The 129255-nt window shown below is 35.7% G+C and overlaps 1 protein-coding gene and 1 pseudogene across 2 annotated transcripts; both read right to left on the reverse strand.

The window, feature by feature from the left end:
- Positions 1-21083: 21083 nt before the first annotated feature.
- On the reverse strand, positions 21084-98138 carry Lk6 (MAPK interacting serine/threonine Lk6 kinase). 2 transcript variants are annotated; one of them, XM_089107146.1, is made up of 8 exons: positions 97965-98138; positions 71692-71823; positions 62131-62228; positions 56816-57074; positions 50298-50452; positions 45811-46008; positions 38927-39135; positions 21084-24083 (listed from the first exon to the last, which is right to left on the reverse strand). In XM_089107146.1, the coding sequence occupies exons 1-8, from the start codon at positions 98131-98133 to the stop codon at positions 23831-23833; spliced, it is 1473 nt and encodes a 490-aa protein (XP_088963272.1). In that variant the 5' UTR covers positions 98134-98138; the 3' UTR covers positions 21084-23830. The 2 variants fall into 2 exon arrangements, with proteins under 2 accessions (XP_088963272.1, XP_088963273.1); XM_089107147.1 differs by lacking the exon at positions 97965-98138 and adding an exon at positions 81992-82220.
- On the reverse strand, positions 82181-96772 carry LOC148939240 (uncharacterized; annotated as a pseudogene).
- Positions 98139-129255: the final 31117 nt, after the last annotated feature.

The raw sequence follows: 129255 nt of genomic DNA on the forward strand, positions 1-129255 counted from the left end.
AGGGATTACTGAGTCACTAGTAGTTACCTTGTATACAGTTTCAGGGGTACATGAAAGGGTACAAGAAATGGGGCAAGATAATAGTGTATGCAATATGAAGAGTACATGAATTGCGCAAGGAAAACCCATGCCTGAGACATTAGACTTACGTGTGAATATTTTAAAAGTTGGCACACTATAATGCATGTTATGAAACTAGAGTCAAGGTTTTTAAACTTGGCAAGGTATAATGTGGTCAAACATGTTTTGAGAGTATGGTCGTAATAATAATTTAAGCAGACAGGTTTTTTTCTGGTATTGTTGTCAATTGCACAATGAATGTATATCGTGAGTTAACGCGCACATTTTTCTTAAAAAACTGGTACATTTAAAAAGGGGTAGTGAGATTTGCGAATTGGAGTGTAGGATTCGTGAATTTGATCCTATTAAGGTGGAGAAAAAAAGAAAAGGGTTTAGCATTTGCAAATACTTTAATGTTGTCAATTTAAAATAGTTTAGAAATAAAAAAATTTAACAAGAAATGGCTGAGAAGTGTTTTGGGGGAGATGGGGTGATTGTTTACGTTAAAATATACATGTTATGTTTGGAGAGTGTTTTCATCTTAAAATTGTTTAACGTTCCCTCCTACCCCCATTTCTGAGAGCAGGGGAGGGGGGGTAAATTTTGGAGGGAAAATCAAAAATACCCAGAATCGAGAATAAACCATGACCTGCCTCAAGGGGAAGGCTCAGAGGCCCTTCTATCCCCCATTTCTGCGGGCCGGGGTGGGGGGGGGTCAATTTTGGAGGGAAAACCACAAATACTCAGAATCGAAAACAAATGGGATCTGCCTCAAGGGCAAGACTCAGCGGCCCTTCGTTCCCCCAGTTCTGAGGGCAGGGGAGGGGTCAAAATTTGGGAATGAAAACAAAAAATAATCATAATCAAAAATAACCGTGATATGCCTCACGGGGACGGCTGAGAGGCCCATCCTTCCACCATGTCTGATGGCAAGAGAGTGGGCTTCAATGACGTTGGGAAAACCACAAATACTCAGAATCAAAAATAAACGGGATCTGCCTCAAGGGGAAGGCTCAGCGGCCCCTCCTTCCCCCATTTCTGAGGGCAGGGGAGGGGGGGTCAATTTTGGAGGTAAAACAAAAAATGCTCAGAATTGAAAATAAACGGGATCTGCCTCAAGGGCAAGGCTCAGAGGCCCCTCCTTCCCCCATTTCTGAGGGCAGGGGGGGGTCAATTTTGGAGGTGAAACCCAAAATACTCAGAATTAAAAATAAATGGGATCTGCCTCAAGGGCAAGGCTCAGAGGCCCTTCATTCCCCCATTTTTGAGGGCAGGGGGGGGGGTGCAAATTTTGGAATGGAAACCAAAAATGCTCCGAATTGAAAATAAACGGGATCTGCCTCAAGGGCAAGGCTCAGAGGCCCCTCCTTCCTCCATTTCTGAGGGCAGGGAGGGGGAGGGTCAATTTTTGAGGGGAAACAAAAATGCTCAGAATCGAAGATAATTTCCATTCGTCTTAGTTTTTTAACGATGCTCCTTATTCCTAGTTAAAAATGCTTATTTTTTAATTTAATCGGGAAGAAAAGTCAAACTCTAACATAAATAACAAAGTATTTTGGAGGGGGGCAGCTCACTTCATATACGGGGTAATTTCCATTCGTCTTAGTTTTTTAACGATGCTCCTTATTTCTAGTTGAAAATGCTTATTTTTTAATTTAATTGGGAATGAAAAGTCAAAGTCTAACATAAAGAAGAATGTATTTCGGAGGGGGGCTCGTTACTGATATTGATATTAGTGCGTAAACTACAAACTGACACAAATATCTAGAACTTTTTTTTCTTAAAGTCTTGATTTTGAAGACATTTCTTCATCTTAATTGGCTCTAGAAATATCATGCAAAATAAACTAGCCTAACAGTCATTGCTTTGTCGAATTTTGAGCAAAACAAAAGGATTGTAACACCTGAGTGGCCCGTTTTCCAGCTTTTATCTTGAGAATCGGTATTGTTAGCAGCATTTCAAAATGATCATTTACTAGTGATGGCGTATCTGATGACGATGCTCCTTATTTCTAGCTGAAAATGCTTTTTTTTTAATTTAATTGTGATGAAAAGTCGAAAGTCTAACATAAAGAACAAGTTATTTCGGAGGGGGGCTCGTTACTGACATTGATATTAGTGCGTAAAAACTACAAACTGACAAAAATATCCAGAACTTTTTTTTTCTTATAGTCTTGACTTTGAAGACATTTCTTCATCTTAATTGGCTTTAGAAATATCATGCAAAATAAACTAGCCTAACAGTCATTGCTTTGTCGAATTTTGAGCAAACAAAAGGATCGTAACACCTGAGTTGGCCCGTTTTCCAAGTTTTACCTTAGAGAGTCGATGTTGTTAGCAGAATTTCAAAAGGATCGTATATGAGTGCTGGCGTATCTGATGAAATAATAAATGCATATATTTTTACATTTACATTGAGGTGAAACACATCAAAGATACGACACACACACAGAGACGAGGCACACACGAGAGGCGGGCAGTCACTACATAAACACAGCACATATACATTCGATCACAGACACAGAGACGACAAACCATATTTCTAGTTGAAAATGCTTATATTATAATTCAGATTGTGACGACACACAGTACAAAGTCTAACATAAAGAGACAAGCATATTCACAGAGGGGGCACACGTACAGAGATTGACACACACGTGCATAAAGACTACAAACATGACAGACAACATACACAGAGACTATACACACTGACACAGAGACGACACACGACATAGAGAAGACATTTCTTCATCAGAGATTGACACGCACATAGAAACATCACGCACAAATAAACTAGCACTACACAGTCATCGCACACGCACGCACACACGGACACACACACAGAGAGAGAGAGAACACCTGGTTAGCACACAGAGATGACACACGCACACAGAGACGAAACACACACATAGCGATGACACATGCACAGGGACGATACACACACAGAGTCAACACACACACAGAGAGACAAGACACATAGACAAGAAATGACAAAAACACGCACAGAGACGACACACACAGACAGATACGAAACACACATAGAGACGAAACACGCAAAGATACAACACACACACACACACAGAGACAACACCCACACAGAGACAACACACACAGAGAGACGACACACACAGAGACGACTTACACATAGAGAAGACACACACACAGAGTTGACAAACACACAGAGACGACACACATAGAGAGGCGACACACACACACAGAGAGATGGCACACACACACACAGAGACGACATACTCAAAGTGACGACTTACACATAGAGACGACACACACACACACAGACAGACCACAAACACACAGAGACGAGACACATAGAGAGACGACGCTTACACAGAGAGAGACGACAAACACACAGAGACAACACACACACACACACAAAGAGACGACGCTCAAACACACACAAAAACACAAAAACATACAAACAAACACACACACACACACACACAGATACGAAACACACAAAGCCACGACACATGAACAGAGACGACACACACACAGATATCCAGAGATATCCAAAAAGTTGGGTTGATCTAGGTTCACTTAGAGTGGTGCGCCACTTTAAGTGAAGCTAGATCAACCCAACTTTTTGGATATCTCTCTCACTATGACTCTGTTCGTGTGTCGTGTCTGTGCGTGTGTCGTCTCTATGTGTTTGTCATCTCTGTGGATGTGTCGTCTCTGTTTTTGTTGTGGACTCTGTGTGTGTGCCGTCTCTGTGTGGGTGTCGTCTCTGTGTGTGTTTTGTATCTGTGTGTTGTGTATCATCTCTTTGTGTGTGTTGTCTCTGTGTGTTTGTGGTATGTGTGTGTGTGTGTCATCTCTCTATGTGTGTCGTCTCTGCGTGTTTGTTGTCTCTGTTTGTGTGTCTTCTCTATGTGTAAGTCGTCACTTTGAGTGTGTCGTCTCTGTGTGTGTCGTCTCTGTGTTTGTGTTGTCTCTGTGTGGCTGTTGTCTCTGTGTGTTTGTGTTGTCTCTATGTGTGTGTCGTCTCAATGTATGTTTCGTATCTGTGTGTGTGTCGTCTCTATGTGTGTTTTTGTCATTTCATGTCTATGTGCCTTGTCTCTCTGTGTGTGTGTGTTGACTCTGTGTGTGTATCGTCCCTGTGCATGTGTCGTCTCTATGGCTGTTTCGTCTCCGTATGTAAAGTTGGAAAACGGGCCAACCAGGTGTTACAATCCTTTTGTTTGGTCCAAATTCGACAAAGCAATGACTGTTAGGCTAGTTTATTTTGCATGATATTTCTAGAGCCAATTAAGATGAAGAAATGTCTTCAAAGTCAAGGCTATAAGAAAAAAAGTTCTGGATATTTCTGTCAGTTTGTAGTTTACGCACTAATATCAATATCAGTAACGAGCCCCCCTCCGAAATACCTTGTTCTATATGTTAGACTTTGACTTTTCATCACAATTAAATTAAAAAATATGCATTTTCAACTAGAAATAAGGAGCATCGTTAAAAAACTAAGACGAATGGAAATTACCCCGTATATGACGTGAGCTGCCCCCCCCTCCGAAATACCTTGTTCTTTATGTTAGACTTTGACTGTTCACCCCAATTAAATTAAAAAATAAGCATTTTTATTTCATCAGATACGCCAGCACTCATAAACGATCCTTTTGAAATTCTGCTAACAACATCGACTCTCAAGGTAAAACTTGGAAAACGGGCAAATCAGGTGTTACAATCCTTTTGTTTTGCTCAAAATTCGACAAAGCAATGACTGTTAGGCTAGTTTATTTTGCATGATATTTCTAAAGCCAATTAAGATGAAGAAATGTCTTCAAAGTCATGGCTATAAGAAAAAAAAGTTCTGGATATTTTTGTCAGTTTGTAGTTTTTATGCACTAATATCAATATCAGCAATGAGTCCCCCTCCGAAATACCTTGTTCTTTATGCTAGACTTTTGACTTTTCATCACAATTAAATTAGAAAATAAGCATTTTCAACTAGAAATAAGGAGCATCGTCATCAGATACGCCAGCACTAATAAACGATCCTATTGGAATTCTGCTAATAACATCGATTCTCAAGGTAAAAGTTGGAAAACAGGCCAATCAGGTGTTACAATCCTTTTTTTTTGCTCAAAATTCGACAAAGCAATGACTGTTAGGCTAGCTTATTTTGTATGATATTTCTAGAGCCAATTAAGATGAAAAAATTCTTCAATGTCAAGGCTATAAGAAAAAAAAAGTTCTGGATATTTTTGTCAGTTTGTAGTTTACGCACTAATATCAATATCAGTAACGAGCCCCCCTCCGAAATACTTTGTTCTTTATGTTAGACTTTTCATTCCCAATTAAATTAAAAAATAAGCATTTTCAACTAGAAATAAGGAGCATCGTTAAAAACTAAGAGGAATGGAAATTATACAGTATATGAAGTTAGCTACCCCCCTCCGAGCTACCTTGTTGTTTATGTTAGACTTTGACTTTTCATTCCCAATTAAATTTAAAAAAAAAGTATTTTCAACTAGAAATAAGGAGCATCGTTAAAAACTAAGACGAATGGAAATTATCCTCGATTGTGAGCATTTTTTATTTTCCCTCCAAAACTGACCCCCTCCCTCCCCTGCCCTCAAAAATGGGGAGAAGGAGGGGCCTTGCCCTTGAGACACATCCCGTTTATTTTCGATTCTGATTTTTTTTGGTTGTCCCTCCAAAAATGTGGGGCCCCGCGTCCCTGCTCGCAGAAATGGGGGAACGAAGGGCCTCTGAGCCTTCCCCTTGCGGCAAATCCCATTTACTTTCGATTCTGAGTATTTTTGATTTTCCCTCCAAAATTGACCCCACCCCCCTCCCCGGCCCTCAGAAATGGAGGAAGGAGGGGCCTCTGATCCTTGCCCTTGAAGCAGATCACGCTTTATTTTCGATTCTTAGCATTTTTGATTTTCCCTCCAAAATTGACACCCCCCCCATCCCCTGCCCTCAGAAATGGGGAACGAAGGGCCTCTGAGCCTTGCCCTTGAGGCAGATCCCGTTTATTTTTGATTCTGAGTATTATTGGTTTTCCCTCCTAAATTGACCCCCCCTCCCGTGCCCTCAGAACTGGAGGAAGGAGGTGCCTTTGAGCCTTCCCCGTGAGGCAGATCCCGTTTATTTTAGATTCTGAGTATTTTTGGTTTTCCCTCCAAAATTGACCCCCCGCCCCTGCCCGCAGCAAAGGGGGAACGAAGGGCCGCGGAGCCGTCCCCCTGAGGCAGCTCCCCTTTATTTTCGCTTCTGAGTATTATTGGTTTTACCTCCAAAATTGACCCCCCCTCCCGTGCCCTCAGAAATGGGGGAAGGATGGGCCTCTGAGCCTTGCCCTTGAGGCAGATCCCATTTATTTTGGATTCTGAGTATTTTTTTGGTTGTCCCACCAAATTTGACCCCCCCTCCCTTGTTCAGAGATATGGGGAATACGATGAACTTTAACGTATTTTAAATTGACAGGTCAGTTTGAACCTAAACAATTTCTTACACATTACGCCAAACCCTCATCTCCCCCACAACATAGTTTAGTCCTTTCTAGTTAAATTTTTTTATTTCAAGACTATTTTAAATTGACAACGCATTGAAGTATTTGCAAATGCTAAACTCTTTTCTTTTTTTCTCCACCTTAATAGGATCAAATTCATGAATCCTACACTCCAATTCGCAAATCTCATTACCCCTTTTTAAATGTACCAGTTTTTAAGAAAAATGTGCACGTGAACTCACGATGTACATTCATTGTGCAATTGACAACAATAACAGAAAAAAACCTGTTTGCTTTAAATTATATTATTACGACCATACTCTCAAAACATGTTTGACTACATTATACCTTGCCAAGTTTAAAAAACCTTGACTTTAGTTTCATAACATGCATTATAGTGTGCCAACTTTTAAAATATTCACATGTAAGTCTAATGTCTCAGGCATGGGCTTTCCTTGCGCAATTCATGTACTCTTCATATTGCATACACTATTATCTTGCCCAATTTCTTGTACCCTTTCATGTACCCCTGAAACTGTATACAAGGTAACTACTAGTGACTCAGTAATCCCTGGTTGTTTGGTTAGAATTTGTTACGGTGTAATTTTTATAAATTAATAATAACAAATAATCGAAGTTATGCATGCTAATGGGAAGGATAAAAAGACCTACACAGGCTATGTACCTCAGACAGTTGTATACTTATTTGTGCATCATTAGTAGACCCTTTAAAGTTGGTAATAGCAATGTACCCCTTCTGCGGGTCTAGAAAAGAAAGCTACGGAGAACAGTGTTCACTACTGCAATATAAAACAGCTCCAGTGTCTTCTAGTAAATCCTTCATTTCTAGAACTCCGTCAGGTAAACGAAGTTTCGCCACCTTTTGGCAAAAATAAAGAGGTTGGCAGGGACTACAGTTCACTTTTGACCTATTCAAGATGGTTTGTAAAAAAATTGCATTCTTTTGTTCTGATATTGATTGCCATTTTTCCACTCTTAGGTAGCTGGGTCATGGATTGGACGTTTGCATGAGTTGTACATCAACGTCGGATTATGGCCTTGGCCGTTGGTTTGCGGAGTTATTTCGCTCTACCCTATCCTTGGCTATATAACCGGCTACTACAGATTTCATATCCTCCACACAGCAGGATCAGGAGCGTAACAACACCAGACCTTGTTCCCCCCACCCACCCTCCAGATGAAATTTAGTGTCTTCAAAGACGTTTGCAGAACTAAGAGAGGCCAACATAATTTAAGCATTCACGGAAACAGATTAGTTTTCTTTAGTAGACCTTTGCCTTTATGGTACTATATGGCTCATTGCTCACTTGGTAATTTTCCCTTCACTTGGGGAAATCAGCTCCTACTTTGCCACCCCCCCAGGCCTTTAAGGACACTGTTTCGGAAAATCTTGATCCTCGGCCAGAGCACTGGATTTTCCAGGGATTAAACGGTTGAGAAGTACCTCCTCATTCATCAGTCTCTATTCAGGACAGAATAAAAACTTCGCTGAAAAAAAAAGCAATAATGAAAGAAAATTGTTGAAAGAAAGAAATATTTTTTAGTGATGACCAATTTCATTGGATAGTCTGCCTTCCCTCATCTCCTTAAAACGCCAATAAACAGTGGCCTTTAGCAAAATCAAAGTTATCGCATCTGATATGGTAAGAAGATATCCGGCCTTACGAAAATGGTAAGGCCATTACCTGACCACAATGGTTGCAATGATAGCTACAAAAACAAAGTTCAGCCCGTAGTAACCGGAAATTTAAAAACACTGTCTAGAAGGAAAAACTTGCCATTTTTCGCCAATTAAGGAGCTATTTTGATTAGTTTTTATAGTAAAATGCTATTTTGAAAATGAATTTACAAGAATTTTGGAAAACAGCCTGAAACCCCTCGAAAATGACGTACGGTCCAAATGAAAAGTACAGTAATGGAATCAATATTGTTAAATACCCTATACAAGAAATCGACAGAGCCCTACGTTGAACAACATGGAATTTTTTTTGCATAGGTAGCACTAATGTGTCCTTTTGTTTTATTCGCTCCCATCGGGGCACTAGAACATCAAAGAAAGTTGTTTAAGGGCTTGTTTGAAAGGAAATTGCAATTTCTAGTACCTTTTGTAAGTATTAAAAACATAGTATCATAGGCAGCGCGCTAGCGCTGCCTAAGTAAAGAAAGATGTGGGCACAATGTTTTTTTCTTCTTCAGTCAGGCATTCGGTTGCTCATTCCATTGGAAAGTCGAAGGACTAGTACCCTTTTTAATAGTCGAAAGTGATTGGAGGGCAACTAGCCCCCCCCTCCTAACGCCCATCATTCCCCGAAACACGTCCAATCAAAATTTTGAGATAGCCATTTTTTTTAAGCGTAGTTGATTTCCAGATAGAAAATATGTTTTTGAGGAGGACATTCCCCCGCAAGAATCAGGGCAAGGGTTTTAAGTTATGCCCTGGGGGCATATAAGGTTTTATAAAAGGCGTTGTCGTAGAAACTTCAAAAAAGGCGCATTCGATTGGAAATTCAAAGGGCTAGTACTTTTCTTAATAGTCCCCCCAAACACATCATTTCTCCAAACACATCCAATCAAAATTTTGAGATAGCCATTTTGTTCATCATAGTTGATTTCCAGATAGAAAATATGTTTTTGAGGAGGATACTCCCCCACAGCCCTCAGGGCAAGGGTTTTAAGTTATGCCATGGGGGCATATAAGATTTTTAAAGAAAGTTTTGTCGTAGAAACTTCAAAAAAGCTCATCCGATTGGAAATTCAAAGGGCTAGTGCCCTGTTTAATAGTCGAAAGTGATTGGAGGGCAACTAGCCCCCCCCACGCCCATAATTCCCCCAAACACATCCAATAAAAATTTTGAGATACCAATTTTGTTCACCGTATTTGATTTCCAAATAGAAAATATATTTTTGAGGAGGAAACTCCCCCACAACCCTCAGGGCAAGGTTTATAAGTTATGCCTTGGGGGTATATAAGGTTTTTATTGAAATCTATTGAAATCAAGGGCTCATTCGATTTGAAATTCAAAGCGATAGTACCCTTTTTAATAGTCAAAAGTGATTTGAGGGAAACTAACCCCGCTCTCACTCCCAACTTTTCCCCAAACATATCCAATCAAAATTTTAAGACAGCCATTTTATTCAATGTAGTTAAAAGTTTTGGAAATTAGGTCTTTAAGGATGACAACCCCTCCCCCCAAAGCTCGCAGGGCAAGGGTTGTAAGTTATGCCCTGGTGCATATAAAGTTTTTATTGAAAGCGATGTCGTAGAAACTTCAAAAGGGCTCATTCAATTGGAAATTGAAAGGGCTAGTGCCTTTTTTAATAGTTGAAAGTGATTGGATAGTGACAAACGCCCCTCTCACGCCCACTATTTTCTAAAACACATCCAATCAACATTTTGAGATATCCATTTTGTTCAACGTAGTTGAACGTTATGGAAATTAGGTTTTTTAGGATGATAACCCCCTCAGAGCCCTCAGTGCAAGGGTTGTAAGTTATGTCCTGGGGGCATATAAGGTTTATATAGAAAGTTGTTGTATAAATCATAGGCACCACGATGGCGCTGCCTAAGTAAAAAACGGGGACACTCATGAACGAGACAAGAAACGGGGACTAAGTAAAGAGTAGGACACTCCCCCACAACACTCAGGGCTAGGGTTTTAAGCTATGCCCTTGGGGTATATAAGAATGATGTTGGCACAATGTATTATTTTTTAGTTTTTTCCTTTAGAGCAGGGCACTTCTTATCGAAGAAGTTGTCGTAGAAACTTCGAAAGGCGCTCATTCAATTGAAAATTGGAGTGGCTATGCCCTTTTTAATAGTCCAAAGTGATTGGAAGGCAAATAACACCCCTCTCTCGCCCACCATTTCCCCAAACACATCCAATCAAAATTTTGAGATGGCCATGTTGTTTAACGTAGTTGAAAGTTCTAGAAATTCAATCTTAGAGGATGACATTCACCCTAACAGATCTTAGGGTAAGGATTGTAATTTATGCCCTGGGGACATATAAGGTGTTTATAGAAAGCGTTGTCGTTTCCAAAATGGCTTATTCGATTGGAAATCGAAAGGCCTAGTGCCCTTTTTAATAGTTGAAAGTGATTTGAGGGCATAATGTTTAACGTAGTTGAAAGTTCTGGAAATTCAGTCTTAGAGGATGACATTCACCCTAACAGATCTTAGGGTAAGGGTTGTAATTTATGCCCTGGGGGCATATAAGGTGTTTATAGAAAGCGTTGTCGTTTTCAAAATGGCTAATTCGATTGGAAATCTAAAGGCCTAGTGCCCTTTTTAATAGTCGAAAGTGATTTGAGCGCAACCAGTCGTAGAAACTTCGAAAAGGGCTCATTCAATTTTAAATTTAAAGGTATAGTACCAATTCTAATATTCAAAATATATTTGAGGGAAACTAACCCCCCCCCCTCACGCCCACCTTTCCCCAAACACATCCTATCAAAAATTTTAGATAGCCATTTTATTCAACGTAGTTGGAAGTTTTCGAAATCATGTCTTTAAGGATGACAACCCCTCCCCTCCCCACAGCCCTCAGGGCAAGGGTTGTAAGTTATGCCTTGGGGCATATAAAGTTTTTATGGAAATTGTTGTCGTAGAAACTTCAAAAGGGCTCATTGAATTGGAAATTGAAAGGGCTAGTGCCTTTTTTAATAGTTGAAAGTGATTAGATAGCTACTAACGCCCCTCTCACACCCACCATTTTCCAAAACACATCCAATCAAAATTTTGAGATATCCATTTAATTCTATGTAGTTGAACGTTCTGGAAATTAGGTTTTTTAGGATGATAACCCCCTAAGAGCCCTCAGTGCAAGGGGTATAAATTATGTCCTGGGGGCATATAAGGTTCATATAGAAACTTCTTGTATAAATCATAGGCACGACGATGGCGCTGCCTAAGTAAAGAACAGGGACAATCGAGAACGAGACAAGAAACGGGGCTAAGTAAAGAGGAGGACACTCCCCCACAACCCTCAGGGCAAGGGTTTTAAGCTATGCCCTTGGGGTATATAAGAATGATGTTGGCACAATGTATTATTTATTAGTTTTTTCCTTTAGAGCAGGGCACTTCTTATCGAAGAAGTTGTTGTAGAAACTTCGAAAGGCGCTCATTCAATTGAAAATTGGAGTGGCTATGCCCTTTTTAATAGTCCAAAGTGATTGGAAGGCAAATAACACCCCTGTCTCTCCCACCATTTCCCCAAACACATCCAATCAAAATTTTGAGATGGCCATGTTGTTTAACGTAGTTGAAAGTTCTAGAAATTCAATCTTAGAGGATGACATTCACCCTAACAGATCTTAGGGTAAGGATTGTAATTTATGCCCTGGGGGCATATAAGGTGTTTATAGAAAGCGTTGTCGGTTCCAAAATGGCTTATTCGATTGGAAATCGAAAGGCCTAGTGCCCTTTTTAATAGTCGAAAGTGATTTGAGGGCATGATGTTTAACGTAGTTGAAAGTTCTGGAAATTCAGTCTTAGAGGAGGACATTCACCCTAACAGATCTTAGGGTAAGGGTTGTAATTTATGCCCTGGGGGCATATAAGGTGTTTATAGAAAGCGTTGTCGTTTTCAAAATGGCTCATTCGATTGGAAATCAAAAGGCCTAGTGCCCTTTTTAATAGTCGAAAGTGATTTGAGCGTAACCAGTCGTAGAAACTTCGAAAAGGGCTCATTCGATTTGAAATTCAAAGGGATAGTACCCTTTTTAATATTCGAAAAATATTTGAGGGAAACTAACCCCCCCCCCCTCACGCCCACCTTTTCCCCAAACACATCCAATCAAAAATTTTAGATAACCATTTTATTCAACGTAGTTGGAAGTTTTCGAAATCATGTCTTTAAGGATGACAACCCCTCCCCTCCCCACAGCCCTCAGGGCAAGGGTTGTAAGTTATGCCTTGGGGCATATAAAGTTTTTATTGAAAGCGTTGTCGTAGAAACTTCAAAAGGGCTCATTGAATTGGAAATTGAAAGGGCTAGTGCCTTTTTTAATAGTTGAAAGTGATTAGATAGCTACTAACGCCCCTCTCACACCCACCATTTTCCAAAACACATCCAATCAAAATTTTGAGATATCCATTTTGTTCTACCTAGTTGAACGTTCTGGAAAGTAGGTCTTTTAGGATGATAACCCCCTAAGAGCCTTCAGTGCAAGGGTTGTAAGTTATGCCCTGGGGGCATATAAGGTTTATATAGAAAGTTTTTGTATAAATCATAGGCAGCACGATCGCGCTGCCTAAGTGAAGAACGGGGACACTCGAGAACGAGACAAGAATCGGGGACTAAGTAAAGAGGAGGAAACTCCCCCACAACCCTCAGGGCAAGGGTTTTAAGTTATGCCCTGGGGCATAGAAGAACGATGTTGACACAATGTATTATTTAAAAATTTTTTCCTTTAGAGCAGGGCACTTCGTATCGAAGAAGGTGTCGTAGAAACTTCGAAAAGCGCTCATTCAATTGGAAATCGGAGTGGCTTGTGCCCTTTTTAATAGTCGAAAGTGATTGGAAGGCGACTAACCTCTCACGTCCACCATTTCCTCAAACACATCCTATCAAAATTTTTAGATAGCCATGTTGTTTAATGTAGTTGAAAGTTCTGGAAATTCGGTTTTAGAGGATGACAACCACCCTAACCGACCTTAGGGTAAGGGTTGTAATTTATGCCCTGGGGACATATAAAGTGTTTATAGACAGCTTTCTCGTTTCCAAAAGGGCTCATTCAATTGGAAATGGAAAAGTCTAGTGCCCTTCTTAATAGTCGACTGTGATTGGAAGGCTTGACATTTTTATAGTAAAGATCGAAGTGGGTATAATGTATTATTTTTTGTTGTTGTTGTTGTTTAGACAAGGGCACTTCGTATCGAAGTAGTTGTCTTGGGAACTTCGAAAAGGGCTCATTCGATTGAAAATAGAAAGGGCTGGTGCCCTTTTTAATAGTCGAAAGTGATTTGAGGGCAACTAATCCCCCTTCCACTACCACCCTCCCACGCCAACCCTCCCATTTCTGCTCTTAAAATTTAACCAAATCAAAATAGCGTAAGTGTATACAAGCTATCAAAGAAAGTAAACAGATTTTTTTGCGAATGGTATTAAGTTTTCCATTTCAGGTGGACAAGAGCAGGTTTGAAGCTAAATTAACCACTACTCTTTTTGTCTAGATTTTTATAAGATGGGTGTATATTGGCAAAAATTGCTGAAAATTTTTCTCCAGCATACAAATAGCAGGCCAAACTATAAAGTCTTAAAAAACGAAAAGATTTAAAGTATTGTTTTCTTTTTCGCTATAAAACGAACAGAAATTAATTTAAAAAACTTTTTCCACAAAATAAGTTTTTCAAAGTAATGTAAAGAACTTCATTAAACAAGAAATGAGCAAAAATAAAATCAAATAATCTACCAAGCGTGAAACTACCACAAATCAGCATCGATAAATAAATGAAACTCAAAACGAACAGAAATTACAATAAATAACCGAGTCAAACTCAAGATGAGCAGAAATTAACATAAATTGGGCGCAAAACCCCTATGCCTTCCCAAGGCCAGAACAAAATTTGCACTTTACTGAAAAAAATATAAATGTTTTTACTTTTATAAATTTAATAAATCAAATAATCTTAACATTTTGATTACTAAATATCAGTATATGTATATTAAACTGACAATGCACATTCATTTGTATTTTTTCAGTAAAGTGCAAATTTTATTCTAGCCTTGTGAAGGCATAGGGTTTTTGTGCCCAACTTATGTTAATTTCTGCTCGTTTTGAGTTTGACACGGTTAATTATTGTAATTTTTGTTCGTTTTGGGTTTCATTTATTTATCGATGCTGATTTGTGGTATTTTCACACTTGGTAGATTATTTGATTTTATTTTTGCTCATTTTTTGTTTAATGGATTTCTTTACTTTTCTTTGAAAAACTGATTTTGTGGAAAAAGTTTTTTTAATTAATTTCTGCTCGTCTTATATTGACATCTTTTCAGGGAAAAAGAAAATAATACTTTAAATCTATTCGTTTTTTAAGACTTTATAGTTTGGCCTGCTATTTGTATGCTGGAGAAAATATTTCAGCAATTTTTAACAACATACACCCTTTTAAAAATCTGGACACAAATAGTACTGTTTAATTTAGTTTCTAAAATTAATACCTCCTTTAGTTGACCTGAAATTGAAAACTTGATACCATTCGCAAAAAAATCTGTTTACTTTCTTTGATAGCTTGGATACACTTACACTATTTTGATTTGGTTAAATTTTAATAGCAGAAGTAGTCCCGAAAGTTTGAACATAATACCCTCAGTCGTTCTTGGAATACTGCTGAGATGCCTTATTGGGAATTAGCATTATCGCAGTGCATTTTGATTTAATCTTAAGGCAACATTTAGTCTTTAGACATAATAGACAAATGAAAGGGTGGACGTGGGAGGGTGGGAGTGGAAGGGGGATTAGTTGCTCTCCAATCACTTTTGACTATTAAAAAGTGCATCAGTCCTTTCTATTTTCGCTCGAATGAGCCCTTTTCGAAGTTCCACGACAACTCCTTCGATACGAAGTGCCCTGGTTTAAACAACAACAACAACAAAAAATAATACATTATACCAACATCGATCTTTACTATAAAAATGTCAAGCCTTCCAATCACTCTCGACAATTAAAAAGGGCACTAGGCCTTTCGATTTCCAATCGAATGAGTCCTTTTGGAAACGACAACGCTTTCTATAAACACCTTATATGCCCCCTGGGCCTAAATTGCAACCCTTACCCTAAAGTCTGTTAGGGTGGTTGTCATCCTCTAAGACCGAATTTCCAGAACTTTCAACTAAGGTAAAAAAATGCCTATCTCAAAATTTTGATAGAATGTGTTTGGGAAAATGGTGGGCATGAGAGGGGCGTTAGTGGCTCTCCAATCCCTTTCAACTATTAAAAAAGGTTGTAGCCTTATCAATTTCGAATTGAATGAGACCTTTTGAAGTTTCTACGCTTTCAATAAAAACCTTATATGCTCCCAGGGCATAACTTACAACCCTTGCCCTGAGAGCTGTGGGGGGGGGAGGGGTTGTCATCCTTAAAGACCTAATTTCCAAAACTTTCAACTACGTTGAATAAAATGGCAATCTAAAATATTGATTGGATGTGTTTGGAGAAAAGATGGGCGTGAGAGGGGAGTTAGTTGCCCTCAAATCACTTTCGACTATTAAAAAGGGCACTAGCCCTTTGAATTTCCAATCGAATGAGCATTTTTCAAGTTTCTACGACTAAGACTTCAATAAAAACCTTATATACCCCCAGGGCATAACTTATAACCCTTGCCCTGAAGACTGTGGGGGAGTATCCTCCTCAAAGGTATAATTTCCTGAACTTCGAACTGCGTGGAACAATACAATCAAAATCTTTATTGGATGTGTTTGGGGAAATGGTGGGCGTGAAAGGGGTGTTAGGTGCTTTCCAATCACTTTCGAATATTAAAAAGGGCAATAGCCATTTCAATTCCAATCGAATTAGCCCTTTTTGAAGTTTCTACGACAACGCGTTATATAAAAACCTTATAAGCCCTCTGGGCATAATTTACAACCCTTACCCTGAGGGCTGTGGGGGGGGGAGGGGGAAGGGGTTGTCATCCTCCAAGACCCACTTTCCAGAACTTTCAACTACGTTGAACAATATGGATATCTTAAAATTTTGATTGGATGTGTTTGGGAAAATGGTGGGCGTGAGAGGGGCGTTTGTCGCTATCCTCTTTCAACTATTAAAAAAGTACTAGCCCTTTCAATTTCCAATTGAATGAGCCCTTTTGAAGTTTCCTCGACGACGCTTTCAATAAAAACTTAATATGCCCCCAGGGCATAAATTACAACCCTTGCCCTGGGGGCTGTGGGGAGAGGGGTTGTCATCCTTAAAGACCTAATTTCCAAAACTTTCAACTATGTTGAATAAAATGCCTATCTAAAAATTTTGATTCGATGTGTTTGGGGAAAAGTTGGGCGTGAGAGGGAGGTTAGTTGCCATCAAATCAATTTGGATTATGAAAGAGGCTAATATCCCTGTGAATTTCTAATCGAATGAGCCCTTTTTCAAGTTTCTGCGACAAAGATTTCAATAATATGTGCCCCCAGGGCATAACTTATAATCCTTGCCGTGAGGGTTGTGGGGGAGTGTCCTCCTCAAAAATATTTTTTCTATCTGGAAATCAACTACGCGTAACAAAATTGCTATCTCAAAATTTTTATTGGATGAGTTTGGGGGAATTTTGGGCGTGGGGGGTGTTAGTTGCCCTCCAATCATTTTCGACTATTAAAAAGGGCATGCATTTCCAATTAAATGAGCTTTTTTTGAAGTTTCTTCGACAACGCCTTCTTTAAAAACCTTATACGCCCCCAGGGCATAACTTAAAACCCTTGCCCTGAGGGTTGTGTCCTCCTCAAAACCATATTTTCTATATGGAAATCAACTACGCTGAACAAGATGGCTATCTCAAAATTTTGATTGGATGTTTTTTGGGGAACGATGGGTGTGGGTAGGGGGGGGGGGGTAGTTTCCCTCCAATTACTTTCTACTATTAAAAAGGGCACTAGCACTTTGATTTTCCAATCGAATGAGCCTTTTTTGTAGTTTCTACGACAACAGCTTCTATAAAAACCTTATATGCCCCCAGGGCATAACTAAAAACCCTTGCCCTGAGGGTTGTGTCCTCAAAACCATATTTTCTATCTGGAAATCAACTACGCTGAACAAGAGGGCTATCTCAAAATGTTGATCGGATGTGTTTGGGGGAACGATGGGCGGGGGGGGCTATTTGCCCCCCCAATCACTTTCAACTATTAAAAAAGGCACTAGCCCTTTGAATTTCCAATCGAATGAGCCTGTTTTGAAGTTTCTACGACAACGCCTTCTATAAAAACCTTATATGCCCCCAGGGCATAACTTAAAACCCTTGCCCTGAGGGTTGTGGGGGAGTGTCACTCCTCAAAAACATATTTTCTATCTGGAAATCAACTACGCTGGACAAAATGGCCCTCTCAAAATTTTGATTCGATGTGTTTGGGGGAATGATTGGCGTGGGGGCTAGTTGCCCTCCAATCACTTTCGACTGTTAAAAAGGGTACTAGAACTCTCAATTTCCAATGGAATGAGCCCCTTTTGAAGTTTCTACCACGACCCTTTCCATATGAAGTGCCTTGCTCTAAAGAAGAAAAAAAATAAAAAATAGTACATTGTGCCAACATCGTTCTTATATACCCTCAGGGCATAACTTAAAACCCTTGCCCCGAGGGTTGTGGGGGAGTGTCCTCCTCAAAAACATATTTTCTATCTCTAAATCAACTACGCTGAACAAAATGGCTATCTCAAAAATTTGATTGGATGTGTTTGGGGGAATGATGGGTGTGGGGGGGGGGGCTAGTTGCCCTCCAATCACTTTTAACTATTAAAAAGGGCACTAGCCACCCCGATTTCCAATCGAATGAGCCCTTTTCGAAGTTTCTACGACAACTCCTTCGATACGAAGTGCCCGGGTATGGAGAAAAAAAATACATTGTGGCAACATCGTTCTTTATTTAGGCAGCGCTAGCGCGCCGCCTATGATCCTACTAATAAGTGGTGTAATTTTATTAAAATCCTGGGGGGGAGGACCAATTTGGAGCCAGTTTTCCCAAATTAAGTGAAAATTACATTGGAAACTGAAAAATGAGCCACATAGTCCCATAAAGGTAAAGCTATGCTAAAGAAAACTGACCTGTTTTTGTGGATTCTTGAATTATTCAGGCTTATCTGTTTTGACGAAATTTTTGAAGACTGAATTTCAGCTGGAGTAGGGGAGTAAACTGGGGTCTGGAGGGGGCAAACCTAGGTCTGAGAAAAGCAGTTACCCCTTCTGCCCTATAGCAAATTTTGCCCCTATTGCTAATGCATACCTGTGTGATATATTTACCTATATAGAGCAAAAATTAATTTTTAGCAATTAAGTCTTTGATCCTTAATCAACTAAAAATGGCGATTTTTTCTCAGTTGAGTTTCTAAATGTTTTTTTAATTTTCGATTACTATGGGCTGAACGTTGATCTTGATCCGTACTAGGCTGCAGCCAAGTGTGCATCCAGGATTTTTTTATCCTAAAAAGGGCGATTTTTTCTCAGTAGAGTTTCTAAATGTGTTTTTAAATTTTCGATTACTATGGGCTGAACGTTGATCCGTACTAGGCTGCAGCAAAGGTGCATCCAGGATTTTTTTAGGGGGGGGGCGAGTTATAAAAATTTTCAAAAACTCATCAAAAATTTGTTTATACTTACGGTTTTACGAGTCCAGCAAAAATTTTGGGAGGACAGACTCTGTGACACACCCCCCCCCTGGATAAGGCATAGCTGCAGCTATCACTGAAACCACAATGATTAGTTAATGATCTTACCATACCATAAGGCTGGACATGGCCATACCATATCCGGTGCGAGAACTTTAATTTTGCCTAAAGGCGCTGTTTTATGTGGCGTTTTAGGGACATACAAGAAAGCAGATTATCCTTAAAAATGAAAAACCTATTCAACACTGGCTGAAAAATAGGCAAACTGGCAACAGTGACTGTTAATTAGGACCAACCTTAAAAGCGAAAATTAAAACAGAAGTGGCCCTTTGACAGCTTCAGTTCTTGTTTTTAGGGTATGTTCTTTTTATATTGTCCTGTAGTTTTAATCAATTTTGTTTCTTCCTACGTTCAAAAGGACTGAGCGGAGGTCTCGGCCGAAAATTTACTTTTCTTTTTTTTGTGTTCTTGTTTTTTTTGGCTGTGATTTACCTCATATTTCTTCTTTGTTGTCCTTCACTGTCCATTACTTCATCTTCCTTATCCTACAGTTTTCTTGCTTTTCCATGCTTAGCTAATGTTGTTAATGACTAATGAAATGCTTCGCAGCCCATGTAGTTAAAGCAAAAGAATAAGACAATACATTTAGAAAAAATCTAAAAGTATGATATTTTTTGTCAAGGGCGTATCAAGGATTTTTTTCGGGGGGGGGGGGGGGCCTTTAAAAACGCATCAAAAACTTATTTGTATGTATTTTTTTATGTTTGAAAGTCGACAAAAATGTCGAGGGGGTGGGGTCCGAACCCGATTGGATACAGCCTTGTTCTTAGATATCAGAAAACGGAAGGGATTAATTTAGTATAGACAGGTTGGGTAAGTTTTAATTAAGAAACTGCTGAAACCTGAAATACTGCGACCAATCTATCAGCTAAAAGAAGTATTTCTAAAAATTGACGTTTAAAGAAACAAAAATAATATTTCAGACAGATGTTTATTCTGCAATACATTACAACAGATTCATCGCTTCGATCTCACTTTGAAACTAGCAACATAAACCATATAAATAACACACATGTGATAATAGATGGTAGATACTCGTCCAAAGTAGCTTTATAGGGGGGCTAAAGGGCACACATAGCCAAAACGCTTTTCCCCAATCACGGAAAAATCCCGTTGTTTCTTTATTTTTTTTGTACTTTTACTTAGCGTAACGAAAAATGTATATAATAAACATACAAATATTTCTTTTTTTGGTCGGCGAGAGGATTATCACTTTTAGAAACACTTTTAGAAATCACTGGCATTACTTGCATACAAAAGAATAAATTTCCGACAAAAATAAAATGTGGGTGGAACTAAACAATACCCTATACTTTTCATAAGGGTATACACTAGGTGGATGCTTGATGACGTTTCAAAAAAGGGTTGAAGTACCAAGAACATTGAAAATGAAATTTTAAAAAAATTTAGAAGAAATCGGGTATTCAATTTTAATGAAAGACACCAATGTACAGTTATTGTTAATTAACAGTTATGTTTAATTAACAGTTTTAACAGTAATTAAAAGTTATGTTATTGTTAATAGCAGGCAACAAATTCAGACTGAGAAAAGGGGAAAGAATAGCTGAAACATATGACATCAAACCGTTTACGAAGATATAGCTTTCTGTTTTTGTTATAAATAGACATAAGATGGATCCAGGGGAGGGGGGATATCTTTATTTCGATGTCCTTGGTACTTGGAGGTTCTTTAACGTGTTGTTTACAGGTATTGCAATATCTAATATCTGTAACTGTTACAGCAAAGTTTATACTTAACAAACAAAAATCGAAAAAGAAGATATGAAAACGAAAAGGAAAATTTCCTATATATATATATATATATATATATATATATATATATATATATATATATATATATATATATATATATATATATATATATATATATATATATATATATATATATATATATATATATATATATATTATATATATATATATATATATATATATATATATATATATATATATATATATACCCTTTAAAACTGACTTCCTTTAACAAACATTCCTCATAACGTCCAGTGGCGTCAATTTACAAATATGTGGGTGGAGGGACAATTTTTCTTTTTCCAGTTGCTTAAATGAGAATACCAGAAAAGAAGCATTTTCAATGAAAATACAAAATGCTATTTTTCCAAATTCTAGGGAGAAGGGACAAATACCCCCCCCCCCCCCCATTGACGCCACTGATACCATCCATTCTTTCCTTTATAAACATAAACATGATCTGGCTTTTCAAAATGGCTTACAGCAAACTGATAACTGAAATGCACTTAAACAAGCTTAATAAAAAATCATATTCTATCAAACATTTTTTTTTCAAACTTTATTTTACCCCTTATTATATATTTTATTTTTTCTTTACATTTGTACGTACTTAAGTAAAATAAAATTACAAGATAATCAATTTTCAGTAATCAAACATATGGAATATCACTAAATTTGCAGGAAGTGCACACATTATGAAGCTTATAAGCTTTGAGCGTTTTCAAGATATTTTCAAATATTGTGAAGCTCATAATCTTCATAAAGTTCATACACTTTCCATTATGAAGTTCATAATCATAAAAGCATTATGAAGTTCATAAACTTTGAGCGCTTTTCCTTTAAATTTTCATCCAGTCAAAAACAATAAATAAAAAAAGTACAAAAACAGTGGGTTTGTTGAGAAAAAACCCATTCAGGCATTAGCATTTATATCACATTTAATTTACCACCACAGGCAGCAACACGAGGATAATTTCTACGTGGAACAAAGATTCACTACTGTCAACTTCACTCAATATGTCACCCAACAACTCATTATAGATAGATCACACAAAAGAGCATGAGTAACGTACACGACTGGGAACTGGCGCTAGTTTCGAAAAAAATATCTATGTCGCCAAACACTAGATGGCGTTACTGTTTTGTTCGAAACTATCCCCACTTTCCAAGTTACCCATACTCTTCAGGCAGGGATGTATCCATGATTTTGTTTCAGGGAGGGGGGGGGGGAGTGGACTTATGGTTATTGGCCTTTTTCTCGGCAGAAAAATATAAAAATTTCAATGAGAGATCGAAAGCTATTACTTCTTAAAGACAAAAGGTTATTTTAAAGATTTCAAATATATTTAATTTAAATTAAAGCTTAAATTAATTATATGTAAAATGTAAAAAGTTGTTACGTGACATAATAAATATAAGTTTCCACTATAGCCAAATCTTTAAGATAAAAAATAGGATAATAAATAGTTTTGAAGAAACTTACATAGCATATACTTATGATATTGTACACGTCGGGCCTTTCACAAGTAAAATATAAAACGGTTCAAATTTGTACAGATTTAGTGTTATATTTATCAATTTATAAATAACTGATAATGACATAATAATGTTATAATTGAAGCTTTTGAAGCTTAAAATAGGTCAACAAAAAAAGAACCACATAGTGTCTCCAACATGCTGTAGGCAAATTTATTTAATATATAATTTAAGGTACTTATCTCTTTTAGTTCTTGGTCTATGTAGAACCGGTTTCTTTCTGTATTTCAGGATGTACTCGGTGATAATCAACTTAGCGTGAGAGAGATAAGCTACAATGTAGTTATATCTTATACAAGGTGAACATACACGTAAGTTTCAGGGTTATTGAACTAAACTATAAAAAAATAAAACAATATATATTAGTGGTTTTTGTTTATTAAACCAATTATTCACTGGGGAAAATGTTCATGAAAATAAACCAACTATGAAATTATTTACATTTTACCCTGCACTTGGCATTTTATATTAGTTTCCTATTCCACGCTTTCGATTAATAAAAAAAAGTGAGTTATAAAATCGGCATTGACCCCATTAGACATTAATATCCAATTATGAAGTTCATGACGATATTATAACATTAATTATAGGTCCACAAAGGCAGGGACGTCAATTGAAGGGAGGACCCCCCCCCCCCGCTATAGATTTCCAAAACACCTATTTTGTTTTGTCATTACAAATACCTTTTTTGTTACTTTTATCGGAATACTAACAAGCAATGTCCCTTATTTTCTTTGGATTAACTTCGCTACCCAAAGGCCTAAGGCAGGAGGAGCATAAGGAGTATCATAGGATTATTTCAACGTTGAGATGGTCAAATAACTTCGGAGCGTTAATTAGGGGGGGGGGGGGCTGGGGATTATCCAAAGTATGATTAGTTTCCTTGTTACCATACTAAGAACTAGAATTCTGGAATTCTAGTTTATAATAGAATTCTCAAAATTTTTACAATAAAATATAATTTTCTAAATATAAAGCTATTATAAATATTTATTTGTTTATTTAAGTTTGATTAAAATATTTATTAGGATCACGTTGGCTTTATGACCCTTTAGTGTACAATATCATACAAGTAAACAATGTTGGCAGAATTACTTTTGAAAGATAAAGCTCCGTTTTATCAAAAAAGAAGTGCAATAAATGTATAAAACAACTTATTGCTTGAAACAGACATATAGAGCAATTCAAACATTAAACTGAGAAATACAAGTTACACAGTAGCTAAGTCAGTAAGAAAAAGGGAAATGAAACACAATTTCATGTCTGTTTCAACACTCTCCAGACTTATTACTTTTCCACTGACAATGCTATATCAACTAAATAACAAGCGTTCATTTCAATCACGAATCGTTGGCAAAAAAATAAAATAAAATAAAGAAAAGCAGTTATTTTTTTACTGCGTTTTCAAAGGCAGAAAAAACAGTTTGATAAGCGGAGAAATCAAACTGATTATTGAGAGACAGAAATCATATCTTTCTCACTAAAAAAAAAACAAACAAATGAGCACGCATCTTTTACAAAACCAACATTTTAAAAATGATAATGATGTCGCCGCATTTTTTCATTTCAAATAATCCTGCTCAGTGGATACTATAGCCATCTACTCAATGCGTTCAGAGCGGCGACGACAAATGGCAGAGCCAGATGGCGGGGACAGCTGGAACGTCAGCTCTGAGCCAGGATCCCCATCAATACTTCCTGAACTCTCACGTTCTGGGCCAAGTCCAGAGTCTTCGTCATAGATTACCAAACGGGATTCAATATCTGCATTTAAAGAAAAATGCTGAAGATAGATCCGATTGACTGAAGCTGCACTGTCCACAAAAGCCGATAAATCCATAGCACTGTTGTTTCTGAAAAAAAAGGCATAATAAATTTGACCAACATCAAGTAGATAGCTTCATTTACCTAGTGATATTAAGCCTCGCCTTGATCGATATCATTCACCCTGCCACCAGCAGGACCGGCTTCGACTGGACAGCCAATCAGGTTTTCGACTGCTATCCAATCATAGCTGGCTGTCCAAAAATGACCCACCAACAAAAATGCTGCTGACAGGGTGAATGATGTCAATCAAGACGAGGCTTTACTAGTGAAGAAAAAGGATTCGCTGAAGATGTAAAAGTAAAATAGACAAGGCCTAGGGTGTTCTCTTTTTTAAAAGTGGAATATTTTTTTTTAAGAATGGGAATATAGTCTGCGACCCAAAATTAGAATGTCGAAGGCCACGGTAATAACAATGGTCGAGCATGGTTATAAAGCGTCAGCGCTTCGAAATTCTGCTTTAAATGCTTTCCAGAAGAGTTTCTACGGATAGTTCTAGGTTCCCATTTGACTGATCACATATCAGACAAATATCAAACAAATGTTTTAAAAATAGGTTTAGGTAGCCGGATGCCTCTAGGCTATGTATGATGATGTTGATGCGTGCTAGAAGCCTAGAAATCTAAGAACAGACGAGCAAGTTGATTGGTACTATTTAAATATTTAAGTTGGACGTCTGTATTACATACATTTTGTCTGTGTAGAAGGACAAGCTGAAGGAGCTCACGACAATATGCTGTCTGGCGTATATTATCAGTCAAATGATCAGACATAATCTGAAAGAGAAATGGGGTTTGATCAGAGGGGGTTTTAGGGGGAGGGCAGAGCCCTTGCACCAGGCTAAAATTTCAAATAAAAAACCTAAAATTATAATCATTTTAAATTTTTTTATTTTTATTAAGATAAAGTAATCAATAATAAATTGAAAAAATAAATGACGCAGAATTGATAAATTATCGACTAATAAATAAATTGAAAATAATTTTGTCAATAAATACAATTTTGTTCTTAAAATTTTCGGGAGACAAGGGGGGGGGGTTCCAATTAAGATTTTGCCTACAGAACAAGAGACCAGAACCGGCACTGGGTTCTATCCCACTTTCTATTGCTATAATGAAAGAAGAGTTAAGATGGTAAGGCAACGTTTTACGGATAAAGAATGAAAGATAGCCAAGATCGTGCTTTCGGCCATAAGGAACTATTTAAAGGACATTTCCATTTCATGGGAGGGGTGTGTAAAGAATGAAGCTTTGAATTGATCAGCGTAGAGAAGCGTATGTAGTTATTTTGGTCTGAGGCGGTTTGGCGCAGCCGTCTGTAAAGTGCACCTATTGCGGCTTTACTAAATCAGAACTTTAAGTACAGTACAATCTCTATAGCTATTATTTTATGAATAAATATTTTAATTTTTCTTGTAATAAATGCTTTAAAATGTATTCACTGTAAATTATTTCTAAGGCTAATTAAGTGCATAAGCTCCGCATAAGGAAACTTTTTAGAAAACAGTTCTTGCTTCGTAACATGAACAATAATTATGGTTAACGCATTTTGCATAGTGAGAACCTTTATCTTCACTTTTTTCATTGTTTTACACTTTTTCTGTAAAATTAAAAAAAAAACATGTTTTCAATAAGCCTTTTCTCAGTTTTCAATTTGGTGGTGAAAAAATGTCATCTGAAATAAATTTTGTAGATGGAATAAAAACGTCCAGAATTTTCGTCAAAAAAAAAAAAAAAAAACAAAAAAAAAAAACACCAACAAAAAAACGCCCAGAAACAGATGCCATCTGAAACTAATTTTGTAGATGGCATAAAAACGAAATATATCTTCACTTCTTTCATTGTTTTACTCTTTTTCAACAAAAATTAAAAAACATGTTTTCAATAAGCCTTTTCTCAGTTTTCAATTTGGTAGTGAAAAAATGTCATCTGAAACAAATTTTGTAGATGGAATAAAAACGTCCAGAATTTTCGTCAAAAAAAAAAAAAAAAAAAAAAAAAAAAAAAAAAAAAAAAAAAAAAAAAAAAAACGCCCAGAAACAGATGCCATCTGAAACTAATTTTGTAGATGGCATAAAAACGAAATATATCTTCACTTCTTTCATTGTTTTACTCTTTTTCAACAAAAATTAAAAAACATGTTTTCAATAAGCCTTTTCTCAGTTTTCAATTTGGTAGTGAAAAAATATCATCCGAAACAAATTTTGTAGATAGCACAAAAACGTCCAGAATCTTCGTCCAACAAACGTCCAAAACAAAAATGCCATCTGAAAGTAATTTTATGGCATCAAAACGAAATGCACCTTCACTTGACAACACGATATTTTAGCAGATTTTAAATAATTGAAGGGAAAGATTCGTTGATTTCTTAGAAAAACTGGAAATACAAGGAAAGAACTTAAGATAAAGGTTCTCCCCGTGGAAAATGTGGTAACTATGATTGTTCTACATATTATGAAGTAAAAATTGTTTTCTTAACATGTTTCCTTATGTGGAGCTTATGTCCTAGGAGTACACCGCAGCTTAAAGTTAGCTCATTTCTACATCGAGTCAGGACTTAGCTCGCTTTTGCACCAAGCCAGGACTAAGCTCGCTATTTCAACGAAAAAAAACTCACGTCCGTGAAACCAACCCCATGTTTTTGGGTTTATCGTTTGATTATTAACGGATGTATGAGCTTATTTGATATGAAAGATTCAGTATCCACTCTGCGTAAGCCGTTTTTAAGTTGAAAAAAAAAAAACAAAAAAAAACACGAAGCTATGAACCTAGAAGTTGTCGTTTCCTTAATGAGTGTCAAGTTCAACAGCAACGCCATATTGGCCAGATAATAATTTTTGGTTTTATTTTTAGAGACAAGACCACTAGGTCCAAAGAGCGTTGGATATATCAAAATAACCAAAGAAACGCTGTCCATCAGAAATACTGCGACGTTCTAAAATACAAACTGAGAAATGATATTATTTCTGAATATAAACAATTAGCCTACGTCAATTGTCAAACGGAATGGATCATTTTTCCATGACACATATGGCTTATTAATGCTTACCATAATAGTTGTAATTATTTTCCAATTTGCGAAATTATAACAATTCTTCTTTTCATTCATTACACTTGAGCATAAAAATGTTGGCGATTTCGATTTATTCATCTTGAAATAACATCCTATATCTAAAGAATGAGTACTTATGTATAATAAAGAATTAAGTTTTCATATTTTGGTATATTTCATTATGATTAACCTAATTTCACTTCGGGAGTGTGGTCGGCATAATATGCAAATACCAAAGAAGGTATAGAAACAAATCAAGGTTTTTCTTTTTTCAGGTTTTCAAATTTCAAAGAAGAGCGGGAAAACTAAAAAATAAATTTTGTCTCTATCACCTAAGCCTCGTATCTACCATTTTTATGATTCTGAGATAATTGGCAAAAACCACCTGCTAACCTTACTTCAAACGTAGGATCAGCATGGTAATATACAGCAGAAGATTCAAAGTGATTAAATATAAATCACTCTTTTAATACTCCCTTTGAGAACAGCTTAGTAAATGGCTTCTGGCAGTTATCTCGGAAGTAAAAATGTCGGATTCGAGCTTTAGGTGTGACAAGGACGTGAACAAATCCTCTAGACAATTCAATCCCAGTGAAAATTAACCCAGGTAAATTACCCTTAATATCTCCGCGCGTAAGATCGAGACACGGCAAAGAGAAAGTAAGCCATAAAAACAATTTTGTATAGGTATTATGGCAAATTCTCCGATTGGAAAACCTCCTCTGAAAAGTTCACCCCTTGGAAACTTCCCTCCCCATGGAAACATCACCCGTCGAAAAACCCCTCAGCAGAAAATTTGCCCCCCCTCCCACTCGAAAAATGTATGCATACTTCCCAATAACAAATACTATGCGTAAACAATGGACGAATTTTATAACTTAAGGACCTTGCCCCTGGTGCCTGGGGGGGGGGGTCATCTTATTTTCCAAAGGCATAGTAGTTGGGCCTTTCAACTAGGATGAAGAAAATACTATATCTCAAAATTTTGATCGAACGACTTTGGGAAAAAAGGGGCGGGAAGGGGGCCTAGTAACACTCGAAACTTTCCAATCACTTAAAAGACACTAGAACTTCTAATTTTTTGTTTGAATTAGGCCTCTCCCAATATTCTAGGACCACTGGGTCGATACAATGACCCTTGAAAAAAAAACCCGCATCCCTGATCTTTCTTCTGGATAAAAATAGAAAATTTCACATTTTGTCGATAGGAGGTTAAAATCCCTATATTAAGGCTCTGATACACTGAATCTGATGGTGTGATTTTCATTAAGATTCTTCGACTTTGAGGGGTGTTTTCCCCTTTTTTTTAAAACAAGGCAACATTTCTCAGGTTCATAGCCTTTGATGGGTAACTTGTATATTGGAATCAGTATAATAAGCCGATTCTTTTGATATATCTATTGGTGTTAAAATTCCGTTTTTTAGAGCTTCGGTCACTAGTGAGCCGCGTCGCTCCTTATTTACAGTTCGTTACCGAACTGTTTGAAAGTGTACCGGAATAACATTTGCATCCACCCAGAACAAGACCATGTGATGGTTATCAAATTAGTGATTGGCTGTGAGTTACGGGCACTTACAAATTATATAAAGTAAGATTATTTCTCTGCGACTACTGTAACCAGATTTCAATTCAAATTGTGAGGAGCCACCTCTTCCAGGGAGCATAAGTGCCGATTCCACCCTATGAGTTGAACCCCATCCAAAAGGGAGTCCCAGATACGCCTATGTTAAAAGAGGATTTACAGTTCTGTAAACATTTACTTGTCGAAAACATGTTGATAAATTTGCTGAACAGAACAAGGATTGTTTCAATCCTATAATAGCAGGAGAAAGTGCGCAGTAAATTCTGTTGTGCCAAAAACGCTTCAAGCGCCTCTTCTCGTGCTGAGAAAATGTGATTGACCGGAGAAAGAAGCCAAAAAACCAAGCCACGACTAATTTCTCTTTGCTTGAAAGGCTTTTTTCATGCTTCTCAAATAATAGATTCACTTAAGTTCAAAAACCCTAAACAATTTCACGCCTAACAACAGATATAAATTTACAAAAGCCACCCAAGGTTAAACAAAGGTCATTTTATAAAGAAAAACTACAGCATTTTTGAAACTGGCCTCTAATAGGTATACCTCTTTTTCGTTCTGTTGAGTCTGTATAAGGGTCAAACTACTACTGTAAAAAAAAAAAAAAAAAAAAAAAAACCATCCTGATGTAGATTTCATGGTGGCACCAAAATTCTGAACAGCAAACGGTGTAAAGCTAGGTAGTATTAGACAGGTTTCCAAAACATCAATTTACTTTATTCCTCTGACGTTGTTTTTCAACATAAATCTTAAATTAGAATATACGGTTTAGATTTTGTGACTGAAGTACAGACGTTATTTTGAAACTACTGTTAAGGTATCAATGTTACATATAATTGAAAAATATATATATATATATATATATATATATATATATATATATATATATACATATATACATATATATATATATATATATATATATATATATATATATATATATATATATATATATATATATATATATATATATATATATATATATATATATATATATATATATATATATATATGTAGGTTGCATTTCTCGAAATAAAACATTTCCCGTTACATTTTTCCTTTTTCAAATTTATTCAACGCCAACAGGAAGTTACACCTTAGTTAGTCAACGAAAATTAAACTTTTTAAATTGATATTTCAAGGTTATAGTTGAAGCCTACTTGAAGCTACCTTGAAGGATATGCTATTTCGGAAACCTTCCTGGTGTAAGTTATATTTGAGCTAGAAAATATAATTTTCTACCTCAGAGTCATCCTATCCCCTTCCTATCCCTATCAGAGTCTTCCTATCCCTATCAGTCTTCTAATCCCTATCAGTCTTCCTATCCCTATCAGTCTTACTATCCCAATCAGAGTCTTCCTATCCCATTCATATCCCTATCCCCTTTCTATCCCCATCAGTCTTCCTATCCCCTTTCTATCCCCATCAGTCTTCCTATCCCCTTTCTATCCCTATCAGTCTTCCTATCCCTGACGAGATAATTACCTCAATACGAATACACCGAAATCATGGGGACCGACTAGCTCAGGGAGGTTTCAAATTTTGTGATTCAAATCTTTCAAAAAATCTTTCAAATCTATGTTCACGTGGTCTTTAGATAAGCTACAGTTTCTTTTTTTAATAATGAAATTGCATCTTACACTCACACTATGTTATGAGTTCAATAGAAAGCGTTTCTAAAACCGCAGCAGAACCCCCCCCCCCACCCAATTGAGAGTCATAACACAGGGGATTCTTAAACTTCTTATATCGACTTAAGATTTTGTTAGGAAACCCAGACAAACTACGGGCGTGTTATAACCAAACTTGATACAGCAGAAAGTTTCTTCTCTCTAAACAGTACGATAACTCATTTCTGGAAATTGTCAGATACACCTTTTTGTTACGAGCATGACAAAATTAAACTGATACGGATACAACTTGAAATACATGAAAAAACAGAATCAGGTGTCCGGCAAATTTGATTCAAAGACAAAGGTTTCCCTATCCCATTCAGATTCATCTGGATGGCTCTTCTTGTTTTAATTGCGGTTTTCCGGTATTAGGGTGGATGACGGCCAAAACGTTTTTAGTCATAAGGGTTCCCTTAAACGGATTATTTCTTCAGCCTTTAGCCCAGTTAAATTTAATAATTTAATAAATTTAAATTTAATAACTGTTTACGAGTAAAGGTGTGTTTTCAAACTAATCGGAATTGGTTTTGGAACATTTGCATTGCTTGTAGTTACTAAAACCCTAAAAATTGCGCTTAAACCCTTGAAGCCGCAAACCGAATTGAATAGTACTAATATCTGAGACCAAGAGTGAAATTAATAAAATACTACTATTAATTAAATACGTCATTAATTAATAAAATATTAATAAAGTATTAATTAAATATTAATTAATAAAATACGACAGCCAAGTTGGAATTTCAGTAACTCATGTCAGCAGTAAGATTATACGAACGGCCGCAATGAAAAAAATGACTCGAAGACTGGGGATTAACCAAGGCCGTATCCAGGGGGTAGGGGGTTTGAATCCCCCCAAAATATTTGTCCGACTCGTAAAAAAAAACGTAATAAAACTGAATATAAGCAAATTTTTGACGCGTTTTAAAGTTTTTTTGTCACCCCCCCTAAAAATGGCTACGGCTGATACACACAAGGCCGTATCCAGGGGAGGGAGTTACCCGGTTTGAACACCCCCCCCCCCCGAAATTTTTGACCGAGTCGAAAATTAGTCTAAAAAATACCTGTAAAGACGGGAAAAAATCGGGTAACCCCCTCCCCCCCGAACAAAAATCCTGGATCCGCTCTTGGATACATATGATGTATGTAGCGTACATATACATCTATGTATAGTTCATTTATTACAACGTTAAAACTACCAGACATGATTTTTAAAATACATGGAACAACCACAAAAAAAGCAGCTCTAAATAAAACTAGAATATAAAACATTATGGTAGGAAAAAAAACGTTACCAATTGATTGCCAATACTATCCCGTCAAGTCAACTTTAAAACCATACGATACAAGTAATAACTAAAGCGCAGAGCATGCATTGCAATAGAAAGGCCTTTTTTTGGTGGAATTCAAATTAGCGGCTAGGAAAATACTGAGCAATAGTTAGAAAACTTGGATTGCTGTCGGAAAAGCCGCCTTTCTAAGCAACATGTGTTCTGGGCTTTAGTTACTACTTGTCTCCTGATCCTTACGTCAGTACTTGTGTACTATCGCGACCACACTGTTCTTCTTGATCTGTTGTAAAACCAGTTTCTCTGTGTGCACTCAGAGATAATTAGCTTAGCCTGAGTGAGATAAACTACTATGCAGGTATATTTTTATTAAGTATCTAATATATAGAGTTGCTTATGTTAGGTATTTAATATAATGCGTTCTGGGTGGCCGACTTTCCATAATTCTCTGTTAGTTTCCATAATTTTGTTACTAAAGTACCATATTTTCATAATATTTTGATATATTTCATAAGCTAATTATCTCCAAGCACACAGAAAAACCAGTTTTACAACAGATCATGAACAACAGTGTGGTCGCTATAATACACAAATATCCTTGTGTATTCATAATTATATGTTGTAACAAAACGTAATTAGTGTTTCTTCGAACCTGACTCCCCCTACCCTACCCTCTATATCCCCCAAAATCCATTAATGCATGCGTGCCTAAAATCAGGTTCTGACATAAATGCGTTTAGCAATAGCCCAGAGATATCCAGAAGCCCAGTTGCTAATCAACGTTGCTTAAGAGAAGTAGATTAACAGGTTCTATATCTGTTCTTATATTTATTTAAAATATCTCTATTACGACAATGAAGTTAGACAAATAAATATAAACCCGAGTCTGAAAAAAAGCTTCTCTTTGGAAAGAGGGGGACTGAGGCTCAAAGATCCTCACATGGGGTTTATGCCAGCCAAAGGCAGATCTAGAGCAGTCTTGGGACAGGGGAAGGCAATCTGACAAACGCGCGAATAATTGACCAAACTGATAAATCTATTTTTTTTAAGTAAAAAAGGGCACCAGAAAAATCTTGCGGCGCAGACCCCCGTCCCTGGATTTGCCCCAGATGCCAGCTAGAAATGTAAGGCTATAATTTTCAATTACGACCAAGCTATATGGGAATCCCTAACTTAATTCTCCGCTCTTTTGAAAATTTACAATTATGATGATACGTCCTTTTGATACCACTTTTATGACCCTTCAGGGAAACCAATTTTGATACATTACCCCTAGTAATAAATTTTTAAGGCAGCTACAAAAATTTAATGTATTTTGGTGACAAACACGAAGTTTTTAGGCTAACGTCACAATCAGAGTCGAGTGCGTGTCACGAGTCAGTCACGAGAAAACCACTTTAAAATCGAGTGCTTAATTTAATATTTTAGGAGACAACTTCCAACTAGGAGACGGGCTTGGCAGATAACTCAAGATCTTGTTTCCATGCAAGACTTCAGTAAAATCGATTCAAGGTCAAATATTACGACTATTTGAACATTTCGACGTTATTTGACGATTCCCGTTTTTTTCACTACTCAACCTTGGCGGTTTTGACCTCTCTTGCGCCCGGAGCAAAATATTGATTAGCTCCCCTGTCTCCCAAAAATTCCGGCCAAATTTTAACAAAATTTTCATTTATTAACAAAAGTTTTCTAAATCTGACTTTTCTCACTTTAAGGGAAAGATATGGGAAAAAATTAAAATTTCGGATTCAATTTGCTTATATTTACTGCCAACTGCGCCCTCTGCTTTATCTTAATAAAAATAAAATTACAAAGTATAATAAATGTATTATAAATGTTAGATTATTTATTTGAAATTTTGCACCCCTAAAATTTCTGTGCCCATGGCAAGTGTTCTTTTGCCCCCCCCCTCCCCCAACCGTCTCTGCTTCTAGACCGGCATGGAATAAAACAAAGAAAAAAGAAATAGTTGCATAACAATGAATAATCCGCAGGCCAGAAGTTTTAGGGTATTAACCTAAATCTTTGAAATGCTAGGAGAAAAACAGAATTTAAAATGGTAAAAAAAAAAAAAAAAAAAAAAAACGGTTTTGAAAATTTTACGGGACTTTAAGATGACAAAGAGGGATTGTACACTAGCTCACTTAATAAGGGCTATATCACAGGTATAAGAGAGGTGGTTTAACCTCTCTAGTCTCTACTATAGAAAAAAAAACTTCAAGAACGCATCAAAATCTGTTTTTATGCATTTTTGTTACGTTTTTGCAAGTCGGACAAAAATTCGGGAGGCGGGTTCAAACCCTGTCCCCCCACCCTAGATTCGGCCTTGTGTGGGGAATAAAGAGCGACGCTTTGGATTGGTTTATACGAGGAGCGTTCGCAGATGGGTTGGCCTCAGGTGCTACAGTGAGTTAATATGGTACCTGTGTATTTTATGGTACGAAACGCTGTATACTGTACAAGGAACTACTAATGGAAACCCGTCAAACGGGTATTTGGAAAAGATAAATGGATGGCAAAGCGTGGTTTGTCATTGAGTTTACAATATTTAAACTTTGGTTTTGTGGGGTTTAGGGGAAAAAAAGGTACCTAGGTTAAGTTACGTATTTAATATATGATATGATTTACCAACACACCCCCCCCCCCTTAATGTGCAAATATATAGCCCAAATTTGTTTCTAAACTATAATATATTTATCCTATTTCATTATATTTAATTGGCATTAACCAAACTTGACTTCTTTCATGTGTGCCATATAATGCATAAGTACCGTTAATATTAGTAATAGCATTTTCAATATGCTTAGTCAGAAACAGTGGTCAATGTCCGTTTAAAATTACGATTCCCAATATGCACCTCATTCTACGAACAAGTGAACAAAACTGCGAACACCACAATTTCAATTATTACGAAATTGAATCTATGACATCAAACTCCCAAATTTCACAAATGTAACCGTCAGATTCATGTTTGACTAGTAAAACGGGACTTGTTCTTGATAGCCTATCGAAACCAATGAGCCTAGTTATAGACTACTTTCGCCCGACAAAATTAAACTAAATTTCAGAACAAGGACAATACAAATTTTAAATTCATGCGTAAAGGGAAAAGGAAAAACAGTAAAGTTAAAGTAAACATCCAGTTTTCTTCTAAAAGTGTGACTGCCGCTCTTAAACGTTTTATGTAAAGAAATAATTTAATTGTTTTATTTAAATGTTTATATAATTTTGATGAAAAAATACATATTAATTAAATAAAGAATGTTATACTTTGCTCGTTAATTTATATAAGAAGATATATATACTCTCTTTTTAAAATTCAAAAAAAAATACTAGGATCTTGGATGTTAATTATATTCAACTAAATCGACAATTTAAGAACAAAAAAAAACAATACAAATTTTAAATCCGCGTTTAAAGGAAAAAGAAACTATTGCATGGCAAAATTAAATATCCAATTTTCTTCTAAAATTGTGACACCACTCTTAAACACTTTGTACAAAACAAATGCAATTTAATATTTACTTAATTTAAATGCCTTTATAATGAAGTTAAGAATGCTAATTTTTCGTGTTTTGTATATTAATTTGTGTAAATTGGTAAATATACTTTCTTCTTCAAAATTAAAAAGAATTTACTAGGATTGTAAATATTAATTATACGTAACTTAATCGACAATTTAAGAAGAAGAACAATACAAATTTTATTATCGTGCGTAGAGGGAAAACAAAGAATTGCATGGCAAAATTTAAGATCCAGTTTTCTTCTAAAAGTGTGACTGTCACTCTTTTATATTTACATTTATAAAATGTTTTATATTTATATAAAAAATAATTTAATTTTTAATTTAAATATTTTTATCATTAACTAAAAAAAGCTATTGTTCTAATATTGTGTGTGTTAATTTAAATAAATAGATAAATACATTCTCTTCTTCAAATTTAAAAAAAAATTACTAGGATCTTGAATATTAATTATACACAACTTAATCTACAAATTCAGAACAGAGACAATAAAACTTTTAAATTCGTGCGTTAAGAGAAAAGAAACAATTGCATGGCAAAATTAAACCGAGTTTTCTTCTCTAAATGTGACTGCCATTCTTCAACGTTTTACATAAAAAAAAATATATTTTATCTAAATGTTTATATCATTTTGAAGAGAAAATACGTACGAATTGATTACAGAACGTTAAAGTTTCATGTTTTGCATGTTAATTCACATAAATAGATGAATATACTCTCAAATTTAAAAAGAATTTACTAGGATCTAAAATGTTAATGCGCTGCCTAAGTAAAGAACAATGTTAGCACAATGTATTATTTAATTTTTGTTTTCTTTTTCCATATCAGGGCACTTCGTGTCGAAGGAGTTGTTGCAGAAACTTGGAGAAGGGCCCATTCGATTGGAAATTAGAACGGGTAGTGCCCGTTTTAATAGTCAAAAGTGATTGTAAGGCAGTTAATATCCCTTTAATGCCTACTTTTTTCCCAGATACTATCAATCAAAATTTCGAGATAACCATTTTGTTAAGCGTAGTTGATTTCCACATACAAATTACGTTTTTGACGAGGAGAATCCCCCACAGCCCTCAGGGCAAGTGTTGTAAGTTATACCCTGGGGGCATATAAGGTTTTTATAGATAGCGTTGTCGTAGAAACTTCAAAAAAGGCTCATCCGAATGGAAATTCAAAGGGCTAGTGCCCTTTTTAATAGTCGAAAGGGATTGGAGGGCAACTACCCCCCCCCTCTTACGCCAACCTTTTCCCCAAACACATCCAATCAAAATTTTGAAATAGCCATTTCGCTCAACGTAGTTGAAAGTTCTGGAAATTAGGTCTTTGAGGAAGACAACACTCCCCCCTATGGCTCTAAAGGCACGAGTTCTAAGCTATGGCCTTGGGGCATATAAGGTTTTTATAGATATTGCTATCGTATAAACTTCATAAAGGGCTCGTTGGATTGGAAAGTGCTAGTGCCCTTTTTAAAAGTCGATAGTGATTGGAAGTTAACTAACACCCATTCGGCACCCACCATTTCTCCAAAAATACCCATTCAAAATTTTGAGATAGCCATTTTGTTCAACGTAGTTGAAAAATCTGAAAATTAGGTCTTTGAGGATGACACTATAGAAAAAGTTTTTAAAATTAATTAAAATAAGAAACAATTGAGTGACGAAATTAAACACCCAATTTTCTTCTAAAGGTGTACCTGTCATTCTTAAACGTTTTACATGTATTTTTTTTTATTTAAATGCCTTTATGGTTAATTTAAGAATATTATTTTGTTATATTTTGTGTATTCATTTATACAAATAGATAAATATACTATCTTCTGCAAAATTAAAAAGAATTTACCAGGATCTTGAATATTAATTGTCCTAGTAAATTCTTTTTTAATTTGAAGAATATAGTATATTTACCTATTTATATAAATTAATACACAAAATATAAAAAATAAGTATTCTTAAATTAATCATAAATACATGTAAATTAAACAAGAATTAAATTACATGTTATTTATATAAGAAAAATTTACAATTTCAGAACAAGGACAATGCAAATTTTGAATTCGGGCGTAAAGAAAGTGATAAAATCAAACATTTAGCTTTCTTCTAAAAGTGTGACCGCCACCCTTAAAGCCTTTATACAAAACATATGCAATTTAATATTTATTTAATTTAAATGCCTTTATAATTAAAGAATTCTAATTTATCGTGTTCTTATGGGTTAATTTGTGTAAATAGCTAAATATACTTTCTTATTCAAAATTTAAAAAAATTGCTAGGGTCTTCAATATTGATTATACTCGACTTAGGCTAATCGACAATTTAAGAAGAAAAACAACACAAATTTTATTATCGTGCGTAAAGGGAAAAGAAAGAATTGCATGACAAAATTCAAGATCCAGTTTTCTTCTAAAAGTGTGACTGTCACTCTTAAACGTTTTAAATTTATAAAAAAATATTAATTTTTAATTAATTTAAATAATTTTATCATTAATTAAAGAAAGTTAATTTTTTATATTTTGTGTAATAATTTATACAAATAGATAAATATATATACTGCCACAAGAAAAGAAGGTTTCAAGGTAGCTAGTAAAAATTCAAGAAGCGCTAATTTAAGTGCTTCTATGTTTTTATGCATTAATTTAAATGTTTTTTATAATTAACTAACAATAACTGTACTTCAACTATAACTCATGGTAATAGATGGACATATGACTCGAACAGGGTTGTCAATACGGTCAGTTCCTAAATTGCCACAATTACCCAAAATTGCGTGCTACACAGCGATTTTCGGTGCTATAATAAAAAAAAATTGACTGTAATATTGCTAAAATAGCACTTTCGCGCTACAGATGGCAACCTAGACTGAAAGCCACCTGGATTTCTTTCAGCTTATTCTTGTTGGTTTTTACTTAAAATTCATTGATGTGCTCATAGAAAACTGGCATTGCAGTAGTTGATTCATCGTTTTTCTGGACTTGATCAACTTTAGCACTGAAAACCCTTTAAACCCACCCAAAAGATATTAGCATAAGCTCAAGAAGAGCCTTGATAATATCTCATAGATTCCAAGAACGACTAGAACCCGGAGGGCAAACTCTGTTTCCGTACTCCCTCACCTGCTCTTTTTTCTTAGGATCTGACTCTAGCTCAGTTGCAGGGCTGCGTGAGGGGCATTACTGCCCCTCACGTGTCTCAGAAGCATCCTTAAAACAAAGCACTGGCTGCTGTGAATTGGAGTCACAGGTTCGACAATATGGTTTAGAATTTATGTTGTGATTTTATAAAGCTGCAACAGGTTCATAGAGAACGAATTTTGAATATGCAAAAAAAACCATCATTTCAGCATTTCAAAAAAAAAGAGAAAAGGATTAGATATTTAATTTCGTCCAAGACGCTTCGGGTGGATTTGTCCTACTACTACTACTAACAACTCGCTGCACCACCAAGCTGACTGAGGTCAAAACAGCTGCGCACGCTCCTCCTCCATCCCAATCTATTCGAAGCCTCCCTCTTTACCCCCCCCAAGGAAGTATCCATTTCCCTTAAAGTTTTCCTTATGTCTTCAGACCCCATTCACCATGGATTCGTTAACTGAGTTATCATACCTGGAAATTTGATGCTAAAGCTAATAAATGAAAAGAAGAACTATTACATATATGCAAGTGAAAAATTTCTAACTATATCGTGGTTAGAATATTAAAATATGCAGTAAAGATTGCAACGCTTCACAAAGAACATAAACAGTAACAACAACAAAAAAACTTTTGATACCTTCTAATGACTTGTGGCGTACTGAGAGGCACTTTGGCACCGCCATTTTGAATCCAAGGGTGGGCCAATACCTTTTCAGCTGAGATCCTTTGACGGGGATCTTTCTGCAAAAGACGAGAAACAAAGTCCTTCGCATCTTCTGAGACTCCAGACCAGTCCTCAATCGGGAAACTGTAATTCCCTTCCTGGATGGATTCGAAAAGTAAGTCCTGAAATTGATTTGAGGTTCAACCATTTGTTTCGAAGTCGTTTAGGGTATCCCACAAGGAACAATATCTAACAATCTTTGTCAGAATACAATTTCGTGTGGGTTAGCCAAAATTAATACTATTAAATAAACAATATAGAAAGTAACAGGCAACGCTGGTTCTGGTTATACTCGGCTGCGGCAAATGAAAATCCAACATGTTATAAAGCTTAATCATACAGAAGAGCAAGGCCGTATCCAGGGGGAGGGTTTAAACAACCCCTATCCCCCCCCCCCGACGTTTTTGTCCGACTCTTAATAACGGTAACAAAAATGCATATAATTTCTTTGCTGCGTTTTTAAGCTTTTTATATCCATCCCCTCCTCCCTCGACAAAAATCCTGGATATGCCCTTGCAGAAGAGCAACAAATATGAAACATTTCGGGTTTTCTCCTTTTTTCCGTAAAGATTTTAGATACTTTCACCTAGCATAACAACAGATTTCTATGATAAAAAAAGGTACTATGCTAGAACTTTACTAGAACTAAGCTAAATTTTGAGAAATATCAGCCAAATTTCAGCTCACATATCATATATTAAAAATTTCTGAAAGCTCCCTTTGCCTAGCTCAAAGTCGAGGGGGGGGGGCACATTCCACCACGCTTGACAAGCACCACTCGGATTCCTCCACGCTTGACAGGCGCCACTTGGATTCCACCACGCTTGAAAAGCGCCACTTGGATTCCGCCACGCTTGACAAGCGCCACTTAGCTGTACGTGATTTCGAAATTGCGTGACTCCTCAGAGAAAGTTTGCTAGTAAACTGATTATTTTCCCTTACGATGTTGCTCAGACAGGCATATACTAATCTTTTCTATTATTTGAAAAACAATTCGAAAAGATTCAAACCAAAAGATTTTATATCACAAAACATTTTTTTTTTTTTTTTTTACTGATTTTAGAGATTATCAAGTACCTATGACAGGTAAAAAAAAAAATATAAAAAAAGACATACGTTTAAAATTCAATTTACAGTAGATTTTTGTTTCATTTTGTCTACTTTCAGATTGGTTAAATAGTACCTTTTATGTATATTTAAGATTTAAGTTTTTGATTTTTACCATCTTTCTATGTTTTTATTCCTATCAAGTCGGTATTATTTTGTGTTCTCATTATTTGAATTTCTGGGCTTTTTTCTTCATTTCCGCTGAAGACATATCGTTGATTAGGCAGGCGAAATAGCCTTCGATAAACGTTTACTTAGTTATTTTTTTTTAATTTTGTCATGGCTTTTTTGGCTTCAAAAATTTTAAACAATAATTGAATAAACATTTTTTTCCATCCAAACAATTTTCTATAATGACTGTGAAGGTAAAGCTAATTTTTTCATTGATAAAAAATAAAATAAACAAACATGACAGAAAGTAAAAACATTTCTAAAATTAAAGATGATTTGTAACTAAGGGAACTTACTAGAGAAATGGCTAATTTCCAAAATGACTAAATACAACACGCCAGAATATTTCTACGCAGTTATAACTGCGGTTGAAAATTTAATGCGACTAGAGTCAGGTTTCTAGGAATATGTTTTCTAAACTACGTAGGAACCCTGGCTAGCAACATATACTAATTTGCATGGTAGTTTTAGCAGCACTTTTTAAACTTCAACGTGACTGAGGGGCCGCTTAATTTAAAAAATCACCAAGTGGCGCTCGCCACACTTGACGGGAGTGAGTCAAAGACAAACTTGTCAAAGACAAACGTGGATATATTTTTTTTTTTTTTTTAATGACATTGCTAATAACTTGGCGAGTGGTAGCAAACAAATGAATGTGTTAAGTATAACATCACAAGGAAAAAATCAATAAATTAGTAAATAAATTATAGTAAAGAAATAAATAAGAAAGAACAGTTATCAAATGACAAGTATAGTTAAAAAGAAAATAATCAGTTAAACTTTCAAAAATTGAAGAGAAAGCCCACATAAAAAACATTGAGGACTCCTTAATCTGGTTAAAATTTCCATGTAAAAATCTGTCCAAATATGACCATTTAACCTCGGAAAAGTTACGAATATCTGGTTCTTGAGATAATCTTTGTCAAAAACCAACTCTGAGATTTTCCACTGACTACACAGAAAATGTTCTAAAGGGAAATTCTAATGAGTCATAGCATAAAAAGTTTTGATTATGCACTCAGATAACAACTAAGCTCATTCACAATTTCTGAGGTCTTTTAAGGCTGCGATATTAGGTCTTAGATATCTAGTTAGGAGTTTCGCAAAATATATGGAAACACTGGCTAGCAGCATTTCAAATGTTCACATTAAAATACTTGCGGGAGTCCTACATTTCCTTCTAGAATTCTGTAGAGGGAATTTCTAGATAATCAATTAGCAAAAAGTTAAAACTACTCACTTTATCTTTACATACATTTTTATGCTGAAATATTAGCGTTAGGGTATCTAGTTAGGGGTTTTACAGACTATATGAAAACACTGGCTAGCAGAATTTCAAATGTACATATTAAAATACTTGCGGCGTATTTCCCTCCAGAATTCTGTAGAAGGACTTTCTAAATGATCCTTGAGCAAAAAGTCAAACTACACGCTTTAACGTTTTGCAGATATTTTTATGCTTTAATCTTAGGATTAGGGGTACTTACCTATTATCCAGACCCTACTCAAGAATTTTGATCTGTGTGATCTGAGAAAAACCGGTTTGTCTGTCTTGCAGTAGGTTATAATTAGCTTTGTCTCATTGAGAAAAACTACGATGTAAGTAAATTTTAATTAAATATTTAATATATAGAGGTAATTAAGTTAGGATAGGTATTTAACATGAGTTGTGGATGGCCTGCTTTCCATAATTCGTTGTTGTAGTTTCCATAATTTCGTTTCTAAACTATTATATTTTCATCATATTTTGGTATATTTCACTAGGATTAATTTAACTTCACTTATTGGGTGGGGTCAGGATAATACGCAGGTGCCGCACTAGGACATCTAGTTATTCGGAGTTTCATATACTACATGGAAACACTGGCTAGCAGCATTTCAAATGTCCATATTAAAATAGTCGCGGCACAATCCTATATTTCCTTCTAGAATTCTGTAGAGGGAATTTCTAAATAATCAATTGGCAAAAAGTTAAAACTACACACTTTATCTTTACATACAATTTTAATGCTGAAATATTAGCATTAGGATATCTAGTTAGGGCTTTCCCAGACTACTTGGGAATACTATTCTAAACGTCCACATCAAAATACTTACGGCTTATTTTTGTATGGATGTATCTTAAAAACTGTTGCTAATAACCATACTTGTAATAATTCAGCTCATTTAATATTAAAACAGACAAAATAGTAATAAATAATCAACATAATTTAAAATAGAAGCTACACTAACCATCAAACAATTAAGCTAATTAAAAGAAAGAAAAAAAAATAACCCAGACTAAAACCAAAACTCGCAAGTTCAAAGTCACTACAAGAACTGCAGTAATTCAGCGCGCTAACCCACGGTATTTCTAGGTTTAAAAAACGGCCAAAATTCAGTAGTTTTCAACTAAAAATTCTGAATAATTTCAGCTTTTGAGAGACAATTTCAACAGCTAATTCACTCAGAAATAAGGATATTTGCACAACGACTTTTACAATATTCAGTTTATTTTACTCCTGATAGGCATACTTAACTAAGGAAATCCCCCTCCTCCATCCAGGTGCATTTAATTCTCACTCATGTATACTTAACATACTAAGTACACAAATATCTGGCAGAGAGACAAGCTCGTTTTGCACAGATAAAACAAATAAAGTAATAAATAACGAAATATATGGATAATAAATCAAAGAAAGAAGAGAAAAATAGACATAATATTAATTACTCACCACGCCGCAGCAGACATCCTACCCGACGATACGAAAGAAGAAAAAAAAATCTACCAGCAATGGGACAACAAAAGGAATATGAAGATCCGAGAAAGACCCATAAACAAAGAACATTAATAATAATAAATTTATATCCTTTCTCATATCGAAAAAACGCATTTGATAAGAAATGTAAAAATAAAAGCATATGTTTCTTAATCTGGCACTTTTTCAAGTCGCAATCACATGAAACAAAAGGTGATTATTTATTTTTATACCAGACAGGTCTTATTAAGTATTCGTCCTTGAGATAAAGCAAAATTACTGTTTCTAAGAGAAGGAAAGAATCAATAATGCTTGAGCCCCTAGAAGTGCCATATCGTTCAAAATGGATATCCTATGTGCAAAAACTGCATTGTCAGTTGGCAAAAAAAAGCTAAGCAAGAAAAATGAAGCGTTCTCTCGAGTTGCATCAATTATGTTTCCACATTGAGATATATAATGTGTTAATACTTTAGCTCAATAAGATAGCTACGAATTTATATAATACAATTAAATTAAAAGATGTTTAAATATGACTTCCATATTATAAACAGGGGGACCAATTCACGAAAACGTGGGGGAGGGGAGGGAGGATTTTTTCAATTTTGTTCTAATGAAGACACCAGAAGACATATATTTATAAAATCAAGGAGCATTTTTTAAATGGAAATACCAAATTAGATCTTTTTAAAAATCAAGAGAGGAGGATCGCCCCCTGTTCTCCCTAATTGTCACCCCTGAATATAAAAATAATGGGAATTTACGCGCAAGGTTTCTCAGTCGTTAGGATGCATTTCTTATTTAGATAAACAAAACTATGATAATTACATTAAACAAAAATTTTGCAAACAACAAATATTTGTTGATATATACTTTTGTTACTTTTTTCGAGTTGGACGGGATACAGCCTTGATATGGAATACACTTTTTTATTTAGGTGCAAAAAATGAAAAAAATGCAAAAAAAGAAAACGAATCTTTTATGCTATACAGCACAGCCGAATCTATGATCAAGGTTTTTAAAGTACAGTGGACAGCTGAACCTTCAATTTGGAATACAGTAAATCATTTTTTTTTAGGTAGTCTTTGAGATAGGGGTACTGAAACATGTCACGCCAAAAGGTTGCATCTGACACAGAGGCGGTTTTAAAAATTAATTGTTCATCTTTCTGGATATCTATCTGATGCCAAAGGATGGAGGCCAAATGAGCCTTCAAATAAATATAGCAACCCATGAGCCTTCAGATAAATATAGGAAAGGTTGGGGGGGGGGGTGAGAATTAATTGTTCATCTTTCTGGATATCCATCTGACGCCAAAGGATGGGGGCATCTGGGGGTCAGACTTTTAAGGACCAAAGATGGTTCTTTTTGACCATCAATCTGGGGATCAAACGAGTCTTCAAATAAATATAGCCTCCCATGAGCCTTCACATAAATATAGGAAAGGTTAGGGGGGGGGGGGCTAAGAATTAATTGTTCTTCTTTCTGGAAATCCATCTGACGCCAAAGGATGGGGCAAGACTTTTTATGACCAAAGATGGTTCTTTTTGGCCATCAATCTGGGGGCCAAACGAGTCTTCAAATAAATATAGCCTCCCATGAGCCTTCACATAAATATAGGAAAGGTTAGGGGGTAAGAATTAATTGTTCTTCTTTCTGGAAATCCATCTGACGCCAAAGGATGGGAGCAAGAGCTTTTATGACCAAACATGGTTCTTTCTGGCCATCAATCTAGGTGCCAAACGAAAAGCAGGCAATCCACAAATGGGGCGGGAAGAGGTCATAAGGAAGGATTTAAAAGGATTAGAACTTATGGGAAGGGGAATAGATTGAACAGATTTGGATCGAGGTGGAGCATGCGCAGCTTTCTTGGCCTCAGGCGACTTGGTACTACAGTGAGTTGTTAGTAGTAGTAGTATTCAAGCTAGGGGTACTGAATGATGTGTTATGCCAATAATGGCTGATCCCCTATTCCTCCTATAAAGTGAACACACCTCTCCAGAGAGGACCAGTGACAATCCCTAGAGGACTCTCAAGAGCAAAATACATTATTTTCGGAAGAAAAAAGTATTAGATATGTCCTTTGATCTTGGGTAAGCCGATATAAAAATGCGTAACTAGTGTCAACTCAAAAACAGCTTTTAAGAAAATATTCTTTGAAAGCATATAAATTTATTTTTCGAAAATATAGAAAGGCAAACTTGTACACAGCCAAGCACCACAGGGATTGAAACCCCTCAAATTGTCTGAACAACTAAATCCCTTAAAAACTTCGAAATAAATGCTAAAATGGCATAAAGCTCCGAGATACGAGAAACACTTATAAGCATCAAATAATCTGAATGTTCCACCCTCCCTTATAGTTTAAACTAATGGTGTATCCATGATTATTGTTCAGGGAGGGGGTACAAAAAACTTATAAAATGCATTAAAAATTTATTCATATGCATTTCTGTTACGTATTTAGGAGGTCGGTCAAAAAATTCGGGGGGACGGGGGGTGACCCGTTAACCCTGCTCCCCCTAGACAGGGCCAATATTTCAACTGCATACTCTTGAGAAAAAGGAGGTTTGTTCCCGAAAACTGTGGGAAGAGGTTGTAAGGAAGGGTTTATTGCAGTGAGAATTTTTCTAGAGAAATAGGTGAAACGCATTTTTCTGAACTTTCCATATAACTTTCCCAAATTTGTAATTTAATTACTATAAAAAGGTAATGTTCCAGAAAAGAAACGACGGAATATTATATCAAACCTGCTCAGAGAAAGGGGTCATCTGAGAAACTCACCTGACAAGCAACACAAGCTTCTCCTCTATCCCATCCGCACTCCCTGCCACAGCTCCCATAAAAAGGTGGATAGCCAACGAGAAGAATGTAGGCAATAATACCAAGCGACCAGAGATCGCAACTCTTATCGTACACTGACTCGGTATCCGAAACAAACGCATCAACAACTTCGGGTGCCATAAACTCAGCACTGCCCACCTGCAAACCAAATGGTACTGTATCAGAAAAAAACCCACATATTTAAATAGATTGTAAGCACAAGAAGTAATAAAAAAAAAAGAGTGCAAACAACAATCTTCTTTTTTTAGCTTCGAGACCAATAAGCTGATTTAGCGCAAAAGCTACATAACCATTAGAAAACAAAAGCCTTTCACTAGTATCAAGGAGGCACACTTGTGCCTCTATAAATAAAAAAAATAAATAAAAAAAGTTTTTTAAATAAATAAAAAAAGTTTTTTTAAGTGAAAGTAAGGAGTGACATTAAATCTTAAAACGATCAGAAATTATTCCGCATATGAAAGGGACTGTGACCTCCTCAACGCACTCACTCTTTACGCTAAAGTTTTTATTGTTTAAAAAAAGAGTTGTGAGAAAGTCAAACTTTAGCGTAAAGAGCGAGGCGTTGAGGAGAGACAGCCACATCATATACAGATAATTTCTGATCGTTCAGATACAGTGACCGTCATCACTTGTAAAAACTTTTGTTTTATTTACAGGCTGCGAAGCGGGGGTTTGGGGGCGGCAGCCCCGTATATGTGCCTCGTAATCCCTGGTACGTTTTAAGGTTCGACCTTGTAACTCAGCCTCTTTAACTCTTTAGAAAACGTAGTTTTTTTCAAATAATGTTTATATATACCTAGTCGTAATGCGTTTTTTTTTCTTAGGGGCCCGAATCTTGGGAGGAAGGGGTATAAAAATCGGAGTATTTTCATTAGGGAAGGGATTTAACCACAAGAAATATTCATTCAAGTTAGTATCTTCTCTGAGGGGGGGGGGGGTCTTTTGGATCAATTTTTGAGGGGTAGTAAGATTATAGTAAGATCAGTAAGATTATATAATAGAGATTTAAGACACAGATTCAAACATAAAAGGAGCAAACTCGTCTAAAAAGAACAGAATTGGGCATAAGAAAAGTATATTCCCTTTTCTTTTAAAAGTATGATATAGTTTTCTGATGTACACTTCATTATGATTTGTAATGTAGACTATCATTTTGTTGCGGGGTTTCAAAAAAAAGAAAAATTCTAACAATTAAGATTGACAATTTAGAAAGGAGACCCGGTGTGCAAAAAGTATAACTATTTCTCACCCCCCCCCCCAAATACCCAGAGTATCATTTCGTGGAGAAACACAATGCTTATCTGGTAAAAAAAATCAGACAGCAATTCACCCCCCTATCCTTCACTCCAGGAAAGACATGTGTAAACTCAAAAGCATTTTCAACGGAGTGGGAGGTAAATACTGTCACACCCTGTAAGTATGAATAACTTAAAGATGCATATTCCTGCTTAATTTGGTTATCAGTTATTATTGACTTGCTATTAAGTAAGAACATCTTTTTTTTTCACTCAGATAGCCACCCCAAATGGATAATAGAATTACTTGAAAAAAAAAACTGTTATACATGACATTCCTTCCCCTTTTCAAATAAAAATAAAACAGAGTATCTTGCCATTGGAAGTTTGCTTTATCTGCGTACAAAAGTCCATTAGAACTCGCAGTAAAATCTGGCGGGACAAACAAAAACCAGTTAATTCTTGGCAAAACTCTTTTAGACCAAGATACAATCCAGGTCACTTAAAAATAACAATGAGGAAAAGTTGCGAAAGTTTGGGACAGGTGATTTCAAATGCGGACTGGACTTATGATGGTGCATTCCCAGACTACAACAGGAAGTTTATGTGACTTTCATCACATGTTATGCACCAGCAAAACATACTCTAAAACTATGATTTCTATGCTAATACTAGATATGTTCAGCAAATTAAAAACCTTACTTGCGTTTCATACTTTTTTCTAAATTAATATGATAATATGATAAGATATTTATTTCAAAAAGATCACTATCACAAGCCCACAAAGGGCCGAATTCGGACTTCGGAGTCGACAATATAAATGTTTGAACTAAAACTGGCAAAAATGAAACAACAACAACAAAATAGAAAAATCATAATGAACAATCATTTAACAGTCAATAATTAAAACTGTAAAAAGTCAATTAAAAAGTTAAAAAGATAAAAACTGGTCAAACTAAACTTACACAAATACGAATCGGAAAAAGAATTAGAACGGACATAAAAAAAGGAAGGGGGGGGGGGGAATAAGCGAATATAAACAGAAAAAAAAGAGCGAGACATAAATGCATATAAATTAAAAGGGACACTAAGAAAGTGTCAATAATCCAACTACATTATTATTATTATACTAGTATTATTGCTACAGTATTATTATACTAGATAAACCTAACGATGACACAGTGATAAAAGCTAGAGTGGTGGCAGTGGTTAATTATGGTCCTGAAACGTGAATGCTTCGAAAGACGGAGGATTTTGTTAGATGTTTTTCAGAGGAATTGTCTGTCTGCGGATTCTTTACCTTCTGACTGACCCAATTTCGAACAGTAAGCGGTATGAAAAATATGATTCTATGCTATAATGAGAAAAATGTTAAGATGGGGTAGGAAACGTTCTGCGGATGGAGGTTGACAGATTGCCAAAGATGGCTCTTTTCGGACAACCATCTAGGGACAAACGAAAAGCAGGTTATCCCCGAGTGAAGTGGGATCAGGACGTAAGAAAGGATTTAAAGGGGATTGGGACTTCTTAGGAGGCTCTGGACAGGGAAAGTGGGAATGAATTGGGATGGAGGATGGGCGTGCGCCGTGGTGTAGGCCGCAGTCAGCTAGGTGCTGTAGTAGTTGTTAGTAGTAGTAGTAGTGGCCTACAAGATAAGTATATTGATTTAGTCTAGTCTATGACAGACTAAACAACCTTCTAAGGAACTATTACACCTGATGGTTTTCTATATGTCAACATTAAAATATAAATAAATATCTACCTATGTGATTGCCAAAGTTCGTAACTGCCAGTCTCATCTCTGAAAACCATCGTTTGACATTATACAGTGGGTCTATGAGTAGAATATTTTAGCTTTTTTGCCTGTTTCCGACGGAATCTCCTGCTAGCTCTAGTCTAACTATTTAACCATATCTCGGTCGCATTGAACAGAAATTACTTAAAAAGGCACAATTGGACCCTCCCCTTCAATCGAATCTTGGACCTGACCTTTGTCTCCCATGATGGTTAAGTTTTCTAATAAAATCCCCAAGTAAGTGTTACTTGCAGGGACGCAACTTGCTATGGGGCAGAAGGGGGGAGGGCAACTGCTCCCTCCAGATCCAAGTTTGCCCCACCCCAGCTGAAATTTAGTTTCTGTGAAAAATCTTGTCAAAATTAAGATAAGCATGCATAATTGAAGTAGCCAGAGTAACAGGTCAGTTTTCTTTAGCATATCTTTGCCTTTATGGTAAGATATGACTCATTTTCAGTTTTTACTGTCATTTTCATTTGATTTGGGAAAATTGTCTCTAACTTTGCACCCCCCCCCCCCCAGGATTTTGACGAAATTACGCCATTTGTTATTTGTTGTGGGGCACACTAATAGTTTTACATCGTTACTTTAATGAGGGGGGGGGGCACTTGCAGTGGCGCCAATTGGGAAGAGGACAGGGAGGGGGCATCTGCCCCCTATGTTACGGAAAATTTCTTTTTTTATGTATTCTCATCAAAGATACTATTTTTGTATTTGTATTACAAAGGATAAAAAAAATTCCCCCCCCCCCAATTTTGAATAATACATTTTACTTCCCTCCCCCTCCCCCAAAGTTTCGTGAATAAGCGCCACTGGGTACTTGAAATCAGAATGTGGGTCTCGTACAGGCATGGTACATTCTGCACAACAGAAGAAAGCTGTTATACCCTTGGATGCTTTTTCAAACGAATTTTCTTCCATGCTTTTAAAATTTAAATTAGTTTCCAAGAAAACTCTTGTTGAAAAATTCAGCTAATGAGTCATTCCAAAGGCCTCTTCAAATTATAGCAGAAATCACACGTCTTTCTGTCCCTTTCTTTATTAAATCATAGAGAAAATTAAACGAATTTATTTAGATTTTATTTCAATGCACTCCAGCAAATCATCCCTGACAAGACCTTATTTTAAGTTATTGTAGTTATTGTTTGAAGTATTTGTCCTAGATGCCCTTCTTTCTTCAAGTAATTATTAACGATACCTTTTCAGTTCTTAAAGTAAAATGGTAAATACTTCCCAGAGAAAAAAAACTTACGAAAGTGAGTAACGGAGAACTGTTGTCTTCATAGAACCTCATTCCGGACCCCAGGTCAAAATCACGGAGTTTAACTGGTAGAATTTTCAGGTTCAATTTTAAATTCAAAACGGTAAAAACTGTCCAGAGAGAAAAATAAACTTACCGGGGTGAGTAGTTCAGGGGTGAGTAATGGAGAACTGTTGTCTTCGTGGAACCGTATTCCGGACCCCAGGTCAAAATCACAGAGTTTAACCGGAACTACGCTGTCCGGACGGACGCACAGTATGTTTTCCGGCTTCAGGTCGCGGTGAGCAATACCTAAAAAATAACATTTTAAATTCGATGAATAGATAGGGTTATTTCCTGGAGTTGGCCAGTTCTAATTTTTGTTTTGTCCGGTATCAAGACCTGATATATTTCACGAGTTTTTGTTTAATACTAGATCGGTGATGTAAAGACCATCGTATTCGTGGGAACTGTCGACGAGTTGATTTCTTATCTATTTATTTTCAGGCATAGTTCAGTATGAATATGTCCAGTTTTATTGTTAATTAGTTATTGTCAATTGTTTCCCAAATAACGGGCCATCTAGTCCACTTCCATCTTATCCTTGTATTTGATAATCTTTGTTTTTTCTTTAACAAAATTCTTTTTCAGAGTTAACATTCGTGCGTATTTTTTTCCTTTTTTTGCCTGTCGTCCGATACACTCTACTCCTAGTCAAGCAAGTCAATACTTCGGCCGGTACATCTTGGAGCGCCGAGTGTACCACATAGTTCCACCACGCAGGGAACAATCTTTGCAACGCTTGGGCCAGTCACCTCAAAGCCTAGCACAGTTCACCACCCTTGGCAGTCGCCACCTGGTGTAAGTGATTTCTTAAATATATTCGAGGACCACACTGGCTATACGTGACGTATACAAACTAAGAAAAAAAAACAATACAGTCAAATAACCGAGAAAATGAGGATAATGTCAGTTATTTGATAGAAAAGAAGCGAAAAGGACACAAGCAAATATTTTGGCAAGGGCGTCGACCAACAGGGGCGTACATTTCTATGGGGAACTGCCCCTCCAGACCTCAGTTTACCCCCCAGCTGAAATTTAGTTTCTGGCAAAATCTTGTCAAAACGAAGATAGGCGTACATTATTCAAGTATCCAGAGAAACAGGTCAGTTTTCTTTAGTATATCTTTTGCCTTTATGGTAATATATGGATCAGTATTCAGTTTTTACTGTCATATTCACTTGATTTGGGAAAATTGGCTGAAACTTTGCCCCCCCCCCAAGGATTTTTACAAAATTACGCCACTGTCTGCCGAGGAGTTTTCAAATCATTTCTTCCAATTACTTCATACCATCCCGGGAAGGCAGATAATTTAAACAGAATTTATGTTTAAAATTGAAGTTTAAAATCGAATAATATACTGAACCAATAGCGCACATCTAATTCTAGAGTAAAATTCCAAGCCAATATAAGATCGAAAATATAAATTTAAAACAAAGCCATTTGAAATAAAAAAAGAGCCAAAGAACTACCATTTGTTTAGAAGCTGAAAATGGGTTGCTACTATTTCGAACAACCGTCACAAGCACCAAACGTCATAACATCCAAAAGGAAAATCCGTCAGAATCACCAACCGTCACAACATCAAAAAAAAATTATAAGTTTATATAATAGTTTAGAAACAATTTTCGGCTATATATTTGCACGTCAGGGGGCCGGGGGGTAAAGGATATCATATACTAAATAAGTAGCCTAACCTAGGTACCTTCCCCTCCCCCTAAACCCAAAAAAAACTAAAGTTTTAAAATTTTGCATGTTGTGATGGTTGGTGGTTCTAGCGGATTTTTTTTTGTCGATGTTATGACAGATTTTGTAGACGAAATGACGTTGGTGCTCCTGACGGTTGGATGTTGTGACGCCTTCCCGCTGAAAATACAAGCGACTCTGTGACCTTCTTCGAGTTTTGGAATGTATTTTGAATTTTCTTTGCGACAGAGAAAATAGGTGTGGTCCTCTTTCTTGCCACCCTTAAGGCGCACTCAAAATTTAATTATTACTTATCGCGATCATTTAAAATAAAATATAGACAAATAAATAAATAAATAAATAAAATAAATAAAATAAATAAATAATAAAATAAATTTTTTAAAAGAATACTATAGACATCAAATATCACTATTGTCAACGATCTCGATACGTTTTTTCTTTTTGGGCAGAGTACGCCTTATTTGAGGAGTTTGAAACAAGATGGGGAAATCTAACTACAATTCTTGACAACATTCAGCACACTGGATAGTCTAATTCATATTAGGTTTATTAATCTCAACATAAGTTTACTAACATTACTTAGACATAGAACTGATTTTGGCCAATTTATTTAAAATCATATCCTTACCCAACCACAAAAATCCTAATCTTTTGAATTATCTGTAAAATGGTTCGTTTCAATTTATACTTCGAATTTCTACCTTCCGTTTGAAAATAATATTGCCATATGAGCGTATGCAGGTATCATTTCGTGAGGCAGGGTAGTCCAAAAAGCAGCAAAAATGGGCGAATCATTCAAGTGAAAATGAGCTGACGTCTTAGGAGGGGGGATTTGAAATTTTAAATAAAATGTCTAATCAAACAGTTCGTGGTAACCAACTGTAAGTAAGGAGCGACCCGGCTAAATTGTAACCGAAAATCTAAAAAACTGGATTTTGATACCAATAGATACATCAAAAGAATCAGATTTTAATTCTGATTTCAAATATATAAGTTTCATTAAGTTTAGTCTAACCCATCAAAAGTTACGTGCCTGAGAAAATTTGGCTGATTTTCGAAAAAAGGGGGAAAGACCCCTAAAAGTTATAGAACCTTAATGAAAATCACACCATCATATTCAGCGTATCAGAGAACCCTACTGTAGAGGTTTCAAGCTCCTATCTACAAAAATGTGGAATTTTCCATTTTTTGCCAGAAGAAAGATCACGGATGCGTGTTTATTTGTTTATTTGTTTGTTTTTTTTTTTTTTTTTTTTTCCCAGGGGTGATCGTATCGACCCAGTGGTCCTAGAATATCGTGGGAGGGCTCATTGGAACTGAAATTAAAAGTTCTAGTGCCCTTTTTAAGTGACCAAAAAATGGAGGGTAACTAGGACCCCTCCCACGCTCATTTTTTTCCCAAAGTGACCAGATCAAAATTTTGAGATAGCCATTTTGTTCAGCATGGTCGAAAATATGATAAAAATTTCTTTTAGAATGACTTGATCCCCCAAAGTCCCCAGGAGGAGGGCTGGAAGTTATGAACTTTACTCAATGTTAACATATAGTATTGGTTATTGGGAAGTATACAGACTTTTTCAGAGGAGATTTTTTCTGGTAGGTGGGGGAAGGAGAGGGTGGGAGGCTCTATGGAAGGATCTGTCCATGACGGAAGTTTTCCTGGGGGACGGGACAGGGCGATGAAGGGGGCGCCGGATTTCCCAGCATTATTAAAGAAAAAGATCAGGAATTAAATAAAAAAAACAAGTTTTTCAACTGATCAACTGATTGTGATTAAGCGGTCATTTTTCAAGAACTGGAAAAAATTCGAACATAGTTTAAAGATCAGGGTATTGACTAGGGGGCGAACCCTCTAATATACGTGTTAAAAATTTATGAATATAGAAGTTCGTTACGTAAGTTAATTCTAAGTTACGTATATTTATTACTAATAAAAACGTTCGTAAATAAAATTAAACAAGTTTCGTGAAAGCCATTTAACCAAATATAATATGCAAATTTTGTTTTAATTATTCATGTACGGTGAGCCAAAATCAAAACCTGCATTAATTCAAAAACGTTCAAAAATTAAATAAAAAAAACAAGTTTTTTTAACTGAAAGTAAGGAACGACGTTAAAACTTAAAACGAACAGAAATTATTCCGTATATGAAGGGGGCTGTCCCCTCCTCAACGCCTCGCTCTTTACGCTAAAGTTTGACTTTCTCACAACTCTATTTTTTTAAACAATAAAAAAACTTTAGCGTAAAGAGCGAGGCGTTGAGGAGGGGACAGCCCCCTTCATATACGGAATAATTTCTGTTCGTTTTAAGTTTTAACGTCGTTCCTTACTTTCAGTTAAAAAAACTTGTTTTTTTTATTTATCAGTAAAAGAATGAGAAGCAGTTCCCTAGATGAACCCTCTGCTCCCACATCCCGCGTGCTATGTCTTATGAACTCGGTTCAATTTTCCTCAGTTAACTTACAAAAAAGAAGAAAACAGCCCAGACTGCTTAAAAAACCACAAATCAAATAAAAAAGTGTGCCAAAAAAGTAAACGAGATCACCACTATCTGTATTTATAGGATTATCATAAATTGTTGTCTCAGTAAAATTGTCAGCTAACAATTTTGTTACAATACCTAAATCCGGGGTTTACGTCTCGGGGGAGGGATCAGGTAACTCAAATAAAATATCTGATCTCCAAAAGGATAAAGAATTCCCTAGTTTATCCCTTTGCTCCCCCTTCCCCCGTACTATTTTATTTAGACGGTGGACGAAAAATTTTTCGTCCACCTCAGGCTGTCTCTTTTATTATTATTATTATTAACTAAAATATGATAAAATATATACAGAAAAACGAGAATACGACTATTTATATGAGTAGGATGAAGCTTTTCCCTTTAGTAAAGGGATAGGACACAAACAATATTTTGAGTGTGGGGTAAGGTTATCTTTAAACATACCAGAGACGGACAGCAGATTAGACAGTAGCGTTACCTAGCAGTAATTTTTTTTATTCTTTTCTCATCCTACCAATGGGTGTCTCCAATCCCAAATTACGAGACAAAATGAAATTGGTACAAATATAGAGGCACTAAATATTCCCTAAATTTGCAGGATTATGAGAAAATAGCGCTTTACTGAAAACACAAAACAAAAACAGAATTTATGGTACGGTAGAAACACAGCGCGCTTTGGAATGTTTGAATATAGCAACTCAGTAAAATATTTACTCCTTTTTAATCTGAGCTATGGCTGCAATCTCAAATCAATAAACAGCCCAAAATGAAATCACCTATCGGTTCATATATAGAGGCACTGAATCCGCTACTACTACTTAAAGATCCCGCCAGTCCTCCAAGGTCGTTTTGCGGCCACAATGATCTTGGCTGGCTTCAGGATAGCGATAAGCCGCTCGTGTCTGTTCCACATACACTGGATCTATAGCTATACAACTGTCATAGTAAGGGGGGGCGGGATAGACCCCACCGCAAAATAAAAAAAAACTTTACTGAGGATATAATGGTGGAAAAATAAAGACTTTTCAATGGTTAGACTCCCCCTCCATAGAAAAATAAGTAGAACCCTCAGAAAAATTGGATCTTCGCCAAGCATGTTATCCCCGACTTAGGCCCGCTGAAACATACTTTCGGAATGCAATTTTCGAAATGTGTTTTTTTCACAATTCCTCTGTTTCCCCGAAAATATTCTAAAAGAGCTACACTGTAAGAAAAAGCCAACAAATTAAAAAACTTTTTTTTTGGTATTTTCATTGGAAAAAAAATACTTTTCGGTATTTTTATTGGGGAAAAAAATCCCCCCAGATCTTGGAAAATTAGCATCTTGCCCTTCCCCCGAACCCACACTTTCGTGTTTCGGCACTACTGAAGCATATTATGAACATATAATCGTTCCATTCTGAAAAAGGCAGTTTTATTAGGTTTTCGAAATTTAATGGGAAAGGGAAGATCTGAAAGGGAGAAATTTAAAGGGATGGGGAAGTGTTGACGGGGGAGGGGGGTACTATTCGGTGCCGCTGATTTTTAGCAGTCTGATTTCCTTGAAATTAATTGATACCGTGTAATCACAAATTTGACTTCATTTGATTAGTAACCAATAGTTGGATTTCAGCTACTTTGCGCGCGTGAATTATTTTAAACATGAATCTCTTTTCATCCAAGAATTGGATTCTGGTGACTATGGTTACCAGAATCTAATAAGTCCATATATAGTTTATGTTTTAATAGTTATGGCTTCGCATAATAGTAAAAAATTAAGAGGGTATGTGCTTCCTGAATTTTTTTGCCCCCCCCCTTCTCCCCTACAGATATCAAAAGTATATTTTTGGGGGTACTTTAATTAAAAATTGCCTTTTTGGTATTTTCATTGAAGAAATAAAGCTCATCTCCCTCTGCCTCCTCCCCCCTAAACCATATCTGATAAATAGAAACAATAAAAAAGAAAATAAAGACAAACAATAATGATAGTTAGTCAATGATGAGAAATGTGGGTAGTCTTGCATTATATGGGCCTGTCACAAAATAGACAATGGAAACCAGTCACGAAATAGACCGAGACGCGTGATGAAAAACAGGTCTACGCTGCCTTGTGGGATATAAACAAAGGGTTTCTCACTCCAGGAACTATATATAAACAGTTGTTTTTGGGGTTTAGGTGGGGGGAGGTACCTAGGTTAGGTTAGGTTACGTATTTAATATAAAGTTTGCTTTGCCCAATACCCCCCACCCCCTAGTGTGCAAATATATAGCCCAAATTTGTTTCTAAACTATTTTATATTAATCTTATTTTATTTTATTTCATTAGCATTAACCAAAAGTGACCTTTTAGAGAGACCCATAAAAGCAAGAGTACCGAAATGTATTTTTATCTGTAGGCTAAAAAGATAGAAGTATATAAAAGTTAATACCTTTTTTATGTAAAAAGGCGAGAGATGAAGCCAAATCTCTAATAACCAACGAGGCTTCATGTTCAGTAAAATGAACTCTTCTTTGGATATGGCGCAAAAGCGGGCCACCCACAACCTTCTCAAACACCAAATAAAATCTGTCATCTTCTTCAAAGAATTCAATGAGCTGGATAATATTGGGATGACCATGGCAGTGGTGAAGTGTTTCAACTTCTTTGAAAACCCGCGATCGACTATGACCAGGTACTTTTAAAATTATCTAAAACAAACCAAGAGAAATTTTATTCATTTTTTACATATCCCATCTTCATATCCTAAAGTACACACAGATGACACATGCAGGGGAGGGAGGTCGTCAGGTCTTTACCCCACCCCCCTCGAGGTCTTGAGATATTTCTACATAATTCACCTATGTTTTGCATTTTATTTTAATGCGTGCCAGGGAATACAATCCTATAGATATTTAATTTATCTAATCTATTTGAATTTGATTATTGTGTTCTATTTTTCTCCAACTTTCTTCCTCTAAGTAAGCGATTCATATGTCTTCTCCCTAATTTACAGGCTAATGAGTCTTTGTGGGGGGGGGGAGGGGGTAATCTAGTGTAATTATTGAACTTGTATTTCGTTATAATAATTTTATCTTATCTACGTACGATTCTAGGGAGAAGTCTTATGGAATAGTCACTCGAACTTTCCTAGTCTTCAGGAATACTTTACCCCATCCCCCTCTCCCAAAAAAATTTCGAGCGAAATTTTAACAAATTTTTTATTTCTTAGCAGAATTTTTCATTTATTTAATTTTTGACTTTTCTTACTTCAGCTTCGGCAAGATTATTAATTATCACATTCCAATTGATTGCTTCTAATTCTTTAATTCGGTCTACTTACTTTTTGCTTAAAATTTAGCTAAAAATTGCTTAAATTCTATCTTCTTACTTTTATTTTCAAGGAGAGGAGATGAAGATATTCACTAAAATGAAAACTTCGGATTCAATTCGCTTATAATTACTGCCAATTGTGCCCTCTCTTTTATTTTAGTAAATATAAAATTTCTAAAATTACAAAACAACTTTTACCGTTAAGTTATTTCTTTGAAATTTTGCGCCCCTAAAGTTTCTGCACCCGGGGAAAGTATCTCCTCCCTAAAACCGACTTTGACTAAATAGAACCAATAAAACAAAAATAGACACAAACAATAATTATAAATAAATATTGACAGAGAACCAAGTTTGACTTCTTGTTTAAAAAATTGCTCAGTACGTTTTTTGTTTTGTTTTTTAGAAGAAAGTTTCATACCAAGTTTTATGATACATACCAAAGTTTATGATTCCTACTATATGGACTGTATCCAGGATTTTCGTTCGAGGGGGGGGGGGTACAGAAAAACTGTTAAAACATCAAAAATGTGTTTTAAGTATTTTTATTATTTTTTACGAGTCGGACAAACATTTCGTGGAGGGGGGTCAAACCCTCCAGACCCTCCCTTAATACGGCCTTGCCTACCATATATGATATTTTGCGACAATCTTACAGCTGTAATTTGTACCAAAAGGACAAGATATCATTGAATTCACTAGTTTCAGATCTACTACGCTTTTCCTACAGAATGACCAGAACTTTCTTAAATATTACAAAATGTTCCTATTTTTATATATGCCTTTCCAATGTATTATTCAATCAGAAAAAAAGCCGAGCAAATTTCAAAAATCTAGTTTGGCATGAAGCTCGAATCTCAGAAATAGAATTATAGCAAAACTGTAATCTTATGCAGAAATAATAAAGCCACAGGACTGCCGAAAAATAACTAACCAAAAGCTTGCAGCATATGGTAAAAAATACCTAAGTATTCTATAGACGCCACCTACTACTCCCACTCAAGTTTCGTCATTTTTTTCAAAATGACGTCATTTTTTTCAAAAAACCCTTAGATGATTTTACGATCAATTCGACTTTTCACTTGACAAGTATCTCCGATCAACTCCATCAAAAACAGTAAAGAAATAGCTGAATTATCAAAAAAAGAAAATAAATTAATAAGCCTCTTGATTTGAGGCAGGAATGAATAATCTGACGAGAAGCGGCCTGTCTCTTAGTTTAAGAAATGTCCAAATTCAAGCAGTGTCAGCTTGCGATTGCCAATTTCAAGGGCTTTCCGTTTTGGCCCGTGCGAATTATTCAAGTAAAAAAGGATAAAAAGGGGATTTATAACCGTCATAATTTCGGGATATCGGAAACAGGAAGGTAAAGGCCAGTAAACATTCACCGCAAATACCCACTTACTTTGCGTTTGTAGTGGATAAAGAATCGACATTCAAATTTTAAGCTTAGGAGGGTAGAATTTAGTACCATTGTTTTCACCGAGTCTGCAAAGTTGTTTTTTTCTCTAACAGTAGTCATTGCACGATTCAAGCAAAGCTCGAACGCAATAGCTGCAATATAAAATTTAGAAGTACAAATTTTAAAATATAAAAATATTTTATATTTTAATTTATATTTAATATAATTTATACATTTTATATATTTAATTTATACTTAAATATTTATGTATTTTAAATTTGTAAATTATAAATGTGTTTATTTATAATAAAATTAAATTTCATGAAAATGTGCTACATAATATTTTAGTACGATATGTCACCTGTTTTATTACTACTAAATATTTTATATTTCGACAGCAAGTCAACATTAAAACATATTGATCAGACAATTAACATCTGGAATCATTTTTTATTTCTTCAGTAAAAATGTGGTGAATCATAGCTATTGACTTACAATTGCAGAATAGAATATAAAGACAAATTGGCATTGTGACTAAACTTATGTTTAAGAATTGTGTTTAACAGGCACCGCTGTACAACGCATTAAAGAAAAAAAGCAGTTTTTTTTGTTGATAATACCTCCATAACTACGCAAAACTAATATTCGATATCAGCAGTTTATATGCAAACACTCAAATTGCGTTTAAATTATTTTTTCCCTGATAATTTAGAGGAGCAAATGCAGATTAATTGCATAAGAATAAAAACAATGATGGTGCAATACAGTAATAAATTAGGGGGGCTGGGCTATGGAGTCGATTATAAGTTATAACCGACTCTGACTCCAACTCCAGATATTTTCAATTTGCCGACTCCATGAAATGCATTTAGCAAAAATTTATTAAAACTCCGACTCCACAGCCCTGTTTTAAAGCTTCATTTGACTAGATTTTACAAGTTATAGCCAACTTCGACTCTAGACATTTTCGATATACCGACTCCATTCGGCAAACATTACTGAGACTCCGACTCCACAGTCCTAGAACTTTCCACCCACTTTCCGCCATCTAGTGTATATATTAAAACACCAAGTGTCCTGCATAATCTCATCACGTCACGGGGCACATTATATCAAAACGCCAAGGGGTACATTTCCCGCCATGCTTGCCACGCGCCACCTCGTGTATAGGATTTCTGAAAGTAGGTGCCCCCTCCATAATAACAAGTTAAAATAAACTGACTAGATAATAAACTTGAAAAGCCATGAAACAACAGAAGAGCCTAACCTTAGTGTCATCAAAGACCCACAAAGGCCTAACCCTTAGGGTGAATTCCAAGATAGGACCCCATTTCGTAAGCACAGATATAATGAGGTAAGAGGTGATAGTCCCTGTTGTTCAGTTTATTTATTTATCAACAAATTTAGTACAAAAAAAAATCTAAAACATACTCTCTTTCATAAGGCTCTATCGCCAGGAAAAAAACAGGGGAGGGGAGAAACAAATACAACAAAAAAATGCTTTCAACATGATACATTAACAAAAAAAAAACGAACAATCATCCACTTCAGTAATCCTCAAAAGTCACAACCTACTAGGATTATTTCCTATGGAGAATCCACTAGGAAGGGAATTGTAAAATGCATATTTGAAACCAAGCCATGAGAGAAGGAATCTACCCACATATTTGGTTATTTCGGTAACTCCCAGCCAACCACTCGCTCTTCTGCTGCGAAAACAATCGAATTCCGGGTTCTTTAATTTTTCAATACATGGATGCTTGGTGGCTTGGTGCTGCAGTGAGTTGTGAGTGTAGTAGTAGTAGTTTACAATTTTTGCCTCGATTGCCTCATCAATATACTATCCACATATATACAATGAACATGATTCAGGATTGTCAATTTGGAAGATCTTATATACAACCGAACTGTCAATGAATAAAGGCGCAGAAAAAACTCGTTGCTACCTTAAGTTATTACCAAGTTGAGTGCCCTACCCGACAATAGGAATATCTTGTTTAACCACACCAGTAACGGAAGTAGAGACATTAATAAAAAAACTAGTTTACCAAGTTTTTTTTAGAAACTAGAGGGAGCTCCACTCCTTCAGACAGTAACAGGGATCCAAAGTAGGCTCACATCTCATTTAGGTCGATAAGAACTCATACTTCTAAGCCGCACTGCTATAAAAACTATGAACTATAGGGCTAAGGACTAAAAGGGCTAAAACTATAAGGGCTCAAATTTTCATAAGACAGAAGTAAAAGTAAGATCCGAAAAATATGAAAAAAAAAGATATCTTAGTACTACCTATGTGGATCATCAGTTCAAAATGAAAAAACGAAAAAAAAAACCTTAGAACCTAGATTACTTATATTCTCAAATTAATTAAGTTCTATCGATTCGTTCAATCCGTTTGGTCACATTTTATTTGGTTCTCAAGATATTAAGGAATTAGGGTTGTTTTGCAAAATGTGTGTATTCCCTTTCATATTCACAGAAACTCTTGGGATGGTGCTTTTAATATCAAAAATATTTTTGTTCTCTTAGCTTAAAAAGGGAAAAAAGAGAAAAACACGCTTTTCCGGTATATAAGCTCTTTGTGAAATTTACGCTATTCAACACAACTCTTTGTGGGGCCACCAAAGTAGGTAGTTTAAAAGATATGCGGATGGGATTTGTTTTCGAAGAAAACAATTGGTAGGACTGTCTGTTATAGCATCCAATTTTTCTCAAATGGGACTTATTAAAATTGTGTGTACGATATTTTTTCATAGTCAATATTTGTGATACAATACGTCAATACTGTTTACCGTCATTTCATCGAGGCTTGTAATTTTAAATCGTGACCGTCGAATGATAATTTTGGGAGGTAATTTCACACTTATCTACTCTATCGATTTACCCCCACCTCCCTCCCACAATTATTACCTACAAACACTTTTCTATTAAAATTTTCTCACCGAATGACTCGTTTATCAGAAAATAAAATTCAGTAACCAACTTGGCTTTTAAAAATAGAAATAAAAAAGAGAATTATTAAAACAAGTACATACTTTGACTGCATACTCAATATCTGTCCAGATGTTGACACAAGTTTGCACGGAGGCGTATGCTCCTTCCCCAAGAAATTCTCCAGTGAGTCTATATAGATCTTAAAATAAAAATAAATCATCAAATCAGTTTTAATCCGACAAGTAAACTTAAGTTACACATTGATTGATCAGCAACAACATAATGGTAGCCTTTCAGAGGCAAAACCGACCAAGTTGAGTAATTTTTTTACATTTCTATGGGGCATGAAGGAAGACAGATTGACAAATATCATCCTTGTCGTCCAATCGTCTAGAGCCGTGATTTCCAATTAGGGTGCAGGCCCACCAAGGGGGTGCATAGCAATATTTTGGTGGGTCATAGACTGGACTCGCATCTTTTGGTTGACTATATTTTAGAGTGTCAATTAAATTTTTTTTTTAAGTGAATGACGTCAGACTTTTTGTCTGCATTTAAAGGACTAAAAAAGATACGTGATAGTATTGTAATAGCGTCATGCATTGTAGGCTATAAAAGGTGTTTTGTAAACACAATATTTTTATATTTTAAATTTTGTAAACACAAAATTTAAAAAGTTAATGACTTTTAAGCTTCCTTCAGATGAATACCCGTAAAATTTTCAATAACAATATTTAAATATCCAGGGGGGGGGGAATCAGGATTTTAGAAATGACTAGGTGGGAGGCATGGCCCGAATTCGGTTGGCAACACATTGGTCTAGAGCCAAACGAACAGCAGGTTTGTCCCTGAATGGGGTGGGAGGATGTCATGAGAAGCGATTTAAGGGAAATATGAACTTTTTAGGAGGGTGTAAACAGGGAGGTTTCGAATATATTGGGGTGGATGAGGAGCGTGCATAGCTGTATTGGCCTCAGGCGGCTTGATGCTGCAGTGAGTTGCTAGTAGTAGTAGTAGTTTAGAAATAAAACAAGTTATTGAATCAGCTTCACACAATAATAAGAGGAGCGTGCATAGCTGTTTTGGCCTCAGGCGGCTTGATGCTGCAGTGAGTTGCTAGTAGTAGTAGTAGTTTAGAGATAAAACAAGTTATTGAATCAGCTTCACACAATAATAAGATTATTCCACGAAATAAAATATTGGGCCAAATACCAAATTCGACACCATTTCGCATTTGTGTGTGTGCGTGGGGGGGGGGGATTTCCGCGAGGACTATTTCCCACGGTTGGGGGGAATACGTCTAGTCCTTTGATCGACATTGAACATTACGATAAAGACTACACTACCTTCGAATTACAAAAAAAAAACAATATAAAAAAAAACAGTAATAGGTAACACAATAGCGAATTTATCTTTGACAGTGAAATTTGCTTAAACCTAAAATGAATGTTTTCCTTAAATAAATACATTTTATTCGTCTCGCATGCACAGGTTGGTTTTGAGAACAGCTACGTGTGGCCCCCTCCATGCCCACAGTTGAGTTTTCAACATGACTTATGTTGCGATCCGCTTTCCAGCCCTTCCACCAACACCTCCGAAGAGATCCATCCAATAATCTTAGTTTTATTTTCGTCATCTTATCAGAAAATTCCGATTTGGGTTTGAAAGGTAACTTATTTATGTATTAAATTGCTTAAACCTTATATGAATATATAAATAAAACAAGACTTGATGCTACGTATACTGCGAAGCAATAATGGTTCATTCTAAGTTTCAACTTCGCCTTTTACTTTCATTGGAATAACTTTGTCTTTTTATATAAATTAATCACATTCAAAAATGAAGACTTCGGGCTTGATATTAGACATGAATTAAACCATAAACCGTCATTTGAATGCGACAGTAAGAGTAGCTTCAAGTAGAGTAGAACTTGGCTACGAGCTAGCATCGATAACAAGTTGAACGGAACGCAACAAGCATAATTATTGAATACCCGACACCATTTCTGGCAGCTTTATCGCAGACACGCTTTGCATACTCAACGCCGAAATCTTGTCTTCAATAACAGCATACAAGACAACATGAAAGTAAAGATGTAGAGACAAGTAATTTTGGCAATATTAAAAAAAAAATAAAGGAATCTCAGGCAAATATTGAGGAGGGAAGGGTGAACACGAGCATAGAAATTGATTTTGAAGGGAATACGGCCTTTTGAGAGAGAGGGGGAGTGGTTAAAAAACACAAAAGTAGTCGGAGTATAAGATATATAGAAAAAATTGCAAGTATTTAAATTCCGGGTGTGCTTGCATTCGTAGATACAAACAGAGAAACACTTGAGAGGGAGGAAAGCAAACACAAATATCGTTATCTATTTGGAATGAGTGCGACCTTTTGGGGATTGGTCAAATTTAAAAAAAAAAAAAAAAAAAAAAAGCCGAAGCACATACATATACAGTAAAAATTGCTAGTATCGAAACTCCAGGGGCATGGACCCACATTCCCCTTAATACTTACCTGAATAAAGGTGTGATATGACTCCACGGTACTTATGTATTATAACAAACACAGTCGAGAAGTTTGCTGAGTATAAGATCTGAGAAAACTGCACAGCCACTAAGGCAGATGACGGGTGACAGAATTATTTGGACTTGTATAATTTAGAATATATATATATATATATAATAATATTCGATATATATATAATTTTATATATATATATATATATATATATATATATATATATATATATATATATATATATATATATATATATATATATATATATATATATATATATATATATATATATATATATATATATATATATATATATATATATATATATATATAATTTTCGATATATATTATTATATAAACTAAAGTAATATATTTCGTACTTATGTATTATACGAGAAACACTCGAGAATTGAAGTTTAGTTAATGCTAATGAAATAAAATAAAATGATGAAAATATTGACACCAGGCCACAGACGACAATTCGTTAACCCAGATATAAATGAAACGAATTACAGTAACAAATGGTATTTTACTGTTTGAAAACCACGTATTGACACGCAAATTGACGTTTTTCAAACATGGCTTAGTTTTACACTTCCAAAGATGTTACTTCTTGTAAGAGTACAAAGTCATGGTGTGTCCATTGCCTCACTGCGGTGGCGGATTCAGGGGGCGAGGGGGTGCCCCCACTTAATGTAGTCTAAAGTAGTGTAATTTATTTAATTAACTCAAGTGTGCGTTAATTAAACTTGATCCTAACGCAAGTTTATCGGATCAACCTATTTTGCGCCCCTCCTAAATTTTTTTTACCGGATCAATCTATTTTGCGCCCCCCCCTAAAAATCCTGGATCCGCCCCTGGCTCACTGTTTTGTTTTGGCCAACAACCCCTTATCCTGGAAAAGTATAAATGCCTGTTTTTCAGTCCTTCCCAGATCCCGACTCTTAATTTGAATATCCATGGTGAGACACTATATTCTATCACTATATATTATAAACCACAGTTCATATAATTATCCAGTATGATCATTCCCCATCTCACCCATTATAAAAACCCAGACCGGGGTGCGAGTGCTCCAGAGAACGTAGAAACATAAGCGGCGTCAGATCTTTTCACGGGTAGACAAGTCAGACGCGAAACAATCGGAAACAAGTGGAAACCCGCTATTACAAATAATGCACTTTACGCGAAACAATCGGAAACAAGTGGAAACCCGCTATTAATAACTGCACGAAGAAGTGGGAGGAGCTTTTTGTTCGCACCGAGAACGAAGACCAGAAATGATCTGCGATAAGATTACTGGATAATTATATGAACTGTGTTATAAACTAACCGATTATTGTCCTATATGATCTTCACGATCCAAATTCTCGAGTGTTTATCTGATCTTCGCACTTCAAATTCTCAAGTGTTTCTCATATAATACATAATTACCCTATATTTTCGTTACGATTAACTTAACTTCACTTCTTGAGTGTGTTTGGAATAATACATAAGTACCGATTCACTCCAGTGTCGGCCTGATATTTCAAAATCAAGGATTTAGAGGACTAAATATTTCAATTTTGCTTTAGCTCACATTCCACATTACTCCAAGGGAGTCTTGGGTGATGTTTTAGGGGAAGTAGATATAATCTCTAAAACAGCAACTTCTCTTTATCAAGATCTATTGCTTAGAGACAGAAGTGGCTTTAACCATTCTCTGACGGGGGGAGGGGGGGGGGGTCTACCGACATGTACAAAAGAGATAGTCTGGTTCTCCCTTTCGGATCTCAATGAGTTTAACCATTGTTCGTTTTTTTTTTCAGCTTACTCTCCCCTCTATCAACGATTGTTCCTATGATTTTCAATTCACTCCCCCTCGTCTTCCATGTAAATGCCTGCGGATGTGGGTGATCTTAAAAAGGAATTTCTTGCGTTGTTAGAATCTCAATTGACAAAAACACATTTTACAAAGGACATTTTTTCACATTGCATGCTGTGATGGATCAATATCAATGGATATTGTCATAACATGTCATCAAAATAGGTCAATACATCAAAAATCAAAGAAACTTGCTATAACATTTTTTTTTTTTTTGAATGTGTAAAACTCCTACATTCTAACTGTGCTGAGTTTCTTAAGTTTACTTGGTGTTGCCAGAAACAAATAAGTGGCAGAGAGTGTGCAACCCCTCATACTCTCTAATAAGTGCTAACCCCTCATACTGTGCAACCCTGTGCAACCTGTGCAACCCCTGTGCAACTGTGCAACCCCTCATACTCTCTAATAAGTGCAAAATTTTAAACATGGATGGGTCACTTCCGCTGGCGCCAATTCACAACAATTTAGGGGGGTGGGGACAAATTTTATTTTTTAGAATAAAAAAAGGGATTTTTCAAAGAAAATACCCCCCAAAAAAGGTATCTTTTAAAATAGAGGAAACGGGAAAATCTGGAGTGCCAAATACCCCCTGGACCTCCAATTGAGGCAACTGGTCAAACCCTACCTTTCAGCCATTCATTCCTACTGCATTGTTCCTATCCTTCTAAAAAGAATAAGAATAAGAAGAAAAAGAGTAAGAAGCAATAATATGAGTAAGAAAAATAAAAGAGTAAGAAAAATAAGAAAAAGAATAAGAAGCAAGCACGTGATAAAGTTTGATCGAAAATGAAAGTAAAAGTCAAAAGAAGAACAGCAAAGTCGTTTAACTGTCAAACCAAAACCGAAACGTTATAGGCAAAACAGGAACACGTGTTGGGAGTTTTGGTAAAATTCAAGACGAAAGGCTTTTTCTAGCTTGGAAAATACTTGCAATAGGATGAGAAAATTTCAGAAACGAAATCAAAGCCTAAATTAAACCCCGGAAAGGCGTTTTCAAGCTCCTAGCTCTCCATCACAGTCGAGAGAATATTCAGTATCGGCAAAGGCTATACTCTCCGTAAAAAAAGTGAAACACATTTAAAGCCACACAAGATTCATACTCCTCCTTCGCGCATGCGCGATTCTGATGTACACATCACGGTATGCCTAATGGAAAAACCTGTTTTTTGCCAGGCAGCAACTGAACTAAGCTTGTGACGTATTTGCTCAGACCCTATACACGTGGCGTGGTATGAACTGTGTATCATTTGGAAACAGAAGACGCTGAAGTATACAGTGCTTTCCACCCACCCTGTTACTAATAACTAAAAAAGTAAATAGAATACACGTTTATACAAGCCCCAACTAGGGAAAAAATGGTGTGTTTCCATAATTTTGTTAGTAGGATTTAATGCCGTATTATATTCTTGTTCGAATCTGACAATCTCCAATTCTTTAAAAACTTATAAATCAGGATTTAGCAAAGTTGCTTGGCTCAAAACACTTGTTAGGTCTCATGGGTCCTATAGATCTATTTTTGAAGGTTTCATGTTTATAGCCCAGAGTTTTTACAAGCGCATCGGAGGTCAGCACCCTTTGGAGGTGCAAGGGGTGGAGTTAAATACTTAAAATTACCTTCCTGAGGCACAAGCTGTGGAAAACTCCCAAATATTTTTTTGATCTAACTCAACTACATTCCAAGATAGCAAAAAGCTACGCATCTACAATTTTACCACAGTTTTGGTTTTAGTCATTAGTCATTAGCACTAGCGCAATTCTATTGAACTTAACTCGAAACAAATAATTAATATTTCGTTGTTAAAACTGGACTTCAACTCCCCCCCTTCAAGAAAGAACGTGTCAGCATATAAAATGCTCAATCAATGTATGTTGGAGCATAGGACGAAATAAAAAAAAAATCTCAATTACAACTTTAAATAGCAATTTTTATCGGACAATAAATGCAAGTCTCAATAATGTAACTTGGTAATTCAGAGACGGACCAATAGCTACGTCGTAAATATCAACAAGGACAGACAATGTTTATTTTTTTTGTATAGTAAAACCGGTTTAAGGAATTGAATTCAACAGGCATCCGCGAGGGGATCATGAATCCAGTATACTGAAAAACGCACTACTGTCAATATTGAACCATCAATAAATAATAATAACGGATTAGAAAAAGACAGTATACCAACTTTTAACTTGTGTGATGAATTGTAAAACTGTTAATATTCATACGCATTTTGTTTTTTCTGAAAAACAGGAACTATTTTATCATAAATGAATTGGTTCTATCCCACTTTCTAGGGCTAATATGTGAGAAAGGTTGAGATAGCTAGTACATTCAGGGTTACCACCACTGGTGATTTATCACCAGATCTGGTGATTTTCTACAAAAGTGGTTGACATTCCACGTGTGATTAGTTTCCACTGTCTTACTGAGGTGAAATAATCAGTGACTTTCATATTTTATGTCTTGTTTTTTTTTTCGTTATTCTACAAATGGCGTTATTTTGAGCTTTTCTGTATCCTTTTAGCTTGGCAATCGGCTTCCCTGTAGTTACAAATTTGGATTTATAATTACATACGTGTATTTTATCATGTGGGCCATGTGTGCTATAAACGGAAAGAGGCTCAGAAATGAAAAAAAAAATATCAGGTAAAGAAAGCATAGTCCCACATGAACATAGATTCAGCAGCCTAGTATAGGTTTTTTTCCAAGGGACTTAACCGTCTCAGGGAAAGGGAAGAAAAGATACTAGGCTTTGAGCGCAACATATATTTTGTTTTTTTAGTGTCTTGAACACGCTAAACAGAGAAATTGTCGTAATTTTTGTTTGGTTCTTTAGGCTTTTGTCAAACCTACTTGTCTATGACACATACAGAAAAGTGCATAACCCTTACCAGGACTCAGATTAGGCTCAGCCTAAGTAGGTTTCTGATGGGAGTTTGCTCAAAAATTAATCTTTAGCATTAAGGTAAATGGACTCTTGAGGGAGAACTTTAAAAACAAGATTTTTATCTGATTTTCTTATGTGCAGAATGTTGACATCGGACAAGCCTCACTAAAAAAGTTTCATAGCTGATGCTATATTAAATTTAAGTCTGGTATTCCTGCTTTGGCCTATTATATTCGTACTATAGACTAGATTCAAATCATCCACACTCCCTGTGCTTGCTGGACTTCGGGATGAAGCAACTTCAGTAGAGGTGAACTGTTTTATTATTCCTACAGTTGGAAAGCAATCTTGAGACAAAGAGAGGATATATTATTTATTACATTCTTTCAAGCCCTTTTTCATTGTTGTTTCTGGCCAGTTATATTGTATTACCATTTTGTGCTTTGCATTCACTGTAGAATTCGATTTGAGGACGAAAAAGGATTATTGTGGTTATTATTTTGAATAGAAACCTGGAAAAAGAAAAAGAAAAGATTTTGCAAAGTAAAGACAAAGAAAAGTAAAATAGAAGTTAAATAAGTAAAAAGGTTGTTTATGTCCAGAAACAAGATTTTAGGGTCACAATTTTAGTTTTGGCTGGAATTCCAGTTTTTATTTGTATAAATTCTCTTCCTTTTTGATCAGTAGCCTATAAAAAACATAATGTCTTAGCTCAGGGTACCCAACGCGTCTTTTTAGTGTGAGGCCTATCATTATTGACCACCAATTTTTTGTGATTTTGGTGAAATACTGATAATTTTTGGTGATTTTCTTGGTGAAAAACTGGTGATTTTTGGTGAGTAAACTGGTGATTTTTATTTCATTTTGGTGGCAACCATGAGTACACTCTTTGCGGATGAAGGATGACAGATTACCAAAGATCTTTTTTTTCGGTCATAAACGAAGAGTAGGTTAAGGAGTTAAGCTTTGGGTATAAGCCAAGAATTAGGACTGTTAAGAAGGAAATATGTTAGGAAAACGATTCGTATTTCATGATAAGCAGAATAATTGTAGTTTACACATTCTGACTGCCATTCTACTAAACTTTACCTCCACTTTAATATATAGCCCAAATTGTATTTTTCCCATAACTTTTACGGTTCTTGATTTCCTCAGTTGATTCAACTTACTAGTAGACGGGCGAACAACGACTTACGCATGGCAAAATGCACTGAAAACAACTTAGGCTATATATTTGGACATTAGGGGAAGTTGGGGTACAGTATAGTAAAGTTTCAGTTAAAATGTGTACAACTATAATTTTTCTGGATATTATGAAGTAAGATTCTCAACAGCCTCAATTCTAGGCTTGTATCAGGCTTTGAACAGATTAAGTTGGAGTAGGAGCATGCGCAAGGAGCTGCGTTGGCTTTAGGCGGCTAGGTGCTGCAGTGATTTGTTAGTGTAGTAGTCAAACCAAACAAATAGAATTCTCATGATCTCAAGACAGAGAAAATAACATGCTGAGAACAGAATATTCACACTTTTGGGACACATTTCACATTACTTCACTTCACAAGAATTCACTTCACAGAACTTAAGTACTGTGAAAAGCTGTATGATTGGTTAGCTTAACATAATCTACCAATCAGATACAAGTTCAAATCTTCAGGCCAATAACCGATGCATCGGCCCTACTAATTTCTTATAAAAACAATTACTGAAGCAGTCCGAAAATTCCTATAAGATTATTTTGCATATTCTCTCAAAAGATTAGTTTTACCATAAAAGGGAAGTTTTTAAAAATGCAACTAACTTGTCATTATATTATTAGTTTGTTTGTGAATACAACAATGGCATTATCGAATGTACCATCCCATAAGTGCACACGACATTTTTATTGTCTTTTTTTTTTGGGGGGGGGGGGGTCGTATAGTTTCTCCACAAGAGTTCATTTTGAGCCCGCATATTTGGAAATTTTCGAGTTAGGAAAAAGAATCCCAATTGTGCTCATTTTTGTCAACACTAAAAAATAATCATGTGTTTCGTCCCATAAGTATACGCAATTTTTTGTTTGGAGTGGGGGGGGGGGTCAGAAAAGGGTTTTGGAGTTGGCCGATGAATCATGTTTTAAGCTCACGCTATCTGGAAATATTGAAAAAAAAACACTCTTAATTGTGATTATTTTTTCAGTGTCTAAAGATACTAAAACTAAAATTTTGATTTTAGTTGGTTCGTATTTCCAGTGATTTTTCGGATTTTTTTTCAAGACCAGTGGCATTAACATATTAATTCCACAAGTTATTAATAAAAAGCTCTTCCCAGATTTACCCGAAAGCAGAAGCACACCTTTATTATTTATGCATGCAACACGGCTGACAGGAGTCGATACCTCCAGTAACAACATTTAAGATCCCTCTTACCATGGAATGTGGAAGAATACACACTGGAGTCGGTTCTCTTCTTCCTCCTTCGTCTTTTTTGTGCCTCCTCCTTTTGACGAAGTAATTGGGCCTGTCGCTCAACTGGTGGTAGCTCAACTAACTCCGCTTCTCCTTCAAAATAAAACTATTTATTTTTTTTAATTCTATATAGAACGCAGGGTCGTATCCAGAATTTTTTCCTTGGGGGAGGGGGTACAAAAAAAACTTTAAAAAACATATCAAAATTTGTTTATATTCATTTTTCTTTTTGCGAGTCGGACAAACATTTCGGGTGGGATGTCCCCATTTTGACTTTAGAGGATCCCCCCAGCCCCCCTGGATACGGCCTTGATAGAACACATAAAATATATCCCCTTCTGAAATTAGTGTAGCCTCAGAAGGGGAATAATGGAGCCCCAGTTTTTAAACCCCATCTGAGGTTATTGTAATTTCTTTTTATCTGATGAATGTGTTTGATATCCCTCCCCTATACCATGCCATGACATTTGGAAGGAATATGGCCAAATTATATCCCCCGGAAAAATCCTGCGCGACCGGCTGACCCTAGGGGCAGCCATACTAGGAGCTAAATTAGGTTAGGGTAGAAATGAGTTGAAAGGTATTTCCATGCCTTCCTTTCGAAATATCGACGCTTTCATGTATTTTTTTATAATAACATTTTAGAATTCCCATAATTTCTTATTATTTACTTACAAATTCGTTTAGTTTTTCTTCACTTTTCCTTTGAGCATTAACAAAATATTAGATGCAGAGGGTTAAGGATTAAGAATAAATGCGTGAAAATTTTCACGTGCAACTAAATAATGCTTATCAATCCGGTAGCCTACATAGAGCATATTAGGTAGCCTTTAAGCCAAAGGTACTGAAATAGTATTAGTCCCAATCAGGTTGGACACTCCAACTTCGTACGAAACAAATGTGCACCCACAACAAAATAAACACCACGTATGAGCCTGCAATTTCGCATCAAGAAGCTAGAGGTGCAAGCAAAAGGCTGGATGTTATCCCGAAAATGAAGAGGTATTCAGACCCATTCACAATCATAAGTTTTGTAATTACATAGGCACATTTCCAAGAACGTTACGATGACCATTTTCTAAAAAATTCTGAAGAGTCCTTGAAAAGCAAGGGGGAGTCATGGCCTCTTCCCCCTTCCCACCATACATAGGAAGTTTTAGCCGGGGTCTAAAATTTTCAAGCGAATTTGAATAGAGAAAAGAAATGGGGCAGAATAAAATTAAACCTATAATATCACTTTCTCAGTGATATTTAGCCTACTTATATTTTTACAGCGCTAGAATTGTTCGCTTTAAACCATTTGAAAAGGTTTTTTAAGTTTTTTTAAACATTATCATAATTCTACGCGAGCGTAACAGTTTTTCCTGCAAAAGGACTTTCGTTCGAGGATTAAGAAAATATTAGTACGTAAAAAATTAAGGAACAAGATAAAATACAATTTAATGTGCAGTTACATAAGACCAATTAATTTAGTGCATAGAATTGTATTAAATAATATTTGAACAAGACGTACTGAAGTACTCTAGTCCCAATTATGGCTGGTGAACCCAGGTTCCTACGAAGACCCACCAAGTGAATCCAAGGTACTTGTGCATTATATCGACCACGCTGTTGTTCTTGATCTGTTGTAAAACCGGTTTTTCTGTGTGTGCTTGGAGATAATTAGCTTATGAAATATATCAAAATATGATGAAAATATAATACTTTGGAAACAAAAATTATGCAAACTACAATAGAGAATTACCCAACCTAACAAACTCTGTATATTAAACATTTAATTAAAATATAACTACATACTCGTTTATCCCTCAGATTAAAGCTAATACCTCTGAGTACATACAGAGAAAACGGTTTTACAACAGATCAAGAACAACAATGTGGTCGCTATAATACACATGCACCCTTGAATATATATTTCTGATACTACTACTACTACTATTATCAGCAACTCACTGTAACACCAAGCCGCCTGAGGCTAATACAGCTACGCAGACCCCAACATATTCCCTTTTTAATCCCTATCATAAGCTTCCGGTTCGCTTTAGATCTTTTCTTAAGAACTATTCCTATTCCTCATGGAATAAATTGATTGCTTAGTAGTCCCCTGTTTAGTTTTTGATTTTTTTTTTCTCTCTTCTTTTTATGTGGATCATTGTATTTTATGATTTTTTTTTCTTGTTTTTTTTTTGTTTATTTATTTTTTTTTATCGTGTTGAGTCTCTTAAAGGTGTGAATGTATGATGCTGAAAATGTTTTTGTTTTTTATGTATTTGCTTCATTTTGTTTCTCCTCTGTTTTTTTCCTGGCCATAGAGCCTTACGGGGGAGTTTATACTGAAGTGTATTTTGTTAACTTTATTGATTGATTGATTGCAACATTTAAACTTAAAACAAACAGAAATTATTCCGTATATAAAAGGGGCTGTCCCCTCTTGTGGCTACTTTACGCTAAAGTTTGACTCTTTCTCACAACTCTATTTTTTTAAACAATAAAAAACTTTAGCGTAAAGAGCGAGGCGTTGAGGAGAGGACAGCCCCTTTCATATACGGAATAATTTCTGTTCGTTTTAAGTTTTAATGTTGCTCCTTACTTTCGGTTAAAAAACTTGTTTTTTCTTATTTAATACAGTATATAGCGGTGGGCCCGTATAATGCACAAGTACGTCATGATTACTCTTCTAAACTATCTTACAATAAACTATTCTAAATTTCAATTGAGATTTTTGTTTCTTCCAGCAATTTAATTTTATAGTTAACCTCAGGTTCACACAGCTGGGTTTCCGTGCAAAAACAGCTGCTATTGCGGTTTTTCCACTTTTTGCTGAAAGCTAAGGAATATTTCAACTGAGCAGTTGGGAAACATTTCCGTAAGCGTAAACAAACCCCTTTTCTACCCAATTTCATGTATCTAGTTTTACCATTTGCGCCTTAACCCTTAGCTCCCATGATGAGACTTGCAGAAAAGCGCAATTCGAGCAACATACAAGGGCTCACTGGCTTTTAGAAACCACATACATCAACTAGCCCGTAACAGTCGTGGCGGAACTGGGCGCGACTCTTCGAAAATATATTCATTTGGCGGAAAAAAATGCCTAAAAATACTTAGAAAATCAAAGGCATGATGAGGAAAAATGAGAACTACCTTTACCATATCTTACAGAATATGAGTTGTAATCCCCTTTTTGCTGATGAACTCTTATTACTGGGAAGTAAAAGAATGGTAATTTACAGATTATAGCATGTAAACAATTTTAACCATTATTTATTTAATTCCTGACCACGTTTACTCGCATGCGCTGGAAGAATCCCAACGCATGTGGATTTGCTTTTCCGTAAAAGGACAGGTAAAAAGCGTCCGCGATCTGCCCAATCGTTGCGGTTTTCCACAAAACGCACTATTTAGAAACTAGGGGAAGCAGATAAAAAGGATGGTTTAATGTGCAGTTCTGCTTTTTGCTACACCTATGTGCAAGCAATTTTTAGTCAGAAAAAAACTGCAGCCACGTCAATCCAGGATAAAAGGTCTAATTTGCTCATTGTCACTGTGGGTAAATCTAATGTTATTTCGATTAATTCTCTTCCTGAAAGATAAACAGAATCTGGTTTGTCTTCCAACGCTTTTTCCAAACATTATCATTACTACTGTAGCATCCCCCCCATATGCTTATATAGCCCTACGCATTTTGGGTCGTTAAAGGGCAAGAAAGGGACACGTTTTATAATTTTATGACATAGAACGGAACATTTCCCAACTGGATATATATTTTGGTAAAAAAAAATAATATCACTTTCACCAAAGCAGTGCTTTTTCTCAGAACCTTTTTTTAGCATCCATATTTTGCCAGAGATGTAATAAGTAAAGGATTTTCTCCAAAGTTAGGGATTTATGTGTTTATACGATTTGTGCTTTCACACTGAGTCATGTTGTATGAAATATTTCCTTTTTCTTTATATTTGATGCTAACTTGGCCGCCTATAGAGGTTTGCAAAGCGGCTTTGGGTCAATAATACAGCTGGAAAAAAAAATCTCGTTTTTGAGATTTCAAGATGGACACATTTTAGCTAAAATTACATATTTTTAGATGCTCAGAGGACACATTCATGGACCAAAAACTTGGCAACCCTGAAATATAATCTTAACCATTGAAAAGATTACGCCTGTGACAGCAGTAGACTTGACTAGGTATTATTCAAAAATGATTTGAAAAAGGGATAACAAAGGACAAAACATGATAGCCTGATTCAGAAAAATGTTGCGTATTGTAAAGCAAGAATTTCATTGCTTTAGGGTTTTCTTTTACTTTTGTACATATCCTAGGGCTTTATCTAGGACCATCGGGGGCGGAGGGAGCGGACCGTTCAAAGAAGGGGGCGACCAGGGTAAGCTGCCCTGGGCACCATGGCTGGGAGGAAGCCGTGGCTTCCGTATATTTTTAATTTATGTTTGAATCAGGACGGGGTACCGTCATTAGTTGCCCCAGTTGCTAAATTAAAAATTAAAGTTGCCCATTAGTTGCTAAAAACAGTCCCGGAGGAGATGCAGTGTCAGAAAAGCAAAAATTTAATGGTATAGGCTAGCCTACCTGTATTTTATTTCTATGTTTCCTTTAGACATAGTCAGCCCCCAGGCCAGAAATTTTCAATAGGTCCACTAAGCCCGGGTCTATGGGCAAACATTGCCAGGGGACGCAATAAATTATCACTTAAGTGATTTTTTTTCTTAACAGAAACTAGACTGCTGTGATGTATCGTCAAAGTGCCAGATGTACTCCGCTGCCATGCAGTCTATTCACCAAAAAGAGATTTTAAAACAACAAAGGAATTCCGTGGCCACTTATATACTGTCAGGTGTCTCCCAAGAACAAGGTCGTTCTTTTGTTCATCTTTGTGCTAAGATCTCACATCTTATAGCGTTCTTTTGCAAACGTCTTTCATCATTCTGCTCTGATCAGCAGTCTAAGAACAATGATGAGTATATCATCAAAGTTCTCTTATCATTGTTCTATATGGCAGAAAGATGGCGTTCTTCACACTTTTTGCTAAGATCTGTGAGCTGTAAGATCTTAGAACTAGACCCCGAAGCCGCGCCGAAAAGTGGCGGCGCGCCCCCGAAACACAAACGGCGGCGTGCCGCCGCACGTGCCTCCGCTCGCTGCCGCCGTCGCGGCGTCTACCGGCGGCGGCGGCACAAATCCGCCACCGTTTTTTTTCTCGTCTTTTGTCTCTTTTTCTTACCGATATCGACCGTCGGGCTTCAACCTTCATCCCGGCTAATCTGTTTCTTAAAGATAAAAACTGTCATCTTGGGCTCGTCATCTGTGATTCCACTTCTACTGATTTTGGCAGTAGAATATTTATTTTTGAGCTTTTCTACTTTCAAATATTAAATCTACTTACCCTCTACTTATTTTTGAAGGCATCTACTCAAGGTTGCTACGAGAGTACCAAAGTACTATTTTAATACTATTTTTTTTTATAAAAGATGTACTTTCTGAGAAAACAGTACTTTTTAAATACTTTTCAAAAAGTACTCTTTCCCCGTAAAAAATAAACGATTTCCGGTAATTTTGTTGATAAGCATTCGTGCAACAGGAAGTAATGCATAACATACTAAGCTAGTAATAGCATCTTTATTTATCGATTTTTCTATTGTCTTGTGATGCTGAAGACGCTTTTAGATGCTGAAGACGTTAATACATTACAGGACAGGTTAGAGACAAACAGGCCATACGGCAGACAACATCTGTATAGTATATATTCAGTTTTATTCATAAGAAGAAAAATAGATCAGATAGATAAAACATAGGTAAATATTATTAGGCTAATAAGATATTATAACATAGGTAATTCATTATTAAAATAATAGGCCGGGGGGGGGGGTACTCACAAGAAACTGTCGTACAATCATATATATTAAAACCAGTAAAAATATAGGAAAGAGCTTTTTGCTTTGTTGGTGAATGTTTTGAAAAATATTTTGAACATTATTTAACCAGATAAGTCTGATAAAATTATTACTGCTCAATATTCTGGAAGTGTTCCTGGTACTTATCTAATATACCACAATCAGTCGAGAATTTTTGACGCAAAAAACTAGTCAAGCAGCTTCTATAACCAGAGAATTGCTATTGTGCGCTAAGCAAACAGGGGTTTCTCACGCCATGAACAATATTCCTTTGGGGTAGAAGGGCAAACAAAGGTACCTAGGTTAGGTTAGGTTACGTATTTAATATATTCTATGCTTTACCCCCACCCCCACCCTAATGCGCAAATATATAGCCCAAAAGTCTTTCTAAACTCTGGAATTTTCATCATATTGTTTAATTTAATTAGCAATAATCAAACTTCACTTCTCGAGTGGTTGTTGTGTAACAGAGAAGTACCGTGTTTTTCTCTACATGTGCCTTTTATCTGATTTTTTTAAAATCGATTCTTGTTTAACCGTTTACCCTCATCCTTCCCTTACTTAATCCGTGAATATTAGGTATCAGTAGCGTAAATTTGAGTACCGACTACCCCCCTCCCCCTTTGATACTTTGCCTCTATAGACTTTGAAAAAAACTGCTCTGAGGATTCGTTTTATTTAAAAACGCGGTACTATAGATTATACGAGAAACACTCAAGAAGTGAAGTTTTGTGGTACTGGTGCATTATACGTCATCCACCGCTATAGACTTTGCAATGATATAACACACGAAAACCAGACAACCGGGTATTTGCTATATAATTTGATCGCAACGTGTGATTTCTCATTGAGTTTCCAAGATTTAAACTGTTGTTTCCGGGGGTTTAGGGGGGGGAAGGTGTCCAGGTTGGGTTATATATTTAACTTAATCTATGCTTTACCCCATCCCCCCCTAATATGAAAATATATAGCCCAAATTTATTTCTAAACAATTTTATATTCATCCTATTTTATTTCATTTGCATTGACCAAACTTGACTTATTTCTTGGGTACCGTATAATGCACCAGTACCAGTTTGACTAATACTAATGAAGTAAAACAAAATACGATGAAAATACCATACTTTATTAGCAAAAATGGGAAACCCTCTACAACTTAGAATTATGTGCCCAGAACACAGGTCAGAAATGTTGGTTAGGTTAGGTTTTACAATTCCAAAGATATTGCTTCTCGTACGAGTACAAAGTAATGGTGTCTCCATTGACGCACTGTTTTGTTTTGGGCAACAACCTCTTATCCTGTAAAAATATAATTGCTTGTTCTTCCGTCCTTGGCAAATCCCAAATCTTAATTTGAACATCCATGGTGACACACTTTATTCTAACACCATCACGGCCGTACCCAAAGGGGGGGGGGTTAAGGGGGTTTGACCCCCGCCCCGAAATTTTTTGTTTGACTCGTTACACGTGCATACAGTGTTTTTTTTTGCTGCTGTTACTAATTGTTTTTACTTCTTTTTTGTATGTATTTGCTGAATAGAATGTTTTTGAAATTCAAATTTCAAAATTTATAAACAGATTAGACTGATTCATTAAAAATAATTAAATGACTAAATACGGGATTTTATAGGAAAGATGTGATGCTAAACATAAGCGCAATATAGGTTTCCCTGGATCTAGCGGGTAAAAAGGATAATTCTACTTGGTCTTATTGTCGGTGAACATAAAAACTTGCTGCACGGCCCGACAAATTCCTGTTTTGTCATATTGTTATTGTATGTTTTGAGCCAACCATTTAAAAATGCTTTTTATAATCAAGTTGAGGCTGAACGCGCTAGGTGATGTAGAGTTGGTATTATTATTTTTAATTATACAAATCGCCGCCGGTCAGAAATCGGCGGCACGGCGCCAAAAAAATTTCGCCGGGCGGGGGGGCGGCCCGCCGCCGATACTAAATCACACATTCGCCGCCGTCATGTCGGCGCGGCGCGGCTTCGGGGACTACTTAGAACAAAGATGAGTTAAAAGAACGGAAATCTTTGCAGAAAGATGTGAAACCTTAGATTTCAGATCTTAGTACGAAAGAACGGGCCTAATGGCAGTTGAGAGTTCAGTATCATCTCTCTGTTTCATCGCTTTTGGCTCATTTGCGTTCTGTTCAGTGCTTCCACTATCCCCTAATTCTCGGGGATTTGACCGAAAATCTCGGAAAAACGAAGCAGCGAAAATGCTTGGGCCTAGAAGCGTCAAAGCGGTACTTGTCTGTTAAACGGAATGCACTCAAGAATTAAGCTGTGAAAGATCTAACACAAACCGGTTTCTCTTCCTGGATCGGTTATGATTTGCTGATTTTTAGTGAGGAAACTACGATATATTTTTATTAAATATTTAATACATAGGTGGTTACAGGTTAGGTTAAGTAATTTGGTACTTTCCCATTATGTGGGCCTCTACGAGGAAACCAGTCACGAAAAACTCGAGGCATCCTCTACAAAAGCAAAGATTTGACGCTATCTGATGTTGTATAAACAAATATTCAGGGATTTCTCACTCTGGGAACTATATTTTAACTGTTGATTTCTGGGGTTCAGGATGGAAAAAGGGGTAAAGTTCTACCAAATCATATTATTGAGTTAGGACAAAAGTGAATACACCATTCGATGCCTTTTTTATGCTGATTACGAATATAATAATCACTTCTATGAGAAATGAATTTCAGCCCCCCCCCCCTATATATGCCCATTCAGGGTTAGGTTAGGGTGGGTTAGGTATATATATATAGGGGGGGGGAGGCTGAAATTCATTTCCGATAGAAATGATTATTATATTCATAATCAGCATAAAAAAAGGCATCAAATGGTGTATTCACTTTTGTCCTAACTCAATAATATGATTTTGTAAAACTTTACCAAAAAAGGTACCTAGGTTAGGCTATGTATTTAATATATGCTTTGCTTTACCCACCACCCCTAATGTGCAAATATATAGCCCAAATTTGTTTCTAAACTATTATATATTCATCCTATTTTATTTTATTAGCATTAACCAAACTTGACTTTTTAGAAAGGCCAGCATATTGTGAAAGTACCAGTAATTATTATAATGCGTGTCGCGCAGCCTACTTTCCATAATTCTTTGTCGTAGTTTCCATAATTTTGTTTCTCAAGCATTATATTATCGTCATGTTTTGGTATGTTTCATTAGGATTAACCTAACTTCACTTATTGAGTGCTGTCCATTTAGGCTAACAGAAGTTCCGTCAAAGCTTTAAATCCAGCCCTATCAACCCATGAGAGTTTACTGGGCTAAATCCTAATCTAGCCTTGAAATATTAAAGAACTTGAAATGTACGTCTTAAATTAAAAAATGAATCCTAATAATATAACTTAAAATCCTACTCAAGTCATCGCTATTTTTCAAACCAATATTGGGGGACTTTTTTTGATAGCCTACTCCAGTATTAAACGTAGGCCACTCTTTTATATACTGCTAGTTTGATTAATGCTAATGAAATAAAATAGGATGTGTATATAAGTTTAGAAACAAATTTGGGCTATATATTTGCATATTAGGGGGGGTGGGGATAAAGACATAGCATATATTATTACGTAACCTAACCTATGTACCCCCCCTAAACCCCAAAAAACAACAGTTTAAATATCGTATACGCAATGAAAAACCACGCTATGCATTGCATTACTCTATAGAGGTATCTTGAATTAACCCGTCAATAACGGGTTTTTCGTGACTGGTTTCTATTGCAGTATATAAAAGAGGGTAAATTTCTACCAAATCATATTATTGAGCTAGTACTGAAGTTAATAAACTATCTGATGCCTTTTTTTATGCTTACTATAAATATAGTATGAATTTCTATCATTAATGAATTTCAGCCCCCCCCCCCTATATATACCTAACCTAACCCTGAATTGGCATAGGCCTATATAGGGGGGGGGGGGGGCTGAATAACAATTCCGAAGTAAAAGATTAATTAATTCGTAATCAGCATAAAAAAATGCATCGAATGGTGTATTCACTTTTTTCCTAACTCAATAATATGATTTGGTAGAACTTTACCTAAAAGAGTACGTTTAATACAACAGTGTCTTTTTTTTAAAGAAACGAGAAAATCTATTAATTTTCGTTACACCGTCATTCAGAGCCGCATCCAGGATTTATGTTTGAAGGAGGGGGGGAACTAAAAAATCTGTTTATATGCCTTTTTACTAGGCTAGTCAGACAAAAATTCAGCAGGGGGGAGGGTACAAAGCCCCCCCCCCCCATTGATACAGCCTTGACGACATGGTCCTGTTTCTTGGGGGCACAAAGTGACGTCTAGCTGCAACTGGGGAATTACCTTGATCGGAGAAATTGCTATCAACGCTTTCTTCTTTAACCATCGTTGTTTCCCGTATTGTTTCGAGTCGGTGCATAGGAAGCAAATCCCAATTGCAATCCGAATTCAATTCTTGTCAATTAAATAAAAGATGGTGAAAGGTAAATTAAAAGAAAACGAAACTTATTGCTTTTGAAAGCGCTTATCCAACTACAAAACAACCTCCTCACATGATAGCAAACCGGCGACTAGTTTATAATGCGTAGTTCCACCCGGTATTTGGATTCTTCTGGAAGAGTGCGCATGCGCCCTGAGCTCTTGTTTGATAACAAAGACTCGTTCCATACTCAGCTGATATTTAAAAACAAACGTCAATGATGCAATATTTTCATCATCAATTTTCGCTCTATTTATTCTAAAAATTAAAATGTTACAAATTTATCATGGCTTACAGATAAAACTGGGCTTCTACATTGATTAAACTCAAAAAAAGGGTTTTCTGTGAAAAATAAAGAGCGAGTTTAAAACTTAAAATGAGTGTAAAATTAAAAGTTGTAAAATGAGCTGAAATGACTATGAATGAAGAAACGAACAGAAAACTAAAATGAAGGTAGTCCAATAAGCCTGGAATTTGGCGTGGAGAAGGAAACGTGCTGAGAAAACAATTTTTACTTCATAATATGCAGGGGCGCAGTTTGGGGGAGGGCGGCAGTTGCTCCCCCTCCATTAATGTGGAGGAAAAAACTATTATATATACCATGCACCTTGACTATCTGTATATGGGCCCCTCTTGCCCCCCCTCCCAATAAAAATGCTGGAGATTCGAAATGCTGGCCGATAATATGTAGAATATTTGTAGTGAACACGTTTTGACTGCAAGGTAATCTGTTATAGCCCCTATGTTAAGTTCTTCATCTAAGTAGAACCTGTTTCTCTGACTAATCCTAATGAAATATCACAAAATATGATGAAAATATAATACTTTAGAACCAAACTTGGGCTATATATTTGCAGATTAGTGGGGGGGGGGATAAAGTATAGTGGGCGTGTATACAAAATGTGTTAGGTAGAATTACTATGCATATTATGAAGTAAAAATTGTTTTATAACTTCACACTGTCCAAATGCTTAACCCCCACCCCCTAATCTGCAAATATATTGTCCAAATTATTTATTTCCTATCTATTCTGTCACTTGTCCTTGTTTGTTTCAAGCTAAGCTGAAAGAAACTAACGAAGAAACCGATTCTACAGTGCGTCAATGGATGAAGAACAACATATACGCTATAACACACAAGTACCGACTGTAATTCTACCATAATTTACCCCCAACCAAGGTCGTATCCAGGGGGGTTATGGGGTTTAAACCCTCCATGAAATTTTTGTCCAACTCGTAAAAATGTAACAAAAATGGGTACTGGTGCGTTATATGGTCACTTTTGTATATTGTACGAGGAAACCAGTCACGAAAAACCCGCCAGACGGGTTAATTGCAAGGGACCGCTACAGAGAAATGCAATGCAAAGCATGGTTTTCATTGCATTTACGATATTTAAACTGTTATGTTTTGGGGTTTAGGGGGGGGGGGTTTGAGGTACCTAGGTTAGGTTACGTATTTAATATATGCTATGCTTTACCCCCACCCCCCTCCCTAATGTGCAAACATATAGTCCAAATTTGTTTCTAAACTATTATATATTCGTCCTATTTTATTTCATTAGCATTAACCAAACTTGACTTTTTAGAAGTGCCCATGTAATGCACCAGTACCCAAAAATGCATATTGAAAAATTTTTGTTGAGCTTTTTACATTTTTTTACCACCCCCCCCCCCACCCGGACAGACCATGAGTACGGCTTTGCCCCTCCCGCTAGTGTGCAAATATGTAGCTCAAATTAAATATTTCCCATGTGTTTTTCCGTTTCTTGATTTAGTCACAGTTGCTTCAATTTAGGGGTACACGTATTGAAATAATAGGTGATGCATTGGAAATAAATATTTGGGCTACAAATTCGCACATTGAGAGAAGGTTGGGAGTAGAGTAAAATGGAACTGCAATTAAAATGTATTAACTACAATTTTCCTGCATATTTTGAAGTGTTTTCCAAAGGTCGTTTCCTTCTAAGCAAAGCCAATCTTAGGAAAAACACATTCATCGCCTGTTGAAGCTAAATATTCAACCATTTAGGCGGTTCCAATGTCAAAATGATGGTAATAAGCTACAGTAACAAGTAAAACACTGATGAAAACGTCTTTTTGGAGGGAGTTAATTTAAAAAAAATCAAGTTAAATCGTTCTTTTCTAAACAAGACATGTTAATATTAATGAACCTGTATGCACCATTTTTCCATACAATTTCAAATAAAATAGACACGAAAAAGCTAGTTTTAGAAAGCTCATTAAAACAAAACCAAAGCGTCCACTTAGGATAGGATTCTGCACCCCCTTAATGGTCAAAAGACAAAATTTTGTCATAAATTCTATTATGTCTGGTAATACGCATAGAACTGCTAGTAGGCCTACAATTAAAAGCCCCAATTTAGGTTACTGGAAACTTTTATTACTTTTTGCACTTATTTTTTAGCGCAAAAATAAGTATAAAATCTAGTGCAAAAATAATAACATAATTATGTTTGGTAAATAATCTCGTATGTTTGAGAAAATATTATCCATATTTTTTTCTGTTGAATTTGATAATCCTAACATAACTCTGTCCCTGAATTTCCTTAACCTACATTAGATAAAAGAGGTATTTCTAATATTAATAAATATATAACTTTTATTTAGTATATAATTTCCATAGAACAAAATATATCCAACATTACAAAGAGTGATAAAATACTAACAAATTACAAAGAGTAATTCTGGTCCAGAATCCACACAGGTAATTAGTGCAGTCTACTCGTCTTCGAAGACTTGATGTGATTCCAGTAAAATTTCTAATAAAAAAGTTTATTTGATACTTTCTCAATTTGTCTACAGTGGAAGAACATTGCTGTATTGCAGCCCAAATGTCTTTTGTATATTGTAGCTCCGAACGCTCAATTTCTGTAATTGCCAGTAGATTTTTCAAACTGCTTATCAAAATTTCTTTCTGCTTCCATAGTATTTTAAGCTTAGAAGAATCACAAACCGGGTTGCTCTTCCATTTTTCGATATTTTCGGGTATAGGTTTGTAGATCGGCTTATGTACCTTGGCTTTTCCATTCCCCATTGTAGGTTGTTTCGGAAAATTCAACTGTGATTCAGATACGTAGCTATGGACCACATATGTCTGTAGATAATTTCTGAAATTTCTAGCTCTTTGTCACTTTTCTGTTCTAGAAAACTGGATACTAAATTCCAAGCCTATTTTGAAAATCTGAGCTGTCTCATCGTTCTAACAATCACCTTCATTATTTTTGTAAGAACGCAGTCCAAATTGGAAAGGTTCTTCACCAATACGGATGGATCCCAAGATTAACAGGACCAAGTGGTGACTGCTTCAAACATATAATCCAATGGTTCATCTTCAACTTCAGGTGGGACGTATCCATCAGTATAGAAATAATTCGTGTGTCCAATGATGTAGCAGAACCAAGGTCAATGACGGTAACATTGTATGATTCATCAAGATTAGCCTACATTGTCACATTTAACGTCTTTGTATGCAATACCAGTATCTTCCATTCTCCAAGACGGCACTGATGACTGACTATTTGCGTAAAAACGAGGCAGCTGTGAATTCATCGTGACTTCTATACTCTTCAATGCACTCGCGCAGCGTCATTGAAGTTTCGTCACATTCCGTTATTATGCAATATCCCTCTTTCTTCACATAATAGTCGAGTATTTTTAGACATCCGTCGATATCCCTCACTTTATCTAAGAAGTAAAATTCATCTGGCACCAATTCGCCTTTCTTTAGCTTTCCGAGGTAAGAGGTTTTATCATTGATAAATATTGCAGCTACTTTCTTCGAGCCACGCTGTCTTACTGCAAAAACCTTTCCTTGGGCACCTTCACCAAGAACTGTATCTGTTAAAATATACTTGTTATAAAACCAACTGACTCCTTTTTTTAAATAGCGACATACTATTCATAAACGTGATTTTGCTATTCATAGACTTTCACTAATGAGGTGATTTGAGTCTAGGCTTTTAATGTTAATTAATTAAAAAAAAAACTTTCCGAAAAATAAGTTTTTCAAAGAAAAATAAAGGTCATTTTAAACTTAAGCTCAGGATATACAAATACCTTTTAAAATACAAACTCAAAACGACCAGAAATTACTATTAAAGAATAAATGAAACCCAAAACGAACAGAAATTAAATAAACAATCATAGCAAAAAAAATACAACAAGTAATAATATAAATGAATAAATAGATCTGAAAGCGAGTAATGCTTCGATTGAATATGAAAATCAAGCTTAAAACGAAAACAAATATTTTGCTATTAAAGTATAAATGAAACTTGAAACGAACAGAAATTAAATAAACAATCAATGCGAACAAACATACAATATATATTAATGTAAATGAATAAATAAATCTTAAAACGAGTGAAACTTAAATTGAATATGTAAATCAAGTTTGAATCCAATAAAAATAACTACAAACAAGAGTTTGGGTATCGCCTCACTGCAGAAGCCTAAACCCTACTGCGTCACTGGCGCTTTACTGAAAACAATTCTTTGAAATATTTTCACTTTTGTAACTTTAAGAAATCAAAAATTAATTAAGATTTTAGGGAATAAATATCAGCATATGTATACTAAATTGACAATGCACATTTTTTTTCAGTAAACTCATTTGATTTTTTTTTCTGTAAAGTACAAATTATATTCTGGCTTTTAGAAAGCATAGGGGTTTTGAACCCTACTCACATTAATTTATGCTCGTTTTGAGTTTGACTCTAATATTTATTTTAATTTTTGTTCGCTTTGGGTTTCATTTATTTATTGATACTGATTTGGGGTAGTTGTATGCTTTGTAGATTATATGATAGTCCGGACGCCAGGTGTTGAAAATGTGAACCATACCACGACGGAATGGGGCTGCTACGAGAATTAGCCTACCCTCCACCCTTAAATTGACCATGCGGATTCAAAAATACCAATGGCACTTGCTTGCGAGTGGTGGAACACTCCGAAACATGACATTTTATTATATTTTGGTGTTTCATGCAAGAAAATGCATGTTCCAAAAAGTTTGAGGTGCAGTTTTCCGCTTAAATAGAAATGTCTAGAAGCCATAGAATGTTTACATAACAAACTAACACGATTAGTTGCAAAAAATGGCAGAGTTAAAAAAATGGCAAAACTATATGAGTCTTGAACAGTCTTGGAAAGTATAAACAAAATCAAATTGAATATTAGATATATAATTATATTAATTGTTGAAAGATCCATCAGTTCAAGATTTTTTTTCAGTGTAATCTTTATTTTCATTTTCAATGCTGTAAGAACTGGAAAATAATAAATTTGTAATATACGAGTAATTCGTTTTCAGTGAAGTACCAATGACGCAGAAGGCTTTAGTTTTTTACAGTTAAAGAAGGGGGCAGCATCCAAATTTTGCTTGGAGTGAAACTATATTTGTCTTGACCAATCTTGAAAAGAACTAATAAATTAAACTGAATATTTCATGCATAATGATATTAATTGCTAAAAGCTCATCAGTACAAAATTTTACTGTAATTTTAATATTTATTTTCAATATTAAGTGCAAAAGAAAACATTTGTAATATAATTCGTTTTCAGTAAAGCGCCAATGACGCAGTAGGTTTTAGGCTTCTGCTGTGAGGCGATACCCAAAATCTTGTTTGTAGTTATTTTTATTCGATTCAAACTTGATTTGCATATTCAATTTAAGATTCACTCGTTTTTCAAATTTATTTATTCATTTACATCAATATATATTGTATGTTTGTTCGCATTGATTGTTTATTTAATTTCTGTTCGTTTTTAAGTTTCATTTTTACTTTAATAGCAAAATATTTGTTTTCGTTATAAGCTTGATTTTCATATTCAATTTAAGCATTAATCGCTTTAAGATTTATTTATTCATTTATATTATTACTTGTTGTATGTTTTTTCGCTATGATTGTTTATCTAATTTCTGTTCGTTTTGGGTTTCATTTATTCTTTAATAGTAATTTCTGGTCGTTTTGAGTTTGAATTTTAACAGGTATTCGGTATCAACTGAGCTTAAGTTTAAAATGGCCTTTACTTTTCTTTGAAAAACTTATTTTTCGGAAAGTTTTTTTTAATTAATTTTTGTTTGTTTTTGATTGCAAAAAGTTTCAAGTTTTCATGGCATGGGGGGGGTGCTTACTGTCCGATTATTCTTGACTTTAAAACACGGATATAGAATTTTCAATTTATATCGAAAGAGATTTTTTTCAAAGTGTATACGATTACCTCTTTGATAAAAAACTGATATATGAACAGTAGACAGCTTGCATAACTTGTGGAGATCGATTGACAACAATGATTGGATTAAAAGAATGGCTTCAATAAGGGAATTTAGACCATTTCACTTGCTGACACAAAGGGATCACGAATGTTTGGAATTGACCTTAATAGGAATTTGTGTGCCAAAGCAATTTTGCATCTATCACAGAGTATGTATTTTAACCTTATAATTGGATAATTATAATAGATTTCCAATGTGTTCTTCCCATACAAAACCCCTTCCCATAAGTTATAAACCCCCCTTAATAAGTTATGCCCCCGGGCATTACTTACAACGCCTACCCCTGGGGCCTGGTGGGCTGTGTCGACACCGGAGTTTTTTGTTATCAGAACTTTTAACTATTTTAACAAAATGTCTATCTCAAAAGTTTTATCTGATGCATTTAGGGCGTGGAAGAGGGAGAGGGGCTAGTTGCCCTTCAATCTCTTTTGACTCTTAAAAAGTGAACATGAACTTTCAATTTTCAATCAAATGAGCCCTCTCTAAAGTTTATACGAGCATCCCTTCCATAAGAAATGATATGAAGGATTTAGAGAATCCTTAAATTACAACCCTTGCCCTGAGGGCTTTGGGGGAGTTCTAATCCTCAAAGACCTTATTTCCAGAACTTAAAACTAAGTTTAATAAAATGGCTGTCTTAAAATTTTGATTGGATGTGTTTATGGAAAAAGTGGGCGTGAGGGGGGTTAGGTGCTCTCAAATCACTTTCGACTATTACAAAGGGCACTAGCCCTCGGAATCTCCAATCGAATGAGCCTTTTTTGAAGTTTCTACGACACCGCCTTCTATAAAAACCTTATATGCCCCCGGGGCATAACTTAAAACCCTTGCCTTGAGGGTTGTGGGGGATTGTCCTCCTCAAAAACATATTTTCTACTGGAAATCAACTACGCTGAACGAAATGGCTATCTGGATGTGTTTGGGGGAATGATGGGCGTGGGGGGGGGGGGGGGGGGGGGCTTAGTTGCCCTCCAATCAACATTCGACTATTAAAAAAGTCACTAGTCCTTTGAATTCCCAATCGAATGAGCCTGTTTTGAAGTTTCTACGACAAAGCCTTCTATAAAACCTGATATGCCCACAGGACATAACTTAAAAATCTTGCCCTGAGGGTTGTGGGGGAGTTTCATCCTAAAAAATATATTTTCTATCTGGAAATCAACTATACCGAACAAAAATGGCTATCTCAAAATTTTGATTGGATGTGTTTGGGGTAATGATGGGCGTAGGGGGGGGCTAGTAGCCCTCCAATCACTTTTGACTATTAAAAAGGGCACTATCTATGACAACGCCTTCTATAAAAACCTCATATACCCCCAGGGCATATCTTAAAACCCTTGTCCTGAAGGTTCTGGGGGAGTGTCCTTCTCAAAAACATATTTTCTATCAGGAAATCAACTACGCTGAACAAAATGGCTATCTCAAAATTTTTATTGGATGTGTTTGGGGAAATGATGGGCGTTGGGGGAGGGGGCTAGTTGAACTCGAATCACTTTCGACTATTAAAAAGGGCACTAGCCCTTTAATTTCCAATCGAATGAGCCTGTTTTGAAGTTTCTACGACATCGCCTTCTATAAAAACCTTATATGCTCCCAGGGCGTAACTTAAAACCCTTGCCCAGAGGGTTGTGGGGGAGTGCCCTCCTCAAAAATATATTTTCTATCTGGAAATCCACTACGCTGAAAAAAATGGCTATCTGAAAATTTTGATTGGATGTGTTTGGGGAAATGATGGGCTTGGGGGGGAGGGGGAATGGAGCCAGTTACACTCCAACCACTTTTGACTATTAAAAAGGGCACTAGCCCTTTAATTTCCAACCGAATGAGTATGTTTTGAAGTTGCTACGACAACGCTTTCTATAAAAACCATATATGCCCCCAGGGCATAACTTTAAACTTGCCCCGAAGGTTGTAGGAGAGTATCCTCCCCAAAAATATATTTTCTATCTGGAAATCAACTACGCTGAACAAAATGGCTAACTCAAAATTTGGTTGGGTGTGTTTGGGGGAATGATGGGCGTGGGGGGGGGGCTAGTTGCCCTCCAATCACTTTCGACTATTAAAAAGGGCACTATACCTTTAATTTCCAATCGAAGGAGCCTGTTTTGAAGTTTCTACGACAACGCCTTCTATAAAAAATCTTATATGCCCCCAGGGCATATCTTAAAACCCTTGCCATGAAGGTTGTGGGGGGGTGTCCTCCTCAAAAACATATTTTTTATCTATCTGGAAATCAACTACGCTGAACAAAATGGCTATCTGAAAATTTTGATTGGATGTGTTTGGGGAGATGATTGGCGTGGAGGGGGGAGGGGGGCTAGTTACACTCCAATCCCTGTCGACTATTAAAAAGGGCGCTAGGGTTCTATAAAAACCTTATATGCCCCCAGGTCATAACTTAATACCCTTTCTCTGAGGGTTGTGGGGGAGTATCCTCCTCAAAAATAATTTTCTATCTGGATATCAACTACTCTGAACAAAATGGCTACCTTAAAATTTTGGTTGGTTGTGTTTGGGGGAATGATGGGCGTGGGGGGGGGGCTAGTTGCCCTCCAATCATTTTCAACTATTAAAAAGGACACTAGCCCTTTAATTTCCAATCGAATGAGCCTGTTTTGAAGTTTCTACGACAACGCCTTCTATAAAAACCTTATATGCCCCCAGGGCATATCTTAAAACCCTTGCCCTGAGGGTTGTGGGGGAGTGTCCTCCTCAAAAATATATTTTTTATCTATCTGGAAATCAACTACGCTGAACAAAATGGCTATCTGAAAATTTTGATTGGATGTGTTTGGGGAGATGATTGGCGTGGAGGGGGGGAGGGGGCTAGTTACACTCCAATCATTTTCGACTATTAAAAAGGGCGCTAGCTCTTTAATTTCCAATCACATGAGCCTGTTTTGACGTTTCTACGACAACGTCTTCTATAAAAACCTTATATACCCCCAGGGCATAACTTAATACCCTTGCCCTGAGGGTTGTGGGGGAGTATCCTCCTCAAAAATATATTTTCTATCTGGAAATCAACTACGCTGAACAAAATGTTTATCTTAAAATTTTGATTGGATGTATTGGGGGGACTTATGGGCGTGGGGGGGGCTAGTTGCCCTCCAATCAGTTTTGACTATTAAAAAGGGCACTAGAACTCTCGATTTCCAATCGAATGAGCCCCCTTTGAAGTTTCTACGATGACCCCTTCCATATGAAGTGTCTCTGGGAAAAAATAATAATAAATAAATAATAAAACATTGGAGCCGTATGGCCTTTACTATAGGCAACGCTACAGCGTTGCCTCTGATAAACATCAAATCATAAGAGTTGCCGAGATCTGGTACTAAACCCAAGATACAAATATACATATACCCCCTCCCCTAAAAAAAACAGTCTGCTTTATGTATTAGAAGCATGGTTGCCAAAAGGAGAAACGCAGGAGATCAAAGAGATAAAAAGCGAAGTAATCACAGCCAGTGAAAAACGAGATAAAATGCATATATTTCGGTCCGGATCTTCGCTCAACAGTCATCAATGCAGAATTAAGAAGAAAAGAATATACAGATTAAGCCGATTATTTTTAAATCTCTTTTCTATACTGAAGGCCAAATTGACCTTTCAATCACGTGCAAAAAATTTCTATGGGGAAGGAAGCCGGATTTTATTTTCCTGTTAGGAAAATAAAACCTGGCCCCGATTTTGCTTTCTTAACAAATGCACCATTTCTCTCAGGTTCGTAAACAAGGGGAGAAGAATTGTTGGACCCAGCCCTTCTGCCTAGAGTTTCTAGATTCTTGAGAAAGTTCTGACCAAATTAATTAGTCTATTAGGAACCAAGCACAGATTTAATGAGACAATATATATTTCTGAAAAATTTCTATCACAAGCTCAACAAGGCCGAATTCGCAAGAAAATGGTAAGGGTGATTGACATTCAGAAACAACAAAAATTAAAATAACAATTTCTTAAACGACATAATATCGATATACTGATGCAAAAACTGGTGATATACATTGAGCAACTTCTGGACAAGTTCTGTTGAAGTTATCCTTGATCAATGAAATTTTCAGGAACCCCACGTTTTAGAAGTCTCTTATTTTTGGTATTCCCTTTTTTTTACAAAAAATGTCCCTCTCCTAGATTTTCAGACACTAGATTTTTCTAGATAATCTCCTAGATTTTTTTTTATCTTCAATAAAATATTAAAATATCACTACCACCATCTATTTCTAACTTATAACCCTTGACAGACCTCGTAATTTTTTCATATAGGGTGGAATGTTGCTGGTTGAGACAGGGTTAGGTTAACACAAAAACTATTTCTAAACTATGCACATGCGCAGTCTCGGCGGGCGACTGAAAACAAGTCACTAGTGGCGCAACTTTCTGTGGTTAAAATAACTGAAAAGTAATTGTTTTACTTGACCTATTTTAAGTTGGGTTTTATTCAAATATTACCACCCTTCCTGAGAAAAAGAAAACATCTACGCGCCTGGCTATTGGTTTTTATCAAGTAGCTACGATATACATTTTTTTTTAAGAGCAATCATAGGCAGCGCCATCGCGCTGCCTAAGTAAAGAACGATGTTGGCACAATGTATTATTATTTTTTTGTTTTTTTTCCATACCAGGGCACTTCGTATCAAAGGAGTTGTCGCAGAAACTTCGAAAAGGGCTCATTCGATTGGAAATTGGAGTCGCTAGTGCCCTATTTAATAGTCGAAAGTGATTGGAGGGCAACTAGCCCCCCTCCCACCCCCATCATACCCCCAAACACATCCAAACAAAATTTTGAGATAGCCAATTTGTTCAGCGTAGTTGATTTCCGAATAGAAATTATGTTTTAGAGGAGGACACTCTCCCACAGCCCTCAGGGCAAGGGTTTTAAGTTATGCCCTGGGGGCATATAAGAACGACGTTGGCACAATGAATTAATTTTTTTCCTTTAGAGCAGGGCACTTCGTATCGAAGAAGTTGTTGTAGAAACTTCAAAAAGGGCTCATTCAATTTGAAATTGAAGTGGCTTGTGCCCTTTTTAATAGTCAAAAGTGATTGGAGGGCAACTAACACCCCTTCCACGCCCACCATTTCCCGAAACACACCCAATCAAAATTTTGAGATAGCCATTTTGTTCAGTATAGTTGACTTCCAGACAGAAATTATGTTTTTGAGGAGGACACTCCCTCACAGCAATCAGGGCAAGGGTTAGAAGTTATGCCCTGGAGGCATATAAGATTTTTATAGAAGGCGTTGTCGTAGAAACTTCAAAAAAGGCACATTCGATTGAAAATTCAAAGGGCTAGTGCCCTTTATAATAGTCGAAAGTGATTGGAGGGCAACTAACACCCCTCTAACACCCACCTTTTCCCCAAACATATCCAATAAAAATTTTGCGATAGCCATTTTATTCGACGTAGTTTTAAGTTCTGGAAATTAGGTCTTTGAGGATGACAACCCCCCACAGCCCTCAGGGCAAGGGTTGTAAGTTATGCCCAGGGGGTATAAAACGTTTTTATAGAACGCGTTGTCGTAGAAACTTCAAAAAGGGCTCATTCGATTGGAAATTGAAATGGCTAGTGCCCTTTTTAATAGTCGCAAGTGATTGGAAGGCAACTAACACCCCTTCCACACCCCTTCATAAGCTTTGCCCTGGGGGCATATAAGGTTTTTATTGAAAGTGTTGTTGTAGAAACTTCAAAAGAGCCCATTTGATTGGAAATTGGAAGGGCTAGTGCCATTTTTAATAGCTGAAAGTGATTGGGGAGCGACTAACCCCCCTCTCATCCCCACCATTTCTCCAAACACATCCAATCAAAATTTTGAGATAGCCATTTTGTTTAACGTAGCTGAAAGTTCTGGAAATTAGCTCTTAGAGGATGACAACCACCCTAACAGCCCTTAGGGCAAGGGTTGTAACTTATGCCCTGGGGGCATATAAGGTGTTTATAGAAAGCGTTGTCATTTCAAAAAGGGCTCATTCGATTGGAAATCGAAAGGCCTAGTGCCCTTTTTAATAGTCGAAAGTGATTGGAAGACTTGACATTTTTATAGTAAAGATCGATGTGGGTATAATGTATTATTTTTGTTGTTGTTTTTGTTTAGACCAGGGTACTTCGTATCGAATGAGTTGTCGTGGGAACTTCAAAAAGGGCTCATTCGATTGAAAATAGCCCTTTTTAATAGTCGAAGGTCATTGGAGGGCAACTAATCCCCCTCCCACGCCCACCCTCCCATTTCCCCATTATGTTTAAAAACTAAATGTTCCCTTAAGATTAAATCAAAATGCACAGTGCCAATGCTAATACCCAATAAGGCATCTCAGCAGTACCCCAAGAACGACTGAGGGTATTGTGTTCAAACTTTTGGGGCTACTTCTGCTCTTAAAATTTAACCAAATCAAAATAGCGTAAGTGCATCCAAGCTATCGAAGAAAGTAGACAGATTTTTTTGCGAATGGTATCAAGTTTACCATTTCAGGTCAACTAGAGGAGGTATGGAACTGTGGAGCTATGGAGAGGAGGTATTAAACACAACTATTTGTGTCCAGATTTTTAAAAGGGTGTATGTTGTTAAAAATTGCTGAAAATTTTTCTCCAGCATACAAATAGCAGCGTAAACTATAAATTCTAAAAAAAAAACGAAAAGATTTAATGTGTTATTTTCTTTTTCCCTGAAAAGACTATGTCAATATAAAACGAAGAGAATTTAATTAAAAAAAACTTTTTCCACAAAATAAGTTTTTCAAAGAAAAGTAAAGAACTCCATTAAACAAAAAATGAGAAAAAATATAATCAATTGTTCTACAAAGCGTGAAACTATCGCAAATCAGCATCGATAAATAAATGAAAACCAGAACGAACAGAAATTACAATAGATAATCGATTCAAACTAAAAAAGAGCAGAAATTAATATAAGTTGGGCTCAAAACCCGTATGCCTTCCCAAGGCTAGAACAAAATTTGCACCTACCTGAAAAAATATAAATGTTTTTACTTTTATAACTTTAATAAATCAAATAATATATATATATATATATATATATATATATATATATATATATATATATATATATATATATATATATATATATATATATATATATATATATATATATATATATATATATATATATATATATATATATATATATATATATATATATAAATATATATATATGATATATATATATATATATATATATATATATATATATATATATATATATATATATATATATATATATATATATATATATATATATATATATATATATATATATATATAAAATAATAGACCTTGGGAAGGCATAGGGGTTTTGAGCACAATTTATATTAATTTCTGCTCTTTTTTAGTTTGACTCGATTATCTATTGTAATTTCTGTTCGTTTTGGGTTTCATTTATTTATCGATGCTGATTTGTGGTAGTTTCACGCTTGGTAGATTATTTGATTTTATTTTTGCTCTTTTTTTGTTTAATGGAGTTCTTTACTTTTCTTTGAAAAAGTTATTTTGTAGAAAAAGTTTTTTTTAATTAATTTCTCTAAATTCCAACCGCTCATATATGTATACGTTTGCAAAAGAAACAAACAAAAAACAGTTTAATTAATTAGGTAGCAAGGACCAAGCTGAGATTAGGGAAGGGCGGTAGGCAGGGACGTACGCAGGGGGGCCTCAAGGCCCGGGCCCCCCCCCCCGAAATCTCACGATTTTTTTCATTTTCCCATAATTTTCTGATTTTTCTCACAGAATAATGGGTTTGAAGGATTTGGCCCCCCCGAAACAAATTGGGCCCCCCCCCCTGAAACAAATCCCTGCGTACGTGCCTGGCGGTAGGGCACACGTACTAGGTCGATGATACTTAGCTAATTGATCTACGAGCTAAATTGGGCCTCGGGAAGGTTTCTTAAAGTTACTTACAGTATCCAATGCCGCCAATTCACAAAAACTAGGGGGGAGTGTATTTTCTGATGTCCGGGGGAGCAAAATTGTCACTTTAATGTCGTCAATGAAAATACTAACGAAGATGTTTTTCAATGAAACATCTCAGAAAATGGAATTATTCACAATCATGAGAGGAGGGCAAATAAATCTGGGGGGCGCAGCCCCCCCCCCCCATAGCACCACTGACACATTCTCGCACTTTTGACAATAAAAACACGTTTAACGGCCATCACAGCTGCGAACGCTCCTCCTCCACCCCAGTCTATTCGAAGCTTCTCTATTTAAACCCTCTGAAGAAGTTCCAATTCCCTTTAAATCTTTCTTATGACCTATTACCATCCCATTTAAGGACGACCTGCTTTTCATTTGGTCTTAAGTGGATGGCCGAAAAGGATGCCCTTTGGGAACCAATCATTTTTCAAGGATCATTTTTCAGCCACAAAACGCGTCTTAGCTACCTCAACCTTTCTCTCACTATAGCCCTAGAAATTGGGGTAATACCACATTTTTTGTACAGCTTACTGTTTCAAACACGGTCCGAGAATTGAGTTATTCGTTGACAATTTCTCTGAAAACATCTAATAAATCCTCCTACGTCTTCCAAAACAGCCACTTCGCAGACTTATCTTCTTATTCTTCCAAACTATTTTCAACTGTAGGTCTTGGCTAATCTACTTTTAACATCTGTACTGCATCCACCATCTTCACTAATAATACTACCCAGGTAAATAAAGCTACCCACCTGAACAATCGTCTCCTTTTCCAAAATCACCTCGTCACCTTTATTCGTAGTCTCAGCGACTTAAGACTCCTTAACAATATCTTCCATCCGCGTTTGATTTTTTTGTTTCTTAATTAGCGCTCACTACTTCCACAAAGTGTAAAACAGCATAATGAAGACATCTTTTATTGATCGCAATTCTACCCTCTCCCCCTCTTATGTGACATGTAAGCTCTCTGTATCTTCAATCCCCCTTGAAATAAAATCGCCTCCTCCTAAGGTACAAACGTCCCAATTGAGTTCCACAAGTCTAGACCTTTATCTAGAAAGTAAGCAAAGAAAATTCCCCTAGTCCTTAAAAAGTCCATAAACTTAAGAAGTCCTTAAAAAATCCATAAACTGTTTAACTTTGATCTGCAACAAATAGATAGAATAATAGATCATTTTGATTGAATAAATATTTCTTCTTTTTTTTAGCTGAACCGCTTTCACAGCAGGCCTTTTAACTTAAATAAAATGTTCATCAACTCAGATACCTTCATACTAGGACAACACTTTTGCGCAATGTAAGTGCATGGAATACATTTCAGTCAGATTTATAATACAAAAAAAAATTGAGCTTGAATTGACAGCATTGCAGGTCTTCTGTTTCATCACTCATTCCCTAAAAAATTTAGTTTATTGAGTGAGACTAAATCCTGATTGCCTGAGCATTACACCTCAGAAATTAGGTTAAACCAAGGAGATATCTGATCAATTCCCAGACTTCAGCAGTCGAATGAACAGGGTAAATAACCAGTAAGTTAACCTCAAAACTGAAGAAGTGCAGGCAATGCATTATGAAACAGGCGGGTCAATCAGCATATATAAAAAATACATTACTTACCTTCATCACAGATATATTCTTTAGCAATGGATACACCTGCCAACTCCTCAGAGCAAAAAACACCAGAGTCTTTACACTCACTTGCAGATCCACCTGTTTTTCCACAACTCATTGGTTTGGGCAAATCCTTATCCAATGAAAGGTTCTCCATTGCAGCTTCAACATCCATCTACAGAGAAAACCCCAATAGTTTCAAATGAACACAGATATAGCAAACAAGAGAGTAGGGGGAGGGGGAGCTGAACATCTTAAACTTTTTATCATGTCCAAAAGATACTTTTTGTAATTGAGTTCCTTAAACTCCAGAAACATAGAATGACAATTTAGTGTGAGTCTGGACCTTGGACATTAGTTGAACTACAGCCAACTTCAAGTGCTTACCGCTCCGTCATCATAGCTACTCCAATCGTTTTACACTTGAACTCTGAAAATCTTATCTTGTGTCAATCTGATAATTGACTTAATGTCAAAGAAGTAAACTTTTGATGTGCTGGCCTTGGCAGAACCACACAGATATACAATTGACTTTACTGCATTTAAGTCAGCTACCATAATTCTATTTTTGAATGCACTCTTTGTTCTACCCATAACAGAACTGAAGAGTGTGGTGTCCAATGAATTCACTCAGATTCTAAGACACCATCAAGGCCGTATCCAGGATTTTTTTGGAGAAGGGAGTACAAAACATTTTACAAAACACATCAAAACTTGTTTTTTTTTCAAAAGTAACTTTTTGTAACTTTTTTGCAAGATGGACACTAATTTCAGGGGATAAAGGGTTAAAACCTGGTAACACCCCATCTGAAGATGGCCTTGGACACCATTGTAGTCTTGTGGAATAGCAAACATAAGAAAAACAGGTCATGACAAGTAAAATTGTATACAATGGGTTACAAGAATACCCATAATAAAAAGGTTGTAATGCACCTGAAAAAATTGTGACTAAAATGTAACGTTTTAAATTCCCCATAACAATTATTGACCTGTGTGGCCACATTTCCAAAGGGGAAAGGAAACATTATATATGAAAGACAAGTTCACACTAGCAGTAACAAATATCAAAACTTTCATGAATACTGACATTTACTAACTGAAATTTCTTAGGCAGGGGCCAATGGTTAAAGAGGGGGGGGGTATATACCAGTGCAATGAATATACCAAATTAGAAAAAATTGGCTATCTTACTAGCAGATTTAAATTCTTGAATGAGCATGGCTTTTAAAGTTAGGCTTAAAAGAGGTTCACTATATAAAATACTTATTTGTGAGCACATCTGTTCCAAAGAGGGGATGATTCAACATGAAATTTGAAATAAGCATAAATAGATACAGGCCAAATATTGAGGAATCTCCCCAAGCATCCCACTTTCTAAAGCTATAATGAGAGAAAGGATGAGATGGCTAGGGCACATTCTGCAGATAAAGGATGACAGATTGCTAAAGGTTTTCCTTTTTGCCAACCATCTTGGGCAAAATGGAAAGCCGGTTGTCTGCAGTTTGAAGGAGGGAGGATATAAAGAGGGGGACTTTGAATAGATTGGAAAAAAGGAGGAGCATGCGTAGCTGTGTTGGCCTCAGGTGGATTGTTGCTGCAGTGAGTTGTTAGTAGTAGTAGCAGTAGTAATTGTATAGTAGTCACTACTAGACTCCAAATTGGAATTATGCTAGGAAACCCAGACAAGCTGGATATTCCATTTGTAAAATAGAATTTGTTCCGCCACAATGACATGTCAGTTTCTTTGCTATATTTACTAGAAGTCTCAACTTATCTTGAAGAAAAAGGCCTTACAACAGGCTGATCCAAGGATAGAATAATATTTGAGATAAGATAATATTAACTTCTGAAAGGCTATCACAGCTCTGACTGAGCCAAATTTGCATGTTAAAAAAAAACTTTGAGTCTAGGGTATGAATTAAACAATGTCACACAAAAATATGTCACACAAAATATGACAAAAAAAACTATGTCACACAGTCAACATGATATTCAATAACACAAACAAGACATAATGTGAAAAATTGCAACAATTAAAAATGGAGTATCATAGCAAAACAATATTGATTTTATTTTTTAAATGAAGGCACCCTTGTAATTTGCTCATATTTACCATGCATCACGTTCTGCTAGCCATCCATATATGTTACAAGCTGGAGGCTGTTTGCAAATCCACAAAATATAGATGGGGATAAAGGTTTTTCTTTAATGAAAAAGAATCCTTTCAAAACCTAGAAAGGGTGGCAGTTTTTTTTCCTTTCTCCAATGACATCTCCAATGTTGTTTTTTATTTGTTCTTTGTCCTTAATGAAGGCTATAGCCACTGTGTAGGCTATAGGCACTGAAAATCCCATTAATATAATTTTTCTGAATCTAATGATTTTATATTTTGTTAGGTAAGATTATAGATAATGCCCATTCTCTATCTAAAAAAGTAGCTGAGTGAGGCAAACAAAATTTTTAGGGACAGTTCTAGAGACAATACTATGCCCTGGGAAGGTCTTCCAAAATATCTACCTCTATCCCCTTCTTTTTTTTCCTTTCCCCTTCTTGCTCTAAATGACTAATCTTTACTGAACTTGACTGAATCTTTACTGTGTTGTAAAAGCAGAAGCAGATCCAGGATTTTTTTCTTTGGGGGGGGGGGCAAAATTGGTTGATCTGAAAAAAAAAATTTAGGGGGGGGGGGCAAAATAGGTTGATCCAATAAACTTCCATTATGAGCTAGTTTAATTAATGCAGACTTGAGTTAATTAAGTAAATTACACTGCTTTAGACTATGCTAGGGGGCGCCCCCCTTGCCCTCCCCCTGGATTCGCCACTGTGTAAAAGCTATTAATGAAAATAGTCATTGTGCAGGCAAGATGGGGGCCAAAAGTAAATTCAAATTTGTCCAAAATGTTGCAATCCAACATTTTAACTCTTAAGCAGAAAAACTGGAAAATTAGGGTAGTACTAATCAATTTATTATTATTGTCATTACATTTTAACAGCAACAAACTGTGGGGTTTAAGGGGCTGGATAACCCCAAGGTTAGGCCTTGGCTTGATCTTTAAAACGATCAGAAATTAAATTTTTAAAACCAGTTTTATCAATTGAAAGTAAGGGGCAGCTTTTAAACCTATTTGAACAAAAATTATTAATTACATGGGGGGGCTGTCTCCTTTTTAACTCCTTGCTTTTTACTCTGAAGTTTGAATTTTTGTCAAACTCTTTAAGGACATTTACTGAAACACAAGGGCCATTTGGAAAAAGAAGGTTTTTCAAAGCCCTCAAAACTGTAGCTTAGTGAGCAAGGGTTTGAGTGGGGAAGTCCCACTTATATACATAACAATTTCACTTTTTTCAAAGTTGCTCCTTACTTTTAGTTGAAAAATCTTTGTTATTTGTTTATTTATATTTCATATAACATTATACTTTTATGAACACAACAGTTTTGGAAATGCAGAACAAATAGCAAATATTCCAATGCTTGGTCTGTTTTTTTACAAGTAGCAAAGCTTAGAGACAAACATTTTTGAAAGGTAATGGAAATAGAATATCAAGGAAAAGACAAGTACATCAAAACAAAAAAAGTAAAGTAGCACAAAAAATACACAGAGCAACAGCCTACTTGTGAAAAATAAGAGGTACTGTTCTATTAGCTGAGAGACCCACAAGAAGTGAAGTTTGGTTAATGTTAATGAAATAAAACAAAACATGAGGAAAATATAATAGCTTAAAAACAAATTGTGGCTATATATTTGCACATTAGGGGAGTGGGGGTAAAGAATAGCATATATTAGATATGTAACCTAACTTACGTACCTTTCCCCCTAAACCTCAAAAACCTAAAGTTTAAATATTGTAAATGCAGTGAAAAACCACCGTTTGCAATGTTCAGCATAGGAATTCTCCATTGAAAGAACCTGTTTAATTTGAGTAATCAGTTTTCAGTTTCTTTTATTATCTTTGCTATACAATATCTTGTGGGTCTCCCAGCTAATAGAAGAGTACCAAATAAGATTAGAAGTCCTATCATTCTGTTCTAATGAGCAATGCCAAAGTGTTGGCCAGACATTATTGAACAATATTGATATTTTTTAACCTTGTTCTTGAATATTAATATATTTAATATTTTCATACTCTGTATTTATAAACAGTAAAGCATTTTCAAAGTAAATAATTGAAATAAATAAATATGCTAAAAAAATAAATAATAATAAAACACAAAAACATATGTCTGTTTTGGGAGAAAATACAAAAACAAATGTTTCTAATTATAGTGACTTCAGATATTGGCTTATGGGTACTCCTGCATGATAAATTTGAAAGCTTATTTTTATCAGGAATACCATCTTTTTCTACAATTATGGGACACTTCTAATGTACTAACAACTTGGGATTTAAAGTTACTAATATTTAAGTTTTTATGCTTTTGTTAATGGTAAGGATGGCCATTTAGTTACCATTCATTATTATGAAGAATTTGAATTGCTTTAATATAAATAAATCATACAGAGAACAAGTTTGTGAAAAAGTGGAATGGGGTCATCAAGTCACAAATTGGAATTCATACTGCCCCTATTAAGGTTAAAAACCTATTGACAGGCAGTGAACCATGGATTAACATTTTTATTCCAGGGTAATTCTTTATTCTACTCTCTTTCCTTTGGTTTGCTCATAACCACTTTATAGGGTAAAATTCTAGTTTAGCTACTTTTTACTATTTTTGAAAGAGGTTAGGTTAGGAAGATGGAACTTTCAGTCAATATATACAAAATCATATTATTGAGTTAGGAATAAAGTGAATGCACCATTCAATGCCTTTTTTATGCTGATTACAAATATAATAAGCATTTCTATCAGAAATGAATTTCAGCCCCCCCCCCTTATATAGGCTATACCTAACCTAACCTAACCCTGAATTGGCCTATATAGGGGGGGCTGAAACTCATTTCTGATAGAAATGCTTATTAGGCTATATTCATAATCAGCATAAAAAAAAGGCATTGAATGGTGTATTCACTTTAGTCCTAACTCAATAATATGATTTCGTATATATTGACCAAACTTTCAGTAATGAATCCAGGGCCAAAAACATATTCTGGGAATGTATTACCTAGCTTTCATGTTAACTCTCTTCTGATTTCTAAGTCTTAGAAATTTGTGAACTTGACAGGTCAAGTAGGCAAATTTTAAACAACATTTTACTTTAATTTTCAGTTTTCAGTTTCTTTTTCTCTGTTTTTAGTTCTGAAAGCTGCTATTTGAGTAGAATTTTAAGCAATATCAATAATTTTTTTTCAAAATTTAGGAATGTATTTGCAGAGCTTTAAAACCTCATAAATTGGGATTGAGCAAGTTGTGAAGCTGAAAATAGTTTTGTTGTACTATAGCCTACTTTATTTAGACAGAAAACCTGTTTTGCAAGGTTTTACTTTCATAATACAAAGATTTTTAAAGGTCATCAAAGGTCATTGCCTTCTAGAGAGAGAAGGAGTGGAGGTAGGTAGTTCAAAAATACTTTCCTGGAGCCTACTTGAGTCTATAGAACCATCCCTAAAAGTTTCATTTTCCTAACCTAATCCCTTTCCAAGATAGCAAAAAGTAGCTAAACTAGAATATTACCCTTTACAAATCCTGATTATCAGGGGGGAGGCCATAACCTACTCCTGCCCTACCCCATGGGCATCGGATATCCACTCTTTGACTATTGTAAAAAATTAGTTTATAAGCTTATATAGAATGGTACTATCCAATCTCCTTATAATTAAAAACATTTTAGTCATCTAGTTGGAAAATTTAACCCATCTGTATAGGAAAAATCTAAATTTGCCGACTAGTTGACTAATAACTTCTCCCCAGCAAAACTTTTCTTTCCCAACTAGTTGACTAATAACTTATCCGCAGCAACACTTAAATTTGCCAACTAGTTGACTAATAAATGTTGCCCCAGCAAAACTTTCCTTTTCCAACTAGTTGACTAATAACTTCTCCCCAGCAAAACTTTCCTTTTTCAACTAGTTGCCTAATAACTTCTCCCCAGCAACACTTAAATTTGCCAACTAGTTGACAATAAATGTTGCCCCAGCAAAACTTTCCTTTTCCAACTAGTTGACTAATAACTTCTCCAATGCATACTCTTTCTCTCTCTCTCTCTCTCTCTCTCTCTCTCTCTTTCTCTCTCTCTCTCTCTCTTTCACTATTTCTGTAACACTTTTCTCTTTTCAAACTACTGTCTTCCTATTAGTCGCTTATATTGTTTTTTGTTTTTTTTAGGCAAAGAAAACAGCTTCATCTGCTGCTAACTTAGCTGCGCAAGCAAATCATCCTTAAATGGCTCCATTAGCTCCAAATTTCCACTTTTGAATTAAAATCAAAGTAAAGAACCATTATCTCATTCAAATGGCGTTTTTATTGACATTCCTGTTAATGATTACAATGAAGTTAGCACGGATTTGCCCTCACCTAGAAGTATTTCTTCAAAAGATGTTGATAGAAATATGCTTGTGAAAAGTAGTAGTAATATTAAATTTTTACAAGAATAAAATTATATTTTTCAGTTTATTGCTGTAATTTCTTAGCAATATAAAACTATATAATGTGGTAGAATCAAATATTTACGTTTGGTGACTTGAGAACATCGTCAACTTCTTATAGCAACACATGTTTTATTTCTTTTGTTCTCAGTGGTTGCATTTCCATTTCCTCCTTGTAAAATTGGTTTACAGCACAGATGAGATTCGAGTATATCAAAACTTTCCTTTTCAAAACTAGTTGGCAAACATAAATTTGCCAACTAGTTGACTAATAACTTCTCCCCAGCAAAACTTAATTTTACCATCTAGCTGGAAAGAAACATTACCCCAGAAAACAATTCATTTTCCAACTAGTTGACTAATAATAGCTAGAATTTATTGTGAATAGCATAAAATATGCTAATAATATAGTTTTTTTTTCAAATTTAATTATCACTATTGTTACTATTCAATTACAACTTCTGTCTCTCTCCCTGTCTCCCTCTTAATGGGAGATGTAATTTGAGTTATGTTTTGGGCTTTGAAGCCAGATATTTTTTTTTATTAATTCCCTGGATAATTAGTCTTATAATACCTGGTCCCAAAAGTCAGATTGAATTTGTCAAAGCTTGGAGGGTTATTCCTCCTGTCTGTTAAAGAAAACAGATGCATATTTGAAGTTTTGTTCATTTATATCTTGCATTTAATGGACATAAATTGTGTCTGTCCCTTCATTGATCTGTCTTTGTTCCTTTACTGGAGGAATATTTTTGTCTCATTTTTAGAATTTGTAATTAATTTTAAGGTAAAATTCTACTTTAGCTACTTTTGACTATTTTGGAAAGGGATTGTTAGGTTAGCACCGAAGTGCTTAAGCACTTCGGTGTAGACTTGAGAAGATATGTGATCCCCGTCCTGCACTGGTATCCGGGATCATTGCTTTTCCTGAGGCGAAAAAAATTTCAATGATTTAAAGAACATGAAAATTGGAACTTGGAATGTTACGACATTAAAAAATGACTATCGACATTTTGACTGACGAATTCAGACGATTCGAATTTTACTTATTAGGAGTTTCATAAGCTCATATCCCAGGGGTAGGAAGTATGAAACAATGTGATATAGACTTTGTTTACTCAGGCAGGAAGGATGGGTCACACAGACAGGGAGTATGGCTGATGATGATTAAAGAAGCTGCTAAGTCTTGTTTAGGCTGGGAAGGTATTAATAATAGAATACTAATTGCTCATTTTCTGACTAGAAAGTTCAGGGCATCAGTTATAGTAGTATACGCCCCTGTAGAACAAACTGGATATACTAGTGACTCAGATGAATTTTACTTACAGTTACAGGAGCAAATAGACAAGGCCCCAGGTAGAAATATGATGTTATTACTGGGAGATTTTAATTCCCAGGTTGGTAGAAACAAGGATAGATGGTATCCCAGCTTAGTTCAATTTGGTGTACGAAAAGAAAACAGTAATGGATACAGACTTTTGCAATTTTGTAGGTATAACAATCTAGTTATAACCAATACGGTGTTTGGTCATAAAATGGCTCATAAGCTAACATGGGATTCACGTGATGGTAAGACAGCATACCTTATTGATTATGTTATAGTAAACCGAAGACTGGCAGGATCAATACAAGATACTAGGGTATATAGGAGTGCTCTCATTTATGTTAAAAGTAAAGATCACCATCTACTAGTGTCTAAGGTTAATTTTAAAGCTGAAATATCGGAAGGGTAATTATCTCCTGGGAAGTTATGATGTTGGTAGACTCCAGGATGAGAATTTGAGAGAAACTTTCAAGGAACAGTTGAATACTAAACTTAAGAGCTTAAAACTTGATAATGTGGAAAATGGTTGAAATCATTTTAAAAAAATAATTTGTGAACTTGCTGAAGGTATATTAGGGAAGAAAGCCAGAACTGCAGCTAAGAACATTACTGAAAAGGCTTTATGTTTAATAGAAAGGAGAAAGGACTTGTACAAGAATTATCTGAGTGATGGATCGCATGAAAACAAAAGAAATGTAAAGAAACTGGAGAAAGCATTGAAATATGAACTAAGGAGGTATGAAGTGGAGGCCATGGATAAAATTGCCGAGGATTTAGAAGATGCAGCAAGACGGCATAATAGTAAAATATTGTACTGGCACGTTAACAAATTGAGAGATAGAAGTCAATCCGGACTTGTCCCAATTAAAGATAGGAATGGGGTGGCAATTAGCGATAAGGAAAAAGATAAGGCAAGAGGGGCTGATCATTTTGAGAACTTGCTTAACGAAGATAGAGGTGCAGAAAAAAATTTAGATGAAAATGAAAAAGTTTGTGATACCTTGGATGTGAAGGAAGATTTGTCTTGTGAGGAGGAATTAGCAAAAGTACTAAAAGGGTTAAAGAATAATAAGGCTCCAGGTGCTGATAGGGTGGTAAATGAGTTTCTTAAAAATTGTGGCTCTGTGGTTAGAAATAAGTTATTGAAGATTATGAATATGATTTTTGAAAAAAGGGAAGTACTTAACGATTTTAGGAAAACCTTAATTAAGCCACTTTATAAGAAAGGTAATAAAAGCGAGTGTGGTAATTATCGAGGCATTAGTCTGGTCTCTATAGGTAGCAAATTGCTTAGTAATATGATACTTTTTAAACTGAGAGATGCCGTAGACAAAGTTTTAAGAGAAGAGCAGTGCGGTTTTAGAAAAGGTAGAGGATGTGTTGACCAAATTTTCACTCTTAGGCTAATAATTGAAAAGCGCCTAAGTTTTCAAACACCTTTGGTCCTCAGTTTTATAGATTATGAGCAAGCGTTCGATTCTGTTGATAGAGGAGCTTTAGTAAAGGTTTTATCCTTGTATGGTATACCAGACAAATACATTAAAGTGATTAGTGCTATGTCAAGAATAACACTCCTGCGGTTAAGGTATGAAATGAGGTTAGCAGCTGGTTTTGTATTAGATCAGGAGATAGCAGGGTTGTGTTCTATCCTCCTTTATATGGATCATTTTGACGGACTTTGTCTTAAGGAGCACAGGAAAGGCATTGTGAGACCACGGAATCAAATGGTGAGGAAAAAGTCTCATGGACTTGGATTATGCTGATGATTTAAGCATCCTAGATGAAAGTTTGAGCAAAATGAATGAAATTTTAGAGGTTTTGCGAGGTCAGGTTGCTAGTATTGGTTTGAAAATTAATGTTAGGAAGACTAAGTCACTAAGGCTAAGAATAAGTGAAGATGAAAAGGTGACGTTGGGTAATGAAAAGATTGATCAGGTGAGCAGCTTCACTTACCTTGGTAGTATTATTAGTAAAGATAGTGGGAGCAGTTAAGATGTTCAAAATAAAATAACCAAGGCTCAGGGTGTTTTTTCACACTTAAAAAAAAGTCGGGAAGAATAGAAAGATAAGTCTGCAAACCAAGATGATAATCTTAGAAGCTACAGTGATGACAGTGGTCAAATATGGCTCTGAAGCACGGACGCTCCGAAAAGTGGATGAAGATTTGCTAGATGTTTTCCAGAGAAATTGCTTAAGGATTGTTCTGGGTACCCGGCTGACCGACCGTATTTCAAACAATAGGCTATACGAAAAATGTGGTTCAATACCGCTTTCTAGGTCTATAATGGAAGAAAGGTTGAGGTGGTTAGGGCACGTTGTGCGGATGAAGGATAACAGATTGCCAAAGATTGTTCCTTTCGGCCAACCATCTAGGGCTAAACGGAAAGCAGGTCGTCCCCGTCTGGGGTGGGAGGACGTCATAAAGAAAGATTTAAAGGAAGTGGGAACTTCGTCGGCGGGTGTAAAAAGGGAGGCTTTGAATAGATTAGGGTGGAGGAGAAGCGTGCGTAGCTGTGTTGGCCTCAGGCAGCTTGGTGCTGCGGTGAGTTGTTAGTAGTAGTAGTAGTAGTAATGAAACTTTCAGGGATGGGTCTATGGGCTAAAGTATGTCCCGGGAAGGTATTTTGAAGTACCTACCTCCACCCCTTCTCCTTCTAGAGGGTCCTGACCTATGATGACCTTTAAAAATATGTGTGTTATAAAAGTGAAACCTTGCAATATAGATCATCTGCTTAAATGAAGTACAGCAATAATTTTTTCCTCTTCATAACATTGCTCGAACCTAATTTATAAGGTTTTAAAGATATGTAAATACATTTCCTAAATTTTGAAAAAAAAAACAACATAAATTTGCCAACTAGTTGACTAATAACTTCTCCCCAGAAAAACTTTACTTTTCCAAGTAGTTGACTAATAAATTCTCCCTAGAAAAGTTTAATTTTGCCAACTAGCTGACTAATAACTTCTCCCCAGCAAAACTTAATTTTGCCATCTAGCTGGAAAGAAACATTGCCCCAGAAAACAATTCATTTTCCAACTAGTTGACTAATAATAATTAGAATTTATTGTGAATAGCATAAAATATGTTAATAATACAGGGTTTTTTCAAATATAATTATCACTATTGTTACTATTCAGTTACAACTTCTGTCTCTCTCCCTGTCTCCCTCTTAATGGGAGATGTAATTTGAGTTATATATTGGGCTTTGAAGCCAGGGATTTTTTTTTTATTAATTCTCAGGATAATTAGTCTCATAATACCTGGTCCCAAAAGTCAGATTGAATTTGTCAAAGCTTGGAGGGTTATTCCTCCTGTCTGTTAAAGAAAACAGATGCATATTTGAAGTTTTGTTCATTTATATCTTGCATTTAATGGACATAAATTGTGTATGTCCCTTCATTGATCTGTCTTTTTTCCTTTACTGGAAGAATATTTTTGTCTCATTTTTAAAATTTTTAATTAATTTTAAGGTAAAATTCTACTTTAGCTACTTTTGACTATTTTGGAAAGGGGTTATGTTAGGAAAATGAAACTTTCAGGGATGGGTCTATGGGCTAAAGTATGTCCCAGGAAGGTATTTTGAAGTACCTACTTCCACCCCTTCTCCCTCTAGAGGGTCCTGACCTTTGATGACCTTTAAAAATATGTGTATTATAAAAGTGAAACCTTGCAATATAGCTCATCTGCTTAAATGAAGTACAGCAATAATTTTTTCCTCTTCATAACTTTGCTCAAACCTAATTTATAAGGTTTTAAAGATATGTAAATACATTTCCTAAATTAAAAAAAAAAAAACATAAATTCGCCAACTAGTTGACTAATAACTTCTCCCCAGCAAAACTTTTATTTTCCAACTAGTTGACTAATAACTTCTCCCCAGCAACACTTAAATTTGTCAACTAGTTGACAATAAATGTTGCCCCAGCAAAACTTTTTTTTTCCAACTAGTTGACTAATAACTTCTCCCCAGCTAAACTTACTTTTGCCAACTAGCTGACTAATAACTTCTCCCCAGCAAAACTTAATTTTGCCATCTAGCTGGAAAGAAACATTGCCGCAGAAAACAGTTAATTTTCCAACTAGTTGACTAAACTCGCTCAAAATATTGCCTGGTTCTTCTGTGGTCTGATCAAGCCTTTTTAAAGAAGAAAAGAATTGTGATTCAAGTTCTGCAACGTGCTGTTGCTGCAAAAAGTATTTAAAAGCTGAAATCAAGATCTGCAGGCTCCTGAAGGTAAGGTAAGTACCGTAGTGTTTGGTATTAATATGCTTTTTGTATTAGGATGAGTTGGTTAAGGTGAAGTCCGTTTATCAGAGGCAACACTATAGCGTTGCCTATAGTAAAGGCCATACAGCTCAAATGTTTTGTTGTTATTACTGTATTTATTTATATTTTTTTTCTCAGAGGGACTTCATATGGAAGGAGTCATCGCATAAACTTCAAAGGCGGTTCATTTGTTTGGAAATCAAGAGTTCTAGAGCCCCTTTTAAGAGTCCAAAGTTATCAGAGGGCAACTAGCCCCTCCCCCACGCCCTTGTTTTCCCAAATGCACCCAATAAAAATTTGAGATATCATTTTTGCTAAAAATTGATCAAATATCATATAACAAAAACTCCAGGGTAACCACCCCCCCAGGGCTTGAGGGCAGGCATTGTAAGTTATGCGCTGGGGGAATATATGGTTCTCATGGAAGGAATGCTAAGAACTTTGAGATAACCATTTTTTTTAATGATTCAAACATCATATAAAGAAAACTTTGGGGTTGACACAACCCCCCAGGGCCCAAGTGCAGGTATTTTAAGTTATGTCCTGGGGGAATATATGGTTTTTATGGAAGGAATGCTCGTACAAACTTCAGAGAGGGCTCATTTGAATGAAAATTGAAAGTTCTAGTTCGGTTTTGAGAGTCAAAAGAGATTGGAGGGCAAATAGCCTCCCCCCCCGTGCCCTTTTTCCCAAATGTATCCAATGAAAATTTTGAGGTAACCATTTTGTTAAAAATAGTTCAAAGGTCAGATAACAGAAACTCTGGTGTCAACACAACCCCCCAAGACCCAGTTGACCAGCTTCAATTGAAATAAAGCAGAAACAGGTTAAGTATCTCTTTTCTTCTGAAAGAGTATCAGAAAAAGTATGACATCCAGCACAGAATTTTTCATTGCTTCCTTAATAGTTCAAATGTAGTTTTGGGGAACATAAATTTCCATTCTTTTGATTTTCACTTATATGGTTCCTTGTAGAGAATCACATTCCATCTACGTATGCCCCTTCTTTAAGTATTTCTGCTCTATTACAATCTTCTTCACAGAAGCCAGTTTTATGACAACTTCCTGGAAATAATTTTAATTACTCTTTTTTTTGTCAAAAAAAAAATTAAAAAAGAAAAAAAAATGGAGGACGACTGAGAGGCAAACCCATTTGCATAGTCTTTGTTGACAGAAGTTGGAGGTCTTAGCAACCCAACCAAGGTCAATATTTTAGGAGAGCGTTAGTTAAGGCAACTTAAGAAAGAAAAAGACTAGCTGTGAAATAGTTCTCACTGTAAAATGCGAGAAAAAAGAAGCACAGTTAATTAATCAATATCCCAGTTGATTTGACAGCTAAAATATTGCACTTGAGCAAAACCTTGATTCACGCAGATCCAGCTTTTTCTCACGCAAAATGGATGCAGCAAAAATGCATAATTGTTCACACCAACCTGGTCTAGTACATCAGTCAAAACAACATCTATCACCTCTAAGTGCTTAAACGGATGAGTTAAAATATTTCAATGCAAGCATCAAGCCATCATTACGCTTCTTCTCCTTCTTCTAAAAAACATCACATGAAATATATAGGCTAATAGACTCCTTTTGGCTTCTAAGAGGTTTCTTCTGAATGTACAATAAATGCTACAAAAATCAATACAACCATGAGATAGACAAAAAGGCTTTTATCTTTCATCAACATAATATATATATATATATATATATATATATATATATATATATATGTATATTAGAAAAATTGCAGAAATGGACATCAGACAATGAATGGAACTTGGCAGGTTTCACAAAAATGTGCATTTTTACATGACATTGCATCTCTGTGAGCCTGGGGTAAAACTGTTAGACTATCTTCAAGACTATTTACTCCTAAATTCAGTTGTTTGATTTACCTTAGCTGTAGTGCATTTGTTAAAAGCAAATACTGCCAATTTTCATTGGACCGGGAACAGTATGTTTTTTTTTCTCTTTACATCACGTTGTTAGCTAAGAAATTATTCTGAAGAAAAGTTACTTTAGAGGGCTAACAAAAGTGCTTATAGGATAAGTTTGTTTCTAGCTAGTTGGATAAAGAAAGTATTGCTGGGGAAAAGTTGCTAGTCAACTAGTTGGAAAATAATTGTTCTCTGGGGCAATGTTTCTTTCCAGCTAGTTGGCAAAATTAAGTTTTGCTGGGGAGAAGTACAGCAACATTTACTGTCAACTAGTTGGCAAATTTAAATGTTGCTGGGGATAAGTTATTAGTCAACTAGTTGGAAAATGAAAGTTTTGCTGGGAAGACGTTATTAGTCAACTAGTTGGAAAATGAAAGTTTTGCTGGGGAGAAGTTATTAGTCAACTAGTTGGAAAATGAAAGTTTTGCTGGGGAGAAGTTATTAGTCAACTAGTTGGAAAATGAAAGTTTTGCTGGGGAGAAGTTATTAGTCAACTAGTTGGAAAATGAAAGTTTTGCTGGGGTGAAGTTATTAGTCAACTAGTTGGCAAATTTAGATTTTTCCTATACAGATGGGTTAAATTTTCCAACTAGATGACTACAATGTCTTTAATTATAAGGAGATTGGATAGTACCATTCTATATGAGCTTATAAACTAATTTTTTCAAATTGTCAAAGAGTGGAGTCCCATGGGCATCCATGTAGCCTATAGCCTAGGCTATAAATTCTAGCCAACTAAAAAAGTATAGGTTTGGGTATATGATCAGTTTTGTGACTCTTGAGAAGGAAATATGTCAAGAAAACAATTGTCACTCCACAATGGCATGGAGGAGTAAGAACTTATGAAGTGGTTTTAGCCAAAACACTGGCAAGTCAGGGTGCCTTCGAATGTAACTGGATTGGCAAAGCACAAAATCTCTTTACATTGCATCAATATGGGTACGTGTGTTTGTAAGTCAGGTGAGATTATTTTTCTTTTCCAAATAAATAAGTATCATTACATATATTTACCTTTAAACAACCCACTTAATAAATCAAACCAAACCACCACGCTCGTATTCAAACTTCATTAAAGTCGCTTTACAGAATATCATCTATGAAATTCTTATAAGATTTAAAAAGATAGCGCTGAATCAAAACAAAAAGTTATGGACAATTTTTGTTTTATGTATAAAAAAAATACCACTAATTACACTCCAAAGAACATGAGACTTAGCAGATTGGCAAGACAGAAAACTTGAGCCCATCTCCGAGACAAAACAAAATCTTGGTTGCCCAGTAAATTAAAGTGATTTGATAATATTAGCTTGAAAATATTGACTTTGGTAACTTTTTCGCAGTCCATATTATTGACTTACGAATAAATTGAACATACCACTCGATGCCTTTTTTATGCTCTTTACGAATATAATAATCGGTTCTATCGAAAATTCAAATTCACCCACTCCCACCCCATGATGCGCAAATATACCCTGAATTGTAGCCACACAAAGAAGTTATCTACACTAGTTAAGTTACTGAAAAGTGGTTTAAAACATATCACTAGTTTAATAATAAGTTTTTCAAGAGTAACATATTCCAAAAATACTTATTTATAACAATTCAAACCTCATTTATTAGACAACTCAAATATAAAGCGTTTTCCTACCGTTTCAAGTTTTTCGAATGCCGTCAACAAAAATAGCGCAAAATTTTGCTATTCGAAATTTTGCCGTCGACAATTCATGGTATATTTCAATTCAGGGCCTACATTTGCACATTACGGTGGTGGGGGTGGTTAAATTTGAATTTGCGATAGAGGTGATCATTATATTTTTAAAGAGCATAAAAAAGGCATCGAGTGATATGTTCGCTTTATTCGTATGTCAATAATATGAACTGCGAAAAATTTACCCAATCTTTTATCTTTTTTTTCATTTTTATTTGTTTCAAAATCAGTTGGAAAAGATAGAAATTAATCAAATTTGTGCCATCCCAATGCAAAACTACTGATAATACTCTTACTGACAACTCACTACAGCACCTTTCTGCCTGAGACTAACACAGCGGTATGCACTCCTCTTCCAACGCTGTCCTTTCAAAACTTCACTCTTTACCTCTCAAAATTCCATTTTCCTTTGAATCTTTTCTTCCCACCCCCCCCCTCCTCTCAATGATCATTCTTAAAATTAGACCCTTAGAGACAAATACTTCTTCAACTTGTACTTTACTACTACTAACAACTCAGCGAAACAAAATTACACCTAAGCAACATAGCTACGCACACTCCTCTTTACGCTCAAGCAAAATCTCCTCTCCCTTATGTTCATTCTTTATGACATCCCCCCGCCCCAAATGTGGACAACCTGCTCTCCGTTTAGCCCTAGACTGTTGGCTGAACAGGACAATATTTGGATAGTTGTAATTCTTCTTCCACAGAACTTACCCTAGCCATCTCAAAATTTTTTTATTCTAACCCTAGAAAGCACTTTTCAAAGTCAGTCAGCCGGACATCCAAAACAGTATGTAAACAATTTCTCTGGAAAATATCTAGCGAATCCTCCTCCGTTTTTCGGAGCACCAATGCTTCAGCCCTGTATTTGACCACTGACAACACTGTTGCTTTCAATTTAGTTTGATATAGGATTAAATAGTTCAGAGACTTGTCTTCCTATTCTTTCAAATATTTTTTCAGGTAACAGTGAAAAAAACACCTTTCATCTACACTTTACTGAAAAAGAAATACATTTTTGAACAGTTGTCTTTGTTTCTTTCCTTTGAATGTGTTCCTATCAAATCTATTGAAAATCAATAGACTAAATAAAATTAGAATTTGAGAAAACTGTTTAATTTTCGACAAAGAACAAAATACTAGCCTTCAGGGGAATCTAAGGGGTAACACCACGCCTGTTTATGATAATTACTGTTTGTATGAAGTTGGACTTCATCCTTTGGTAAAGTTTCTGTTTGCTCTTGGTTTTATATCTTCAGTCACAATAATTTTTGTTTATTTCATAATAATAGAAAACAAATAAAGGCCAGATTCTCATTAGTTTTCGCAAGTTATTGCATTCTAAAATCCTTTGAATCAAGAATAAGGTGACTTGTGGATAACAGCAAAATTATAAAGAATCTGGCTTCTAATTTCGATTTATCTCTATGGTTAGCAAAATTTTTATTTTGAATAAGAGTTAAACTATGTTAATTAAAAAATTATATCGCTCTCAGCTGTTAATTGAAAAACTTTGCTATTGTTAATTTGATTGTCACTTTCCATGTCACGATCATAATTAATGATGGTTATATTTTTACTGGTATCTGCTAGGCATCACAGAAACTGGATCCCATCCATTAGAAAATTTCTGCTCTGCATTTATAAAATATTTAACGATTTTAATCAGGAATTTAATTAAAAAGAGGAGGAATATAACAAGTCTTAGCAGAATTCTGTATAGTCAAAACAGAATTCGTAATACTTGATTGAATTCTGTAAATTAAATATTGCAGTTGATACACTTAAGAGACTAATGTGTAAGGATGTATCTTTTCATGTTTTTTCACATCACTTTCAACTTCAAAAGTCATGATTAATAAAGTAAGGATAGCTTTTTGACTGCAAAAGTACGTGCATTGGACTGTTTAAAGATTAGTATACTATTACCAATATTTTGAATTTTCAAAATATACACCAAGATAGGACCTTATACGTCCAGATTGTATTTGATGATAATAAAACCCAGGAAAAAGTAACGAAGCCACACCTCTAATCATTAATAATTATAATCACTCAACATGGAATGTTCGCAAAATGTCTTGTTTAAATAAATCTTAATGTAAAGTGAGGATAAATAAAAAGAAACAAAAATATAAAAATACATGTATTTTAAAAGCAAAATGTTTGTTGTTAAAGTCAAGTTGATATTTATTTAAAAAAAACATACAAAATTTTCCGATAATCTACAACAAAAGGGAGTAAGTCAGCTATAGTAATTTAATGGTGCAACGAGGCACTTTAATTCAGATGAGACCCTTTAGCCCACAACCTTTAGGCTAAAATGTTCTATTGACTCAGTTAATCCATTGTCTCTATTTTATTTAGTTTTTAGAATACTCTGAGGTTTCTTTCTTTATATTCAAATATTCTTAAAAGCTTTACATTTCTTTTTGTACTCACAAGGATAATCGGCAAAGGAAAATAATTCTTTTTTTTTCTACAGCATCTTGGACTCACAGAAAACGTCTCTTGTGCAAACACTAGTTCTTAGCAATACTCGAAAAAACCCAAGATTTCCAATCAGGGGCGTCACGTATGGGGGGTAGGGGGGGACGCCCCTCAGTATTTTCGGTGACTCGGTAACAAAAATTGAGTCGGTAAAACCACCCCCAGACCCCAGTTTGCCCCCCCACCAGACCCCAGTTTGCCCCCCCCCCAGCTGGAATTTTGCGTCTTCGAAACTCTCGTCGAAACTAAGATAGGCTTACAGAATTCAAGAATCCACAGAAAAAGATCGGTTTTCTTTAGCATACCTTTGCCTTTATGATAAGATTGAAGACGAAAGCCTTTTTAGATAGAGTATAGTCGGCATGTTTATGATTTTCGAAGCACATTTTGTTGACCGCTCCAAATGGAAAAGGGCTAGTGACAGCCTTGGCCAGGGGCGTTTCTAAGGGGGGGGGAACTCCCCCTAAAGTTCCTATGATAGTGATTCGGTATTAACACAAAGCACAAGAAGCTAAACTCAAGTTTTTTTTCTAATTATTCACAGAATAAAAAAAAAGTCGGTAAAAATGACCTGCCAGTTGGTAAAATCTATTGCCCCCTCCCCCCAAAAAAACATTTTGGCTAGTAACGCCCCTGTTTCCAACCTCCTCCAAAATTAACTTTTATACCGTAAATTCCTCATAATAAATGAATAAAAGTGTCTCCACACTTAACCCTCCCTCCCCCTCCGTGAACCCATGACAGTCGAAATTCTGGATAAAATCCAGTACTATTACGTATCAACATTTGATGCTTTGTGGTGTCTAGAATAGGTAGTAGTATAGGTATAGGTATGTCTAGTATAGGTATCCTGTATAGTGCTTTTTTCTTTTTAGCTAAAGAGTGCTCCTTAGTTTGAGTTAAAATCGTCTTTTTTCCTCCAACATCATTGAAGGCTTTAGGTCTGTTTGAACTTCAGTTGAGATGTTTGCGGGTCCTTCTTTTAAAAGCGCCAGCATTCGGGAATGCTAAACGCTATTTTTATAGAAACTTTGCCTCACTCATAGATGCAGAAATACCCTAGGGACAATCTTTAGTGCTATTATTTATCGAGGATAAGAAGCTTATAAAAAGCGTAAGTAAAGCTTTGTTTCTTTTGAAAAATCACCAAAGGGGAAAATTATGCTGTAAGCAACTTAATACCAAACCGAGATGATTTTTCAACTATATATATATATATTTTTTTTTTGGCAAAAGAATTCTCGTCAATTTTGAAACCTTTTCATTTTGTGTCTGGTTCCTTAGCCTAAGCTAATATCAAAGTTGAATCTGATTACTCATTGAGGTCAACAAGCATGGCCACCAAGGCATTACTCCTCTAGGCCTTTTCGGCTATCCAACTAGGGCCAAATGAAAAGCAGGAAGTCCGCGAATGAGGTGGGAAGAGATCGTGATGAAGAAGCTTTAAATAGACTGGGCAGTAGTATTAGTTTCATAGGCAGCGCAATCGCGCTGCCTAAGTAAAGAACGATGTTGGCACGATGTATTATTTTTTTTCTTTTAGACCAGAGCAACTTGTATCGACAGAATTCTCGTAGAAACTTTGAAAAGCGTTCATTCGATTGGAAATTGGAAGGGCTTGTGCTCTTTTTAATAGCCGAAGTGATTAGAAGGCAACTAACCCCCTCTCACGCCCACCATTTCCCCAAACAAATCCAACCAAAATTTTGAGATAGCCATTTTGTTCAACGTAGTTGCAAGTTCTGCAAATTAGGTCTTTGAGGATGACAACCCCCCCCCCACAGCCTTCAGGGTGTGTAAGCTATGCCCTGGGGGCATATAAGGTTTCTATAGAAAGTGTTGTCGAAGAAACTTCAAAAATGGCTCATTCGATTACAAATTGAAAGGGCTACTTCTCTTTTTAATAGTAGAAAGTGATTGGAGGGCAACTAATGCCCCTCTCACGCCCAACATTTCTCAAAACACTCCAATCAAAATTTTGAGGTAGCCATTTTTTCAATGTAGTTAAAAGTTCTGGAAATCAGGTCTTTGAGGATGACAATCCTCCCCCCCCCCCCACAACCCTCAGGGTAAGGGTTGTAAGCTATGCCCTTGGGGCATATAAGGTTCTTATAGAAAAACTGTTGCAGAAACTTCAAAAGGGGCTCATTTGATTGGAAATTGAAAGGGCTAGTACCTTTTTAATAGTCAAAGTGATTGAAGGACAACTAATTCCCATCTCACGCCCACCATTTCCCCAAACACATCCAGTCAAAATTTTGAGATAGGCATTTTGTTCAAAGTAGTTTAAATTTCTGGAAATTAGGTGTTTGAGGATGACAATCCCCCCACAACCATCAGGACAAGGGTTGTGAGTTATACCCTGGGGGCATATTATGTGAGTTAGTTTTATAGTATTTTGTGTGCTTTTGTGCTGCAATTGTTATGTAATTTTATTTTTATTTGCTATGGGATATGTTTAGTTATTGTTATATATGTGATTATCATGTGTTTTGACTTTATATGCAACTGTGTTTGTGTTTGCCATGGCCCAAAAAGGCTTTTGTTTTGCAATAAATATCTATCTATCTATCAATCTATCTATAAGGTTTTTATAGAAAGCGTTTTCGTAAAAACTTCAAAAAGGGTTCATTCGAATGGAACAAGAGCTAGTACCCTTTTAATAGGCACAAGTGATTGGAGGGCAACTAACCCCCATCTCACGCCCACCATTTCCCCAAACACATCCAATCAAAATTTTGAGATAGACATTTTTTTTCAACGTAGTTAAAAATTTCCCTATTCATATAATAAGAAGAGTAGATTTGCGAAAAAGTTCTGGAAATTAGGTCATTAAGGATGACAAAACCCCAAAAGCCCTCAGGGCGAGGGTTGTAAGTTATGTCCTGTGGCGTAACTTACATAACATAAATAACATAGGGCATGTTTTAATTTTTATAACTTTAAAAATTCGAAAATTAATTAGGATTTTAAGGAATAAATATCAGCATATGTATATTAAACTGACAATGCACATTTTTTAAAATAAATTCATTTGAATTTTTTTCAGCAAAGTACAAATTATGTTCTGGATTTTAGAAAGCATACGGGTTTAGAACCCTAATCATATTAATTTCTGCTCATTTTGAGTTTGACTCTGTTATTTTTTTTAATTTCGGTGTGTTTTGGGTTTCATTTATCTATTGATACTGATTTGTGATAGTTGTATGCTTGCTAGATTATTTGGTTCTATTTTGTTCAGTTTTGGTTTAATGGAGTTCTTTACTTTTTTTGAAAAAACTTATTTTATGGAAAAAGTTTTTTTAATTAATATTCAGAAAAACCAGCTTTAGTTCAGCAGCAATTCACAAACACAGCTAATTTAAAGTTATGCTTTAAGTGCTTTTCGGTTCTCGGATTTATATGACACACACCATACAGTATCAATGTAATAACTACTCGTAACGATAAATAAAAGTTCAAATTGGGATAAAATCCTTTTAATAGACAGTGTTTCACAAACAGTGATAGAAATTCACAAAAAATACCAGATATTTCGGTCACATATGCAGTGACCGTCATCAGTAGTAAAAATATCTGGTATTTTTAGTGATTTTCTATCACTGTTCGTGAAACACTGTCTATTAAAAGGATTTTATCCCTATTTGAACTTTTATTTATTGTCATGGAAAGGCAGCGTGGTCTCCGAAATTATCAACTACTCATAATTTTTCAGACTTGGCCAGCCTTTCTCCGTATTGGCCAAATTGTGGCTCGCGAGCAGCTGGCGGCTCTATGATAAAACGAATGTGTCTTTCAAAAAGAAACATGGCTTAAAAAGATCGATGGAAATGGAATTTATTTTTAATAGAATAAAAATAAAAGAAATGCGAAAAAAACTTTATGCTATTCACTTCTAACGACACTACTACCATGTCATCCAATGATATAGCAGAATCAAAGTCAATGATGGTAACGTTGTATGATTTATCACCGAGAATATTGTCACATTCCAAGTCTTTGTGCTTGAAATGCAAGCATCTTCCATTTTCAAAACAGCACTGACTAATTGCGTGAAAACATACGCAGCTGTAGAATCATTAAGGCCTCCATACACATCAATTCATTTGCGCAAAGTCATTGAATTCTCTTCATATTGTGTTATTATCTAACATCCCTCTCTCTCCATATAATAGAGCCGTTCTTTTACACTAAGATCTTACATCTAAGATCTCACATATTTCAGCAAAGATTTCCGTTCTTTTGACTTATGTCTGTTCTAGGTTCTTTCAGGTCAATGATGTTAGCAAAAAGTGTAAAAAGCACCATTTTTCTGCCACGTAGAACATTTATGAGTGAAGTTTGATGATGTGCTCATTATTTTTCTTATATCGCTGATTAGAGCAGAGTGATGAAAGATGTTTGCAAAAGAACGATATTATATGTAATATGTGCTAAGGTTTCACTTATAAGCATTCTCTGTCAAAAAATATAATATCTGAGCACAAAGATGAGTAAAAGAACAGGCCTAATAGTCGAGAATTTTTAGACATCCGTCGAAATTTCAGCCTAAAATGACAAATAAAAAATTAGGCCTTAAGATGCTTATAATATACAAAGTGGGTTAATATTGTATTCAAAGAGCATTCCTAAAAAAAGGAAAAAAAAACATAAAAAAAGCGCAATTTTAAAATGACTATATTTCACGATATAATAATTTCAAAGCAGCAAACATTAGCATGATATCCAGCTATAAACGGTTCTAAGCCACAAATATGTTGTTGAGAACTTAGCAAACCAACTTGAAATTATCATTTCAAGTTTTGAACAAAACTGCTGACCTCCAAAATTCCCCCTTCTTAGATTCTGAAAAATACCCTTTTAGGGGTATTTCCATTTAAAATGCCTTTTTTTGGTGTTTTCATTGAAAAACTGAAAAAAATTACAAATCTGCGAATTTTTGCAATTTCACATTTCGTACAAGGGGATTTATATTTTTATTTGAGGGGAGGCCAAAAAAAATTTATCCGATTCTACAAAATTAGCTTGCTATTTCAGCCTAACAGGGCAGATGAAAAAATTAGACCCTAAGATGCTTTTATACAAAGTGGGTTGATATTGTATTCAAAAGGGCATTCCGAAAAATAGGAAAAAAAAAACAGACAGCGCAATTTTAAAATGACTATATTTCACGATATAACAATTTCAAAGCAGCAAACATTAGCATGATATCCAACTATAAACGGTTCCAAGCCACAAATATGTTGTTGAGAACTCAGCAAGCCAACTCGAAATTATCATTTCAAGTTTTGAACAAAATTTCTGACTTAGAAAACAACTTAGCAAACTTAGCAAACAAACTCGAAATTATCATTTCAAGTTTTGAACAAAACTTCTGACCCCCAATATTCCCCCTTCTTAGATTCTGAAAAATACCCTTTTAGGGGTATTTCCATTGAAAATGCCTTTTTTGGTGTTTTCATTGAAAAACTGAAAAAATTACAAATCTGTGAATTTTTGCAATTCAATATTTCGTACAAGGGGATTTATATTTGTATTTGAGGGGAGGCTAAAAATTTTTTATCCGATTCTACAAAATTAGCTTGCTATTTCAGCATAACATGGCAGATGAAAAAGATAGGCCCTAAGATGAGTATAATGCACAAAACGGTCTAATATTGTAGTTAAGGGGGGTTAAAAAAAAAAATTAAGATGCTAATTAATATGCAAATGGGCAAACATTCTAATCAAACAAAAAAAAAACCAAAAACATAACGATATGATGATGTCAAAGCAGAAAAAATTAACATCAATTCAAACTATAAACGGTTTCAAGTCACAAAATACTTAAGTTTTAATTCCAATTTATGAATACAGTTCTGACTATAAGATTTCCCCTGCATGCTTACACATATACCCTACATAGCACATAATATCATACCGTGCGTCTGTAAGCCCTCCAGAAATACTCTAGAAGGAATTTCTAGGAACGTCGACCTTGACTTTCAATAATGTGGCAGAAAACATCGTTCACTACTTGTCGTTAGAAACTCCAATTTATATCCTCAAACAATTCCTGTCTTGCATGAGAGACACTAAAAATTTGGGAATGGATAATTCTACTCCTCTTACAACTGGGGAAATATATGTTAGCGTCTGAAACCAATCAGACGCTAATTAAAACCTCTTTAAGATAATTTCTTTGATCAACCTGATTGTTACAGGTAATTACAAAGCGTTTAGGCTCACCAAAAGCTATTGATAATCATGTACCATTTGGAGAATATATAGAGAATTTAATTTGGAGAATACATGGATGATTCACTATGGCATAAATAACAGCTCTGTTGGCGGCGGGGGTGGCGTCTCATGGCGGCGGAGGACTGAAGCTTATTCTCTGGAAAACGAGTATTAAAGATTCCATTAAAATTGAGACCAATTTTACACGTAGTTTAGGCAAAGGCCCATTCACAATGAGATTTTACTAATACCGAGATCTAGCTAGCGCTGCTTTGAGACAGTCACAATTTTTCATGAATTTTACGTCAATCTCAAAATTCCACGCAAAATCTAATTGGCTCAAATTAGCCCTAGCTAAATTTTCGATATTAATAAAATCTTACTGTGCACTAAAAAGGGCAAGTCTGACACTTTACGTCTTGTGACTAGGGGTTGAATAAAAACTTTTAGCTTTTATTAGGGGGGGGAGGATTCAAACTTTTTGTTAGGGGGATTGTTTAAAAGCTCTTACTATGCTTTGTCTTTGATAGTCTTTTGTTTATTTCTATAACAAAATTCTTTTCCAGAATTAAAATTTGTGAATTTTGTTCTTCTTTTGCCTTTCATGCAACAAGCTTTGCTGCTTGTCAAGCAATTCAATATTTTAAAGTTTTTCTCTGTTTAAAGCTTGATGAAAAATAAACATGATCGCATGGCAAAAAATCCGAGGGTTTCTTCACTTTCCACAACTTTATGTACATCTTGGAGCGCCGTATGTGCCACATACTTCAACCACGCATGGAACAGCCCTTGAGACAGTCACCTTAAACCATAGCAAATTCCACACCCCCTTGTCACTTGTCACCTGGTGTAGGTGCTTTCTTAAAGTTGACATCCCCTCGGAAATACCAGTTGAAATATCATTTGATTCCAGTGGCGGGTCCAGGGGGCGAGGTGGGCACCCCCATAACGTAGTCTAAAGTAGTGTCATTTACCTAATTAACGCAAGTTTGCGTTAATTAAACTTGCTCCTAACGCAAGCTTATCGGGTCAACCTATTTTGACCCCCTCCCTAAAAAAATCCTGGATCCGCCCCTGTTTGATTCTCCCACTTTGATTCTCCTACCATCCTGGGAAGGCAGATAATTGAAATGAAGTTTATCTTTAAAACTGAAGTTTAAAGTCAAATAATTTGCTGGACCAATATTGCACATCTAATTGTATGGTAAAATTCAATTCAACTGAATAAAAGGAATGGGTTCAAATAAAAATTGGCTATCACAAGAAAATCTTATCTAACAGAGTGTGATAAAAACTGTAAGTAAGGAGCAAATTGTGCCAATATTCACCAAAACTAAAAACAGAATTTTGAGGACATTTCACCCATCATTAATATGTGCTTTTTTATGTTAATTCTACATATATAAAATTCATTCTGTTTATTGTTGCTCACCAAAAGGTACGAATTTAAAAAATGCCAGTTTTTTGAAAAAAAGGAAGACACCCCAAAAACATCAAGCAACCTTTAGTGAAAACCGCTATATCAGGTTCATCATATCAGAAAATTCTACTGTGCAAGTTTCTGCGCTCCAATCTGTAAAATCTGGAATTTTGCATCTTTTTTCTCCAGAAGAAAGGTTGTGGATGCATATCTATTTTTTTTTTCCTGGGGTGATTGTATCAACCCAAAGGCCTTAAAAACTGGGGAGAGAGTTCAACTGAATGTAAACTTCAAGTTCCTTTTTAAGTGAACATAAAGATTGTGCCATGGGTAAGTACTGTTTTCTGGAGTTTTATGGCATCAAACTACAACTTGGCCCCAAAGAGGATCAATTTGCCATCAATTAAAGTTCCGAGAATCCAATTGATTTAAAAACATCAAAAACCTATACTTTATGCTTCATAGTTGCCAATGAAGTAATGCTGCAGAGTAGCAGTAGGCCTACTGGATTTAACAAAGTTGATTCACTCTCTTTTTTTAAGAAAGAAACTACTACTACTACTGCCACCACTAACAACTCGCCGCAGCACCAGGCCGCCTGAAGACAACACAGCTACGCATGCTCCTCCTCCACCCCAATCTGTTCAAAGCGTCTCTTTTTACACCCGCCCACGAAGTTCCCATTTCCTTTAAATCTTTCTTTTCGACATTGAGCAGGAAGGGAGAAACGATTCCCTGCTTTTTAACGGGGTCAAGCAGACTTCCACACAGAGTGTACGTGATGCTATGAAACACGTTTTGTTCGTGAAGATGGGTCTGACTAACGTTACTGATTCAGACATAGTCGGTGTTCAGCGGTTTAGTGTTGGATCTAATAATGATCGAAGACCAGATAAAGTTGCCCCTGTTCTCGTGCAGTTTCAATCTGATTAGATAGCCATTCATGTTTTTAAAGCAAAAAAAAAGCTTAGTGGCACAGGGTTATTTGTAGCCGAGAATCTAACAAAACGAAAGCATGATCTTCTGAGTTGTTCAAGAGATAAGTTTGGATATCGTAGTGTCTGGTCCGATCAAGGCCACAATTTTGTGCGTGAAGTTGATACTGACCCGATCCGGAGTATCTGGTCGATTGAAGATCTTATATAGTGCATGTTTTTTTTTGTTTTTTTTAATGTTTATTACTTTGTTTTTTTTCTGTTCTTCTTTTTTTGTTATTGGAGGGTTTTCCACGGTATCCGACATGCAACGCGTGTTTATGTTTTGGTAAAAATTTTGTCTCGCAGATTTCTAATTGTCTCTTTTCCGGTATTAAAGTATTGTCTCTTTACCGGTATTTTCAGGGGTAACAAGTAGAAAGCTATCTTATACTCGTGACACTCAGTCCTGCTGCCATCTACAATTTAGTCTAATGCTGACAGTTTCCGAGAACTTGATTGCGTAATCGATTGGGAATTTGGAACACCTGTGCTGTGGACCTCAATTCCCCTTTCGTGAATCAATAATTCCCCTTAGAAACAACAAATTAATTCCCCTTTCTTGAAAGATCAATCAACCAATGACATCATCTGTCAGACATTAAAAATTTTCGCTTAGAAACGATTCTCCAGGAATAGATCCAAGTCATTAATGTCTTTGCCTCGGAAACAATTCTACTGGTCGAACTCCAAAAGATATTAATAAACATTGCCATGGAAACAATTATCCACGAAACATCTTAGTGATGAATAGATTAACACGGGAATCAGGTTTCTTAGTAATTTCAAATGTGACAGCGCAGAGATGCCAAAACAAAAGGAACACGCTGAAGTTGCGATTAGGGGTTATTTGGGCGAAACCGTTTTAGACATTTTAGGGAATTATTTCGGCGAGAACAGTTAGAGACATTTTAAAAGATGATTTTAAAAGATGATTTTAGAAGAGAATTTGAGGGTGAAACTCTGTGGTCGCTATAATACACAAGTTCCATTTGAACAGTGTCGTGAGGTCCCTACCCGAACTCCAAAGATCCCCGGTCCCCCTAATGCACCTTGAGCCCCCAAAGACCCCTGGAACCCCCCCCCCCATTTTTTAAAATCATTTTTGAATTTTTTTAACATGATATTTTTTTTAACTTTTTTATGTATCTTAAAATGACATGAAATATGCTTACGGCTCTACCAATCGTACTCTGTGCTTGTTCATAGACACGACGCGGCTTTCCCACTGGTACTCTATGACAGGTTATCGACACTACCTAGTTTATTGCATGCATTAAATCAGTATTTTTTACGCAGTGGAAGGATAAACACACAATTCATATCTGTAAAAAAGTGAAGATGAATTTTTCAACGAAAGTATGTACACATGATAAAATCATCGTCGTGTTGAATGCTGACAAGGAGAAATACCTGAACTATGAAACGAGTGCAAGTGGTAACACTATTGGAAATGTATGCATGCGTTGTCATGACAGCGAGAATTTAGATTTCTTTGGAGTACGCAAGAATTTCAATCATGTAAACGATGGATATGCGAGAGTAACATTACCAGAGAAATTAGTGCTCAAAGAGAATGCAAACTTAAAAATAATTGTCGATGATCGGGGACAACTCCTTGCTAGTGCTTCCGGTAACATGCTACCTGTTGATACATCCTATCATCATCTTTCCGGTATTAGCATTTTAAAGAGAACAAGAAGAAGACAAGCATACTCTTGCACTAATGTCATTAATCATATCATGACAATGTGCCAAAACTGCTATCTATGTAAAAATAATGTGACAATAGACAGTGAAATCGCAGGCGGAATAAAAAGGACATTAGCAGACAATATCATCAATGAATATAAAGATGAATTGACGGAAAGTGAAGCGCAAGTGTACTAATAATGTATAATAATGTATTTAACATATTTTTATATTAATATTCTACATGTCGTTATTTCATTAAACATATCTTATGCATTATTTTGTTAAGTGTTCATTATTTTTAGGGTATGCTAGAACGTCAAACGTTCAGAATATCAATTAAAAAGGTCAGAGATGTAAGAAAAAGAATTTTAGAGATAAAGATACTACTAGCAGGCTCAATTTTTCATAGAATGGGCATTTCACAACAATTTCTTTTCTTAATGTCCTTCCTAAACCCATTTTACAAGTTAGAGCATCTATCCTTTTCATCCACAACTTTATTTTACAGCTTTTTGAATGCTCCAACACCAAGCAATACTTTTCAAAAGGCATTTCAGAACAAGTTCTTTTCTTAATGTCTTTCCTAAACCCATTTTACAATTTGAAGCATCCATCCTTTTCACCACAACTTTACTTTACAGCTTTTGAATGCCCAACACCAAGCAATACTTTTCAAAAGACATTTCAGAACAAGTTCTTTTCTTAATGTCCTTCCTAAACCCATTTTACGAATTGAAGTACCCATCCTTTTCACCCAAAACTTTACTTTACAGCTTTTTGAATGCTCCAACACCAAGCAATACTTTTGAAAAGGCATTTCACAACCAGTTCTTTTCATAATGTCCTTCCTAAACCCATTTTACAAGTTGAAGCATCAATCCTTTTCACCACAACTTTACTTTACAGCTTTTTTGAATGCTCCAACACCAAGCAATACTTTTCAAAAGGCATTTCAGAACAAGTTCTTTTCTTAATGTCCTTCCTAAACCCATTTTACAAATTGAAGTACCCATCCTTTTCATCCACAACTTTACTTTACAGCTTTTTGAATACTCCAACACCAAGCAATACTTTTTTAAGGGCATTTCACAACAAGTTCTTTTCTTAATGTCCCTCCTAAACCCATTTTACAAATTGAAGTACCCATCCTTTTCACCCACAACTTTACTATACGGCCTTTTTGAATGCCTCAACACCAAGCAATACCTTTCAAAAGGCATTTCACAACAAGTTATTTTCTTAATGTCCTTTCTAAACCCTTTTTACAAGTTGAAGTACCCATCCTTTTCATCCACAACTTTACTTTACAGCTTTTTTGAATGCTCCAACACCAAGCAATACTTTTCAAAGGACATTTCAGAACAATTTCTTTTCTTAATGTCCTTCCTAAACCCATTTTCCAACTTGAAGTAGCCATCCTTTTCACCCAAAACTTTACTTTACAGCTTTTTGAATGCTCGAACACCAAGGAATACTTTTTTAAGGGCATTTCACAACAAGTTCTTTTCTTAATGTCCTTCCTAAACCCATTTTACAAATTGAAGTACCCATCCTTTTCACCCACAACTTTACTATACGGCCTTTTTGAATGCCTCAACACCAAGCAATACCTTTCAAATGGCATTTCATAACAAGTTCTTTTCTTAATATCCTTCCTAAACCCTTTTTACAAGGTGAAGTACCCATCCCTTTCATCCACAACTTTACTTTACAGCTTTTTTGAATGCTCCAACACCAAGCAATACTTTTCAAAGGGCATTTCAGAACAATTTCTTTTCTTAATGTCCTTCCTAAACCCATTTTCAAACTTGAAGTAGCCATCCTTTTCACCCACAACTTTTTGTGTGTATTCGACATGAAGATAAGGAGCTCCACTTTAATTCTGAGTTTTCTCCAAGGAGTGCAAAATGTTCAAGTTCTCTTCTGAATTTTCTTAAAGAAGAGAAAAAAGTTAGCTTAATTCTGAATTTTACCAATGAAAATGAAAAAAGCTTCCACTTCAGTTCTTAATTTCTCAAAGACATAAAAAATTTCAAGTTCAGTTCTAAATTTTTCCGTAGAAGATAGAAAAGTTATACTATGATTGTGATTATTTTCCAGTGAAGATAAAAAGTTTCACTTTAATTCTAAATTTTCTTAAATACAGTTCCGATTTTTCTCAAAGAGATGAAAAAATTTAAAGTTCTGTTCCAAGTTTTTCATAGAAGATAGAAGAAGTTATACATTGAACGTGAATATTCACCATGAAGATAAAAATTTCCACTTTAATTCAAAATTTTCTCAATGAAGTGCAAAATGGTCAAGTTCTTTTCTAATTTTTACAAGAAAATAAAAAGTTTCCACTTCAGTTCTGTTTTTTTCTCAAAGAGATGAAAAATTTAAAGTTCTATTCTAATTTAAATTAAATTTTAGCTCCTTTGTCTTAGGGACTTACCCCTCAAATTTTTAAATTATAAAATGAGTGACTCGTTCTATTATTAAAGACAATTATTCAAACTCGTTCATCTAACCTCCAAAACAATAGATTGGGTTAGGTATAAAAAAATATTAATAAATAAATAGAAACATTTCTACAAGTTTAAGTTAGGTTAGGTTAAATTATCTTCCGCGATCTTGATAAGTTTTCCTAAACTTTACTGGCGAGTATGGTTAGGTTAGGTTAGGCCAGATTAAGTTATGTTAGATTAGGTTAGGTTAAGTTAGATTAGGTTAGACTACGTACGCTTCACTTAGGTTAGGTTAGGT

Source organism: Artemia sp. Qi Xiang Cuo, chromosome 21 (genome assembly GCF_049724085.1).
Source record: "Artemia sp. Qi Xiang Cuo chromosome 21, ASM4972408v1, whole genome shotgun sequence".
NCBI classification, from domain to species: domain Eukaryota; kingdom Metazoa; phylum Arthropoda; class Branchiopoda; order Anostraca; family Artemiidae; genus Artemia; species Artemia sp. Qi Xiang Cuo.

Coding starts and splice junctions, on each gene's coding strand:
- Lk6 (XM_089107146.1), bottom strand. CDS start 98,133: ATGGATGTTGAAGCTGCAATGGAGAACCTTTCATTGGATAAGGATTTG. Junction 46,009..50,297: donor CCCCTGAACTACTCACCCCG/GTAAGTTTATTT, acceptor TTTGGTTTGCAG/GTGGGCAGTGCTGAGTTTAT. Junction 39,136..45,810: donor AAGCTTGTGTTGCTTGTCAG/GTGAGTTTCTCA, acceptor AATCAATTTCAG/GACTTACTTTTCGAATCCAT.